The 141,600-nt window shown below is 49.5% G+C and overlaps 2 protein-coding genes across 5 annotated transcripts; both read left to right on the top strand.

Annotated features, from left to right (window-relative positions):
• The first annotated feature begins 53,606 nt into the window (after positions 1-53,606).
• On the top strand, positions 53,607-131,081 carry ANK1 (ankyrin 1). 4 transcript variants are annotated; one of them, XM_058525286.1, is made up of 38 exons: positions 53,607-53,702; positions 57,836-57,934; positions 58,547-58,645; positions 59,709-59,894; positions 60,999-61,097; positions 61,554-61,652; positions 61,955-62,053; positions 64,891-65,088; positions 66,812-66,910; positions 67,319-67,417; positions 67,924-68,022; positions 69,443-69,640; positions 70,191-70,289; positions 70,695-70,793; positions 74,797-74,994; positions 77,172-77,270; positions 79,423-79,521; positions 79,767-79,865; positions 80,959-81,051; positions 81,520-81,592; positions 83,251-83,344; positions 84,389-84,467; positions 86,554-86,651; positions 86,755-86,979; positions 88,044-88,198; positions 88,483-88,694; positions 89,251-89,455; positions 89,825-89,921; positions 90,198-90,426; positions 91,661-91,786; positions 91,912-92,034; positions 93,314-93,392; positions 93,706-93,780; positions 95,303-95,434; positions 96,377-96,523; positions 112,876-113,431; positions 116,678-116,975; positions 128,888-131,081. In XM_058525286.1, the coding sequence occupies exons 1-38, from the start codon at positions 53,652-53,654 to the stop codon at positions 128,912-128,914; spliced, it is 5,241 nt and encodes a 1,746-aa protein (XP_058381269.1). In that variant the 5' UTR covers positions 53,607-53,651; the 3' UTR covers positions 128,915-131,081. The 4 variants fall into 4 exon arrangements, with proteins under 4 accessions (XP_058381269.1, XP_058381270.1, XP_058381271.1 ...); XM_058525287.1 differs by lacking the exons at positions 53,607-53,702; positions 57,836-57,934; positions 58,547-58,645; ... (32 more) ...; positions 112,876-113,431; positions 116,678-116,975 and adding exons at positions 120,425-120,643; positions 121,356-121,439; positions 122,447-122,587 and having other exon boundaries at positions 128,888-130,371; XM_058525288.1 differs by lacking the exons at positions 53,607-53,702; positions 57,836-57,934; positions 58,547-58,645; ... (33 more) ...; positions 116,678-116,975; positions 128,888-131,081 and adding exons at positions 120,425-120,643; positions 121,356-121,439; positions 122,447-122,512; positions 122,834-122,932.
• Positions 131,082-133,563: 2,482 nt separating this feature from the next.
• On the top strand, positions 133,564-137,875 carry NKX6-3 (NK6 homeobox 3). Its single transcript, XM_058525405.1, has 3 exons — positions 133,564-134,246; positions 136,131-136,300; positions 137,624-137,875. The coding sequence occupies exons 1-3, from the start codon at positions 133,865-133,867 to the stop codon at positions 137,861-137,863; spliced, it is 792 nt and encodes a 263-aa protein (XP_058381388.1). The 5' UTR covers positions 133,564-133,864; the 3' UTR covers positions 137,864-137,875.
• Positions 137,876-141,600: the final 3,725 nt, after the last annotated feature.

Raw genomic sequence — 141,600 nt, 5'->3', positions numbered from 1 at the left:
AGAGGCGGGAGGCAGCTGCTCCTGTTGCCTCCCTGCAGCACAACTCTCCGAGGGGCTGCCCCTGCCTTGCTCAGGACCCCGAGGGGGCCCCTGGCAGGGACTGTGCTGGCCGAGGCCTGGTGAGTGGGCCGGGCCTCCCCCCGGGTAGAGCAGGAGCAGGCGAGGGTGCTCCTATAATCTGCCAGCGCCAGGCGGGCACCGCCCCTCCGCCTGGGCACTGACCCCCCGGGGGCCCGATAGCAAGCCTCTGCTGCCGATAAGGCCCGGCCGGGCCCAAGGCTGCGGGTCCCTGGCCCCAATCGTCCCAGGCTCCGGCAGAGGTGCAGTGCCTCCGGCAGCCCCACCTGTTCCTACAGCACGACTGCTCTCGGAGGAATCCTGGTTAGGGACTGGCATGCTCTCCCAGATGGGCCTCGGCGGAGTGAGTTCTTGAGCAGCTGCTCGAAGGGGCCGGGGTGGTGCTGGGGAAGGTGAGGGGCCAGGAGGGGGCTGCAGCCATCTTGGGGATGTGAGAGCCGGAGCTGTCTGTGCGCGTTCACCTGGGGCCCTGCGCCCCTGGCTCTGTGCTTTATAATAACTTGAGCCCTCATTCGCTTTGTTGCTGAAGGTAGCAGGTGGCCACTGCTTGACTCTGTTAATCCAGTTCATATTTTTTACAGCCCGGGATTTGCTGTCAAATTGAGTTCCATCTACCTGGGTCTCTGAATTATGTTCTCTCTGCATTAGGGATTGGAGAGAATAATCTTTGTATTACATTCCTTCGGTCTGTCTATTGAGAGTCTAGAAGCTTTCCTTTGTACTGAGCAATGCATTTTTCAGGTGTGTTATCACAGGCCAGTGGCCTTGAGGGAGAATAAGCACATGTGAGGGCTGCTCTGCCTGGGGTCCTGGGCCACCTCCATTTGGAAAGGGGCTTGTTTGTTTTCCCAAAGACCCACAAAAGCCAGTCACCTCATTGCCACACCTCCTCTCTTGAGACAGTGAACTTTGGATTTGTGTTGCTAACTAGAGGGAGAAAAGTCTAAGAAAGAAGGGCAAAAGGTGGCTCTGGGAGATAGGGTCTGAAGGATATTTTTAAAGTGGTGATGGAACGTTACAAAGCCCCCCCCCACCCCCACATTCTCCCTGTAGTGATAGGACATATCCTGTGTAGCAGCATGGCTGGCTGTGCTGTCTTTCACGTGTCCTATGGTGCAGTGAGTTTCTTGGTTTTGGTGGTGGGTTCAGAGGCCAGAGTTGGACACCAGGCCACGTGCTCAGAGGGCCCTAGTTTAGTGGCCAGGGGGGGCATCTGCTCCTCCACTCGTCTAAAAGTCTTTGGGTGCAGGGGAAACAATATTAAGTGGGAATTTCTTTTTAGTGGTTTGGCATCTTCACAATATGCTTTCCTGAGGGGGAGGGTCTGTGGAGGAAGCCTGGGCCCCCGCTTTTAGTCCACAAGCAGCACGAGCCAGGTGAAGTTCATCTGTCTTTCCTCTTCACTGGGCAACCCTAGGCCACAGGTGCATTGCGAGTCTTGGAGGCTGCTCATAATAGACCTCAGAACGCAGGGAGGTGACCGAGTGGTAGATGGGACACGGGAACTGTTTCCAGACCCAAAACTAAGCCTGATGTTTTGCAGGAATAAGGAATGGCTTATGAACGAAATGTTTAAAATTAGCGTGATTACTTTCACTGACCAAATAGCCTTGGGAGAGCCACCTTTCTCTCTCTCTTTCTTTCTCTGGGAACTGTGTCTGCTGTGAGGCTGAATCTGAAAGCATCAGAAAAGGAAACCAAGGCCTTGAGGGTTGTTTTTATAAGCAGGGTCACATGAACAGCTGACCCTTAACTTCAGGGATCAATTATGATTAGTTTTTAAACCCAGGTTACCAACCCTTACCTGAAAATGCTTTGGCCAGTGTCTTTGCAAAATCAGCTGACACATTTTGAGTTTCATCTAAGTGAAATATATTTAGAAGGGCAGGTATTTTTGTTGTTGTTGTTCACAAAAAATAAAAGAGAGAAAGGAAGAAAGATAATAGAGTGCTTCCTGAAGGTGAAGTAACTGAAAATCTTTGGCCTCAAGGTCTGTTCGACATTTAGCGAACATCCACCATGTGCCCGCCTGGGCTGGGCCCTGTTGTCGGTGGTGGGAGCGCAGCAGAGAGCAAAATGGACACAGATCCCTGCCCTGCGGGGCTTACGTTCCAGACTGAAAACAAAATAAATGAGTAGTCATCTATCAAAAGCTGTGAAGTGCTGCGAGGCGGGAGCAGACAAGGGTGAGAAGCGTGGGGAGGGCTGTGGTTTAAATAAGGTGCTCAGAGAGAGCCGCAGGGGGCTCACGCCAGCTGTTGATTTTCAAAGTTAGATCCCACGTGACCATGAATAAGGATTACAGTTTGATGTCAAAAATCTTAAATATTAAACTTTGTTGCTTGTCAGAAGCTACAGATTTCTGTTACATCGTCCCTGTTGAGATGGATTACCTTAGAATCCAACAGAATTCGTGATTCTTGTGTGTGCTGTCCATGTCAGGCTCCTGAGGTATTGGGTTGGGTGCTTTTCTTTCTGGCTGGCCCAGCTGGATGACATCTTAGTCATGGGGCTCCGTTCTGTGGGTGGCCAGGATTTCTTATGTCAAACTGCTGATGATTGTGTTTGTCCCTTGTGATTTTTCAGGAAACTTTTGTAAGATGGCTAGTTCCATGTGTTATGGGCGCTGACAAACATGATGATCTTGGTTAGCAGCATTCTTAGGAATAAAGAGGGGCCGGCCCCGTGGTGTAGCAGTTAAGTGCATGCGCTCTGCTGCTGGCGGCCCGGGTTCGGATCCTGGGCGTGCACCGACATGCTGCTTGTCAGGCCATGCTGTGGCGGCGTCCCACATCAAGTGGAGGAAGATGGGCATGGATGTTAGCTCAGGGCCAGTCTTCCGTGGCAAAAAGAGGAGGATTGACATGGATGTTAGCTCAGGGCTAATCTTCCTCACATACAAAAAATAAATAAATAAAAAGAATAAAGAGTATTGTTTTTCATATCTCCTAAAAATAAAAACAAAAGAAACCCATTGAGCAAAGCCTTGAAGGAGGTGAAGGAGAGCGCCCTGCACAGCTCTGGAAGAAATAGCTAATGCAAAGGCCCTGAGGCAGCCATGTGTTGTGGGAAGAACCGGGAGGTTGGTGTGGCGAGAGCACAGGGAGGAGGGTAGGGTAGGAGCGGGTGAGGTCAGAGAGGTGGCAGGAGGGAGAGATTGGGGAGGGGTGGGGATGCAGAACATGTAGGGCCTTGCACACCATGGTACAGACATTACTTCTCCCCTGAGTGAGACGAGAAGCATCACACAGTCTCGGGATGGGACAGGCACGTGGTATGATCTGACTTATCCCTGTACCTGTGACTTCCCTGTACCTGTGACTTCTTAATGCCTTTGAAACCAAACTCCCGGGAACAGGCTACCCACTGGAACCCCTAACACACTTAGTGTGGCAGCGGAGTTCTCTCTGACTCTAGTGCAGCTGTTCTCAGCCTTGTCTTCTGTGGGGTACACGGGGCTGTTGCTGACATATCTACACATGATGTATTTCACGGCCACACCTGGCTGTTGATGATCCCCTTCTCCCTCACACTCTCCAATTTAATGAGAAAATAAATAGTGCCACAGATGCTCTTTACCTAAAAAATTACCATGGGTAAAATTAAAAAAGAACCAGAAGCCACTATAAAGTCATAATTTGTGTGCAGTCCAGTAACTTGTAATCACAGCTGCTGATGATCCTTGGTGTTTCCTTCGGACCTTGGCGTGGATAAAGCAGACTGCAGTTCTAGAACACCAGCTGTCAGGAAGGCTGACGGGGCAAGCATGTGACAGCAGAGTTGCCACAGAGGGGGTACTTGGAATTTGCTCGAAGTTTTAAATAAGTAGTAATGGTCTTCCTAGAGGTGGTCCTGCTCGCCAGGATTCCTGCTTTACACACGACCAACGTGGTTTTGTAGAAGGGCGGATCTCACCGTGTCACTCCCCTGCCTTAAATCTTCCATGGCTTCCCGCTGTTCTTAGGAAAGAGTCCAGACTGCTCACCGTGACCCCTCCTGCCCTGCCTACCCATCGTTCCCGCCCCGCTTCCTATTCTGTGCTCCCACTGGAATGGCAATTCTGGAAAGTTTTATATTATATTTGTAAGCTCCACACAGGGGCCTTGTGCTTGTCCTGTTCACTGTTGTATCCTGAGCACGCAGCCCAGGCCTGGCACATCGGAGGTGCTTGTTAAATATTGGTTGCATTAATGAATGAACAAGCAGTCACTTGCAAAGACCCCCACAACTGATTACTGCTCGCTAGTCTGGTCACAAATCTGCAGTTGACAGTCACGGCTCTAGTGGTTTGTGTGTATGACTTTTTAGATACTCTGCTCTTCTGATCTTTTTAAATCCACACGATAGTTTCTGCTTCCTCTGAACTCTCCTTGCACTTTATTGGAACCTCCCTTAAGGCCCTTCTCACTTTCTGCATCTTTCCATGTATTTACATATGTGTCATCTCCTACAAGCTGGGGGTGGTGGGAGGAGGGCAGCAGCCCTGCTGACTCATCTTTGAGTCATTTCTCCTGTTTTCCCCTGACATCGACCAAGATCTTGAACTTGGGGCTGAAAAAATATATTTGTTAAATGAAGTAATTTAAAACGAATGAATGAGTCTGGGCTCTTGCTTCTCCTTCATTTGCTCAAAGTGGGAGCATTGACTGAGTGTTAGGAATACGTTGGGTTGGTTGTTTGGAAAATAAATCTCCAAGAGGGCTGTGTGCAGAAGTCGGTGGTCACAGCCTACTGCCCCAGCTAGCCGGGCATCCCAGCTTCCCTGACATGCCCAGTGTGGACTGAGGTCGGCGTGAACCTGCTCAGGGCAGTTTCTGAGTTTGTCATCATTTTCTGACAGGCAGTGACAACCAATTAAAGATCTAGTGAGAAGTAGAATTGTTTTCTCCCCTGCCTCTCACTCACGCTTGACCACCATGGTCCCTCTGTGGCTTCCTCTCCTAGTCAAGGCTGATTTATCTTCTGAATTTACTGTCACAGCACCGGACGGAAGGTGCATTAAGGGAGGAAGCGGTCCCACTGCTGATGGGCCTGACCAACCAGCTGCCGAAATCTATTAGCCTGGGGGGGAAGGTGGTGCGGGATGGAGACAGGGTGGATTTCTCACAGGGAAACTTGCTTATGGACAGATTAGTCAAGACAAAACCAGCAGACAACCCCTGCCCCCAGCCCTTCTCTCCTACTCGGGGGCTGGAACGTGTATTCCCTTCTGAGAAAGCCGCAGGTCCAGTTGTCACCAGGAGACAGAGAAGGCAGTGGGAAGTCTGTCTGGCCCTCCCCAGGATGATATTGGTCAGAGTGCTGCTCTGCCCTTTCCAGGAACAGATCGTGAAGCAATAGCTTGTAAGAAAGAGCACCTGGTTTCAATTCCTGTGGAAAGCTAGTGCCTATAGAAGCTGAAAAGATGCTGGCTTTGGTCCAGCCCTCGCAGGATCAAGGGTGGTGATGATTTGCAAACAATGGAAGAGATTCCAGCTACTCAGAACACCCATTCTAGACCCCACTCCGTTTCCCTCTGTGGCAGTCTCTCCTCCTGCTGGGGCGGAGTCACAGTGTGCACCTGTGGTTTTTCTTTTCTCCACAGGGAGAGAATGGCTAGGGGGGTGTCATCTCTAAGTCCCTCTGGGGCTGGCTGACATTTCTGTCTACGTGGTGTGATTTGAAGGTCCCAGCGGAATCCCCTAGTCCTCCAACACCTTCACCACCACTCTGCTGTGAAGCCTGAAGTTCCACCATTAGAGATTATTCCTTAGGTTCTTAAAGGGGTTTTGCTCTCTAAAAGTCTTCTATTAATTGCATACACGTAAGCCTTTAATAATAGGATCTGCAATCATATAGATGCAAGGAACTAATTCTTACCTTCGTGGGATTAGTCGAGGATTAGACCAAAGCAGGGAGTGGAACTTAGGGCAGTCCATGGAATGGGACTGAGAAGGGGCGAGGTGCTGATACAGTGGGGTTGAGGGAAGGGAAAGCTCCCTTCCTTGCCTAGGACAATGGCTGGGCCTAGGATGCCTTCCCAGATATTCCCATATCCTGAGGTCTGGGTTCCAGACAATCTGCCTGTCACAGTGTGGAGCGTGCAATTTGATAAGTGATGTTGGACGGAAGGTGGTAATAAGGACTAGTGATGGAGTTACTCAGGTTCTGAACACCCTCCTCGGGCACACACTGGCCAGGTGGCCATGCGGTCAGCCCAGGAGTTGGTGGCCCCAGTGCCTGGGGCTGATAAAACCTGGCCTCTCCACTAGACTTGCAAACGCCATGAAGAATAATACAGTTTTACAATATACCAAGCATAGCACTTTCTTTGCATACTTCACCTTAATGTGATATTGAAACCACCCTGCGAGGCAGATATTATCATCATCACCTTCCAGATGAGGAAACAGGCTGAGCAGTTAATTAACTGGCCCAAGTTCATGGCTAGGTTCCCTACTCAGGTGTGTCTCCTAACAGCCTATAGGCGGATGCTCACAGGTGCGTATCTTCCTCCCCTCACGTACTGGTTGTGCTGAAATTATTATTTTGTATGCCTGTCTCCCCACTAGTCTGCACTCCCAATGCCCACACTGTACAGTGCAGTGGACCCCCCCCAACAGCACTGAAGGCCAATGATCTGATTGCAGTGGTCCAGCCAGACCACCGGGGTTTAAATCTCTGCTTTACGCTTTCTAGATGATATCCTTGGACCAGCTGTAAACCATCTCTATACTTTCATTTCCTCGTCTGCAAACCGGAGACGATAGTGGTTGTCCTAGAGTTGTTGAGAGGAGTGCATGAGACTGGAGCCTGGCGTGTCAGGAAATGTTGGTTGTTATAATTATTTTGGAATCACACATTCTTTTCTAGATCAATAACTTTCACAATTCTAAGAACTTGGAAATTTAAAAAATATCTTTCTACCTTCAACATACCTTCAATTCAGGTCAACAGAGTTTATTGAGTAGGAAACAAGAATAAATACCCTTAAGAAGTGGTAAGTGTGAGGCTGGAATGGGGAAGAATTCATTCTGCTCGTCAGGAGACGCAGGGAGTATGTCAGGGAAGCTTCATAGAGGAAGAGAACTTTGAATGAACCTTGAAGAATCAGTAGCATTTCCCAGAGTTTGGGAAGGCGCTGGCAGCAGAGAAAGCATGATCAGAAGTATGAAATATGTAGCAGCACCCCTTGTGTCTGGGAAAGGTGCATGGTCCAAGTGTTTAGGGACAGGTGGGTGGTGGACGGAGAGATGAGGACGGGAGATGAGGATCAAGAGGTAGGGAGGGGCTAGACAGTGAAAGCTTCTGAACAGCAGCCTAAGACTTGGGACTTTATTCTGCAGTGTTGGGGAGCCAGCAGAAGATTTTGAGTAGGAAAGTGTCATGATGAGAATGCTCACTCTGGCAGGGTTGAGGAAAAGGGTCATCGGAGTGGCAGGGAGTGAAAACTGGTTGGGAAAATATTGCCACTCTCCAGGTGAGAATTGATGAGATCCTAATGGAGGGGACTGGCAGACAGTTAACCTATCAAGTAACTACTGTGTACCAGCCGTGATGCTATGTGATTTCACACCCAGCTCATTTAATGCTCACAGCAGCCACACAGGAATTACCACCAATGTTACAGATGAGGAAATGGAGTCTTGTTGCAGTCAGGAAGAACAAAGAAATAATCTTGTTGTCTGGGGATATCCACAGGCTGCTCAGAAGGGAGCCCCAGTGGTCTGGGATCTGGTCCTCAGCTTGTAGTCTCAGTAACTTGATTTTGAGGCACAGGGGACAGCAGATTTGGGAACTGACTTAATGCTAATCCACTCACAAGAGTGGTGTTGACATCGGCCTGCTAACTTTAAAATGAGAGATGTGACTTCTGTGGTCCTCTGTTGTTCTTTTGTGTTCTTGTTCACTTGTCTTCTCTGGTCAGTGAATTCCATCCCATTACAAAAATCAAGATGGCAAGTCGGTTAGAACTGTGTTTGTAAGTGTGCAATCAGAGAAGCAGGGGGTGAAATACTCTTGAAGAATGTGTCATCAAGACTGTGGTAAAGCCTGATGAGCCATTCATGCCGCACAGCCAAGAGCACACATTTGTTACAAATTGCTGAGTAAACAACATGGGAATAGAAAATGAGTCTCATTGCCCGTGTCACTGCCAATCCATTTGGTAGCAGCTGCCTGGGATGCTGTGTCGAGAACGATTCTGGAGCCACTCTTAGGCTTACGGGCAAGAATGTGTGGTAAATTAGCAATCGTTGCTGGGGCGCCAGGTGGGTTGGGCCTGTATTGGTTGGAGTGTTATGGTAGCCATTTCTGGGCCATGGTTTTCTTTTTCTTCCTTCTGTCTCTTCTTCAAATGGGCCGTAATCAGATGAGCCATGTTCTGACTGCTGTTTATTTGAGAGGCATCCAGTCTTTCAAGGAGACTTCTGAAGCTGACTAGTGTTATGTATTATGTGTTTATTTTGCTGGTTAGCTCTCAAGGTGATATTATGTCATGTATTTCAAGTTCCTTATCTCTCCTAGCTACCACTGTCAGGTTCTAGGGGGTTAAATTCAGATCAGAGAGCCAAGAAGTGGCAGTGTCTACATTCAGACATAGGCCTGTGTGAGCACAGAGCCTAGCTCTTCCCCTTCCCCCCAGTAAAGCAATGGCAGTGGAGGTCTTTTCATGTTCTGGCAGTGGAGGTCTTTTCACATTCACAAATGTATGTGAATTGCCATTCTATATCACCTGTTAGAATGGAGCTTTCCAACCCAACCTCCCCAAGCTTTTGATAGAATCACTAACAAACCATGACTGTTGGCCTCCAGGCTGGGCCTGCCCCTCCAACCCCATCTCTCTGTGCCAATCCAAATGCTACCCATCCTTTGGGCCAGAGAAGTTCCCACCGTCCTCTCCAGCTCTCACAGCTTCCCCATCCTCTGGTTCCTTAGGCGATGGCCCTCATCTAGCAGTTGGTCCATCTCTGCTTTGGGATGGCTCTGGCACTAAATAAATACTTGTGGAGTTAAAAAAATGAATGAGCATTGAACACCAACTCTGACTTGTGTGTGTGTGTGTGTGTGTGTGTGTGTGTGTGTGTGTGTGTGAAACGTGGAAAAGTGTCCAGGTTGCTGCACTGAATGATTAGGTGGGACTTGTTACACCACTGCCTTTATTCTTCTCCTCATGGAATCCCTCATAGGAATAGCCATTTATTAGAATTGCCGTCTTTCTCAGATGTGGTTAAAAGACATTTGCAGAAGGAGTGATGAACTGACGGGAAGTTTGGATTTTCAGGCTCCATCTAAATCGTCTTCCTATGGGGTTTTGAAAAACCACTTAATTTTGATGTCTTTGTTTTGCCTTCTGAAAAATGCAGATAATCGCACTTGGTACTGATGACCACAAAGGAGTTTGGCTCAAGTGCTGGGTTAGTATTAGCAGGTTGATCTGAACGTCTCAGGCATAGAGTGATATTTAAATAGATGCTCCAGGATCAGGGTAACTGTACCGAGCCCTTTCTCTCTACTCCATTCGTTCATAGCGTGGCCATTAGGAACTTTGTCTCTAGCCTTTGAATAATGGGATATATTTGGAGCAAGTAGTGCCTGGGGCAGCCTTAAATTGTTAACTAAGGGTCTTTGCTTTGCTTGTTTGCATCTAATTTTGTTTGTTTGTGTACCAATAAAGGTGCACCCTGCTTAGAGACATTGCTGATGACTGAACTGTGGGGGGTCTCTCTCCAGGGTCTCCCATGGCTCGGTGTGTCTCCTCTCCAGGCAGCTCTCAGGGCCCGGTGGCATCATGCAGGGCTGCCTGTAGACTCTCTTCTGTCATGCCTTTCACACATGGAGGCCTGCCTCTGAAATTTTCCTAACTCCCTGATCTCCATCGTGACTTGCCCTCACTCCTGTTCCTTCAGAGTCTTGCTCCGGAGCATTTTCCAAATTGATAAGTAGTTACTGAGAACCTGAGATGGGCAAGGTCCGGTGGGGCTGCAGATATGAAGCAGCCTGTGGTGGCTGCTCTTAAAGCGCTTACAGCCTGGGAGGGGAGATGAAGCACGTACATAAACCACTATGATCCCAAAGAAGAAAGGAATTTGCTGCAAGGGATAGAAGGCTTTGGAAATTCAGAAGAGAGAGAGAATATCGCAAGCAGAGGAAATCAAGGGAAGTTCCACGGACATAGTACCTCCAAGTTGGCTGTAAAGGGACAGATGTGATGCCGGCAGTCAAGAAGGGAGGGAGAGGGGAACACGGAAGGGCCCCAGAGGGAGAGGACAGCATGAGGAAAGACCCTGACCGGTCAGTGCCTTTCCAGATTGGTTCAAGGCAGGGGAAGAAGACAGGTCTGAGATCAGGCTGGAAACTTAGCTGGAAAGTGGACCATGATGGGCCTGGGAATGACCTGCCAGGGTGTTCAAAGGACCTGGACAGCGGAGAGGAGCAATGGAGCCGTCAGACCAGGGAAATAGCAGGATCCTGGCTGCGGTTCAGGAAGCTGACGTGCATCACTGTAAGAGGTCAAGAGCTTGGAGGGAGGGGAAATTCGGAGGTGACTGCTGAGTGGTCCAGGTGAGAAGTAACGAAGACCCAATCTAAGGTGTTAGAGTTAAAATGGAGAGCAGTGGATGGATGTGAGCGATCCAACTGAGAAGAGGGAGCTGTCGCTAACACTTCCTGAGCCCCGTGCCAGGCCCTGTTCTGAGAGTTAGAAATGAGTTTTTACTCATTTAATCCCTATAAGGGCCCTATGAGGTCAGTGCATGTTACTAGATAAGGTAGATAAGGAAACTGAGGCATGGAGATATTAATTTGCTCACAGCTACATAGCAAGTATGCTATGGAACTAGAATAGGAAGCTGGGAAAGCCGGCCCCAGAGCCTGGCTTCTGAACCAGTACCTTATTCTGCTTTCAAATGAGCGGCAGGAATGGGAGAATCAGGAAGAAAAGCCGAGGCTGGCCTCACTCCTCCCGGGTCACGCGGTGGCATTTCACCTGGAACTCCCTGGAGCCCACTGGCCAAACGCTTGATTCCAGGGGTGCGAGTATTTGGCCATGTGGCAGGATTGCCGCAGGCCCACCTCTTGGACCCTTCATATCACCCACTCTGCCCATTCCTTCAACAGAGCCTCACTTTTGTTGATTCGCTGCGCACAGGGCTTTCCCCTGGACTCTAAAAACCAAAAACAAAACCACTTCAATAAGCGTGTACGCACCTGAACTCAAAAAACAGATGCAGGACAGGATGTTTACTTCATTTGCAAAAGCCTCACCATGGGGTTCTTTAAGTATCTAGCTCCCAAGTGCAAAGGAAAATTATGATATATAAAAACTTTCATGGAAGGCAAAAAAAATGCTTTGAATAAATTCGGATATACTGTGTATGCTAAAAGTAAAAATGTTTCCAATTTCCTCCTTTTCCTTCATATTTTCAGTGAATTTAATGACAAACATCAATCACCTAAAAAAAAACCCGTGTGGTGGTGGTGGCACTGAATTGTATTACAGGGCTTAGTGCAGAGATGAAATGTAATATACCAAAGCTCACATGTACAAAACAGGAAAATTATGGAATTGATTAACAATATCCCAAAAGGATGTTTGGCTGTAAGAAGGAATTCACTAAATACAGTTAGCTATTGCATTAAAGTTCTTTGTTTTTATGTTGTTAGTTCCTGGGGACCAAGGAGGCTGGACGGGGGCGGTTAGGGTGAAAGAGAGTGGGGCAGAGAAATATAATGAAGTGTTATAAAGCTTAGCTAGCTGGAGATCAGTCAGAGGGAAAATGACCAGCCTGTCAGGAAATGTGTTATGTGAAGGAAAATAAAGAGTTTTAGAGTCAAATACCATTGGGGCACATTGGCTTCAACACCACTGATCAGGTTTTCCCCAAGCCTGCTCAGAGCTCTAACGTGCTCCCTTGTTTTGTGAATCTCTAAGGATAAAGTCTGCATTTCCCATGTTTACTTGCCCAGTGCACCCTTGGGGTGGAGTGGGTGACATAGCACAGGGCTGGTGTTCCTGGGAACGCACTTTGGAAAATGTGGTATCAGGCTGCATTGAGAGGGTGGCATTCAGATTTTCATTTTAGGAGAGACCTTGATAATTGGAGCACATAGGTAGGCAGGAAACCACCAAGGAAAAGGGTATGGAACCATGGCTGGGAGAGACCTTGAAGGAACAAGGGAGAGAAAAACACTAGAGAGTCTGAAGGAAAGTCTCTAATTCTCAGCAGGGTGCCACTGGTGAGAGCAGAGACTCACCCTATGGTGTTCCCAAGGTCAGGACCAGGAAACGGTGGGTAGAAGTCAGGAAAGCAGATTCCAATTTTATATGAGAAAGAACTTTCCAACAATTAGAATTCTCCAAAGAGGAAAATTTCTGACCAAGAATAGGCCTGTCAAGAACTTCCAAGGAAAGTCAGTTGCATGGACCAGGAGAAGGACTTGGATGACCTTGGAATTGACGACTTTGAATGCCGTGATTATAAGATAGACAACTCAAAGAGGAAATGGGGTTTGGCTAACAAAGCCCCACGTGCTGCATTCACTTCTGTGCACAGTTACTTTGCTAAGCGTTGACTTATCTAAACTCATGTAATTTCTTTCTTCTCCTGGGTCTGAGGGGCCTCGATAGTTTGCATGGTTGGCTTAACAGCTCTCTGTGGAAATGAGAAGATCATTCAATCAGGGGAAATGGATTCAGGATGAGCAAAGGAAGTTTTTCCACTGTGGATATTTTAGGAATGCCTATACATTTAGTATATGCAGTAGTTAGAAATCTTGGGACTTTCTGATCAGCTAGTGTCTAATGATCAAGTCAACAAAATACTTGAAATCTTATAAGCTGAATAGGATGGAATTCTTTCATCTAATTTAGGATCCAGATTTATATCTTGTTTACTTAGATTTGCATAAGTGATTAGAGAGGCCCTAACTCCAAATGTGTAAGATGAAATAAAAATTAATTTACACAATGTCCTATATTTTGATTCAAGTAAAATGCTTAGAGTTTGATTCACCAAGAATCCAAGACCACCCAAGATGGTTCTCAGCAGGCGCACCTCTCCCTCCCACGTTAGGAAATGTTTGGGGGGCGGAGAGGGCCTTATGGATATTTAGGGACAGGCCCCAGGACGCAGCGCTGACACTCGCTCAGTATGATGCTCCCTTTGGGAAATAAGATCTCGTTTTGTGGAGGTGGAAACTGGGGAGCGGAATGGTTAGGTGACTTGCTTGCAGTCACTCACTCGTTAGTGGTGGCAAACCGATAAAGGAAGAAACGTGGAGGGGTGACATTAGGAGGCCAAGGATAACAGCTTCGCTCTCCCAGTTTTAAATACCCACCCAAGAAATGCCAGGCGCATCCTCACCTGACACAGATGAGCTTTCCTACAACATACCCAGTTTCATTTTGGCCCTGCGTTTTGGCCTGGAGAGTTTACATGTTTGGTGTAACAGCTCTCTAGGAAATATTCCTTCTTCTGTGAGGTGGCCCCATAGCAGGGGTAGACTTTTTCAGAATTGGAGTGGGCTGGGGGACAACTTAATATCTGGGGTAAGAGGGTGTGACAGGCAGGTCCCCTTGCCAAAGGGCTCCTAGGGCCCTTGGCTAGTGCCAGGTGGGAAGAGGTTGGTGTTGGGCATATGAAGAGGCTCTTCTCTCTAAACTGAGGACTCAGCAAATAGTGACTGAGCCCCTGTTTTGTACCTAGCCGTTTAAAATCCCAGTGACTTAAATCCTTGGGTTTACTTAGCTGCCGTTCCCAATTTGGCCAGAGTTCTTTCTGACTGCTTTCTTGGCCTTAATTTGGATGGGGTCAGCCACCCAGGCCCCAGCTGGCTACCTCATGCAATTGAGTTGCAAACAGCCATGGATCCCTCAGCCCCCACTCAGTTTGCTCCTAGCCCCCAGCACTTGTTCTCACCTCGCTAGCCCCGGACTCTGGGATCAGACCTGAAGTTGACGTCTGCCCCCAGCCGCTCTTGGCCTTGGAGACCTCGTGCCCTCCCCTCCCTGCCCACGCTCTCCTTGCTCCGTTGGTTCTTGCTCTCTGTGTCCTGAGCACTTGCCGCTCCCAGTAAGGGCAGGGAGAAGGGGCCATCACTCCAGGGCGGAAGTTGTGGAATGTGCTGGACTAGAAGTTGGAAGATTTAGTTTCTGGTCCTACCTCTGCCATGACCTGTATCCTTGATCCGGTCACTTCATCTTTCCAGACCCAGAGATGAGGGGTGGTTCCCAGGTCCCCAAATCTGTGCCTCTCCAGCTGCAGTCAGAGCCTGTCCCACACTCCTCTTTTGTTGGGATTGGGAATATCCGCAGATATTCCTCTGCGGAAGACAACAGCAGTGTGTGAGGTGGAAATAAAAGGGGGCAGGGGAGGTGGGAAATGTGGTGGGATCACAGCCTGAGCACCCAGGGCTCAGAGGGCCTGGAAAGGTGGGTCCTGCTGAGTCCCTTGCACCTGTGAGCCATGGGGCGCGGTCCCCAGGCTGAAGGCACCTGGCACAACTGCTGGGCGGGGGATGGGTCCTGTGGATCCTGTCTCTTGGATTGCACAACACGGTGCCCTTCCAGTTCGGACAGCACCACTAGGTAGGGCTTCCTGGCCGTGGGTTTGTGGATGGCCCAAAGCTTGCTGACTGTCCAGGAAAATGCAGAGGGCAGGAGAAGGTCGAGGTGGCCAAGGAGATTTGGGGGTAAGGCGCAGAACCACAGATAAATCCCACTCCCTGTCACCAACAAAACTTCCGACTGGTTTTCATCTCCTCTCTTGAGCCTTCCAAATGGAGTCCCCAGTTAAAACAGAAAGGGATGGCTCTCTTCCCAGAGAGGGAGACCTTCCACAAATATGTAAGAACAGGGCAGAGCCATTTCTTTTTAGCATTTCTGGTTGGGGATATCATCAGTGTTCTAGTGAGGCACGGTTAGAAGTTAAAAGCCAAAACCATCTTGATTTGTGTATGTGTGTGGTATATTCTCTCCCCAGCCCTCTGTAAGTAATCTGTCTAGTAAACTATACTACATTTGCCTACAGAAAAGGCGGGGAATCCAGCAGCCCTCTGCCCTCCTCGCCATCCTCCCCTAACTGCCCCCAGCCCCCGAGGTCTAATGCCCTCTGACCCACTGTCTCAACGCCTGAAGTTGCCATGAGAGTGATGATACACACACACGTGTACACGTGCACACACATACATACAGGTGTGCCCACACACACACACGCATATACACATAGAAACATATGCACGGATGCATGCACACATACACATTCCCTCAAAGTAGCCTGGAAAAGTACCAGAGCCACCCAGGCCTCGGACTCCAGGAAAACTGTACCCTGTGGGCCCAAGAGCATTGACCACTTGGGTGGGAAGAATCTAGTAAAAGAGAGGTGTGTGCTCCTTTCCCCTCCCCCTCAGGGTTGTGGGAGGATGTCTCATCATGGGGAGGAGAGGAGAGTAAGCGGAAGGCTACAATAGTGAGTCACTCGGGTTAACTCAACAAACTCCTACAGGGCATCTGAAAAATGTTAATTCATAAGAATTCCAGCAGAGTCCAAGAGGAAATAATTGAAAGATAGTGGTGAAAAATCGAGAGCAGGTGAACGTGGGCGTCCTGTCGGATCTGGTTAGCCAGCAGCATTCCAGGGAGTCCCCAGGGGGGACCCGGGAGGCCTGTGTCAGTTCTTTGTGACTTCAGCTTCCCTTCTTGGCCTAGGCATAGGGCAGGCACTTAGCAGATGCGAAATAATAATTAGAGTAAGTGGCCTGGACGAAGCACTGCTGTGGAGCACACCACGCTGCCCTTCGAGAACAGAGACCTTCCCAGGCTTCCTCTCATCTCTTTCCCAGCTAGGCCTGACATCTCTTTTATTTATTGCTTCCTCAGAGTCCCGAGGCTTTCTATCCTTCCACAGTCTCATCCACTAGCGTAGAATACTTACAAAAGCAGGCTTGGCTCCAGATTGAGTTTAAATCCCAACCCTACCACTTATATGCTGTGTGACCTTGGGCAAGTTTCTTAACCTCTCTGTGCCTCTGTTTTCCACCCTTAAAATAAAGACAATTAGAGCACCTACCTTCTAAAGTTGCTGTGAGGATTAAATGAGTTAACACTTGTAAAATGCTTAGAGCAGTGCCTAGCACATAGTAAGCACTCCCAAAATGTTACCTATTATTGTTTGTCTTTCTTTCTTTTGGTTCCTCTACCAACACTTCTAACCTCTTGTCCCATGGGCATCAGAAGATGCATTGATTCTGTAGGTGTAGAGCAGGGCATTGCAGACCCACCAAGAGGCGTATGTTGGTGATGGGAGAGGGGTGTAGGAGGGCATTAGAGTGTTCCTTGACTGCGTCAAGCTCACCTCTCCCAACCTTTGCAGTTCCAGATACCACAAGGCCCATCCCTGCCTGCCTTCAGGCCTCTGCTCCAGCGTCAGCTCCTCAGAGAGGCCTCGTGTGTCTAACACTGCATCCCACCTCATGCTCCGGCCCTTTTGCTGTTTGATTGATCCTTATGGCACTTACCTCTTTTCCACGGGATAGATATCTTATTGCCCATCTCTCCACTTCCCCTATCTCCCTTTAGAATGCAAGCTCGATGAGAGCAGGATTTCTGTCTGTCTGTTCAGTGCTAGATCCTGGCTCCTAACAGGCACACAAATACTCTTTGAATGAATGAATGAATCTAACAACCATCATTTCATTTTTCTCTTTGCATAACATCTTTGTGAGGGATGGCAGCTCCCTTCAACCTCGTGGCAGGAGACATTTAAAACTTTAGAAGCTGTGCTATTGTTAGGAATGAATTATTCTTTTACAGAATAATCGCACAATTCCCTAGAGTAGGCATATTTGTTTTGTTGCCTAACATATGTTTTTAATTTACACGTGTTTGTCTTTGTATCCACGTATTCTGTCGGAGGCATGTGTCCTCTTTATCGTCTATAACCAAATACCTGGAACACTGGGGGCTCTCAATAAGCATTGGTGGTGTTGAAATTGACCCCCATGACTTCCTAAAACCTGGCAGTCCGTAAGGTTTGGTTCCACTCTCACTGCTCGATAGATGATTGCCCTGAGTGCTGTGTCCCCCGCTGGTCTCAGCCCTTCCTTTGAACTCCTGGCACCTCTGGTTAGAACCTCTCCCTTGGTTTTAGTTGTACACTGCCATGGGATATCTCTTGAGCCCTTGTCTGACTGAGTCTTTAACCCTTGTACTGTTCTATTTATTTCCCATGGAGCTTTATCTTTCACCTCTACCAGTTTGCAATCTTTCCATGGGTAGGACCATAGAATATACTTATTTGTATCTGCCACTGAGTTCTTAGATTGCGCACGGCAATTCAACAGTTCATATTTGAATGGAAGAATAAATGAGGAAAAGCAGACCTGTTAGTATCACCAAGTCTTGTATTGATAATGTATCTCTGTTACCCTCACCCTAAAAGCACTTGAAGGACTAAAGATTGTTGTGGTTATTGGCAGTGATTTTCCTTCGGAAATATTCGTTGATTGGCATCTTTGTATCTTATTTCAGAAATCCTGGAAATGTCTCTCTCTGGAGGCTAAGAACCAGCTCAGTCAATACAGAAACGATAATGATTTTTCTACTGATCCTTCATACACTGCCCATTTCTCTCATTCTTTCTCTAATACTTAACATTCCTTTATTTAGGAGTTCAAGGTCGGGGTGCTGAGAAAGGGATTTTTAAAAGCAGCTCTTGGAAGTGGACTTCAAGGTTGATTTTAGAGTAGAAATAAGGTCCTTAATAAAGTCATAAAATTTTAGAGATGGAGAGAACATCAATACATCTATAGCATTTTATTTCTTTTAAAAGATATGAAACCAAGGTTTAAAAAAGGGACCATTTGGACATGCTTCATCACTGTGCAGATTAGAAACGTCCAAATGAGTAACATACCTTAGGATTCACCATGCAAGGTGAGGTTTTCTGCAGATCAGCAGGACGGAGAGAAATGCAGATGTGGCTGATGATTTATAGCTTATTTCCTCACCTTTTTTATTGAAGTAATTATAAAAGGGGTGATATAAATACTGTATGAAAAGATATCTGAACGGGAAGCCAGCCAGAATTCACAAGAGGATTAAAGGTAAGATAATGGTCTCTATTCAATTATTAAGAATAATACGATGAGCCCCGTGTGAAATATTACGTGTGGCACCTGCTCTTGTTGCCTTGGTAGTGAAGAGAAAATAGGACCCGGAAGTGGAAGGCAGATGCCAAGGTGTTTTTCAGTGGTAGCTGCTAAGTGCCCTGTTGAAAGGAGTTTCAGAGGATCTCGAAGGAAAGAGCCTGTCTTCCTATTGTCAAGCTGTGAGCAATGGCAAAATTCAGGAGATGGCGGGTAGGCTGGGTGGTAGTATAACTGGGTTTAATCGCTTGGAAGTGTGTTGACTTCAGGAAGAGGAAGGAAACCTCCTCCATCAGCTGGGTCTGCCCCTGACCATCAGGCTCCAGAGGAGGGGAAGAAGCTGCTTCCATGGCAGACGGTCCCCAGGGCTCCACCGCCCTGTTATCCCTCCTCAGGGCTGAGGACCCAGCACAGCTGGGAGGGCTCAGCACCTGCTTCCTAGAGCTTCTCTCGCCTGGTTCAATAATATAATTGTTACTGTTATAATTCTAGAGAATTCCACTGGAGTAGACTGGGATTAAAACCAACCTCATTGTTTCCAGACTCTCCATTTCCCCAAGCCCTCAGAAGGGACAGTCTCGGCTCAGTCACCCTCATTAAACCCTTTAGGGCGTAGGTTCATATAAACAGGAGCCTGACGTTTCTGCATTGAATGTGCCTCCAATTGGGGGCTGGGGTCTTTTCTGACTAAAGAGAATGGCCAAATTAATAAAGAGGCCCTAATGGCACTCAAATTCCCAAGATTGAGCACTTCCTCCTGGAGAATATTGAATTTCACTTTTGTCATCTACCCTAAAAATACCTTAGGCTCATATAATCAAGGAAAAACCCGAGCCACTCCCTTCACTGTGCTTCAGACGACACCCAAAGTGTCTTATTAGTCTTGGGGACTTTGGGCAAATTACTTAATGTTTTTGTGCCTGGCTTTGTCTTCTGTAAAATGGGGATAATAACAGTAGCTACCTCCTAGGGTGGTTGTGAGGATTAAATGTGTTAAGACATCTAAAATTCTTAGAACAGTACCTGGCTCATAAATTTTAGCGATTATTGTTTTCAAATCCTTTCTGCTTCCTGCTCTTTCATCTATATCTCACTGTCACTACAGTCAAGTATTATGGGCCAGAGGGCATGGAAGGGGTCACACAGCATCACCTTCCCAGGCCCCAGTTCCTAGTGGATGTCCCCAGATCACCTCCCCTAAACTGGGAAAGCCTTGCCCCAGGGGCTGGACAAACTGGGGGGGGGGGCACAGGCCCCTCTGGAATTCTTCAGGCAGGTCTCCATGTGGCTGGCGCTGGGCCACCATCCTGGTTGTGTCCCTTCATGGAGAATTGTTCAAATGAAGGAGAGGCCTGAGCAGATCCACTGGTCAGCCATGTCTGAACTGACACTCGGGCATCCTTTAGAAATTCTGGAACCATGGAGTTCACTACTGATACTCAAGCCCATTTGGCAATTTGAGAGAAAGAAAGAAACGTTTTCCACGTTAGCATGTCCCAGTGAGAAGTGAGTTTGATTTTGCAGTTTCTCCAGGGTCTGCCTACTACTCTTCTTCCCATCCCCGCGGCTGCAGAGGAAGGTTTCCATGGTGTGTGGAAGCATGGGGCATAGTTGAGTCAGTGGGACCGTTCTGGCAGTGCATCACATGCGTATTTTCCAAAACGTAATTTTCGCCTTGAGTCTGGGCTCAGTGATCAGCAGCCAGGCAATATGTTCTGAAGTCAGTTCTGAATGTAGCCAGGGCGTCCCACAGTGGAGAAAATGAAGCATGGCGATGCGACACGGGCCAGTACTCTCAATGATGGGGGAGGCTTTTAGAATTATATTTATGCACCTCGTGACATCTCAGCATCTTCTCCCCCTCAGCGGAGAGATATGAACTATTGAGGAACTGTCTGCTTCATTGCCTTGGCAGTGAGGAAGCAGAGTTGCTCCGTTGGGCCTGGACTGGCAATTTAGTGCTAATGGAGATTGTGGAGGAAAGGCTGGGAGATGCAAATTGGGGTCGGGATCCTTTCCTGCTGTGCAACCTGGGGTTCTGGGATGGGCAGCACCTATAACTTCTCCCCCTGGGAAGTGACAGTGGTTCCAGGGCTGTTTCCACAGGGCCTATAACAGCTTATGGGGAAATGAACAATTGGGTCAACCAGCCCCAAACATCTGAGTTTTTATTTTTCACTGATGTGACTCATTTTAAAACCTGAATTGACTGGATTTCTTTGGATTCCAATTCAGCTAACATTTCTTGAGCCTCTGGTGTGTGGTCAGTATTATGCCAACACTCACGTGTGTTGTTTTGACCCAGCCAGGCTGAAGGTCCCATTTGGTTAACATAATCCTATTCAACTCAAGAGAAGTATTGAATGCTTCCTCTGTACTGGGCATTGGGATTCCGAGATAAACACATATGAGAGGATACCTCATCTCATCCTGACTTTCCTGCCCTGGTAGTGCTGGGTGGTCCCAGGACTGCTCAGCAAAAGCATTTGCTTGTTCTCAAGGCATTTAGTTCTGTAAGAATTCTGGTTCTATTTCTTATCCAAAAAGAGAAATGGATACTGAAGCTGAAATTTGTTATTGTACATAAAACATTCTGTTCTCTTCATCTGGTTATTTGATGACAAACAGTGACGTTTGGATCCCTATTGCTTCTCACTATTGGGAAAATAATCCTGTCCCTGGCAGACTTGCCACTCAAGTCACTCCCCACCTTTCTCTCCAGCCCAGGGACAGGATTTCTGGGGTTCTGGGCACAGAGACCACTGGGGAGCTCAGGCTTTGCTTGGCTCCTCCCATTGGCAAACTCTTGGCTGTGGGCTCTGCAGTGCCCGGGGTGGGGGGTGGAGGGGTTCCAGAGCATATGATTTGAAAATTGGAAGAGAGGGATATGACAGATATATTAAAAAGCACATTGATTTTTTATACTGGGAGTGAGGATATAAAAATAAAAAATCTCAATACTGAAAAATGGACCTGGAGGGCAAAACTCTTCCAACTCAAGGGCTCGTGAGGAATCAAATTCCACTGAGGTCATGTCAAAGAGTGGGACTGCAACTAAAGAGATCCCTTTGGAAGGACAGTCAATATGGTCCCAAGAATAAGCCTTGCCCCAGAGGCTGGACAAACTTCGGGGGGCACAGGCCCCTCTGGAATTCTTCAGGCATGTCTCCATGTGGCTGGCGATGGGCTAGCGTCCTGGCTGTGTCCCTTCAGGGAGAATTGTGTGTATGTGGAGACAAAATCCTAGATTCAGCTAGCTCTCCCCCAGCCCTCACCACCCCCTCCGCCCCACGCAGTGATCTCGGGTTTAATGTTGGCCCTCTCCGGAATCCATGTAGCACCTTTCTCATGAGCTTAAAAATAGACTCCAGGCCTGCCAACCCTCTTAAAAGGAACATAATAGAGATCAGTGCCAGCACTGTGGGACCTGATACCCGGCTCTGATCACTTCCCTAAATAGGCCCCACACTTGGGATCCCTTGCTCCAGTGAGGTGGGGCTCCCAGGGCTACCTAAAGGGCCACTGGGAGCTTACCACCCAAAGTTAAATAGAAAAACAACCAAGACTCTCTTTTCTCCTCTCCCTTTCTACTCTCACTACTGAAAAGGTTAAGAAGGAATTACAAGATCTGAAGGGAGTAAGACTGGATTTCTTAGTCCAGTCAACGTTAACAGCTGTAGCATGTATTCTGTAAAGTTCCTTCCTAATTAATTGGGGAGGGCCAGCGCTGGACGGTGCAATGGTGTCTATATGAAGAATAGCATTTTCCCAGCAGCGATGCTCCTGGTACACCCCTGGGGTGGGTGATGGCTGGCTCCCGGTGGTGTGGCGATAAAGCGGCTAGCCTTTCTCAGTAAAGGGTGGAGTTCCTGGTACCCACCCTTATCAGCCATGCCCAGGGACAAGGGGCCGGGGCAACTCCCTGTTGGGTGAGGGGCAGAGCGATAGAAGAATGGTCAAGAGCAAAGCTGTGCTTGTCAGCAGGCCACCACGCCGCCAGGGGCAGGAATGCTGCAAGAGGAGCTGTCAGACACGGGGCTCAGAGCAGGGCTTCAGCTGTAGACGCAAGTTGAGAATTGTTTCTTCACTGCAGAGAAAATGGAAATTGAAAACTGTGCATTATAAGCCTAAGGGCCCTAGTCGCTACAGCAGGGGATTCCTGGGCCCTCTTCTCGGCCATGGATGTTGACCTTGCATAAGCAGTCGCCCCTTATTTTCCAGTGTAGAAGCAAGATCAGTAACACCCCATACCTCTGGGGGCAAGTTAACCTTTGACAAAAGCTTTAGTTGAGGAGAAGGAAGGGAGGGAAGGAGGAAAAGAGTATCCTCTGTCATTTATCGATTACCTACCGTGTGCCTGAAGTGGGCAAGCATTTTTACATTTTTCTCACCATACCTGGAGAGGCGGGTCAAGTTATTTTTATTTTACCAATGTGGCAACCAACGCTCAGAAAAGTTATTTCCCTTATCAAAAGTTACACAGCTCAACTGTAGTGGGCCTACTAACTTCGAGTATCTTGAGGCTTCCCAGAAAAACAATTAGTGCTGTTGGTATTAAGTTAGTTCCAGATCTGAGTTGATTGCAGACAAGGATTAAAACAGAGGAGGAAGAGGGGCCGTCTGTCCCCTAGTTATCTGCAATGGGAGAGTTGTGATCGTTGCCCTGGCATGAGGTGCCAGGAGGCCCTTCTCTGGAACCCCGGGTCTGCCCTCAGTCTCAGCTCTGATGGTCCTTTAGAGAGGAGCCCGCTGTGTCCCTGCTGGCTGCTGCCTGAAGCTGCCTGTTTCTGTTCCCCTGAAGTGTCCTGGGGGGCAGTGATCTGAGAATCCCGCCCACCTGGAACTCTTTGCTTCAGGCTTTTGAGCAAAAAGAAGCATCCTCCCAGTTTCTGGAAGAGCTAAAGATTCGCAGGGAATCCACGGCAGGGGCCCATAAACCATCCCAGGCTCCCACTCTATCCAGGGGTTTCCGTGTTGCATGGTGAATTGCCTCCTTTCTTCTCGCCGTACTGTCTCCTCCTGACGGAGCTTAATGGGGCCTAGAGCACAGACTCCACAGCCGAAGCATTCCAGCACTCCATTATGCCTGTCTGCTGAGGGGACTACAGAGACAGTTGGTAAAATATTTAGCAAGACTGAAAAAAACTTGCCACGAACCTGTGGATAGAACAAGTGGCCCGGCGTCCTTCCTGAGAACACCTGGTTTTTTCTTTAGCCTGTCAGTTCCTTTCTGGTCCTTTGCTATGGTTTCCGTGACTCTCACTGGCAGATCCCTGGGCACACTGAATCTGCAGGAAAATGTGCGGCCTGGAAGTATGAAAAAAACAATAGGAAATGGGCAAGGAGCAGGGTGACTATTTGTTGTCTAAGGGTGTGGGGGTGATGGAGGGTTGAGGAGGGACCCACAATTAATGGGGAAAAAATAATGGCTTATTTTTCTGAATCCCTAGAGTCCAAAGAGACCCTTACAAGTCAATTTAGTTTATCCTCTGCTTCTATTTGCCATATCAAAAGGTGAGTTATCTTTCTCGGCTATCCTGAAGGATGCACAGCAAAGATTCAGCCCTTTATGAGTAATGACTTTTATTAAGCCATATCCCTTACAGCTGGAAAGTTCTTTCTGTCAAATGTAATCCTTCTCGACATTAGTTTAACCCCGTGACTTACAGTCTCCTTATGACTAGTGGAAATGGCGGGTACGTCATCTTCATACATCAGTCAGCAAGTATTTATTTGGCACCACTGCCCAGCACTGTGCTAGTCACATAGGGTTGCCAGCAAGAAAAGCAAGGGAGAGGGATGGGGAATACAGAACAGGGGAACCAAGCTGTGTCTGCCTGTGAGAAGCTTATAACTGAATCAGGGTGACCAGGCTAACCGCACCTGGGAAAGGGCGCCGTATAATGAGTCCCACTCTGGGGTCCCAGGCTCTAGTGCTGGAGGAGTTTGCATCTTAATGGGTATATCCTTCAGCCTTCTCCTCTTTAGTGTCCATCGTCTCAGTTCCTTTAACCTCAGGCCTTACTGAGCAACACGTCTGTAGTCGTTTCCTGCTTCTCCTCTTGGGCCTTGCCTGATTCTTTGCATATCTAAGTTGCAAAGCCTCAACCCTAATGAGGTTACGGCTAACATCAAGAGTTCTTGGCAGTTCTGAGTACTCAAGTCTTCTGATAATACGTCAGCATCTTTCCCATTATGCTCACAGTGCTATGGGTTGTATTTGGCTTCTGGTCCACTATGAGTAGCTCACCTTTTTTCTTTGTGATTCTATATAACCCATAGCATTGTATGGTATAAAGAACACTGGACTTAGGAGTTATAATACCTGGGTACCGAAATTGGACTGGGAATTTTTTGTTATTTAACTTTGAACACTTCCCTTTACTTGCAAGAACTCAGTTTATCTCACCTTTAAAATAGATATTCTATATATAAAGAACCCTCAAAACTCAATAATAAGAAAACAACCCAATTTAAAAATGGGCAAAAGATTTGAACAGATCCATCACTAAAGAAGACATGTGGATGGCAAGTAAGCCCCTGCAAAGATGTCTAACGTCGTAGTTATTAGGGTGACGCAAATTGAAACCACAGTGAACAACTACCACACATCTCCTAGAATGTCTAAATTAAGGCTGACCATACCAAGTGTTGGCAAGGATGTGGACCAACTGGAAAGATTACAAAGGGGCAGGAAAAAACTTCTGAAGGTGATTTTGGAGGTCCGTTATCTTGATTGTAGTGATGGTTTTATGGGGGTATATATATATAAAAAAACTTACCAAACTGTACCTTTTAAATATGTAGTTTGTAGTATATCAATTCTACTTCAATACAGCTGTTAAAAAATAGTCTGTTTTTCAGTACATTGTGCAATTCAATTAGCATCAGTGTTTTTGAAAGTATTATACGTATTATTCATCTTCCATTTGAGTAGGGCATTTTCTCTCTCTCTAAATATTAATGTTGGAACAGTGCTTTAGAATCCCTTGAGATAGTCCACTGGCCTATGATCAGGGCTGTTCCAGTAATCATAATTTATTAATTGAAGCTCTCTATGTAGAGGATTTTAGCAAATCTGAGAGGCAGTGTTAAGAGGTCGAGAGCAAGAGATCTGTAGGGTGACCTCTGTTTTAAAAATGTGTGCATGGGACGGAAGGGGCTGCCCTGTAGCGTGGGCGTTTTCCTGCCGCCTGCCTTTCAGAGGTGGCCTGTCCTGAAGTTTGTCCTCTGATGATATTGAGGGTCTGAGGCCTGGAGAACTCTGATGCTGCTGTCTTCAAATACCAGTTTTTTCACCCACACAGGACGGAGTTAGTTGCGTTATACACTTCAGATCACTCTTTTTGGGCAACATGCTGACATTCTCTCTTGATCTTTATTTATCCCACTTATTTGGGACTTTCTCCTAATTGTCGAATAGCTTTGAAGAGCACCTTACTTGAAAAACACTCTCAGAGTTTTTTCTAACCTCAGGAGCATCCTCCACATTCTCCCTTCCTGGCTCTGAGCACACTCTTGTTAGGAATCTTGCCAGTGCTGTTAATGGAAGGGCTTTGAGTCTGTTGGACCCTCCATTTATAGTGCTGACCTTGGTTCTGACTCTTAACGTCTCTGGGCTCTGGACAACGTTTCGCTGTCCATACAACCGTAAGAGCACAGTCCATCTTAGGGAGGTGGCTGTGAGGATTAAATGAGGTAATGCAGTGTGTCCATCATCTAAGAGGTACTCACCAGCACACAGCTCTACTGTACCCATGAGTCAGGACAGGAGGGGCAGAAAAAGAGCATCTGGTATTGTGTCTAGACTGCTATTTGAAGAGAGCCTGAAGCTGGGCTCATGATACAAAACATCCATGATTTGAACAAGACTTATGGCCAGGAGCCCAGGGACCTGACATTGATTTTGCTGACCATTTCTCATCACTGTGTTGAGCCTGCTCTTAACAATCTCTGGTGTCACCCCTGAGACTTGGCCAGCTCCCAACATGCTTTTGACATCTACCCCTGAGATGACCTCACGAAAAGGTGAGGATGAGCCCAGAGCAGAAACCTGGGAGCTTACTCCCGCCGTGGGTGCTATTTCCTTAACACCGTCAGCCTGGAGGGATGAAGGAGTAACAGATAGATCTGTGTCCTGCCTCTCGGCTTCATTTGGCGTCGCGGCTCTCCTCTCCGGCAGAATCTGAAAGAGGCTGATGAGCTGGTATCTCAGGACACGATGGAAGAGCTCAAAACATGCAAATTGGTTATGGGGCATAAATAGTCTCTGCTGAGCTCACCCTGGCCGGCTCTGCAGGCTCCGGGGCCCATTCACTAGGGCAGTCGGGGTGGCAGGAAGCAGGGCGGGAGCGCCAGGCAGCTTGGAGCTCCTCACCTCCATTGGACGTGTGTGCCTCTCTTCTGCAGCGGCAGGACGCTCGCTCCCCGCCCGGCCAGCCGCACCTGCAGCCTGGGCCGCACCCCCACCCGCACCCTCCCCGCACCCCCTCCGCCGGGCTTGGCAGCAGGTGCTTTCTCTCCAGAGATCGCTTCGCATTAACTTTCCCATCTGACACAATAATGGAGAGAAAATGAAGAGATCCCATTAGCGGCCGGCTGGCTGGCAGGCTGGCTGGAGGGCTGGCGAGCGCAGGGTCCGGGCGCCAGAGCCGAGCGCAGGGAGCCTGTATTTTTAGCCAGATGCCGTGTAACTTGCTGGCGCTCCCCGCGCCGCCGAGCAGATAACGGGGGAGGGGGAGCAGGGAGCCGGGCTCGGATTTCAGCGCGGGCGCCGGACGATGGCAGCGAGACAGGGCAGGTCCGGTCCAGACCCTGCGGTGAGTGGACGACTGCTCGCGGCCGCTCGGCCGGGCGCTGGGTGCGCGCTGGGCCGCCTGCGGGGTCGGGGCCGCGGCGCCCTGGCTGCGGGCTGCGGTGACCGCGGGCTCGGCGCGCCAACTTTCCCCGGGCGGGTGCGCGGACGCGCGCCCGCGGCCCTTCTGCTGCTTCACGCCGGGCGCTGAGGCCTCTCGCAGGATCCAGAGGAAAATTCCTTTGGCCTGGAGGCTGCGGGCGTGAAAGGGCTGGTGCCGGGAGGCGGCCCGACCGTGGCCGGCCGGGGAGGCGGCACACGCGGGAGCGCGGAGCGGCCGCGGAGGTGCCCCGGACCGAGGCCGAGTCCCCCGCACCCCGGGAAGAGAGTCCCGCCGAACGGATTCTGCTGTGGGGGGCGCCTGGCTGCCCCTCGCGGGGACCCACCCGGACCCGCGGGGATGCCACGGCCTTGGCCTTGGCCGTGAAGAGGCAGCCTCGCCTGATCCCTAAACCTTAGAAACACGAGCGCCCAGAGGTCCATAGGCGGCAGAAAATGAGTGGGGAAGAGAGGAGGGCAAACCTGTTGTGAGCAGGAAGCCTGTGCTTTGCCTGTGCCTTGTCATCCTCACAGACCCACGCGAGCTGTGTGTCATCCCAATTTTAGCAATGGGGAAATTGAGGTTTGGGAACTTGCAGGAGGCACAGCATCAAGTGGCAGAGCAGGGATTCACGCCAGGTCTTCCCAACATCAGGGTCCACTCCTGCTCCTCACACAGCACGGCATCACACAGCCTCTAAGGCTGGCGCAGTAAGAGCGCAAGGAACAGGCAAGCTTCTCCCCGAGGCCTGTGGTTGTGTTGGGAAGTTATAAGAGAACCCAGACTGCTGCTCACACCTCCTGTTTCCTCATCCTTGTTTCATTTGTTCATTTTATCTTTGCCAATGGTGGTCTGATTATGGCGCCTGGAGACAGCTTGTAAAGCTTTAACATTGCAACTTTCTGGGAAGAAAAATGAAAGAAACCTAATGAAAACACACACTGTGGCCCAGGGTTCACTTCTGTGTCTCTGTAGTCATTGGGATAAACGCAGGGTGTGCGTGCTGGCTGGAGCCGACTGTTCTTTCTGCTGGGCCTGAGGTGGGCTGGAGGAATACCCGGGCGCTGAGTTTGAAGGAACTCTCAGATGTGGAGGGCAGCCCCCTAGACAAGCAGACAGCGGCATGTCTAGAAGGTGCCTGCTGTGGGCAGTCTTCTGGATGTGCTGCAGCAGCGGCAGGAGAGGTTCTGGAATTCTCTTCCTGGGAGTTCTGACAATGGCTTTGCTAAAGAAACTACCTTCTGCCCACACAAGACCCCTTGGGAAAGAGAGCTTACCTTATCGCTGTTTACAGAAACTGATAATAGCTCAGTTTCCATTTATCTTTTTAGATATGAATTTTGCACTAAAAGACCTTGAGAAAGTGATTCACGATTTGTCCTGGGGAAAACTTAGGCTGTCTCAGGCCCCAGAGAAGATGTGAAGAGGCCTGAAACTAAACTTTGCCTGGCCTCTGGTGTTTTTGAAGCCTTGTCTGTTCCTGTGTTACCAGCACGCTGACATTTAGCAGCGAGCTTCCAGCCTCTCTCTCCCAGGACACTGGAGCCCCCCTCGGCTACTTATCTCTTGCTATATTCATATTTCCCTACTCAGGAAGTGCAAGTTTAATAATACCCTGGGTGTCTCAGGTAACCAAGGGCTCACCTCCCTTTTCTGAGCAGCCCTGAGGAGAACTTGAGTCCCAGGAGGCATTCCATTCCCTTCCTTTCCCCTCCACTTACTTAGTCCTGAAGTGAGGGCTGAAGTGGGCACAGCATCTGGGTGCAGGCGGAAGCCTCCCTCTAGCCAGGGCTGAACTTGAGAGGAATCTTACGGGCACTAGTAAATGATTGGCCCATGAGGCAGTATAGCACAGGGGTTAGAGAAAGACCCTGGAGGTAGACTACTCAGATTCACATCCTGGCCAAGCCACGTATTAGCTGGGTGCCTTTGGACAAGTTACTTAACTTCTCTGTGACTCATTCACCTCATCCGTGCAAAGGAGACAATAAAAGTACCTGCCTCATGGGATTATTGAGAGGAGCAAATGAATTGATTTATGTAGAACGCTTAAAACACAGTAAGAGCTTTATAAAGATAAACTTATTTTGTTATGAAAGGAAGTTCAGGGACAGCACATGGATTAACCAGAAGGGACGTGGGCTAGGGACACAACAAAATGGGGACAACCCCTCCTCCCCTCAGTGCAGGCACGAGCAATCTTCTCAGGGGTAAAATTAGATTGAAATGAAGCTCAAGATGAGGAAGGGGCAAAGACACAAGTGGGCAGCCTTGGTGGGTCTTCCGAGGGGTGACAGCTCCTTGGTGGTGATCTGGGGTTTAGGGCCATTGTGGACTGATTTTTCTGGACACAGGAGCAGCCTCCTTTAGGTCCTGTAGTCTCCTCTCACAGGGGAGACCTCGCTGAGGCTGCCCACAGGGACGAGTGAGACTCCAGTTTATCACAGTGCAGAGAGAGTCCGCTTAGTATTTTGTCGTTGTTGTTCCTGTTGTCTTGATTAGCATTTCCTCAGATAAATATTCTAAGTGGAACATACTGGATTCTTTTGATTCTTTCTGTCCTATTGGATTACACGGACTGTTCCTAAATGCACAAGAAGTTGCACCAAGGACAGGTCATTGTATTGGAGGTAACTGAATTAGATAGCTGGGCAGTATGGGCTCGGAAGAACAAGGTGTTAAGAATGGGTCTCATATTCTGATGAGGGCCATTGTGTGTACTTAAATATTCCCTGGCACCTAGGAGGTGCTCAATGAATGTTCATGGAATCAATGGGTGCATGCATGTGTGCACGAATGACCCTTTTATAACTCAGGCACTTTGTTTTTCCAATCATGAGGGCAGAGACCTGTATTCTGATTTTTTATTCTCTCTCTCTTTGCTCTAGCAGGATCCTGGACTTGAAATAGGACCTCAGTAAATATCTTGTAGAATTAAACCGAGTGATGCACAGCGAGAGTGACACCATTATCTGTCATTTACTGTAAGATCCTGTCTATGTCCTGACTACTCTATGCCTAGAGAACACCAGAAAGAAAACAAAAAAGCCTTAGCAATTGAACTTCACCTCTAACTATCTAGGTGACCTTAGCCAGTCACTTTAGTTTTACTGTGAGTTTTATCGTCAGCAAAAGGAAGGGCTAGGACTAGATAATTCCTTTCTGGAGGCCTGTTTTGGTCTTAACACAGCGCTCAGGGTCAGAGCCAGTACCTGCCCTGCACCCTTTCTCTGCCATGGATTAACTGTTTGATTGGCAAAGGTGTGTGGCCCCTCCCATCCCCTACTACCTGTCAGGGCTGTCTGGACACCCTCTGGTTTGAAATTGCTGAGAATGCACCTCGGGGTCCAGGGCAGTGGAAAGGCAAAGGTGTTAGTCAGGGAGTCCTGGGCCAAATCCCTGAGTGTTAACTAACTAACTGCAGAACTTGGGCAAGTTATTAACAGCTCCAAACCTCTGTTTCGTCCCCTCTAAAATGTGGGTAACAATTATCCCTGCCTCACCAGTTGTGATCAGGATGTGAAGAGATCATGTTGGTGATACACTGCCCAGTGACTGGTGTTGGAATTATAACTTCATTATTATGTCATACAAACTGCAGGAACTATTTATCCTTCCCCAGCACGGTCTAGATTGGGCTTCCCTTACCCTCTTTTTATCTGCTTGTCTGTCTAAGTATTATCCTTCGCTTCCTAGATTCAGTGCTTCGAACAGTCAAATAGTGTCATTAGTTGACATTGCATCCATTTTTACAGCCATTTGCTGGTTGTCATCCCAAATCCTATTATTGTGCTGCAGAAGATAGTTTGGGTAAGTGGGAGATATACCTCTCTCTCATTATTGGGGAATAATATAGTATTTTTCTTAATACAGTCGTCTCCCTTTATTCACGATTTCGCTTTCCATGGTTTCAGTTACCTGTGGTCAACCACAATAAGAAAATATTAAATGGAAAATTCCAGAAATAAACAAGTCATAAGTTTTAAATTGCCTGCCTTCTGAGTAGCATGATGAAATCCCCCCCCCCTTCCCTCTCCAACCCTGCCTGGGACGGTATGTCACAATGCCTCTGTCATTCCCCTCCCTTCATCTCATCACCTAGGCGTTGTGTCATCTCACGTCCTCACAAGAAGAAGGGTGGGTACAGTGCAATTGGATATTCTGAGAGAGAGAAAGGCCACACTTGCATAACTTTTATTACAGTATATTGTTATAATTGTTCTATTTTATTAGTCGTTACTGTTGCTAACTCTTACTGTGCCTAATTTATCAATTTAAACTTTATCATAGGTCTGTATGTATAGAAAAAGCATAGTATAGATAGGGTTCGGTACTGTTTGCAGTTTCAGGCATCTACTGGGGTCTTGGAACATGGCCCTGGCAGATGAGGAGGGACTACCCGTAATTGAATCCAGACAGACTTTCTGCATCAGCAGGCACAAACAAACTTTTCTCAGAGGGACTAAACTTTAAGTCTGATTTCTCTGGGAATCCCGCTTATGAGGAACCAACAGATTGGTCCTCTTTTTCTGAAATATTTCCTCCACCACAGGTGCTTTGCTGAGGAACCTGGGGACATTAGGTGCCTTATGTTTGAGGCCAAAGGAGGTCTTGGCCTAGCAGACACTTCATGCTTTGAAGGATTCAAAAGAGATAGAAGATTTGGTCCCAGCCCCAAGAAGCAAACAACTTGCCCGGCGAGACAAGACGTGCAAAAATCAAATAACTAGAGAAACATGTATTTAAAATGCATTTTAAAAATTCAGCTCCTGTTCCTAGATTTAAAGGTGGTAAATACTGAGTATCCAAGGACAGCGTCATAGAGGAAGTGGGGGCTGCGCGGACCTCAAAGAAAGGCTAGGTGGGAATTAGCAAACGAGAGAGGCCAAGGGCTGCTGGATCCCGGGAAGTCAGTGTGTGGGCCTGGAGGCACATGGAGTGTAGGAATGCCATGGGGGTCGAGAGAGAGAAGAGGAGGGGGCCCTTCTGCCATGCTGGGGGCAGTCAGGTCCATGTGTGCGTGTGTCGTGAACAGATAGAGCTTGGGTCTGAGCTTTTATAGCAGGGGGCCTGTGTGGGGCCTGTGGGGAGTAGGTGAGGGGTGGCAGGACATCAGGATTTTAGGAAGATCAGCAAGGCAGCTGGAGTGTTGCTGGGAGGCAGGCAAAAGCAGCAGCTCTTCCAGAGCAGCACTGGAGGCCTGCGGTGGCAAGCCGGGAGGGACGGGGCAGCACTGGAGAGTGAAGGGCTGGACCACGGTGAAGGGAGTGTCTGTACGGCTGGAGGATCTTGCCTGCTGTGGATTAACTGTTAATTGGCAAGGGCATGCAGCCCCGCTTTGGCATGGGATCAGGGTTTAATTGGAGAATACTGTTTGGGACTGTTGGCTGTCGATTTTGAGTCTTCCATGTTTAGGGATGGTCATCGTTAACATGTGTATTAGTTCCCTGTGGTGGCTGTAACAAATTGCCACAGATTTGGTGGCTTAAAACAACTCATCTGGATGCAGGGGTGCTCCTCTGAGCTGGCTCACCCCATTCCGATCGTGTGCTCTCCCACCACACTTGCCTGCATTCGTAGACTTTATTTTATTGTCCCCAGCTCTTACTCTCTCTGGCTGTCATTCATCTTCAATACAAACACGTGTTCCTGGTGGCAGGGCCTTGATGTGCGTGGTGTAGGTGACTGAGGAACAACCACCCAACTGACCTGCATTATTCCCATTCGAGAAGGCAGCTCACTGGGGCACCTGCGGTGTAAAGCTCACGTTAAGCTGGCAGTGGAGCAGGGAGGTTAAGCTCACAGATTTCAGAGCCAGACAGCCTGAGTTTGAGTCTGGCTATGCTTCTCACCTGCTGTGTGACCCTGTACAAGTCACTTCAGCTCTCTGTGCCTCGGTTCCCTTATCTGTAAAATAGGGACCACCATAGTACTTACCTCTTGTGGTTTTTTTAAACGAGGATTAAATGCATCTCTGTGTGTGTGTGTGTAAATATATATAATATGTAAAGTGTTGATAATAGTTCTTAGCACATAGTAAGTGCTATGTGCTGTTTACTTAAAAAACAATACCACAAAATAGCACCAAAGGGCATGTGTTTGGTTCCTGTGGTGCCTGCATCTGTGGCTCACTGGGGCCAGGGCCTGTGTGACATAGGCTTCTCAGTAAGAAGACAGTGGGCCCTTGGAAACGTGGCAACAGTAAGACACCAGGCTGTGCTGAGCATTCACCTCTCAGTGGGGTCCCTCTCAATGAGGTCCTACACAAGAATACTTGCTCATAAAAATACTAGAAGGAAGGGAGGCTGGGCTTGAAGGCAGCCTGACGTTACGGACTGGCCAGGGGCTCCAGGCCCATACCACACCTGGGTACCAAAACAGAAGGGTGCAATGGATGCCACCACGACCTTGCCCCTTTGTGCAGCCCTGGGCTGGAATGGGACTCTTGTTACCACTTGGCACACTCACAGCCTGCTCTTTCTCCTCACAGGCTGACGCTGCTACCAGCTTTCTAAGGGCAGCAAGATCAGGTAACTTGGACAAAGCTTTGGATCACCTGCGGAATGGGGTAGACATTAACACCTGTAACCAGGTAAGTGGGATGGGGACAGGCATGTGGTCTCAGAAGAGTGGCTCTTGCCTGCTGCCATTTCCTGAGAGCTTTAATTTGCCTCTGTTAACTTTTTCCTGCTGGCCTCAAAAATCCCCAAGGGCTTCCGCCTGCTGAAGGCCCTAACCTTGGTGTTCACATCCCTACCGCGGTCCAGGGCCCCACAGAGAAGGGCTGATGTCTAAACAGTGTGTGCCGAGCCCGGGCTCCATCCCCTGCGGCCTCTTCCCTTAGAAGTTGCCATTGGTCCCCGCTGTGGTCTTAGAATTTGTGGCCTTTGAAAGTAGGCAGGAGGAAGGGCCTTTGAAGGATGCTGTGTCAGTGGTGACATTAAATCTCCTTTGTCCACCAGCAGCCTTTGTGGGTTCTCTGCTGGGCTGAAGAGGAAATAGCGATGAGGACTCGCTCCGTCAGGGTGTGGACGAAGGCGAGTCTGGCTCAGGCTGAGAACCAACGTGGCTTAAACCGCTTCTCTGGAGGTGCCTGGTTTTAAGTGACAGGGGCTTGGTTTCGGGAGGGGGTGGTCAGGAAACTTAATGTGTTAAGGACAGATTGGAGGGCAGAGTCAGATTTGGGGCCAAAGATGTAGGAATTGACTGAATAGAGAGGAAATCATCCCTAGAAAGAGAAAGGGGGTGTGGCTGGGGCTTGTGGATTGGATGATTTTTGTTTTGGTTTGTTGTATGTCTTTGCCAGCCATTTAAGGTGTTCGGGCACACAGGCTAATTCAGTTTCTATTTAGAATAAATTTACCAATTGTGACCTTTTTTAAACCATCTTAACCATTAAAAAATGTTTTTAATTGTGGTAAAATGCACATAACATAGAATTTACCATCTTAATCATTTTTAACTGTACAGTTCCGTGGCATTAAGTACATTCATATTGTGGTACAGCAATCACTACCATCCGTCTCCTGAACCCTTTTCATCTTGCACAACTGAAACTCTGCACCCGTTAAGCAATAACTCCCCATTCCTGCCTCCCGCCAGCCCCTGGCAACCATTCTACTTTCTGTCTCTATGAATTTGACTACTCTAGGTACCTCATATAAGTGGAATCATACAGTATTTGTCCTTCTGTGACTGGCTTATTTCACTTAGTGTCCTCAGGGTTTGTCCATGTTGTAGTGCACTGGATGACTTTTGCAAGCCAGCAGGGGCAAATTCCTGGAATGCAGGTTAACTTCTCTACCAGCCTCTGTCCCCCTGTCCCCTCAGCCTCTCTTCCCTGCCCCGCACCCCCAAGTAAAATGCAGAATACCACTTGCTCTCTCCTGGGGCCCAGACTCCGTTTGGATTCAGTTGGTGTTCTGTGGTATAAATTCACAGCTAAAAGATCAGAGAGGATGGAGCAGGTGGCGTGTGATAAGAAACAGAAGGAGGTGTGTGATATGAAGCAGAAGCCATGGCAGTGAAGTTCAGAGGGGAAATCAAGCTATGGACTGGACTTGAGTACCAAACTGGATGAGGAAGAGCAAGCGCTCCTCCTCTTCTTACATCCCTGCGCCCAGATTTAAACCAACACACACATATCAACGGGTTTAAGGATGTTTGCAGCGATTCTGACCATACAGAGCTAAAGGTTGGCCTTTGGATAATAGCAGATGGAAGCTCCGAACTCATTTCTTTCTTGGGGAGAGGCTATAGGAGCAAAGTATGGGGAGCAGAGTGAGTCTGGGATCAGAGTGGCTCAGTAGAGGGGGCTCAGGGACCGTGTCAACACCACCCCCCAGAAACAGCTGTAGGAGCTGTGGTCGTGTTGTCCCCAGCCCCCCCGCCGGTGAGGGGCTGCATTCCCGGGCGGGACGGGCGTGGAGAGATGCAGGTCTGAGCTTCCTTTGTTCAGGCCGTGGCTGCAGAAACCCAGAGAAGCGTTCCTCCGCAGTGCAGCTCCGGCTAAGGAACGTGAACCCTCAGAGGCCGTCCAGGGGTTAAGACGCCAGCTCTCAAAGGAATCCACTTAGCAGAAATGGGGACAACTGAACGTTCATAAGCCTTGAGCCAGGGCTCATTTTCAGTGTGAAATTGGAAGATTTTGATGACACCCGGGGAATGGCTTTGTCCTGACTGGTCTGTCGGTGAGGCCCTGGATGTGACTGGCTTGTCCCTCCACCGTCTCTCCTCAGAGCACCTCCTCGGTTCATGTTGGCTGCAGAGCAGCAGGCACCGAGGCGTTATTTGCACTTTATTGACACCATTTCCCATCGGCTCAGCACCAGCGACAGGGAGGCTCTAGCCTCAGACTGGAGACTGCGGTCCTGGCTACGACCTGCCTCTTTCTTTCAAAGAGGAATATGCTGCCAGCCAGGAAATGAATGTCAGAAGGGAGTAAAAGGAAGGATTTGCTCTGGTGTGAAGCCCGTCGCTGCTGGTTTATCCCCAGGGCTCCTTCACCCCGATCTTGGGCCCTGTTAGTCTGTGTCTTGTGCTCTAGGACTGCCCAGGGGCAGGGAGGTGCTGACCTCATCCTGGTTTATAGGGCGGCTTGGCCTCTGCTCTTGAGTGGAGGGTCGGGTAATGGGGGAGGACTCTGGAAGCTGAACTTCCGCCCTCATTAAACACATTAGTGTGCCCATCGGGACAATGCTGCTGCTTTGCAATGGCACAGGGCCAGACTCGTAATGGAACTGGAGCTTTCTTCTCTTTAAAACATGCCTTTATTGTTTTGAGATGATAAAAACAGGCTCTTGTCCTGGGGTCATGGCTCAAGAGTGTGTTTTGGCTTGAAACCTTTGAGCTGGTGGACGGTGAGAGCAGTCCTACAGCCAATGCTGACCCTTATATAAGTAACACACTTTCCAATAGCGTGTTTTATGGAAAGAAAACGGACTGCTTGCCATAATAGGAAGTAATTACTCTAAGTAGTACGGAAAGAGAAACTCTGGGCTTATATAAGAGACATCTGAATTTTCAGGGTAGTTTCCTCATTGTGTAGACTGTCTACTAATTTTTGTCGTCATCTCATTATTATACTTATAGAAAGGATGAAATTCACACATGAGGACACACACACACACACACGCATGCACCCATATCTCTATGAATGCCTGATTCTTTCATTTATTCAAGAGCTGTTCAAGCTTTAGACCCATGTAGCCAGGGTCCTCTTGTACGTCTCCACATGTACATGGAGTGCTAGGCCTTAGGGATTTGATAGTACAAAAAAAAGTCCTAGTCCTCATCCTTTCTGAACTGTAGTCTACTGGTAGTGAGAGCTCTTAGTCAAATGATCACATAAATAGATATGCAAACCAAGCTATGTTAGGATTATATGAGAATATATAGGAGAGACTTGACCTAGAGTTGAAGGTCAAGAAGGCTACCATGAGGAAGAGATAGTTAAGTTAAGGGATGAGTAGGGTTAATGAGGCGAAGGAAGAGAAGAACATTCCAGTGGTGGAGAATGGGCTGTGCAAAGTCCCTGAGGCAGGGAAGAGCACGGAGGGTTTATGGAAGGCCAGAGTGGCTGCAGGGCAGAGAGCAAGTGGGACCAGATGAGGCTGGAGAGGTGAAGTTGGGATCGTGCTGGACCTTACAGGCAGGGGCGATAGTCACAACAGTCAACAACTAGGGCAATGTGCCCCAGGGCAGGAGCAGTGTGTGTGCATGCACGTGTGTGCACCTTGTGTGCGCGAGGGTATGTTTCCCTGCTGCACCATATGTTAACCTTGTATTTGCTGATTGAGGGGAAGGATCTGGGGGAGGGGACAGAGTGGCCAGAGCAGCAGGGGTGCTGAGGCAGTAGCTATTGACCGAGAGGAATGGAGGCATTTCAGCATTTAACGACCTGTACAGCCGTATCAGCGTGTCCTGGTAGACTATCCACTCTGCTTACAGAAGCCGTGTTAAGGATTTTGAGTTTTATCCTAAGAGCAGAAGGAAGCGAACCACCGACGCAAGCACAGGAGTGACGTGATAGGAGCTGTGCTCTAAAGGGTCACTCTGGCTACTGTGTGGGAGACAGATGGATGGGCCCAGGTGTGGATGGGGAGCCAGTTATGAGACTATTGTAATAGTCCAGGAGAGAAATGTCGGTAGCTTGGAGAAGGGTTGTGGCTGTGGAGATGGAACAAAGTGAACAGGCCTGGGTGATGAATTGTATAGGGGAGGGCAGGGAAGGAGGCTTCGAGAATGAGCCTCTGGTGTCTGGCTTATGCAGGGGTGGAGAGTGGTGCCATTCACTAGACAAGGAATGCTGGGAGCAGACTTAGTGTGTGGAAATGGGGTGAGGAGGCAAGAATAGAGCTGTGTGGAGATCCTGTGAAGGAGTCTTTGAGGACTCTAAGTGAAGAGATATAGTAAGCAATTGGATATTTGAGCCTGGAACTCAGATAAGAGGTCCAACCCAAAGGTAGATATCTGGAAGTCATTCAGCAGTCGAGGAAGTCAAATGCTGGTGTTGGCCGATGAAAACTGGGATGGAAGGCATGTTGAATATAATACCACCAGTGTCTTTGTGGGGGTCAGTCCACATGTATTTATTAAACACCTACTTGGTGCCAGGTACTATTCTAGGCACTGAACAAGACAGACAAAATAGACAAAGTCTGTGCTCAGGTGACATTTATATGCAGGTAAAGAAGACAATAACCAAGAAAATGAACAAATATGCAATGTCTCCTCCTACCACAAAGGAGAAACGTATTTTAGATGGGGCAGTTAAGGAAGGCCTCTCTAAGGAGATGACTTTTGAGAGACCCAAAAGAAGTAGGCGAGAACCATGTGGTTTCTGGGGAAGAGCATTGCTGGAAGAGGGGGAAACAGGTGCAAAGGCCGTGGTGGGCAGGAGTAAGCTTGGTTTGTTTGGGGAATAGCAAGGACAGTGCAGCTGCAGTGGAATGATGGAAGGGAAAAGTGGGACATGGAGGTGGGAGGAATTGCCAGGGCCAAATCTTGAATGGCTTGTGGGCCATGGTGAGGACCTTTTACTCCAAGGGTGGTGGGAAGCTGTTGGAAGGTATCCCACAAGAGATGCTCAATCTGATTCAGGTTTTTAAACAACCACTCTGGGTGCTGTGTGGAGAATTGATCTGGAGCACAGGGACAGAAGCAGGGAGACTGGTCAGGAGGCTGAGGCCATGGACCAGGTAGACCCCCGTGTGGCTCTGAATAAGGGATAGACAGTGGAGGTGGTGAAGCCAAAGGACTTGCTTCCCCAGGCTTGCAGTGTGGTCGCCCAGCACATAGGACCCAAGGGCATGGAGGGGCCAGGGGCCCTTTACTCAGCCTGGCACAGTGTCATTCTTCCTACTGCAGCAGCCACGTGGTGATGGGCTGATTGGTTCACATGTCAGCTCAAAAGCCATCGTGAAGACACAGTGATCCTCAGAGCCTGAGGTAATCTCTCCCTACAATTGAGCAGTCCCTCTCTTATAGCTCAGTTGTGTCCTACCGTATAGCATGGTAATGTGGAGTGCGTCTTATGTGTCCTGTAGACCCTAAGCCACCTGAGGGCGAAGTCCATGACTGCTTATTCCTCACAGCACAAATGGCTACATAACTGTGCACTTACCAATATCAGCTTCATATGTTCCAATTCCAGAATTATTGCTAGATTACTTAAGCAAATCAAACTATTTTATTATAGAGGCCATGGCAATAAAAAAATAACTGTCTGGGATGAACTAATTGACTCTACACATTTACCAGTTAGCCAAATAAGAAGAAAACAAGAGGAGAGCCGTCAGAGCCTCTGTTCTCCTGAATTCCTAGAATTGGTGAGTCAACACAGGTGCTCCACTGGGAACCAGGAGCTGTAACTCCGGGGCAAAAAGCCTCACTATTTTAGGTTTCTGTTCTATTCTTATTACGCTAACAAACACTGGCTCACTTGGCCTTCCTGATAGGAAAGTTACTTGAGACCTCAGAAGAACATTTGACACCAAAAAGAGAAGCCTTGTTGTCTACAGTGCTGGCATAAGGCAAAGAGTTAGAAAAGAGGTCTTCTGGAGCATCCCAGGCCCGCCCCCCATCCTCTTAGCCTGTCTTATTTCTCTCCATTCTACTTATTACTGCCTGACTTAGTAAAATGTAGGCACCTCAAAGGAAGAGGACTTGGTTTTATTCGGTGCTCCTTGTCAGGATTCTGCCTGCACGTAAATTCAGTCAGTAGATGTCTGCTATAACCACTGATGACTAAAGCTCTTGTATTTGACACTCAGCGCGTGTAGGAACTCCATCTAAGTGCTGTCACTGTTAAGAGCATTGTGAATAGTCATTCTTAGGATAGTGACTCTCCTGCGTGGTGATGGTTCAGAGTCTGGCTCCCGCCCCACTTGTCAAGTATGTGGCAATATTGGCTGCAGTCTCCAGAAGCTCAACCATCTGAACAATCACAAAAACATGAGAGATTTCCAATGCCAAAAGAGCCAGCAAAAGCACGTGAAACCATGCTAGTTCCATTGATGCTCTCTAAATTTCCACATGGACATTCCACATGTACCCCATCACTGTTGGGTACTTGTTTATCTTGAAGGTAAAGGGTTTTCGGCATTTCAAATAAATGAAACACCTGTACTCTGCCACAGAGTAATCTTTTCTACAGACACCAAATGCAAAGTCTTTTGATCAGGATTTGTTGGGCTCTGGTGTTTGGGGTAATTGCTGCTTTTTCAAATTATAGAATCTTTGAGCTTAGAGAAGATAATGGCATTCAACTCGCTCACCTTATAGCTCAGAAAGCTGAGGTCTAGAGGTTGTTTCTGAACATCTTCTGAGCTTTATGACTTTGGATTTGGTGAGATGGGCTTGAGAAGACCACCTGAACTTTCTCTGCTCATTTATTTATTCCACAAACATCTATTAAGCACTTACAATGACTCAAGCGGCTTGCTGGAGACTAAATTCATTCATCTCCTGCTTTCAAAGAACTCAGAGGCAGATAAAGAAGTCCAGCTTGTAAATAGAGGGTTACAAATTCAGTGTTATAAGTGCCACCCAGAACGAGCACAGAGGATGTTTTCATTAATTTATTCCTTCATTCAATAAATATTTATTGAGCTGCTCTAATATGCATCATGCTGCCTACTCAAAGGTGAGTAAGTCCCCGTGCCTGCTTTCCCATTGCTTCTAGTCTCGAGGTAGTGGCTAAAATGCCGATGAGTCAGAGAAAGGCTTTGAAGGATGAGTAGGAGTTTGCTAAGAAGAGAATTGGGAAAAGAGAATCGCAGTGAGAAGGAACAGAGTGTGCAATGGCAGGAGTGATGAAGGGCATGGAACAGCAGGGGATCAGTGAGGTTGGGGTAAATGAAATGAAGGAGGGTGAGGGTAGTGGTCAATCAGGCTAAAGAGGTTATATTGAGATCAGGGTAGATATAGAGCCTGTTACTGTTCTCTGTCATTTTCTTTTTCTTAGGAACTATTGCCAGGCATAGAAATGGCATTCAACTACATAGTCCCCGAATCCTACCTGCACCCCCAAACTCATTCAGAAAGACTTCCTAATATGATAATATGGCAATATGATAATATGGCAATATTAAGCCTTCTTAAAACTTGCTGCCTTGTTGCAGCTCTGGAATAGTGAAAATAGAGAGAGAAGAATATTTTACTGCAGCCCCCACTGAGAAAGTGGTGCTCTGTGGTGTGCAGAGAAGTAAACGAGAGAAGCCACTAGATGCCCCTAGGCCTGGTACCATGGATTCTTCTGAAGTTCTGGTTCCTATTAGAAAAGGTATTAGTGAAAAAGATGGAACTTGAAAACCTCCATCCCCTGAATTATTTTAAATAGATAAATTGCTTTTGCATCTCAGCAGAAATAAGCTATTTTATGTTCATCTTGCTAATCATAATGACTAATGTATAGTTTTAAAGTAAGTGGATTACTTATCATGAGTCAGAGTGACCCACGGGGTTCAGTAATCAGAGATCCAGTTCTGCGGTGTCTCTGCTTTCCCAGGCCCTTCTCCAGGCCTGGCCACTTCTAATGCCTTCATCACCCCTGGGAGGTGGATAGAGCACGTGGTGGACAAGGGAGGTTGCCAAGACGCGGAGGCAGAGGCAAAGAGCCTTCCTCAACCAGAGCCGGGCTGTCCCAGCTCCCAGCCTGCGTCTCTGCACTGCACTCCACAGAGGGACTCGAGACTGTGCAGCAAGGCCTGCTGCTCCTCTGGGCGACCTCCCCTGTCCTGGTTTCCTTTTCCTTTTCCCTTCCTTCTCCGTTAAGGAGGAGTTAACTGACAGTCCAATTACATTAAAATGTCTATTTGTAGCAACAACAGGGACATCTTTGGATTCCAGGGACCAAGAAATGGGTGAGTAGCATCATCAGGAATGATCTGGAATATATTGCAAGGAAAGTATACCCTCCAACCTCCACTTTATGGTTTGATTGCTATGAATTTACAATATGAAGACTAGCTGTGATATTCTCAGTCTTGAGAATGTAAGGAAAAAAAGATAGCTTTGTGTGTGTGTCAGGTTGCATGAATATGCATTCAATTCTGCAAACGCCTGTGGAGCTCACACTGTGTGCCAGGTGTGATGCTAGGACCTAAGATACAAAAGTGAGGAAAACATAGGACCTCAAAAGTCCTCTTTGAGAGACAGACACAGAGCAGATAAATGCAATTCCATCTGATAAGGGCCTTCATAGAGTCATCGAGTGCCATGGGAACACGGTGGAGAGAGCAATTCACTTTTAGGGGACTGGAATAGGGTATGGTGTGGTGATGAGAGACGGACAGGGAAAGTCACAGAGAAAAATGACATTCGTCCTGGGCCTTGAAAGAAGATTCGCCTCTCTGGTTATTAGAGGAAATGCTAAACACTATTCCCATTCTTTCTGATTGGAATAGACTATGCATGTGAATTTGCCTGGGGTTATTTACATGTGATTGTGAATTCTTTGATAGAAACGTTTTTGACAACTGCATCCCTGATTTTAGTTGTTTCATGATTTTTAATTTAACACAAAATTAATGCATGGCAGTTGTTTAAAAATTCACACTATACAGAAATATGTAAAGTCTTCTGTGAGAGCCCCCCTACGCCCCCACCCCCCAAATCACTGTGAACAGTTTGCTGTGAATCTTGCCATACCTTTTTCTATGCATCTCTACGTGTGTATCTTAATTGTTTTCTGAGAGCCGTTGCATTGTTTTATTCCGGAATTGTGGAATTGAGAGGAAGCTAGGAGCTAGAGCAGTTCTATCATTTTGAAGTTACATAGATTGAGGCCCTGGGGGATGAAGTGACACGTCAAGAGGACAGTTCAGATGCCTCAACTCCTAATCTACTGTTCTTTCCTCTAAACCCACTGCCCTGCTTCTCAAGGTCTGGCTCTTTTATCTTTTTAAAGGCATACCAAGATCTCGGACATGGAAACTCTTTCTAGTCCATAGGAGATATTCTTAGCCGCTGGGCTGGATTTCAGAATCCCATTCTCTCATTAACCTGAGCTCACCTGCCTCCTCCAGTCTCCCGAGGGCCTTCAGCCCCACAGCTGCTCTGCTGCTGAGCCTGGGGACTCCTCTGAGCTGGAGGCTGTACAGGTTTTGTACAGAGTGGAGAGAAGGTGATCTGGGGTGGATTCATCTCTTTGCAGAGCTCTCAAATAGTGTGGGTTTCATTTTTCTTTTTTTAAAGATCATGAAAAGCGTTAGAGTGTTTTTCCTCCTCATGAATATCTAGTAAACAATGAATCTTAAGAGCTACCTGGGTCGGAGAGCTAAATTTAGATCCTACTAAAGCAAACGAGGGAAGGTACTTAGAGCCGGTCTGTTCCTTTCCGTCTGCGCCACCTCTGTCTGAGCTTGCGCTTTCCTCTCGGTTTCTGCTCTTGTTCTCCCTTCCCCGCCCCTGGACAGGAGACAGGCTGGCAAAGGAGATGAAGTGCGCTTTTCCTCAGGGTCATGGCGATTCCTTCAGCTCTGTCTGGCTTGTGATTCATTAGATTCCAGGATCACATCTTTTTAGCAGACCTCTCCCACCAAGCAGTCTGTGGGGAGCAATGCGATATCGGGGTCAGAAAGAGGCTGCAGGTGGGATGGCCCTGCGGAACATGATGCCTGTCTTCCGGAAGAGGCTGCCCCCTCAGCTGGTTCCCACATAGGGCTGAGGGCTGCTCTCCTGTTGAGGTTTGATGGCACTCTGGGTTTCCATTCTGGAATCATCTCAGAACTCTGGTAAAGCTCGCACCTCTTGGGTCCTTTAGAAATAGGAGGGATGCATGTGCTCACTCCTCAGACTGGCTCTGAGTCCTTGGACGTGCAGGAGCCTGAACGGGCCATCCGTCCTCTACCACCAGAGGCAGAGCCCAGAGTCACCCACAGCTCTGCCTTCTCTCCTCCAGCTGCCTCCTCTACACTTCTACCACTATTCCTTCCTACCCCCACTTTCTTTTTAAAATTTTAAATAGTTTTGAACCTATAAAAAAGTTGCAAGAACAGTACAAAGAATTCCCACATTTGCCTCACCCAGATTCTCTATTACCATTTTACTGCATTTGTTCTTATCTGTCATCTATTTATCTATCATTATACTATATATGACAGAATTCCCCATCACCCCTAAACATCCCATTGTGCACCACTGAACGGTAAGGACACTTTCCCACATAACCACCTTATAAGCCTCCTAATTAGGAAATAACACTGATGTGACAACCATCCACAAACCCCTTAAATTTGCCAACTGTCCCCCAATGACAAATTGTTTTCTCTCTCTCCCTCCTTTCCCCCCTTCCCCACTCCTTCCCTCCCTTGCTGCCGTCCCCCAACCCCCCCTTCTCTCTCCCTCTCTCTTTCTCTGTTCCAGGAGTCTATCCAGAACACACTTTGCATCTAGTTGTCGTGTCTCAGTCTCTTTCAATCTGGAATACTTCCTCCATCTTTGCCTATCTCGCATATTTTTGACAGTCTTCCATTCTGTAGTTTGATTCTCAACAGAGTCTGCTGATGTTCCCGTATGACCAGACTAAGGCAGTGCATTCTTGGCAGGAATACCATCGAAATTATGCTCCCTTTCCATCCCTGGTAATGTTAACCTGGATCACCTGGTGAAGTTGGTGTCTGCCAGGTTTTTCTACTGTAAAATCATCGATTTTTCCCTTCGTAGTTGATCAGTATTTTGTTGGGGGTGGGGAGATATTCCAACGTAATGCCAATATCCTGTTCCTCATCAAACTTCCAGCCACCAGCCTTGGCATACATTGATGATGTCTGCCTGTATCAGCCACCACTATGATGATTCCAAAGAGTGATTCTCCATCTCCATAATTTCTTCTGCATTTAGTAGCTGGCATTCTACTGAAGGATAGGCTTTTCCTCCTCCCCCATTGATTTACTTTTTTCATTATTTATTTATACCTGTTCAGACTCATGGGTTCCTATTTTATTTGATGGGTTGTAGTCTGATACACTCATGATTTATTTTGAGGTTCAGACCTACGTTAGGCCAATAGGAGCTCTTTTGATAAGCTGGCTTCTTTGTTCTTTGACATGTCCTTACGTTCTTTGAGCATTTCCTTACTTTCTGGCACAAGTTATCCCAGGGTCATTTTGTGCTGTCTCTGCCCCAACCCTGGATGGGCCCTTTTTCCAAGGATCCTGGTGCCTTTTAGTGGAGGATGGTATTTAGACACCAAAATCTGGTCACTTGATGTGCCTATTGCTACTGGTTAGTGTGTGTGTGTGTGTACACATTTCTATAACTATTTCTATATCTCTCTCTATATGTGTATTTAAAATCCATGAGGGGCCGGCCTGGGGGCATAGTGGTTAAGTTTGTGTGCTCTGCTTCGGCCGCCAGGGGTTCGTGGGTTTGGATCCTAGGCACAGACCTACACACAGCTCATCAAGCCCATAGTGGCAGCATCCCACATACAAAATAGAGGAAGATTGGCACAGATGTTAGCTCAGTGACAATCTTCCTCAAGCAAAAAGAGGAAGATTGGCAAAAGATGTTAGCTCAGGGCCAATCTTCCTCATCAAAAAAAAAAAGATAATAAAAAAATAAATGAATAAAATCCATGAGCTCATGCCAATACTTCCAATTCTAGTCCAATGCCACAGAGTTCTCTCTAGCCTTTCCTCTTTCCAGGTTTTTGAATCGCTTCCAACAGGGAGAAACCTGCCTCCCATTGATTCACATCATCCTCAGCATATTTATTTATTTGCTCAAGGTAACAATCTCCCAACCACTCCAGTAGCCCACTCCTCCTTCTCATACACCAGACATACTGCTGCCAACACCTCTGCAGGCACCCTGCTGGTTCACTACTCTGCATCCTCAGATGCCAACATCTCCAAGCTGGGAGGGGAGGGAAGGGCAATGGTAGAGAAGGGAAGATGCGAAAACTCCCATTCACTTTTGAGTTCATTTCTGTTTTGGATGAAAATTTAATGCAGGCAATTTGAGGAAAGGAATCAAGATTTACATTGTTCTTATAATCTTTTGCTAGCAGCTTAATTCATTCCCTCATCTCCTCAGCCCATAGTGACAGTCACTCCTTCCCTCTTTCCCCATCATCTCTTCTTTGTTCCTTGTCCACCCTGCCTTGGGTTTCCATGGTCTTTGCCTTTCTTTCTTCCCTTCCTCTTTCTCTTCAATTTCAGGATTTGGAGTAGGAATGGCCACCATTTCAATCCTTTTTTTCTCTCCATAAGCCCTGTTTAAATTCTTATTTCATACTCTATTTCAGGGCTGCAGACCTGCAAATATATAATGTCAATGGTCTTGCTCCACAAATAGGGCCCAATAATAGAGCAAAGCTGGAGGTCACAAATGAACAGGCTGCTTGTTACTTGGGGAACTAAACTTCCGTCTCATAGAGTATAGTACCTTCTCTGGACAGATATCATAAACTAATAGAGAATCCAGATTGAGTAGGAAGTGGGCTATTAAACATAAAAACCTAAGTGGAGACCCTCTATGTGTACATCCTTGTCCTTGTTTGGGGCGAGATCTTCTGACTGGTTCTTTACTAGCTGTGTGGGTAAAGTGGCATGTTGCATGAGGCAAAGTTACCTAGAAGTCCCTCTCCCCCACCTCTCTTGTTGTTTACTCTGGGGTCCTCAGACTTATCAGCTTTCTCTGCCACTGCTCTTGGCTTATTCTTCCTAGGACTCCAGTCCTTTCCTTCCCCATGAAGACTTCCCCTGGCTGGTGCTCTGTTGCCTCTGGGCCTGGCTAGATGGCAACCAACAAATCTAATAAGCTGAACCAATAACATGGTACTAGGTGTTTATGAATGAAAAGGTCATGCTTTCTAGATACTACATTAGCACGTTACCTTAAGTCCTCTGGAAATACACTGCTTAGTTCAAAGAAGGGGGATAGGGAACTGAAACAATGAGTTTCAGGGGACGTGGGGTGGGAGGGGCAGGTGGACCTCAAGGTCCTCAGGACACAGCTTGAGGCTGCCTGCTCCACGGGAGAAGGGGCCAGCCATGTTTGTGGGTAAAATAAACAGCTGTGAGAAAAGGAATGGGGAATGGAAGGGTTGTGTGTGTGCACAATAGTGTAAGCATCAGCTGTTGAGATGTTCTTGGAATTTTCAAAGAGAGAGAGGACCTCAGGACACCATGGCCTTTCTCTTTCAAACTGTCCTTTGCTCTGGACAGGATAAGAGTTAAATTTCCTATGACATGTCTACTGTATTTGTACATTTGGAAATCAATTAGTGCAATTGGGGCAATCAGAGATGCTAAACAGAGGAATCATTTACTGAGAATAAATGTCTGGAATTGTGTATTTTGCCAGTGGAATTTCTCACAGTTGGTACAAGAAAATACTCCAAATTAAATCATTCAGGCTGAATGTGGCTTTTTTCTTTTTCTTAAAAATGTTAAGAGAAACACAGCCTGGCTAAGATCTCCTCCCCCTGCCATTGGACAGATTGCTTCCCAGAAGAATCCTCTAAATTGACATTATACCTGAAAAAGAGCAAAGGCAGATGAAAAACTCCAGGTGTGTGTGCTTGGTATGAATACTATTGCCAAAAAACAGCCTAAGAAGGTTGTTTACTCTAGTAGAACCATGTGGAACGAGATCATATGGGGCCAGGTGGCCTTGGAGGCTCAGTACAGGGATATGTAGGATGTAAAATGCTTCAAAGAACATTGCTCCCACCCTAACAACAAGAAGAGGCTGGATAATCCACAAAGTTGTAATTTTTCTTGAGCCCGTCAGAGGGCTGAGGTAGCAAGGCAACCAAGTTAACTGAATTCCAAAGAGGAACAAGCCCCTCCAAGGAGAGGGTCACCGTTTCAGCTTTGGCAGAGTACAGGAGAAAGAGGCAGCTACCATACAAGCCAAAATCTTAACAAATTCTTAGAGGCCAGTGTGGGCCAGTGTGTCTGGAACCAGCTTTTCTCCACAGGCCTCACGAGAAATACTGGGTAAGTCAGAAGAACAGAGAGAGGCTGCCTCAGTGGCACAAGAGTGCAGGAGGTGCCTGGTGGCTGTGGAGGCAAGGGTGAGGAAAGAAACAGACAAAGCCTGGCCTGCTTCCCTGGACTCTTCCCTCATGTGAAGCAAAGACAAACCCTCTCACCTTCAGACCATAGGAAAAATCCATTCTTCCTGGGGAGGAATAGAAGCAAGCTGCCGCCCCCCTGGGGAGGGGCAGAAAACATTCCTGCCCCAGGACATGGGCAGAGACCCAGTGATGCTGTAGGAAAGGTGGAGGCATCCATTGCCGGGGGAAGGCAGGAAACCGTCTTGGGCCAGGATCGTACACCAATAACAAGCTGGAGGAGGAGCAAGAAACTCCCATCCAAGACCAAGTAGAGAGACAAGGCAGATTTTACTGCCACAGAGAAGAGGAGAAGGAACGCTTTTTAAAAATCCCACTTTTGAGGTCCAGGAGCACAGCCTGCCTAAGACTGAAGCTGAACTAGGACAGAAGAGAACTTCCATGCTCCCACCTTATAACAAGGAAGAGCATATTACTGCTGGGAGATGGGCAAAAGCATGGAGAAAGACCTCATTTGAGGCATGGGCATGCAGGGATGGTTGAAAGCCAAGGGGAGATCAGGAACACAGAAAAACCGTCTGGCACCCCAACTCCTACTCTAAGCTGAAGGTAACAACAGCCTACCTCTAGAGGAAGTTGAAGGCTGTGGTGTGCTCAAGACAACAAAATCCCAGCTAGGTCAACTCCTGACTAGATTGACTCAGCCCTTACCCCATGCTAACAACTTTACAAGAGAAGAGGCGTGTCCATTTCCAGGCAGAAATACCATTTACTTCAGTCTTTACTGCTCTTCTACACATAGTATCTGGCATTCAATTAAAAACTACAGCACACACGCAAAAGCAAGAAAAAACAGACGACTGTCAAGAGACAAAGCAATCAACAGAACCACACTCAGAGATGACCTGGATGTTGGAATTATCATAATGACTATGACTAATATGTTAAAATAACTATGATTAGTATGTTAAAGGATCCAGTGGAAAAAATGGACAACATTCATGATCAGATGGGAAATTTCAGCAGAGGGATGGAAACTATAAGAAAGAGTCAAATGAAATGCGAGAAATAAAAAAAAAAATGCCTTTTTGACGATGAGGAATTTCTTCAATAGGCTCATCAATGGACTGGACACAGCTGAGGAAAGAATCAAAGAACTTGTAGATCAGTCAGTAGAATGATCAAAATTGAAATAACAGAGAAAAAAGAGTGGGGAAAGAAAAACAGAAGACAGCAGCCAAGAGCTGTGGGACAGTATCAGCTAGTCTAACATACACTTAATTAGAGACCCGGAAGGAGGCGTCTTTAGGAAGAGGAATCTGGCAAGCTAGTGTTTTCCCCTGAGAAGGGCATGTGGTTAAAAAGTGGCCACAAGCAGTTCTTGCTTTGTTCCCCAGCTTCTAATTTAGCTGAAGCATTTACTCTCATATTCCTCCACCTCGGTCTTGTTTATCTTCTACAGCCAGTTATTTGGGGAGAGAAATGTGTGACTTCCCCCCATAATTCTCCCCAGCAGTCTGTCTGCCACTCAGCATCAAGAGGAGTGCCTGTGAAGGTTAGATGGAGTAGCTGGGAAGACGCAAGACAAGTTCAGCTGCCTGCCTTTCACTTTTAGCAAATAACTTCAACTTGACTAAACTAAAATAAAACACAGGCATCCTGGCTTTGAAGGGGTGGTAGATTGCAGTTCATCTCTGTCTGTAGTTACAGCTAAAAACAAAGAGCTCACAGAATTTGCGCTCCTCCCCATTCTTATCTGAGCAATAAAAAAATCAGCTTAAAGAAAAAGAAAGTATCAAATATGGTATTTATCCATGAAACGCTCTTGAAATACCAGAAGTGGTCTCCTGTATAGACTAGTTGTGCATTTAATAAAACAATTGTATGAGCTCCTTAGTGTATGTGTGCAGTAAATTAGTTTGCAGGCATATAGTGACTTCAGCTGCTGGACGGCGACCAGCCATCCGCCTGCTGAGGCCAATTGCTGGAGAAAACTTGCTGCTGTGGGTCTGGATGGTTGTGCATCCCTTGAATTCAGACGCTTCATGAAAGGAAGAGGAGGGCACTTGATGAGAATGGCTGTGAGGGTAGTTTCTAAAATTTTAGCCCGTGGGTTTAAAATTTAAACTCAGACGTGGCTTCTCATGTTGCCATTGTTAATGAACTTGTAACCCTGCTGTGTGCAGGCTGCCTTGAAAGGCTGCCTCCGTGAAGCTTCCTGACCCTCTCAACAGAGCAACTCCTTTCTCCTCTGTACTGCTTCTAGTCTTATACGTACCATTTTTGGCATTTATTACATGATTTTGCATTTATTTTTTATGCCTGTTTCCTCTACTAAACCGAGACCTTCAAGGATAAGGGTTTGTGTTGTATTTAGCTTTAGCACAGCGCCAGGTGCAGAGTAGGTTCTCAGTAAATGTTTGCTGAATTGGGTTAAGTAAATGCTCGCAGCAGGTGGCTGCATACCTGCCATAGCCGTGCCAGCCGGCGCTTGCTTCTGTGGCTCTGACGAGGGCTCTGGATTCAGATCACCGCTGAAGAGACTTGGAAGTAACTTAGGGTGACCGTGTTGAACACAAACACACAAATTAAAATCAAGTGAGAAAAATGAAAAGTCATAAAAAGACATCCTTGAGCCAGGATCTGGGGTGGAAGCTCAGGAAACTCTTAGAGATGCAGGTCTCCTCAGATGGCCCTTTTACGTTGAAGAGCGTCACCCTCCACTGCCAAGAGTGCAGCTGTGGGAGGGAGGCAGGTGACTCGAGGAGGGGAGCGGAGGGGCTTTCTATGGACCAGGGCACTGAGTAAAATCCTGGAGATCAGCTGCAGTGGTCATGAGCAGACCCATGTGGATGATTATTGTGAGTGACTGTTAGCTCTGAGCTGCCACGTAGTCAAAAAGGGGAAAATGTGCTTTCATAGAAAGAAACATACTCGTTCCGAGGGCGAAAAAACACCAAAACTCTTTTCCTGGGTAATCCAGGTTGTTTCTGTGCGTGGCTGTGCTCTAGAAAGGCTTTGTGACCTTAGCTAATCTCTTGACTCCTCTGGACCTTGATTTCTTCAGCATTCACCTTTCAACGCCAGCATTCTCTGGGCTGACAGTACGTCTAGAATCCTTCTGGAATGAGATCCTGGCACTGGCTCCAAAGAGCAGGGACAGCCACCCTGGAGCGTGAGGGGTACACAGGAGGTGTTTTCCTTCTAGCTTTGCCAGCTTCTCAGCTTCGAGGCGTTCGGGATCAGTGCTCATGGAAAGTGACAGTGCTGCCCAAGTACGAAAACTCCAGCAGTCAGCACCACGCGGCACTTGCTGCTGCCACAGCTGAGGCCGCCTCGACGAGCAGACTGCAGCAGCCGCTGAGATTCCCAGAGCCGCAAACACCACGCCAAATGCCCGAGTCATCACGGGGTGCCTGCGCCCAGCGCCGGAACCTTCCAGACCAGAACCTTCCAGACCAGGCCGCTGCTGGATGCGAAGAGGGGATTGCAGACCGCAGTGCTCTGGGAGGGAGGAGGAGCTCCTGTGCAGACCTGCCCCAGGGTAGAGTTGAGGACGCAAAGCTGGAGGCAGCAGCTCCAGGCTTCCAAAGCACCAGTCACTTGACAAATTGCTTTTCAGTGAATTAGTGTTTTGCAAATTGATTTGAGGCCAATTGGTTTACTCCCTCCCAATGCTATTCTCTCTCTCCCAGATTCCTGTTCTGAAGGATGGCTGTCTGCCTTCAATCACTTTCTCCCTTTCTGCTATCAAAACTAGCTCTGACCTGCCTTTATCTGATAAATTCATTTACACTGGGGTGTAAATAACGCTTCTTTGGACCTACATTTAATGGAGTACAAAATCTACAAGAGGAAGAAATCTAATGATGATTTTCAGGCATTTGCATACGGAAATATTGAGTGAAGAGGTCCCCTCATGCCCTCCCCCCCCACACACACATGCCCTGGCAAGACTGGCAGCGCTGGTGTGCAGATTTGGCTAACTGCACTCTGCGTGTTTGGGGTGCAGGGCGGGCTTGATCTAAATAGGAAGTAGGTAAAGTTCCCTTTGGAGCCCACTCCCACTTCTCTTCAACACCCAAGGCCCCTGTTTGTTATATTTGCCCTGTTGAAGGCCCCGACGTAAACAGAGTTTTGTACACCTCCGTTCTCACATCATGAGGTGCCTGTCCCGGGTCTCCTTACTTCAGTAATTACTCAGTACTTTCCTCTGCTGGTTTTAGCAAAGCGGGATGACCAATCTGTTAGTGTGTTAATGCACTACCACTACCAGGAAGAATATTTGTGTTTTAACAAGAATCTCCTCAAAATGATACCTGACACAAAGAGAGAGTGAGAATTTCAGGTACCCGTGGTGGGGTTGTGGAGATGTTTGGGGATAGGTGAGTCAGGGACCCCTCAAATCACACCCTCAGGAGCCAAGCCCCTCCACCGTGGTGGCGAGGGTCTTTCTTATTAGCCAGAGCCTGCAGTGGCTCTGGGGCATCCCCTGAAAGGGGATATGCTAGAAAAGAGTTGACCAAAAAAGGAGACAGGTAGGAGGAGTCGGGGAAGAGGGGAGAATTGCTGGGGAGAGAGGAACAAGACACAAAAGTAGGAGATGGGGATTGCTGACTCACTAAAATCACTTTCTATATGGAGCCCAGATCCACTCATCCGCTGGAATTGAAATTTAGTTCCATCATGTTGTCAGAATTATTTTTGGCTCTAAATAGCACTCTTTGAAGTCAGCTTTTGCCAGAAAGTTTCAAGATATCTAAGCGTAGGGATCAGAAGACCAGGAGGGTGATAAGTGAAACCTGAGCCAGGCTGCTTCACCAGATGCGGTGGAGACTGTTATTGGTCGGTGAGCGTTCTGCTTTTATGGACTGATGACCGGGCGTGGAAAATGTTTGCTCATTTCCCCAACATTTAACTGGCAGACAAGCTTCGGTCACATTTGAAGTGGCAAGGTGGCCAAGGGGCTGTTTTATACTCATTCTTCTGTTGAGGAAATCTTATTGCTGGGTGGTTGGTGGTATTTAGTTCTCATATGACCTTATTTCAAAATTTCTTATTTGACTAAATGTACATCTATCTCTGCAAATGGTTGGGATGGACTGGTATTGCCTCTTTGCTTGTTCTGGTTGCTACTGTGAACATGAACCAGGGGATTGAAGCTATACCATTTTGATTAAGTGGCTGCCTAAGGCCTGGCCGAGATCTGAATTTCAAGGTCATCATTGGTTTTGTGAGAGCTTCTCCACGCCCAATTCATACCTGGGGGTGGTGGTCTTGCTATCACCCCCTCTTTCTTTCCCTGCTTTCCTGTTATCTGATGCTCCTACAGAAGAGCTGCTCGGAGAGGCTGTGTTGGCTCCACTCAGGGCCCTCTGTTTCTTCCCTCCAGCCCCTCGCAGGGAAGGCCACTGCAGCCACTTGGAACCAAGAGGCATAGTCCCCTGACCACACTCTTCCTGCCTCTCTGCTCTTTACAGAATGGGTTGAACGGCTTGCACCTGGCATCTAAAGAAGGGCATGTGAAGATGGTGGTTGAACTTCTGCACAAAGAAATCATTCTAGAAACGACAACCAAGGTACGTCTCTTAGGAAGAGGGGGAGCTTTTCTTTGAAAATTCAAGTGTATGGGTCCCTCACGTATTGTTCCAAACCTTGTCGTAGAAACCAGCCCTTCATGAGAGAAGCCCACACATGCTTCTGAATTTCTCTTGTCCTTCCAATCACTTCCTAGTTCTGTGAGTCCCTGAAGTCACCTGAAAAACACAGGACCCTGTTTCCACAAAGAGTCAGTGGGCCTTTACTTCATCCTCATCACTAGATTATAGAGCTAAAAATAAAACCCTTTTCCCGGTGTCTTCATGCTTCCCCAGGGTCTTTGACTCGAATACAGGAGCTCAGAGCCCTGGAATCCCCACGGTCAGGTGCCTTGGGTCCAGATCCTAGCTAAGATGCTTCACACTCTGTGACCTCAGGCAAGTTACTCAGCCAGTGGGCAGCCTCAGTTTCCTCATCTATAAAATGGGGATTATAATACTTAGTTACAGGATTGATATGAAAATTAAGTGAGATTGTGTATGTAAAATGTCTGGTAATAAATATTGGTGACTGTGTTGTTATTGAGGGCTGTAGAAGACAGTCCAGATCCCTCTCACTTAGCCTTTCCAAGCTAGTCTTCCTTCCCAAACCTGTTTCCTTCCTAATTACCTGAACAGCGTTCTCCTTTCCTGGGAGGCATTTGGCACAGATGACATCAACCTCTCACAGCAATATGTTTCTCCCCACAGAAATAGATTATAAACACCAGTGACTTAAGTTCAGAAACCACAGTCATGAAATTGATGCATCTACACATTGCAAAATCAGCCTTCTTTCTTACATATATGCGTCTTATTTGTTTATTAAGCAACATGCAGTCAGCATTGCAAAACAAAACTAAACTAAACAAAAAATCACCTCTATTTACTAACTCGAGTACTGTGTCCTCTTCTCTTCCTTCCTTTGTTACTTTGCGTGGTCTTCCTCTTGGGCTGGTCCCTCCCATCTCTTATTTGTCATTTGCTATTTATTAAACCTGGTCTCACACCCAGCCTCAATTTCAATTCCATGCAGCAAACATTTTGCCACCTCTCAAGCAGAGAACAGAAGAACAATGTGTAGAGAACAGATATAATTTATGGTTATGAAGCGAACTACCAAAATATTGTGAAGGTAGAATCATCTTTTGAGGTAAAATTCTGTAATTTTCATGTCATTTCCCGAAGGTGAAAAGATCTAGCTGGTAAAATAAACTGAGTTGCTCTTTCTGAACGTACGTGGGCATTTTTTTCTAACCCAACGACAAACACCAGTTGTTTCCACCCTGCTCCCTCTGTGGATGAAGGGGATGCAATTATTTTTCCTCTGATGCTCTCACATACCTGGCTGCAAGCAGCGTGCCATCTGACGGGCTCTGCGGGCCAGAACGGCTTTTCCTCTCTGGGCGTCCCTCCAAGAGCTGCAAAAACATTCTGCTTCAGCACTTTGACTCTTTCCGAATTTCCCACTTTGATTGTTATTTCGCAAGCAAACACTTGGTGTGTCTTTGTTATTTATAGAAATTTTATAAGCCAACGTGGTTCCTGAATGCCATACAGAGGGAGGAAAAAAAGAGTGAAACCGGAACCGTGGGCTAAGCAAGAGTCATAACAGATTGGGGAATTGTAATGGGTCTCGCAAGCATGAGAAAGATTAAAAAAAGAATAAAAAGCCAAAACCAATCTAGTTTCCTAAACTGTGCTTAGAAATTTTAAAAGCACAAAACAAAGCAGCCTCTCCCCATCCTGCCACCTCCGCCCTCGGAGTGGAAGCTGGTGGTGGAGGGAGAGAGCACTCCTTCCACGTGTACTCACTCAGCACCTGCTGCACCCACCCTCCCTTCCATGAGCTCGGTGACTCCCTGGAAATGGACAGGTTGGGTCTTTGTGGATCCAAATAGAGCTAAGAAATTTTTCCAGCTTCTTCGAGGGCATGTTCCTTCATGCTGAGGGAGGGACAGAGAACACAGAGGCCGGGCACCCCTCTGCCTGTGACTCCCAACCCAAGGCCAGGGGGCCGCCTTCTTGAGCCTTGCAGCATGCGCATGGGGGCCCCTTTGTCCTCATTCCCTTTGTTCTCATTCCTCACCAGTGCTGCCCTCAGCCCAGATCCAGAACATGGCGTGGCCAGGATCCACAGCCCGGGGTCCACCTCTGACTGGCTTCCCTCCGCGTGGATTTATCCAGGGAGAGCTCTGATGTCATGTGATTTCATGAAGGGGCAGAGGGAAAATAACATCCTACGTAGCTTCTTGAGGGTGAGGAGCCTGAGTCTCAGCCATCTCTGTACCTCCAGGCCTGGCCCAGCGCCTGCCACACACACACGCTCAGTGTGTGACAAGCGAATGAATGGACACGGCGCGTCTCCTTCTTCTAAACGGGGAGACTTGGAGTTCAGAGTCCTGATTTCTAGAGAAGGTTCTGGTGCCAACAGCCCTGTTCCACTTGGTACAGTGAGTGAGTTGGACCCAGGTGCTCTAAATGTAGGCTCTTTGGACTTCTATGAAAAGTGATTAATTAGCATCCATAAATTCATTTCTGGCCCTTATTCTCTGATGGATATTTGAGGAAGAACCCTTTTGTTTATCAAGTGGGACTTCAGGAGAAATCAAAAAGATGACTTCGGGAGGCTACAAGCGGACACTCCTGCCTGATACAGGCCACACTTTAGAAACCAAGACCTGAGCCCCTTCCAGCCCCAGGGCGCCCTTGGTGGGGCCGGCTCACCTGCCTTGGGGCAGCAGTGGCTGGGTGGCCACAGAGTGTAGACCCCGTGCTGCTCAGCTCTGCGTGGGTGAGGATGCTTTTCTCCCAGGTAACAGACGGCCACAGCACAAGGACTGGGTTTGAAGTCCCTGCTTGTCGGGGTTTGAGTTTCCTGAGATGGATTAGCAAGTGATTGTGTAGTTTAGTTAAAAACTATATACTGTCTGAACTAGAAAAAATGAGGTCATTTGAGATCTCTGCTCCCTGAGTAGCAGAGGGACAGATGGATCCAGCTGTGGTTGCATTTTCTCTCACCTGCCCTATCTGACGGAAGTTGTTAAGCTGGGCCCATCCTGCCTGCTTCTCACAGAGCAGAGGTGCCAGTGGGTCACGTAGGGGAGTCCAAATGTGCTGACCATCCAGCCCCTGGACACCCAGGAGGCAGGAAGGATCCTGCCGGGAAGGCCGGCATCCTGGAACAGGAGAAGCCTGCTCGACCTAAACCCGGTGGAGGAATTGTTGTTAAATGCCCAGGATGAATCCGGACCAGACAACCTGGCCGTTCCACTCACCTCAGAACCTGCCTGATTTCTTAGTCTCTGTTGTCAGTTCTTAGCTTTTAAAAGTTGACTTTATAACTGTGTACCTCATTTTCTTCTAGTGTTTATTCTCTCTGGTTTTTCTCTCCTCTCTTATTTGCAGCATGCTTGTTCATTATATTTTACTTATTAATATTGCAAATGTTCTTTCTTTGCCACATTTTATTCTATTTTCCCCCACTTACTTTCATCTTTGCCTTCTCTTCCCTACATGCAGCATAGAGTTTATTTTAGTACCACACCTCCCTTACACATTTTTTTTGCTTTCCTTTTCTGTCTGATACCTCACTCACTCTCATTCCCTCTCATTCCCTCGGTCCCTTTGGTCCAGCTTTTGGTCAGTGGGTGTAACAGCATCGAGGGAGCTGAGCCCGTGGGGTGGATCTGTTCAGCATCCTCTTCTGGGAGCTCCGGGCTTCCTGGCGCTCCACGTTGTCCTGCAGAGTTACAGGTTGTGGGGAGCTGGAAGTGCAGAGAAGGCCGCTGGCCTGGCAGACCCTGAGTGTGTGTCCTGAGGAACGCTGACCTTCTGTCAGCTGATGACAAGACGCTGCGCCTGCATGCAGCTGATTCCTGTTGAGAAGTTGGCTGTTTTCTTCTTTGACATAATTTTGTCACAGAGAACCGGAGGCATTTTCCTTCTGGGGCTTTCAGTACTATGTCAAGATGTCTGATGGGTCAGGCGCACACACACATGTTGTCTGCCCCTTTTGGTCATAAAGAAAGCCACCACACCTTCCCACAACTAGCACCTTGTTCCTGTACTTTTGATAGTCACTTACACAGGCCCAATGGGAAACCTCCTCCCTTTCCTCCCTCCATGTGTTTCAGAAAGGGAACACAGCTCTGCACATTGCCGCCCTCGCTGGTCAGGATGAGGTGGTCCGGGAGCTGGTCAACTATGGCGCCAATGTCAACGCTCAGTCTCAGGTGATGGTTCTCTCCAATCCTTGGCTGGAGGTCATTGACTTTCTTCTTTACCTGCGTCTCTGTTACGTGGTGGGCACACTGGCTACTGCATTAGTCCACACACACTGTGTAGCTGAGTCTCGATTTATTGGCAGTGTGTCTCCAAGCACTGACGAAAGCATCCTTTGTCATTTTTTCCTGCTTTTGCTACACAATGTGTTTGGTCATTGTGGACCCCATCTCTGTTCAGTAAACCAGCCAGATAATACGTTTAGTTATGGCTCATTTGGGGAGAAACTGTGTTTGGGGGGTGAGACATGGGGGGTAGATGAAGACGGGAGTGAAAATAGAGGGGATGGTGTGTGCAAGAGGCTGAGTGATGCTGTGAGGGGCAGAAACAGACTTCCATGGAGTGTCGCCCCACCTTGTGGCCTTTCGTAATAATCCCACTAGGCCATTTCAAAATAGCAATGAGTTTTTATAACTGGAGATACAGGTGGGGTTATTGCCCTGGGGACTAGGTGAAAATAGGATGAAGAGAGAGCTGTCCTCAGGTTTAGAGGATTTTGCACCAGTTTTAGCATCTTTCACTATTGTGGGTGAATGTTAATGACTTTTTCTCCTGGTTTACAGAAAGGCTTTACACCTCTGTACATGGCAGCACAAGAGAATCACTTGGAAGTGGTTAAGTTTTTACTGGAAAATGGAGCTAATCAGAATGTAGCCACAGAAGTAAGTGCCCTGGGAAAATGGCCCACGGCTGGAAGTCTCCAGGTGCAGGACATCGCTGTGGGTCCTGCCTCCCTGGGACATGGCTTGAGATGCGTCCTCTGTTGTGATCAGTGTCAAGTGTCATTGAGTGCTCTTGACCTTCAGCTCACTGCAATCATCCTGGGTGCTGTCGGGCTCTGCGAAGGAGCAAGAGACAAAGTCATGGGTCTTGAGGAAAGCCTAGACATATATCAGAGAAATGCCACCAGAGTCAGTGTGTCCTTCCCACTATAACCAACACTGAAGGCTCCTTGGACGGGGTAGGGGTGGTGTGCGTGTGTAGGGTAGACAAGTCCACCTTGGACCTTAATGAGAAAGGCTCTTGCCATGAACCCGATGGACATGCTGGACAAGTCACTTCAGCTCTGATGCTGAGTTTTGTCATTGGTGAAATGATGACACTGGACTAGATAGACCCAAGGCTTCTCCTGACCCTTAACATTGTAAGACTCAACGATTATGACTGTTATCTTTCTGCTTCACCAGTTCATGGAGTCCTGTGCCCCTCAGTATTCAACTGAGGGGATTAATAACAGGAGCTCACAACTGAATCTCAGTGCCTGGCATGGTTTCTAGCATTTGGTAGGTGTTCAATAATATTCGTGTAATGAATAAATGAATGATCATCCACTGTGTTCAAGGCACTATCCTGGCACTAGTGATGAGGTGAGAGGGAGCATAGGCCAAGAAACCCAGGGTAGTGAGAAGCTTCTCATAGCACTCAGTCAGACTGGGAACAGGCTGTACAGGAAAATTAAATAAGTGCTCAAGAAAAATTACTGTAGGCTCTGTGAGATCACAGAGGAAGTGGGGCCAAGGAAGGCTTCAGGGAGGAGGTGGCACTTAAGCTGAGCTTCAAGGATGAGGAGGGCTTTGACGAGCAGAGAATGGAGGAAGGTCATTTCAGGCCGAAGGCCTGTCATGAGCTGGAGCCCTGCAGTGTGGAAGCGTGTCCTACCTTGATGGCAGTGAGTGGTCAGATGTGGTCGGAGCAAATCAATCTTTCCTCCTCTCTTCTGGCCAGGATGGCTTCACACCTCTTGCCGTGGCTCTGCAGCAGGGCCATGAGAACGTGGTGGCACACCTCATCAACTTCGGGACGAGAGGGAAGGTGCGCCTCCCTGCCCTGCACATCGCGGCCCGCAATGACGACACCCGGACAGCTGCGGTGCTTCTGCAGAATGACCCCAACCCAGACGTGCTTTCCAAGGTGAGGGTGGCCAGACGGAGGGCTGAGAGAGTTCTAGGGCCTGGACTGTGGAGATCTGTGGGTTACAGAGGCACCATCAACTCCCAACAATTTCCCCAAGAACGAACCCAGACCAGAGATGGTGTCAGCCACGCACACCAAGCACCAGCTCCCACGGTGCCTTTGGGTTCCCACCACCTACGTATCAGAGCCAGAGAGGACAGCCCCACTTTAAATCCCTGGTGAATGCCAAGAAAACTGTGCTTGGCGTGGGGCAGGCAAGGTTCTTGTTGCTCCAGGTCATCCAGAAAAGTGTCTAGGCGGGGCAGTGTGGGTCTCTGGCCAGAGTGAAACTTTGGAATCCCAGCAGGTGGTGGTCTATGGTTTTATCCTGCTCTTTTTCCCTGGCTGCCCCTGGTGGAGGGGTTGGGGGTGGTATCCCCACATGTGGAGGTGAGAAGTAGAGGGGCTCCCCAAGGGGACTGGACAGCTAGCCACCTGAACACACTGGCTGATGTTTTCAGGCACTACTATCTGTAAGTTTAGGCTGTTAGTTACTTTTCTTATAGTGGGAATCGATTTGCACGGAGTTATTTACCTAGTACCCCCACCCATGGTCACTGGGTTTTGTCTGGAAAACTGCTGCCTGGATTAGGCATGGTCTGAGGTTATAGAACAGAATGATGACAATAGACCCATCAACGGGTCAAAGGGCTGCCTTTGGCCAGCCAGCTGAGGCAGCACACCCCTTTAGGGGGATGAAACCATCCCTAGGATTAAGATCATGGACCCCGTAATACTTTTCATTCATTCATAAAAACCTCTTCATAAGCAACCATGCAGATGAATGGGCCCTGCAGAGTGTGAGCCAGTCCTGAGCGACGCTCTGTCCATGTGAACCACAAAACAGAGAGTGTGGGTCCCTCAGGTAGCACCTAGCTTTTGAAGGAAACTTGTCACAGAGTGTCTCTTGACCCCTTCAGCAAATGTTCTCGTCAGTCAACATCTGCTTTATGGATAGGTCCTCTGGCCCTGCCAGCTTTTTCAGAATCCCTGGGCTGATTCTGAGATAGAAATGGCAGTACATGGCATGTGACACGTTGTTCCCCCTCTGTTGTGCCCCAGACGGGATTCACCCCCCTCCACATCGCAGCTCACTACGAGAACCTCAACGTGGCCCAGTTACTCCTCAACAGGGGAGCCAGTGTCAACTTCACGCCACAGGTGAGGCTCTTGGGCAGGCCCCGCAGACAGGTTTGGGGTTGTCTAGAGTCTAGGCGCTCCTGCCTCTCTCTGTGGCACCATGGATGTCCCCCACACTGCAGAGTGCCTGTGGTGGGACAGCCCTGGTGTCTGTCAAGGCTGCTAGTGGGTGGGTTCCTAACCACTGCCCGTTCTAGAGGTGAGAAATCTGGAGGACTGGCTTCTTCCAGCCTGTTGTGTGGACTCGGGGAGACCTGGGCTTGGCCAGCTTGCTATGATTAACCGCAATGCTGTCAAGTCCGCACAGGTTTTTACATCTTTCTTAGGTGAGAAATGTCCTCACAGCAGGCTTAAAGTGGCTGCTTGTACTGTTGCCATTGTGGGGCTGGGACGAGGGCCCCCGGGGAGTGGGGTCCACAGCAGCTGCATTCAAGAGGAAGATGCGGTGTCCTGACTGGTCCCTGTTCCTCCCTCCAGAATGGCATCACGCCGCTGCACATCGCCTCCCGCAGGGGGAACGTGATCATGGTGCGGCTCCTGCTGGACCGCGGGGCCCAGATAGAAACAAGGACCAAGGTGGGTGCCAGCGAGCTCCATGGCAAGGCCAGGGGAGGGAACTCTGCCTTCCAGAGCCTCACCTGGAGTGGTGGGCTCTCGGTGACCAGCCAGTGATGGGGCATCCAGCCTCCTGGAGCCCCCTGCAGAAGGAGGCAGGGTGCGGTGGGAGATATTACAAAACTGCGCTGAAGGTCTTGTGCTGGTCCTGAAGGAGGTATGCGCGCATCTGCGGCTGGAATGATGCTGCTGGCAGTCTTCTCTCCAAATGGCCTCTGATGGGTACCTTTGGGGCTTTCTCTTTTTGACTCTGTCTTTTAAAGGATGAATTGACACCTCTCCACTGTGCAGCTCGGAATGGGCACGTGCGAATCTCAGAGATCCTGCTGGACCACGGGGCACCTATCCAAGCCAAAACCAAGGTGCGTGCTTCCTTTACATGAGGAGCATCTTTTAGGCAGGGCTCCTGGTCAGGGCTACCCAGGATCAAATCCCATTTCTGAGAACCAGAGATGCTAACACTACTAACTGTGTGTGACATTTACCCCAATGCCTGTCACACAGGAGGCACTCAGTATAGCTCTAATTATTATCTAGATCAAGGTCGGTAAACTTTTTATCTAAAGGGCCAGATAGTAAATAGTTCTAAGCTTTGCAGGGCATGGTCTCTGTCGCATTGTAGTGGGAGAGCAGCCATGGATAATATGCAAATGAGCAGCCCAGTTCCAATAAAACTTTATTTACAAACACAGGCGGCAGGCCAGATTTGACCTGCGGGCTATTTGCCTACTACAGGTCTCCATCACCCCTTGTCTCTTTTATCCTGGATCCAGGAAAGACAGGAACTAAGCACTCCAAGAAGTCTTAGAGCCAGGGCTAGACCAGAGTGAAGTTAAACAGAAAACAAAACAGTTCCTCTCAAGTGCATTGGGGGCCAGAGCAAAGGCCCATGCTTAGTCCTAGTCTGGGGTCTCAAGCCTTCCTGGGCTCAAGCTGTCAGACTGCCTGGTGCTGCCTGTCCCTCCTCCAGGCCCCCACCCTGATTTGCCGTGTGACTTTGAGCATGTCTCTTACCCTCTCTGTGCCTCAGTTTCCTCATCTGGAGAGCTCTGCTCCTCTCTCCTAGGGTTGTAGGGGATGATCGCATGAGATGGTATCTTTGAAAGTACATGTAAAAGTAAAAATCCTCGGATAAGTGAAGGTAAAATTGCTACTGCCAACTGTATTATTAGGTCAGGAGATTCTCAACATTTTTCCACAGAGGCCCTGTATTTAAACTTATATTAATGTTCCAAGTTAGTAATGATTTTATATTATCCAGATTATTAGAAAGAGGCTAAAAAGAATGGTTATAAAAGTTTCTTACTGAAGACTTCTGACCTGAGTTGGGAGATGTGATCAGAGCTTTCTGAAATGCAATAGTGGTAACTAACTGCGCTGGTCTGCTTGGGCTGCTGTAACCAAGGACCACATGCTGGGTGGCTCAGACAACAGAAACTCACTGTCCCGCAGTCCTGGAGGCTGGAAGTTCCAGATCAGCTTCAGCAGGATCAGTCCTTCTGAGGCTGTGAGGGAGGATCTGTTCCAGGCCTCTCTCCTGGCTTCTGGTGGTCTGCTGGCAATCTTTGGTGTCCTTGGCTTATAAATGTATCACCCTGATCTCTGCCTTCATCATCACGTGGCATTTTCTCTCTGTGTGTGTGTCTGTGTCCACATTTCCCCTTTTTACAAGGAAAGCAGTCAGATTGGATTAGGGCCCACACTAGTGACCTCATCTTAACTAACGACATCTGCAGTAACCCTATTTCCAAATACGGTCACATTCCGAGCTCCTGGGGGTGAGGGCCTCAACATGTGAATCTTGAGGGGACACAATTCAGTCCATAACACTAATATTGGTTGTCATGCAGCCTGATTGGGTTTCTCCCTTGCTGAAAGTCCTCTTTCAGTTGTCAGTTTCTGAAAGCCAACATCCCAGTTCCTTAGCTCATAGTATCATGGTGCAGCTCCTGCCTGCCACTCCAGCCTGGCTCCATGCCCCGTCACACTGTGCCCTCCTGTGTGTTTAACTGTGTGCAGGTCCCTGAATTCCCCCAGGACAGCTGTCTCTGTGGCGCTGCACACGCTGTCCCCTTCACTGTGGCACTGCACTCGCTGTCCCCTTCACTGTGGCACTGCACTCGCTGTCCCCTTCACTGTGGCGCTGCACATGCTGTCCCCTTTGCTATGGCGCTGCACTCGCTGTCCCCTTCACTGTGGCGCTGCACATGCTGTCCCCTTTGCTGTGGCACTGCACACGCTGTGCCCTTTGCTGGGAGAATCTTCTCCTTTTGACTTTCTGGCGAAGTCCTAGCTCAGAGATCACTTCCTCCTCGAAGCCTTCTCTCCCTGTGTCCCTCCCTCCTGTGACTCCCCACTCCTGTGTACCTCTGTGCTTTGACCATACTTCCCCTGGTGTCACCACACTGAATGCAACAATGTGTCTCTTTCCTTATCTTTTATCTACTAGTCTACCAGCTTCCTTAGCCAGGGATGATGTCCACTCTCTTCTGTTTCCCCAGAGATTAACCCATCCCTGGTACACATTAATGATTTAATAAATATTTGTTGAATCAATGTCTGAATGAATGAGTCTCTTCTGTCTTTAGTGTTTTTTAAAATAAATTTCTATCTCAGAAACATTGAGAATCCTTAATGAAATTTTTTAAAGTGATGTGCATTTGTTAGGGGCAACAAACAGAGGGATTTAGATCCAACTTCTAGTTTATCGTCGTTCATTCATTCAAACCTCATTAATCAAGGACCACTATGTGTGTTACATGCATGTACGGAGCACTGTGAGGCATATAGGAGATGTTAGGCACAGTCACTGATCCTAAGAAGCTTATAAGGAAGGAGAGAAGATACACACACCTGAAAAGTTAATTACAAATACAATTTGGCAAATTTATGAATAAGGTGTGAGTGAGTAGTGCAGGTAGAGAAAGCCCAGAGAAGGCTATGGTGGTCAGGGAAGGCTTCATGGAAGAGGTGGGCCTGGCTGGAGCTGGCTTGGAGGATTTGGCTAGGTGGAAAGGAGAATGTTTGCCGTCAGAGACTAGCATGAACAGGGAAGCCAGAATGAACCATGCTCCCTCAGGAGCCAGACAGAGCATTGTATAGAGAAAGAGTAAGAAGTAAGGTTGGAATAATTGCCCTGAAGTGCTGTGTTCTGTCTCCAGAAACCTTTGCGATTACTTGTTTTTTCCTCTTCACTCAGAATGGCTTGTCCCCAATTCACATGGCGGCTCAGGGAGACCACCTTGACTGTGTCCGACTTCTATTGCAATACAACGCAGAGATAGATGACATCACCCTGGACCACCTGACCCCACTCCACGTGGCAGCCCACTGTGGCCATCACAGAGTGGCCAAGGTCCTTTTGGATAAAGGGGCCAAACCAAACTCCAGAGCCCTGGTGAGTGGGGCTATTGGATAAGGTGCCGGAGAGGCAAGCGCTGAGGGAGGCGGGACCAGATTGCATGGCCAAACCTCGTGGGAAGGGCCCCAGCTGGTGCCTGGAACTACTCCTGAGATTCAGGGCCTAGAAAGTGGCAGTGCCTGCTAAGGTCCAGGAGGCATGGCAACACACAGCCAGGATGGTATCCTTCACACTCCCCCCACATCCAGCTGGGGGTCGCCTCCTGCACCCATGACCGTGGCCCCCGGTAACAGGATGAGGTCAAGGGTGGATTTGGGCCAAGGAGACCTGACTCAAGAAGTAGTGTTCATGGTAGGTATGTGGGTTGGGGTGCCATTCCATCTGAGCCAGGCCCAGAGCTGAGGGATGGTGACTTCTTAGAGACTGCCTGGCTTTTGATCTGCTTTGGGGCGAGTGAAATGGCCTGCGCTAAGCATCCTTCCTCTGCCGAGGGGCTTGCAGTTTTTACAGTGCTCTTGTAGAGGTGAGTTCAGGCCCAAAGCGATTTTCTTACTGGGACTGTGGTTCCTCGCAGTCTTCGCCCAGGCCAGGGGCTCCCAGGGCAGCTTCAGGGGTTTGGTGGGGCCGGAGCTCTGCATAGAACATGCCCGTGACCACCATCTCCTCTCTGCCCATTTCCCCAAGGAGGAGGAGAATTGAGAAGGCAGGATAGCCAGCAGGGACAGCAAGGATGGCTCGTTCACTCACTCAGCGTTCCCTGAGCACTCACCAGTGCAGGCACTGTTCTGGGATACGCAGGGTTTCTCAGCCTCAGCACTAGTGACGTTTGGGCCTGATAGTCCACATTCTGAGGGGCTGGCCTGTGCATTGTGGGATGTTTAGCAGCATCCCTGGCCGCTACCCACTAGGCACTAATAGCGTTCCCTCTGGTGGTGACAATCAAAAATGTCTCGAAACATTGCCAGATGTCACCGGGGTGGGGGGAGGGGCCAAAATCCCCTCCCCCAACTTTGAGAACCACTGCCCTAGGGGGATAAAGCACAGACAAAAACCAGCAAACAAAAAAACACCCCTGCCCTTGGGGAGTTTACATGCTTGTACCTCACTGTAGAGCAGAGCTGATATACAGAAACCCATCTTACTAAAAATGAACAGCAGTTTCTGTGAAGCAGGATTTGCTTCACAGAAGTACTCTTTCTTGTAAATTTCCCCATAAGGAAACTTTAAACAGCAGGCTCTCTTAGTGCATCCAAAATTATGATTAAATTTTTAAAAAAAGGTTTCCATGGGCCGGCCTGGTGGCGTAGTGGTTAGGTGCGCGCGCTCCACTGTGGCGGCCCTAAGGTTTGCAGGTTCGGATCCTAGGCGCGCACTGATGCACCACTTGTCAAGCCATGCTGTGGCGGCATCCCATATAAAGTAGAGGAAGATGGGTACAGATGTTAGCCCAGGGCCAGTCTTCCTCAGCAAAAACAAGAGGAGGATTGGCATCGGATGTTAGCTCAGGGCTGATCTTCCTCACAAAAAAAAAAAAAAAAAAAAACAAAGGTTTCCAGACAACATGTTCAGGAACACGCCTGGTGCATAAAGTGGGGGCCACCTGCCTCTCAATGTGCTTCGCCATAACTGACGATCTGGTCTGTGGGAATCGCTGATAGGCTGGGGCAGAGGCTGCTTTTCATCGGCAAGGTGGTCTGGGTGTGCCTTGGGCTAGTATGTAAACTCCTGCTGGTCTGTCTCCCTTTGTGTGGGACTGCAGAATGGCTTCACCCCCTTACACATCGCCTGCAAGAAGAGCCACATCCGGGTCGTGGAGCTGCTGCTGAAGATGGGAGCCGCCATCGACGCGGTCACCGAGGTAGGAGAATTCTGCAGGTGCGCAGTTGCTCTCTGCCATGCTCTTCCTTCCGTAGCCTTCTTTGTAGCTACACATGGCTGCAGGGGTGTGTGTGTGTGTGCAAGTCTAAACTGCTTGAAGGAATAAATCAGGGGCGACTAAGACAAGGGAACATGTGTCGAGTCTCTGGGAGCTTTCCAAGATCAGATGCAATTTTTTAAGTTGTAAAAGTGGGCGAATCACCCCGCAGTGTTTTTTTTTTCCTCCAGCCCTTTTCCTGGAAGCAAACCCATCTCATTTAACTCCCTTTTCTTGGAAAACCATTCTGGAGCATCTAGAAGCAAGAAAGCATTAGAGACATCTGGCTGTCTCTTCTTTGGAGGAGAAGGAAAGTCTCCTCTCTTCTCATTCCTCTCTTGTCTGTTCCAGTCTGGCCTGACACCTCTCCACGTGGCCTCCTTCATGGGGCACCTGCCCATCGTGAAGAACCTCCTGCAGCGGGGGGCGTCGCCCAATGTCTCCAACGTGGTAAGCCCTGAGAGAGCAAGGTCTCCTTCCTCTGGACCAAGAGCTCAGAGGGCCGCTTTACCTGGGGATCCCAAGATCTCCTCTCTGGGGATAGAGGTGGAATTCTCAGAATAGCTGTGGACATGGGGAGAACTTCCAGATATACTGATGCTTTCCCAATTAAGCTTGTCACACATCTGTAAGTCTTGGAGGTTTTATTTTGGACGATAATTTGGGAACTTCTGTAAGTTATCTGGGAACACATTTACATTTTTAAACATTCATTAACTCTGGGGTTTACTTTTAAGTATACCTAGAACACACACACACACACTTACACACACACACACACGCATGCACACTCCAGGCATTGGCAGGCTAAAGGCTAGAGGAGCTGCTCACTGGGGTGACTCCACCTCTTGGCTGAAACCCGCCAAGCTACTCCAGGCTGGCACTTTGGAGTTCTGTGTGCGTCCTTTTGGATATGCAGCCTCTATTAACACTTCTGTAATTTGGTTATTTTACAGAAAGTGGAGACCCCGCTACACATGGCAGCCAGGGCAGGGCACATGGAAGTGGCCAAATATTTGCTCCAGAACAAAGCCAAAGTCAATGCCAAGGCCAAAGTGAGTTCTGGAGGTGGGAAGGGAAGGGTCCTGCATGTAAGCAATTCAAGTGCAATTAGGAGAAATCCATCCTGATTAGAGGCCTGGCTGCAGGGCTGGTGGCTCCAAGATCCTTGTCATTCCGACGGCAGTTGCACTAAATGCTCAGATTCTGCTTTGCAGGGGTTTTGAGAAGGCCAGAGATATTTTTTGTATCAGATATTTTGTATGTATATTTGTATTTTGTATTGTTTCATTAGGATAATGAAAGTCCAAGGAGCATGGCTGGCCTGCAGTGTGTTTATTGGGCTGAAGGGGTTTCATGGTGGTTACAGTCATGGTATAAGAAGAGAAGCAACTTTTTGAAGAAAGTGTTGCCAGTGAAAATCAGTCAGGAATTTCTTGATCTAAAAACGGGTGATTCCCCCTTGTTGTAAAAGGCATTTTGGGGAGATTGAGTGAGCAAAGTGTAAGGATAGCTGCTGATTTTACAGATCAATGGGCATTGACCACAATCCGACTTCCTACCCTCAGGCCACAGAGGCTCCGTTAAGAGTTAGGACTCTGGTTTGTGTTTGGGCCACAAGAGGGAGGCCCCCAACTGGGCCCTATAACACAAGGACCTCACCCAAGGACTGCCTTCAGCATCAGGCGTAAACAGGAAAGGGCAGGCGGGGGGATGAAAAGGTGGTCTTTGGGGCCCGGCCTGGTGGCGCAGCCCCAAAGTTCGCTTGCTCAGCTTCGGTGGCCCAGGTTCGCAGGTTCAGATCCCGGGCACGGACCGACGCACCACTTGTCAAGCCGTGCTGTGGTGGCGTCCCTTGTAAAGTAGAGGAAGATGGGCACGGATGTTAGCCCAGGGCCAATCTTTCTCAGCAAAAAGAGGAGGATTGGCATGGATATTAGCTCAGAGCTGATCTTCCTCACAAAAAAGAAAGAAAAGGTGGTCTTTCCCATCAACAGTTTAGACTCTCCCATGACCCCTGGCATAGAGAAAACCAAGTAGCCTCCAAACAGAAAGACAAGTGTCCACTCAGACGTGACTTGGGAGACAGTGATAGCAACCACGATTTATTGAATGCCTATTTTGCGCCAAACACAGGCACATTTGTGAAACGTCTGCTTCACAGACGTTTTTTGGTCCTCACCACAGCCCTATCAGGTAGATATTATTCCCATTTCACAGATGGGAAGGCTGAGCCTTTGAGCAACTAAGTAAAAATAACTAATCTGAAGGGTTGTTGTAAGGATTAAATAAGAGAGAACATATTGGTTTCTGTAACTCAGACTTGATTTGAATCTCAGCTTTTCATCTTACTAGTTGTATGACCTTGAGAAGGTCACCTAACCTCTCTGGGCCTCACCTTCCTTCTCTGTAAAATGAAGAGCTGGATTAGGTAACCTTAGTATTCCTGTTCTTTGTTTCCACTTCGGGTTCCAGGATGACCAGACCCCGCTTTACTGTGCAGCTCGCATTGGCCACACAAACATGGTGAAGCTCCTGCTAGACAATAATGCCAGCCCCAACCTGGCCACCACCGCCGGGCACACCCCGCTGCACATTGCGGCCCGAGAGGGCCATGTGGAAACAGCCCTGGCCCTTCTGGAAAAGGAAGCATCCCAGGCGTGCATGACTAAGGTACAGCGTTCCTCCTCCCGTTCTCCAGAAGCAACAGGCCAGTCACCGCGGGGTCTAGGGCATGGGTGGGGCATTCCCCTTGATGGTGCTGGGAGCAGCAGGGGGGCAGCACTCACAGGACTGGCCACCGTCTGTGAGCCTGTTGTGTCGTCGTCATCCTTTGCCAGAAAGGTGGTCAGCTGTAGTTTCTCATCCCCCTACCCAGCCATCACCTGTTCACCAGGGAATAGTTATCTGCTCAGCACCCGCGCTCAACAAGTCAAACAGGTTCTGGGATACAGGAAGGATTGAGACCCCTGCCCTCAACTAGTTAGCAAATCACAACCCAAGATGGTTTTATGCTCCATCACGAGAGATGGGGGAGGCGAGTGGCAGAGGAAGCCTACTGATTCCTGAGGTCTTGGCCTCTCCAGGCGTCAGAAATCCTGTGCCCTTGATTTGACTGGCATCTCCATGCCTGTTAAGTGGGATGCCTCCTTAGCTACAGACTCTTTCTCCAGGGAGGACAGCCATGGCTCCCCTGGTTCTGATGGTCTGTGTTCCTCCTCAGAAAGGATTTACTCCTCTCCACGTGGCGGCGAAGTACGGGAAGGTTCGGGTGGCAAAGCTGCTGCTGGAACGGGGTGCTCATCCAAACGCTGCTGGAAAAGTGAGTGAACCCCCTCCCTCTCTCGGGTTAGAGAACAGAAGAAAGGATAAACGTTCCTGCTCGTGAATGGCCTCGCTTGCCTAAGCCCATCTGTCCCCCTTTTGAATGGGCAGCCGTCTACAGAGAATGGCCTTTGGGATATGGGTCTTGCTGACAAAGGCCTTGTCCTTACAGAAAGACCTGGTGGCCTCTGAATGAGTGTGCTGATTGTGCTGCCCGCTCAGGCACCCCCGGAAATGAGGAGGTGGCCTGGGGCTGGCTGTTTATGCTCTTGAGTGACTTCAGATTGAGATCGGCTTTGGAATAATTTTTAATCAGATTTTACCATATAAAAGGTACAGATTCCAAAATGGTAGCTAAAGGAAGTCAGTTGCATGAAGGCCGTTTGTCCGTCTCACCCTGCAGAACGGCTTGACTCCGCTGCACGTGGCCGTCTATCACAACCACCCGGACATTGTCAAGCTGCTGCTTCACCAGGGCGGTTCCCCGCACAGCTGCGCTTGGGTAAGCCCGCCCTGGTCCACACCTGGAGCTCAGACCCTCTCACAGCCTGGGCCCTGGGTAGCAGGCCGCCTGCCACTCCTGCCCAGAGGGCTGTTTCAGACGCAGCCCAAGGCTTTTTGTGTTTTGTGTTTATTTTCATCTCAGAAATCTCGCCTCACTTTCACACGTTACCTGCAGTATAATTGCTGCTGTTTGGGGACCAGAGCTGGGTAGGAAGTGGGTAACACTCGTAGCAACGGGTGGCCACGCAGACGTGGAATTCGTCTTACACAACAAATGTGTTCCCCAAACGGCTGTGTGTCAGCTAAGTTTTGTAAGCTGGCTGTCAGAGGTGAGCGCGTTCAGGATGGTCCTGGAGAGGTGAGCCTTGTTGTCTGTTGCGCTGGCGGCACAGCGGCCACATCTGAGAAATGCTCGCGGCTGCAGGTGAACTTGCCTGAACTTTGAAGCGAGGAACCTATTTCGAGTGTGAATAATCACCCCCAATCTGCTTCTCGCATGAGCTCAGGCTCGCAGGCGGCGGTGCTGTTTAACAAGGCCCACCCAGGTACAGTCCCGGGGACAGCTGAGCAGTGGACCAGCCTCACGCCAGCCTCTGAAGTGCGCTGCTCCAAGCAGCAGCTTCACTGCCCCCAAGGGAACCCGAGGAAAGGGAGCAGGCAGGACTTGCTTCTGTAAGACCAGAGGAGGGGAGGGTCATGCAAGTGTAGGGATAAGGCCAGACGTGAGCATCATTTCTGGAGACAGGCTGCCCCCTGTGGGACATGAGGGTGTGCAGTGTTTGTCTGTGAGGGGAGGGGCGCGCAGAGGAGGAGGGGTGAGGAGGGGAGCAGGGCTCCAATACAAAGGACGCACGCTGTCCCTGCACCCAGAGCTCACCGTCTAATAGGGCAGCCAAGCCTCAGAAGAAGCAGGGTAATTTATGGGAGAGCAGCCCCCGTGCTCAGCCATGCGGCAGCAGTCTGAGGGAGCCATGAGGGTGGGGGTGGGGGGTTGCTGTGTGATGCCGGCTGACACCTGCCAACTTCAGGACGGTGGCAGCCGAGTCAGGGAAGATCATTGCAGGTCTCCAGTTTGTCTTCCCTCCTCAGAATGGATGCTCATCTGAATTTTACAGCATCACTTTCCTGCAGACACAGCGTCTCCCAGACACCCAGGGTCTCCTTGGGCTCCTGTCAATGTGGCTGTTGTAGCAAGCCCACGTCACCGTGTAGACGGAGCCAGGCAAGCGGCCCTGCTAAGATGTGCCTTACTCCTGCCTCTAAAAATAAAAAGCTGGACTCCCTTCCTCCCCACTCCCCTCCTTATATAAAAGAAATCGGTGCCAGGTTCATGGTATTTAAAGAGAGCTTTATCCAAGCACAAACCCTGTACAGATGGGTTTTGTTTCCATGGCAAAAAATAGTTTCCCAAGTAGTCTGGCAATTTTGTAGAATTTCACATGCAAATCTCTCTGCACCCAAACCAAACCCTCCCCTTCCTAATTGTGATGCTAATGTTGTTTTAACATGTAGGCAGATCTCTCTCCAGCGTGCATTCCTTTGGGTGAGCTCATTTCCTTGGGAAAGAAGAGCCTTTTACTGGCACACATCCCTCCCTAGCCTCTTTCCAACTCTCCTGCCTGGTTGCCTCTTGTCCTTGTCACCTACAGACTGTCCCACTTGTTCCCTTTAGTCCTGGTTTTGGGGAAGCTCAGAGGAGTGGTCCCTATTCTGAGACCAACAGTTGCTCTGTGTCTCGGTTTTAACCGGGGGTCACCTGGCAGCCTTGAGCTGCCTCTGGTATAAGCTCACCCTTTGCCCGGACAGGGTGCTGTTCTTGCCAGCGTGGACAGCCACAGCTGCCCAGGTGGCCTGGCAATCCTGATTGTTCTTCTGTGAATATACTTGAAGTTGCTCAAGTTACTGTCCTTTGTACATTAAGAGAAGTTCAAATAATCGTTGGTTTCATTCAGTGAAGGCCTGCTGTGGGCCAGGCGCTGGCTGGGTGTTCAGCTGCTTCACTCCATTTCCTCCTGAGCAGCCCTGGGAGGTGGACGTTCTCCAACACTCATCTGAGAGAGAAAGGTCTCCATTTGGGAATGATTCCAAATCTCTGGCTCGTCCACTGAACACACTTCTTTGCTCCCTTTTGACACGGTACAAAAATCATATGGTTTAATTACTTTTATTATAATCAAAATGCCGTTCTTGTTATATGAATACAACCTACAAAGAAGAATTTAATGTTGTCTCATAACATAAGCAAATTAAAAAAGAAGGAACACTCAAATGGATTATCTTGCATAATTATTCAAAGAGAATGATTTTTTTGTGCAATTTAATTCCTTGCGTAAATTACAACTTTTCATTTCCCCATAAAAGCCGCTTCACAGATGGATCTTTTCCTGTCCCCTGTGCTGTAAAGCTGGGATTTTACTATATTGGTCAGCCCCTCTTCTTCTCTTTCCTTTTCCTGATCAGTGAACCTGGCAGAATCAGAAATGTTCGTTTCCACAGTAAGATAGTGGCTGTCGGAGGAGATTCTGTTTTCTGGGACAGCCAGAAGAATGCTAGCCAAGGTGGGGAAACTATGTCCCTTATGCCGTCTGCCCTGGGACTGGGTGGGCGTATGCTCAGAAAGTCCTGGGTCCTGTATCCTCCTTAGCCCTGAATGCTTCGGGGCCTTGCTACTCAAAAGTGTGGTCCCTGGACCAGCAGCATCAGCATTACCTGGGAGCTTGTTAGAAATGCAGAATCTTGTGCCTTCCTAGACCTTCTGAGTCAGAATCTGCATTTTGACATGATCCCAGGTGATTTTATACACACTGAGGTTTGAGGAGCACTGCTCCAGCTGAAAGAATCTGGGATCTGGAGTCAGAAGGCCAGGCTTGTGTTATCTGTTGTTCCACTTACTATGTGACATTAAATAAGGCACTTAGCCTCTCAGAGAACTGGCTTCCTTATGCACAAAGTGGAGTGATAATAAAAATGCCTGTACGTGGTTGTGGTGAAGCTCAAAAGCGATAACATGGGTGAAAGTGGGTCTAATAGTAATGACCAGAGTAGACTGTCACCTGTCTGCAGCGGATAAGGAGCTTGCTCCAGAATGTAGACCATGCACTGCTTCCTTCATTGAGAAAGTCTTCCTACCGAAAAAAAAGAAAAAAGAAAAGCCAGCTGAATAACAGAGCACAGTGATGTGGTTGATTTACTTTGGGGCCAAGCTCCTTCATCTCGTGGACTTAAAACAACTTGTGAACCAGCTCACTGCAAAAGCACACAAAGGTTTATTACTTTCATGTCTTAATTTTGGAAAGTACCTTCAATTAGATTATCATATTTGATCCATTCACCAACTATAAGAACAAGATAGATGTTATTATCCACTTTTAATGGCTTAAAAAAATACAAAAGGCAGTCTAGAGGTCGTTGCATATCTTGCCCCCGTCACATGGCTAGTTACAGTGGAAGGAGGGCTGATTCCATGTCACCAAGTCCTTTCCCTGGTGTGCGTCCTCTTACACCCCCTGCCGGAAGCTGGCAGGTCCGGGGGAGCACTTGGCCCAGGTGCACAGGGAGAGAAGGGCTCTCTTCCTTCTCCTTTATGAAATGTTTGGGGGGTTTGGTTCTTCGTGCAGGAAGGAGGAAGCGGACACTTTTCCCTTGCTGACTTACCTAGCCTCCTGGTTGCCCCAGAGCCCACCTAGTTGAATCCTAGCCCCTGTGAGTGACAGAGCACTTCCTGCACAGCAGTTTGTCAGAGTGTGATACAGACAATAGATGGTGAGAAAAGGAACCGGGCATTTGCTGGCTGTGGGGCCTCTCCAAAGCAAATGGACTTGGTTGGTTGGTTTGTTTACTTAACTCGCCCTCCTGGGTGACAGCAGCCCTGCCCAGTAGGTGCCCAGCAGGCCAAGAACCAGGCCAGCCCTCCCTCAGAGGATTTAAAAGGTAAGGCGTGTGCTCCTATCGCTGACTCAGCATTCCTGTAACGAGGCTCCGGGTGGCTGCTTCTGTTTCAGAATGGCTACACCCCTCTGCACATCGCTGCCAAGCAGAACCAGATGGAGGTGGCCCGCAGTCTGCTGCAGTATGGGGGGTCAGCAAATGCAGAGTCGGGGCAAGGCGTGACGCCCCTCCACCTGGCTGCCCAAGAGGGTCATGCAGAGATGGTGGCTCTGCTACTCTCCAGACAAGCCAATGGCAACTTGGGGAACAAGGTAAACGTGGCACCTTCAGATCTGCCCTGTTGTCTCAGGAATGTTTTAGTGTCAGCTAACGGGGTATTGTATCTGAATGTTGAGTACCCACTATATGCCCAGGTTCTGAATTAGGGGTATATGTGTGTGTATGTAATCCTTAAACCGCCCTGTGTAGGTTTTATCTCAGCTTTATAAAGGAATAAACAGATTCAGAAAGGTTGCTTATTCCCAAGGTGGCATGACCCTGAGCCTGTCTGATGCCAAAGCCTTTGCTGATTCTTTCTAAATAGATTGACTCAGGAATCTGCAAAAAGATCAATAGCAAAATCCATGGTACACTTGCCCAAATATAGGCCAGTGGCTACATTCAGGACTGTATTAAATAAGTGGGTACTAAATGTTCTTTTTCTGTGGGGAAGATATTTTTTGAAATGCCCACCCTAAACTGGGAGTCCTCAATCCAGCAACTATTGGCATATGAGCATGAAACCTTCAAAGATTCTACACAACATTTTGGGAGGATGGACATATGAGCATTTTTCTGGGTGTCTTCATAGTTTTCATCAGCTTCTTAAAGGAATGCATGACCCAAGAAAGACTTAGAATTACTTCTTTTTTTAAACAACAATTTTATTGAAATATAATTCATAAACCATAAAATTCACTCTTTTGAACTGTACTATTCAGTGGTTTTTGGTATATTTGCAGAATTGGGCAACCATCACTACTAATTCCAGAACATTTTCATCACCCCAAAAGGACACCTCATACCTATTAGCAGCTGCTTCCCCTTTTCCCCAAACCCCCAGTCCCTGGCAACCACTAATCTCCTTTCTGTCACTGTGAATTCACCTATTCTAGACACTTCGTATAAATGGAATCACACAATATGAAGAGCCACTTCTTTAGATGATAAATGAACACAATACAGTTTCAGGAAGGCAAGTGTTTTAAGGGTAACTTAAGGTTTCTTAAAAACCTGTGGATCCATTGGCTCTTTTTGTATAGGTTTGGACAGGTGACCCCCAGGAGGGAACTGTTATGGTAGGACCATTATTTTGGATGGGATTCTTGGTTTCTTCCTTGTGCCATTTCAAGTGGGTTCTGTAAAGAGCCATCAGGATGACGGCGAGTCTCCTCACTCAGGCACATGCCACCCTCCTGAGGCAGATCACTCTGTTATCCCAAGAATCAGGCAAGACACCCAGAGGTTTGTGACTGATGTGGGGACTGCTCAGTTGTGGCCTGTTCTCGCTTCAGGCAGCCCCACCCGTCTGTGTCTTTGGGAGATGGCCTGCTTCAGCTGGGGAGGGATACTGTGGAGTTCCTGGGGAGGGGACAGGCCCTGCCCACTGCCTCTGACTGCAGAGGAATTGCAGCTCTATTTGTCCCACAGTTAGTAGAGTGTATTGAGGTAGGGTACAGGGGAGAGAAGATTTTTTCTGACATTTTGTATGAGTGTGCACATATCAAACAAGATCTCTGGGGCATTCCTTCCTCATGAGAAAGCTGTGATGAGAACTCCAAGAACATGGTGTTTTCAGTCCCAGCAGGATCCTCCATCCTTTTTACAGTGCAGCACTGGCTGTGATGTGCTAATCACATGCTACAGTTGAATGGCACCTTGTGCTTTTCAACATGTTTTTATCTGTGTTTTCTCAAGTGACCCTTACTTTGCCCTTGAGATTGGTCAGCGATAATCCCTATTTTCTAGATAAGGAAACCAAGACTCTGAAGCTCATCTCGAATCATGAAAATAGGGAATGTTACAATTGGAAAGTATCATCAAGTTCATCTAGTTCAGAGGTCAGGAAACTATGGCCCATGCGCCAAATCTGGCCCACCACTTGTTTGCATAAATAAAGTTTTATTGGAACACAGCTATGCCCATTTGCTTATGTGTTGGCCATAACTGCTTTCTCACTATAGCTGGCAGAGTTGAGTAGTTACATCAGAGACACAAGCCTAAAATATTGACGATCTAGCCCTTAGCAGAAAAAGTTGCTGAGCTCTGATTTAGTTGAACCACCTCATTTTTTGGATAAGCGTATGGAGGCCCAGAGCTGGAATAACTTTGCCCACATAGTGAGTTGATGGCTGCAGAGCCAGGTTCGGCTCCCAAACCTTGGTGCTCTTTCATTGTGTTTTGGAATTCTTTAGTGGCTACAAGGTGATGAACCTCTTTTTCTTTCCAGGGTGGACTCACTCCTCTCCATCTAGTAGCACAAGAAGGTCACGTTCCAGTGGCAGATGTGCTGATCAAACACGGTGTCACAGTGGACGCCACCACACGGGTAAGGCAGGCAGCCCGAGCTTTGGTCCACGTGGGCTTCCCCACCCTTCCCCCTGCATGCGCCATAGTCCTGCCCAGTGCCTGCCTCTCTCTCTCTTCAGAGTTGGCTTATCTGCGGAGCTTTGAAACCCCAAGGACCCAGCAGAACGTTCTTCTCTCCCATCTCCTAGGGTGGCATTAGAGTTTGAAGATACCAATCCTAATTATCTCACTTTCCAGTATGGAATTTTGAAAAGTTTGCCAGACCTTTGAGCCTCTATAGTGAGAAACTAAGAGGAATTATTAATCATGCTTCTGAGACCTATCTTATATGAGCAGTATGTCAAAATGTCAGGCTTCCCTGGATTCACTCGAAAATTCAGCCCCTTTTATTCTAGCCTGTAGTTAAATTCAGTTCAACTTTCTCTGAGCTTCTTCTGTGTGCAAGGAGCTCTGAGAGGTAGTTGAGGATAACCGAGTGCACAGCGCACACAGTGGGATCTCATCTGCAGTTCAGTGCGGAGGTGACGGTGAGAGGCTGGAAGGGACAGTGTAATGTGATATCTGGTGTAAGAGAGGCGCTAGTGAACCCCGAGGAGCACAAAGGGAGGAGAGAGTGTTCCCATTGGGTGGAAGAAGGAGGCTCCATGGAGGAAGTGGCGTTTCGTTCCTATTCATCGCAAGGCAACTGTATTAAAAGGAAGGGACAAAGTGACATCCCCTCCAGCCCCACTCCCTCCAGAATCCCACAGGAACACCAGTCAACAATGTGATGTCGAACTCTCCCTGAGAAAAATCTACAAACTGTATTTAATCCCCAACTGTCTGCAGCTTCAACAAGAATCTGCTTAAAATCCAAGAATGTTCTGGATCTTTGAGGCTTCTCTTGTGGGCCTAGTTTAGTCTTTTGGGGTCCTGCCCTGAGAGATCCTATACTGTGGGTTAGACCTTGGGGGGGGTCCCCAAACCATCCCATTATTTGAGGTCCAGTCTGCAGGGTCTGTGTCAAGATGGTCTCAGGAATCCGGCGTCAGCTCCCCAGGGACATGTGGGACCCGAGAGCTCAGAGAGCCTTGGCTTGTCAGCCTTTGGAGGGAGCACCAAAATATTCAGCAGAACAAACTTCCTGAGAATTAGCTCCTTTGCAGCCAAAACTCAAATGAATAACTACCCAGGGCCGGCCCCGTGGCTTAGTGGTTAAGTGCGTGTGCTCCGCTGCTGGCGGCCCGGGTTCGGATCCCGGGCGCGCACCGACGCACCACTTCTCTGGCCATGCTGAGGCCGCATCCCACATACAGCAACTAGAAGGATGTGCAACTATGACATACAACTGTCTACTGGGGCTTTGGGGGAAAAAATAAATAAATAAACAAATTAAAAAAAAAAATGAATAACTACCCAAAGCCCACTCATTTCAGGCAATGACCAGTTCCTATAAATCCTCTTACATTATAATTCAGTAACCCGGACAGCCTTTTTTGGGGTTTTACGATGGGGTTTCACCTTCTAGTGGAGGTCAGTCTGCTCTTGTCCGGGTTGGCAGGGATCTCCATGCCTCCGTCTGTCCTCGTCTGACCCCGTTCCCAGCAGAGGGCCTGCTGGCTGCTCCCTCCTTGGAATAACCTCTCTTGGCTTCTGTAACACAGGTCTCTCCTGGTTTTCCTCCTACCTCTTCACTGCTCCTGCACAGTCCTCTTTTCTGACTTTCCCTCTAAGTATTGCCTTGGTCCACGGGCCCCACTTTTTTCTCTCTACACTTATCCTAGGTGACCTCACTCATCTCCAGACTTTAAACTCTCCATCGGCGTGTCCTCGCCTAGACCTTTTCACGGGGCTCAGGCTCAGCTTTCCAGTCGCCTACTTGGCGTCTCCACTTGGATCTCTTCTAGGCGTCTCAAACTTCACTTGTCTGACATGGAGCCCTGTTCCTCCCCAGGCCAATGGCATCCAGCTGCCAGTGCCATACAGCTTACACCTTTTAGCAGCTGTCAGCCTTCCGAAGGGCTTCCCCATCCATTCTCTCTTTCAATCAGCTGTTGTAAGGATTCTTGTCCTTACAATTGTTGTAAGCTGTTGTAATCAGTTGTAAGGATTCCATTAATGCCCAGCTCGTAGTGGCTCTTGGTATGCCCAGAAGCCCTGCTGGTCACCCATTTTCATCTCTTGCTTTTCAGATGGGTTACACTCCACTCCATGTGGCCTGTCATTATGGAAATATCAAGCTGGTGAAGTTTCTGCTACAGCACCAGGCAGACGTCAACGCCAAGACCAAGGTACAGGGACACCCGAGACCTGACTCTACACTAACACTTCTTAGGTGCCAAATTAGGATGCAGCCAAGGTTACTCTGGGCACACTTGGGGCTCTGCCACAATATTAAGCTTTGGCCCTGGAGGAAGAAATGGGGGCAACGCCTTTTTTATGTTGCACCTAGAAGACTGATAGGCTCTGTAGTATGTGGGCAGTCCTTCCTCTCCGAGCTGGCTCATCCTGCCAAAATGTCTACCTCGCTTTACAGCTAGGATACAGCCCATTGCACCAGGCGGCCCAACAAGGACATACAGACATTGTGACACTGCTTCTCAAAAACGGTGCTTCCCCAAACGAGGTCAGCTCGGTGAGTACCCACCATTTCCTAATTTTGGAAAACTGCTCTTGTGGCAGCCCTGGGAGCCGTCCCTGAACCACAGAGTCTCCATCTGTCCTTACCGCATGTCTGGGGCTGGACGGGCTGCAGGGCTGTAAGGTCGCAGCTGCCTCGGGACCACAGGCCATGGGGTGTCGTGACTAGTTTCTCTTTCTGATGAGCTGAAGGTTATCCTTTTAAGCACCATTTACCCTCCCTCATTTATTTTTGTTTAAATATTATTGAAACCCTTTCTAAAATTTGTGAAGCTGCTTTCAGTATGCACAAGTGAGCAAACCACATGTCTTGGGGGTTCATGATGTTCCAGGGCCTCAGGGGTGTCTTTAGCAACGTCAGCGCTCATTGTTGAGTGAACTCGCTCATCTGACAACATGCAAGTTTTGTTAGATTATCTCCATGGCTGCCGCCAGCTCGGACAGTGTGTGGACCTTTGTAGATGTGGTTGCTGACACTAACTATGGATGGAGCTGAGTCTATGTGGGGCCTGGGGCACATCCTGGAACTAAAGAACTTAAAAGAAAAATAAAGCCTCATTATCAGTTTATTTTCACTTAACTCTTTCTCTTAAAATCAGAGTAAAATATATGTCTCCCCTATTTCTGGTGATTTGTGATTTGTGATTGGCCTGAAAAGAGTTAATTGAAATATATCGATTATTTGAACTGTATTAACGCTCAGTTACTGACACCCAAAGAACTGGCATTGGGAGCAGTGAGCAGTGTTGCCCTGTACCCTCATATTCCTAAAATTGCATGTGGTGCCTTCCTGACCCATTCCTTCACAGGTAGTTCCCTCGTGGCAGTTCTTGACTTGTCCGGGCAAGATTCCTCCTGCTCTCATTTCAAGGCTCCCACACTCGGTGCTACAGACTAAGAGCATCGCTGCCCTCCACTCTGCCCTCCCCTGTCTGTGGGCACTGTCTTGCTCTGGGCTCCAAAGTGCTTCTGTCCACTTAAGCCCTTCTGAACAAATAGAATGTGAGCTTGGTCTATGGAAAGGGGGCGAGGTCTCCTCCTGGACTCCGTTCCCTGGTCTGATCTCACCCTCTCTCTATTTTTCCCAGGATGGAACCACACCCCTGGCAATAGCCAAGCGCTTGGGCTACATTTCTGTAACAGATGTGCTCAAGGTTGTCACGGATGAAACCGGTGTGGTGGTATGTCTGCTTCACTCCCCACCCCAAGCACACACAGCCTGACAGACAGGACGGCCCTGTGGGTTACTCTCGAAAGTGGAGCATATTCTGGCGTGCTAGACACTTAGGGCAGGAAGCTGGTCCCCAAAAGAAGGCGGGGGAGGGGTTCTCCTCCATCAGGTGGAGTTGTACTGCCATCTAGTGGCCAGAGGAGTTGGGGCTGTGACCAGACCTAAGGGGGCAGCAGCAAGATGGCGTTGGGGTAAGAGAGAGACAATGGGAAGCTGGCATCTCCTGTTTATCCCCCACGGTTCCTGCGAGACATCAGCTTCTGGGCGGGCAGAGAACCTCTCAGCTTTGATTTTCTTCATTTAGGGCAAACCTCCTTTCCCACCTCCTGTCTCCACGGTCATGACCATGTAACTGCGGGATCGGTGAAAGGGCCCCCTGCTCTATTTGAGTTGAATTCTCTGCTTTTTCTCCTTTTAGTTAGTCAGTGACAAGCACCAGATGAGTTTCCCTGAGACAGTAGATGAGATCCTGGATGTGTCTGAAGATGAAGGTAAGGTCTGGGATTAACGGAATGTCGGGGTGAAGTCAGACTGTGGGGACCCTTGGGCTCTGAGCACACGCTGTGCTTCTCCAGCTGCCAGGCGGCACCCCAGGGTCCTCACAGCACACCCGAGTTCTGAGGGTGTGTATGGAGCCCGGGAGAACGGCTTTGTAAAGATGATGTCTGTTATCAAAAGTACTCCTTTAATGTAATGTTAGGAAAAGGAAATCTGCATCTCAGAGATTAAAATATAAAATCCCATGAAGTTTCATAATTATACATGCATTTGCATGTGTTATACGTGGAGTGTGATTCTGCTCAGATCAACTCTCAGAGCTGTGAGGAACTGTAATCAAATTCCACCTGGGGCTCTCTTGGGGCTTTGAACAAATGACAAACTGTTTATTTAAAATCTCTAAGAATTCCTTTTAATAATTTGCTGCTCTTCTGACACAATGAGTCAGTAAGTTTTAGGACATATCCATTATTATGAAATAACTATTGTTTCAACTTCTATGAACCACAAAAGTGCTTGTGGTATTTTTCCTTCTCCAAATAAGCCCACTTCCTCACTTAAGTTTGAAGGGACCTTCATGATGTAAAATGGTGGGGTTGGACTGGATTATCTCTGCGGCCCCTCCCATCTCAGTAATTCGGTGGTTTTATAGCTTTGTCACCTAGGTGATTAAAGCTCTCCTGTGTCCCCTTTGATAATATGCCTGTCGCTTTAACTGACCTAATCATGTCCTTCCTTAAACTTGACTCTTCTTTGCTTTCCAGGAACTGCTCGTATAACTATAATGGGTATGAAACACTTTCTGTTCCCTGTGGTCCTTTCTCATGAGTGCATTTCGCCCTGACCAGTCCAAGCTCTCACTAATCCATTCCTGCTTTCCACCCTCCTCTGATGGCTAGCAGTCTGGAGCCGGGAGCTTGACTAAAACAGGAACTTTACACGCTTAAGACCCACACCCTGGCGGGTAGTGCCTGCCTGTCCATATCTGTGTTTGTGCCCATGCCACTGTGTTTGTGAACATAACTGCATGAGCTGTTGTTACTCCATTCTGTCAGCTCCAGATCACAAAGCCAGGACACTCACTGCTGAGTGACAGTGAATGACACTGCAAGGTCGAGGGCTCCAACTCCAGTCCAAGCGAGGAGAGAGAAACAAAGAGGCAGAATGGGTTGCAGACACAGTTCGAACCTCTTTGTAGTGGGCTTAGGAAATAATGAGGTTTCAGCTGCCATGGTTACAAAAAATCCTACAGCCCTTCAGAACAAATGGGTTCAGTTCCATTGTAGTTTATTCTTCTGTAGTGTGTGGTACAGAAAGAACAGAAACGGCCCTTTCTTTGGTGTCATTGCACACCTTGCAAGGGCTGTTTTGAAGAGGAACTTGTCAAGCTGAGAAAGTTCTTTCTGGTTGTATTTTTTTCTTCTACAAAGCCTGGTACAGACTAGGATGTTAGGAGCTGGCTGCCCTGCTCTAGGTACCGGGGCTGGAGGAACAGCACTGGTGGAAGACATTGCTATTGATCCCCTTCGGGCATCAGAGACCTTCCTCCACTCCTCGGGAGCCAGCGTTGAGGGAGGAGCAGGAAGAGCACTTTTTGGAATGAAAGAGGAAATCTCCATCCTGTCACTCACTCAAACTCATGCCGTTTCAGGAGAACTTGTAGGCTCCAAGGCTGAGAGGCAGGATTCCAGGGACATAGAGGAAGACAAAGAGCTGCTGGATTTTGTGCCGAAGCTGGACCAAGTGTAAGCACTGCTCCCACCATGGATGGCCCAGGTCCCAGCCTGGAGCTCAGAGTGGAAGGATTCCAGAGCAGGGAAAGTCACAAGAGGGCCAGGCCTGGGTGTGCCACTGACAAGGGTAGAGTGCGAGAGTCCAGCACCTGAAGATAAGCCAGCTCTGCACCTCACAGCATGCCGTCTGGTCGTGTCTCCCCTCCTCTTCCGAATCCCTGCCCCCAACTTTCCTTCTCCCCTGACCACAGTCTCATGTTCACACCCCCTCTCCCTCTCCTGCACTCTCAGCTTCTCACCAGAAAAATCCATGGAGGAAGATTCACATTAGAAGCTGTTGCGGAGCTAAGCTCCAACACTGACCCCATCTGTCTGCCGGCATGGTATACATTTCCCATTGCTCCCCATGGCGCTGTGAGTTATTCCGCTGGGGTTACGCTGGCACAGAGGGATATTTTGCGAATAAATCTAAAAGCGACAACTTTGTAGAAACCCTGAGCCTTGGGTGTTTTCTGAAAAGACAGACGTGTGCCAGCTTAGCCCCAGGGCTTATACAAAACAGGGCAGTAGAACAAGCAGGAAGTGAAACTACAAGACTATTTAATCAACTAGTATTTACCAAACATCAGTTAGACAGAAATACAGGACTGGGACCCTGACCATGAAGAACCTACAGATTTATTTGGCTGGATCAAAACACACACCAAGAGGTCGTATAGCAATGTGGAAGAAGATGTTAAGGCCAGAGTGAGAGTTCCATCAACAAGGGCTCTAGGTTGCAGATCCAGGGTGGTGAGTGCAGGGAAGACTTCCTGGAGGAGGCAGTCCTTCCACTAGGTCATGAAGGGCAGTTGGCCTCTGGGGAAGGCTTTGAGGCGAAGGGAAGAGGCTGGTCATTGTGTGGAGGCTGAGTTGTATTGCATGTGTCAGTGGGGGTTCAGGCTACAGTGAGGAGGGTGGATTGGATACAGAGGTGATTCACCTAGGCCTCCCATGGAAGATAGGGGCTACTTAGAAGGGTCATCCCTTTGATTCCCCGATGTTCTTGGTGAACAGGGTGGAATCTCCAGCTATCCCGAGGATTCCTTGTGTCACACCTGAGACAGTGCTGATCAGATCTGAAGAACCAGAACAGGTGAGAAACATCATTTCTCTTATTTTCCCATTTGCAGAAAGTGAGTACCCCTGGACAATGATCGTTTTGAGATGACCTGCGATACGATAGGAACTAATAGTGGAAAAGCTTGCAGTGTTTACCAGGCCCTTCAGATCCGTGGTTCCACGTGTTCTTTGTAGCCCATGTGCTGCCGGTGTCCTTGTTATCCCAGACGTTGATGACATGAGTCTCAGAGCCCAAGGGCGTGTGAGACATCATTACGCCAGTCCGGTCATGAGTGAGGCTGAGAACTGACGCCAGAAGTTCTGGCTCCAAAGCCCATGTTCTCAGGGCCACAACACTGAGCACAGGCTCTCTGCACCCACGGGGGCTGCGGGTGGAGAGGGAGTCCAAGGCGGGCACCAGCTGCAGCTGTGCCTACCGTGAAGCTGCCGGCAAGTCACAGAGCTCTGCGCTCCTTTTCTTTCATATCTATACAAGAGGGATGGTTTCTGCCCCACCTTCAAAGGATTATTGGGAGCTTAAAATACCAATGCAGGTAGAATGGGGATGTCAGAGAGAGCTGTTCCCAGGGTGGGCTTCAATCATGATACTTCCCTATTTTGTGGCTTCCTTGGATGTCATCTGAATTTGTCCAAAAAAAAAGTGTGATGGTTTAATACCATTTAATTCTCCTGAGTTTAATTTTGTGCCATTCAGCACTTTTTTCCAGGGCAAGGGGGTTTTCTAGGATAAAAAAGAAAGCAGTGTGGTGTTTGGGGGTTGGAAATGACTGCCCTGGGCCTGATAACTGAACCAGGCGTATCTGTTTTCCAGCTGTGGCTGGTCTCTTCCTCTGCCACTGAAGGGGCTTATGTCTGAAAGCAGCAGCTGTAGCCCTGCACCCAAGAGTGGCCTGTGGGGATAAGCTGGCTATGAAGCTGTCCAATCAGCCATTCCATGCTAGGGTATATCATAGTGATGTTGGTGTCACTTGTTGGGTGGCATTTGGGAGATATGGTCAGTTGTGGCCCTGGTACTGCTGTGGCATATCCCCTGGATGCTGCCAAAGACAACGATGAGAAAGCAACTGGGTAGGCCTGTGTCCTGTGGTTCCTTGACCAACCCATCCTCTTCGACTCCTTGCTTAAGTCATGAACTCAAGTCAGCAGGTATTTACTGGATTCCTACGATGTACCTGTCTAGGGCTCAGTGTAGGACTGTGAGACCTCTCCCTGCTTCCGAGGAGCTGACGGTCCAGCTGGGAAGGGTGGGTGCAGATACGTGAAACCAGTTAGCACAGAATGCAGGAAGGGTAAATATAGGAGTGCTCAACTGTGCAGTATGAGTTCTTCCAGATTAGAGTCTATGGGAAAGAGACGAGGAGGAGGCGAGACGCGGAAAACGAATAGGATTAGACTGGCGAAAGAGAGGGATGGGGCATCTGGACCAGTGGGACAGCATGAGCGAGAGCAGAGTTGAGAATAAACCTGGAGGGGGCTGGGGCCAGATTCAGACCCTGCTGGCTCTCACGAGTCCTTGTGACTACTGGTCTTGTGTAAGACAGCCCCACATCCCTGTAGTTGCAACGATGCTGCGAGGTGGCGCCCGTCCCATTTGCAGATGAGGAAACAGGAAGCCCCCAAGGGCAAGGGTCTGTTTTATTCACCTCGTGTTCCTCAGATGCCTACAGGACAAGTAGCTTGCCCAGAGCTGATAGGTAGTAGCTGATGTGCAGGGGTCCAGTGCCAACTCTAGTGAGAAAACCCAGCTTCTTGGAGCAGAGGTTTGCTGTTGGGGCGGAGGTAGAGCACAGCTGGGAGGGTCAGCAGTGTGCGCAGTGGGTGTGAGACTAGAGGCCATCAGTTCCAAAGCCCTATCCCAGCGACTTGGACCAAGGAGAGGCCATGATGGTAAGAAGCCCATGCTTCCTTTTAGACTCCAGGAATGCTTGTCCCGAAAGGGGCAGTGGTGAGTGCACGGGAGCACTTCCTCCATTGGGCCACTCAGTTTCTGGCAACAAGACGCTCCCGGGCCTCCCCAGCCTGGCACAGCTTCAGCTGGCCCGAGACCAGCACCTGTGGCCCAGGAGTGACTGGCCCTTTGGCCTCTGTCTCCTCCTCAGGAATCTAAGGAGTATGATGAAGACTCACTCATCCCCAGCAGCCCAGCCACAGAGACCTCAGACAACATTAGCCCGGTGGCCAGCCCTGTCCACACAGGGTGAGTGACCCCCATGACAGGGGCCTGTGGATTTGGGGCCCCCACTCTCCCCATCTCAGAGAGAGCACATAGAAGCCCAACGTGGATCTGCCTGTGCCCCCAGGTTTCTGGTGAGCTTCATGGTGGACGCCCGGGGAGGCTCCATGAGGGGCAGTCGTCACAATGGCCTGAGGGTGGTGATCCCGCCTCGGACGTGCGCAGCACCCACTCGCATCACCTGCCGCCTGGTCAAGCACCAGAAGCTGAGCTCGCCACCCCCGTTGGCCGAGGAGGAGGGCCTGGCCAGCAGGATCATTGCACTGGGGCCCACAGGGGTCCAGTTCTTGAGGTGAGAGGTCACTCTCGCTGGGCGTGCGTGTGCAACATGTGTCCCTGGCCTGTCCCTGCCCTGCTCCTCTGTCACTGCAGCCCCAGCAGCAATGACCCAGAACCACCCCAGCCTCAGGGCAGAGGGAGAGGCGAGCCCTGAAGCCCCACGCCATCTTATTTCTCTCCTGTCGTGACAGGAACAGAACCTGGAGCTTTTATTCCCCTTTTACCACCTTTTCCTGGCTCCACAGAGGAGACCACAGCCCAAGTGGAGCTTAATGCTCTCAAATCTCGTGTGACACTAGAGAAGGGACGAGAAGACCCCCAAGGGTTTAATTATTTAAGCTCTAAAACGGTCTTGTTAGAAGTCAGCCCTACAGCATTGCCCCAAGGACAAGGTTCCTGGGCCTCAGAGGCCTGTTCCTCCCCTTTCTGAAGCAGACCCGGGTCTCCTCTGTGGAGCTCTGTTGTCCTTCAGGCCCCACGGGCTGTAATCTCGGGACAGGAGGCTCTGCCTTCCTGTCTCTGTCCATAGCCTGTCCCCCTCTCCGTGCTGTCGTCCACCATTTGTAAAGCAGCTTGCAGATGCTTCCAGGTCGATTTTCTCCTTTAAATGCAGTCCTTGAAGCCGCTCTCTGAAAGAGATGTCAGTGTGGCTGATTGGTAGAGGAGGAAACTGAGGCTCAGAGAGCTTCCGTCCCCTGTCTGGGGATGTCAGGCGGGTTCTCAGGATCGGGTCCAAGGGCAGGGTTATCTGCCTGAGCCTGGGCGCATCGTGTGGCCATGGCAAGACAGCCCCTGTGAAGTGACATTGAGCCCTACCCTACCCACCGTCACTTGAGGCCGGTTGGTGGTGAGGGGCCTCGAGGCATCTCAGGAACACGAGGCAGGTCTGTTCGCTGTCAGGACCTGCGCACAGGTGGGGCCCCTGCTGTGGCTGCGAGACCCCTTTTCTCTCCAGGCATAGACCCACTGCCCCCACGTGCCCACCTGCTCCTCCCTCCCCATGTCTAGCCACCTGCCCGCAAAGCATGCACACTCACATCCGTTCGCCTTGCCCACCATTCTGCTCTGTCCCCTCAGCCCTGTGATTGTGGAGATCCCCCACTTTGCCTCCCTCGGCCGTGGGGACCGTGAGCTTGTGGTGCTTCGGAGTGAAAATGGCTCCATGTGGAAGGAACACAAGAACCGCAACGGAGAAAGCTACCTGGATCAGATCCTCAATGGGATGGATGAAGGTAACTGAGCCTCCTTCTTCTGAGAGATAGGATTTGAGGTTGCACTTTTGGGGTGGGCTGTTGGGCCGCCTGGATTTTGGGAATCCCCGAGAGGCTAGAGATGGCCCCATTTGGTCCAGCTCTGGGTTCCTAGGGCATCAGAGTGGGTGCCCAGCCCCACTACCAGGTGCCTGGGGAGGGGGCCTGCACCAGGAGCCAGGATGAGGAGGCTCTCGGGACACAGTGGTGGCTGAGCCTGTGCTCTGCGTGACTGGGGTGGGCGGCACCGTGCCGTGTGATTCCAGAGCTGGGGAGTCTGGAGGAGCTGGAGAAGAAGAGAGTGTACCGAATCATCACCACCGACTTCCCCTTGTACTTCGTGATCATGTCGCGGCTCTACCAGGACTCTGACACCATTGGCCCTGAAGGGGGCTCCCTGAAGAGCACGCAGGTCCCCATGGTGCAGGCAACGTTCCCAGAAAATGCTGTCACCAAGAGAGTGAAGCTGGCTTTGCAGGTGACACAGCCCCCTCCTTGTACAGAGTTCATGGAGGGTGGAAGGAGTTCAAGGCCCTAGGAAGATGACCCTCTTCTCCAGGACACCTCCCACCCCCACTTTTTTCCAATGCCTGAAAATTCCAGTTAGAGAAATGACCTTAAAACTCAAGAGAAAGTTGGGTGGGTGGGATAAGGCAGACGCTCCCTGCTAAGTTGCAGAAAGGCCCAAATAACGTATTAAACTGCGTGGCCAGTATGCTCAGCGTGAGGGAATTCCTCATGGCTTCCTGGAGGGGCACCTGATGCTGAGCAAAGACGGCACCACCCGAGGAATGAGGGGCAGCAGGGAAATGGGGAGAAAGGGCTCAGAAAGGAGAGCTAAGCAGTGACGTGAGACTCGGGGCAGGCCCTGTGGTCAGCAAAACGGATCTGCGTGGTCCAGCAGCAGTGGGACCCCCAGAGGAGCCCCTGTGCTCTGCGTGGACAGCCTGCTCTCCCCTTGGGGTCGTGCTGTCTCCTGTCGACAAGGCCTGTGCTGCTCTGGGGCTAAGTGTTCCCCCTCTGGCACTTTGCAGGCCCAGCCTGTACCGGATGAGCTAGTCACCAAACTCCTGGGCAACCAGGCGACGTTCAGCCCCATTGTTACTGTGGAGCCACGGCGCCGGAAGTTCCACCGCCCCATCGGGCTTCGGATCCCACTCCCTCCTTCCTGGACAGACAACCCTCGGGACAGCGGGGAGGGAGACACCACCAGCCTGCGCCTGCTCTGCAGTGTCATTGGTGAGAGGTGCCGCCTAGAGTCTGTCCTGTCTTCTGAGTAGCAGCAGCTCCTTCTGGCCACACTAGGGGGAGACGGGAGAAGGCAAAGCTAGCAGTCACCTGGCGTTTTGTTGGCTTCCCCGGTTTTTGGCTCTTCAAAGGGATGGAGGGGTGATGCATCTGAGTCTAGTCCACACCCTCCGTGGAAGAGCCCTCTGACCCCTAGAGGTGGGGGTGCTGCAGGTCACTAGGAGGAGAGCATAGGTGTGCTTGGGGCCATGTCCAGATATGCCCGTCACTGCCCTTGCACACTCAGCCCTTAGCATTTTGGTGAGCTCTGTGTCTACATTCTGAAGACTGTCCCCCAGCCCATTTCTGCTCCTGTTGCAGGAGGAATAGACCAAGCCCAGTGGGAAGATATAACAGGAACGACCAAGCTCATGTATGCCAACGAGTGTGCCACCTTCACCACCAATGTCTCTGCCAGGTGAGACACAGCCCACCCCAGCCCAGGGGGCTCGCATGCCCTGCACTGTGCGCTCAGCGCTGCCCCTGCAGGTGGCCATGCTCATGCCATGGCCTGCCCATCCCAGGCTTGACCCTGAGGGTCCTCTGCTGCCCCTCTCCGCATAGAAGCCCACCCTGACCTCCAGGAGAGTTAGAGTGGCCACTACCTGGCTTACGGATTGCTCCTGTTTGGATGGAAATGAAGCTCTCCATCAGACATGTAGGAACATGCTTATAATTAGTCCTCTCTTTTTAGGTTTTGGCTGTCGGACTGTCCTCGGACGGCTGAGGCTGTGAACTTCGCCACTCTGCTGTATAAGGAGCTTATAGCGGTGCCCTACATGGCCAAGTTTGTCATTTTTGCCAAGATGAATGACCCCCGAGAAGGGCGGCTGCGATGCTACTGCATGACGGATGACAAAGTGGACAAGACCCTCGAGCAGCATGAGAACTTCGTTGAGGTGGCCCGGAGCAGGGATATAGAGGTACAGTGCCCGCATCCCTGTTGCTGGGCCCTCACGGGCCTTCCTCACGTCTCACAACGAGACAAAGCTTCTGGAACTAGGACGGGGTACCTGGGGATTGTTTTCCTGGGACACTGTGATCCAGAGCAGTCAGGAAATCCTGCCTCTGTCGAGGGGCGCCTAGGCAGTGTCTCTTGATCCCTCTCTTGAGAAGCATCCTAGGGAAGCTTCAGTACATGTGAGGGGCTCCGCTATGTGCATCTCAGGGGAGGCAGCAGATGGTGGGTCCAGTGGCTGGTGAGGATAAGAGCTGACATTGATTCAAGTTCTATGTACCGGGTACTATTCAAAGTGCTTGACTTGCATAATCTCACTGGATTCTCATAACTTGTGTATACTTTTATTATCCCCTCTTTACAGATGAGGAAACTGAGGCCGAGAGAGGTTAAGTAACCTGCCCCAGGTCCCACCACTAAGTGAACAGTAGAGAAAGGATTTGTCCAAGTAGTTTCATCCCAGAGCCCCCGCTTTTCCCTGCTAGCCAGGGTTTCGGTATCGCCCAGAGGAGGAAGCAGGGGACAGGGCTGCACAAATATGTGAGGAGTGAAGAGACAGGGGCCAGATTTGAACCTGTCACTGATCGCAGGACACTCACTCCAGTCAAGATGTGTAATCAGCCAGGACCTTCCCAATTGTTTGGCCGTGGAGCCTGTGCTGAGCCTTCTTTGGGGGCTGCAGGCCTAGAAGAAAGAGCACAGGCTGGAAGTCTGGAGCCCTGCACTAACTAGGCAAAGCAGTTGTTCTGTTTGGGCCTCAATTTCCTCAACTGTCAGATGGGTTCATGGTAACTTCTCAGTTGAAAGCATCATAGGGATCCTTATATTATGAGTGAGATTAAAATATAACATGGTGCTTATAGCACGTCTCATAAACGAAACATTTTTGGACAGGTGTAACCAGGTTTTATTCAGAAGCCATATTATGCTATCCTAGTGGAGTTCTAGAATACTCTGATAGCAACCCTGATCAACTATGCAGGGAAGATTCCTGCTTATTATAAAATCCTTTGAAGTAAGGAAGCATGACCTTGGAAATAAAACCTTTTCCAAAACAAGTAGTACGATTTCTTAGAGCACGTGCCCTGGGCCTCGTGCCATAGAGAGGGTGTGTTGTGGGGAAGGAAAAACCTAAGCTGAAAGCCAGATAGGACATCTGGGCATTTCTCTCAGCTGTATTTGCTTTTTCCTTCCTACAGGTTTTGGAAGGAATGCCCCTTTTTGCAGAACTCTCTGGGAACCTGGTACCCATCAAAAAAGCTGCCCGGCAGCGGAGTTTCCAATTCCAGTCTTTCCGGGAGAACCATTTGGCCATACCCGTAAAGGTGCTGGCATCCTCTTGCTGACATCTCGCCTGGGTCTAGAAAGTTTGGGAGGCAGGAAGCTCTAAGCCAACCAGCCTGGTGGCCTGTAGAAAGGCCCCCTGAATCTTCCTGTTGTCTGAATTTAGGTGAGGGACAGCAGTCGAGAACCAGGAGGGTCCTTGTCATTTCTGCGCAAGGCGATGAAGTACGAGGACACCCAGCACGTTCTCTGCCACTTGAACATCACCATGCCTCCTCCCTGCACCAAGGTGAGCTGCCTCCTGCTGAGGGGCCTCGGCCCGGGTGGCTTCCCCTGAGGAGGTCCCAAAACAGACCCCAGGTTGAGTGCTTCCAGAGGGCTTCCTCCTGTTGAAAAGCTGCCTTTGAATTCCCCAAGGCACAGAAAGGCTCCTCGCTCTCCTCTGGACGTATGGCTGTGGCCTGGCAGGGAGAGCATGCCCTGGCCCTTTCTGCAAAGCTCAGGAACAAGGTGTCAGTGTCAGATGGTGAGATGCATGTTCATGCTGTGGGCCCTGAGCTCTCTAGGATGTTCCTTCTAGAAGGTTAGAAAGAGCCTGAAAGGCGTCCACCCGGCACGGCTTATCTGAGGCTTGGAACTGGGCGTCAGGTTGCTCAAGGTTTCCCAGCCATTTGATAGCTTTTTTGGGGCCTCTTTTTCATGTACTTGCTTATCTTCCCCAGGGTGCCAGACCCTCAGAGAAGGGAACCCTGGGTCTCAGCCACTGCAAACACCCAGGGTTTTGAGCTCAGCAAAGGCGTCTTGACCAAGTATGTTCATTTATCAATACCTGTAAGAGTATCAGGGTCACCACCTATTAACAGGGACTCTGGAGGGCTCACATGTCTCCATGTTTTTGTTGGTGTTGTTTTGCTGTTGTTGTTTGAATCATCAGCCTTTCATGCCAAACTGGAAAAGAAGCAAGGTTCCGTTCATACGTCTGTGGCTCAATTCCTCTTTTCTGTCTGGGGATGAGGGTGAACCAACTTCTCTTTCAAAAGAGGATTTCCTGCAGCCTGGAGCAAGCCTCTGGGTGCTTTTCCACCGGGCTGGGGTGTTAAGCGTTGGCCCAGCATCAAAAACGAGTCTTGAGCAGAAAGGAATCCAGAAAGAAAATCTTGGTTTTTTAAAATGCAAACCCTACTCCACCACTTCTTAGCTGAGTGACCTTGGGCAAGTTATTCAACCCTCTATGCCTCAGTTTCCCCATTGATGAGATGGGAATGGTAATAGTACCTACCTCCTAGGTTGTTGTGAACAGTAAGCGGGGCCTGGCGTGTGATAAGGCCACGTGAGTTTATCCTTATTATGATGATGAATAAAGTATGTGAGTTTCATCAGCTCCCCTCACCCCCACCCCTTCCCACACTTCCACTCTTTGTGTTGAGGATCCAAAGAAGTGGAGCTACGTACTGTTTGCCAGGACAACATCATTCCCCACCCCTCGGCCTGCAGGCTCAAATCCCCTTCTCCAAGAAGGGAGGTAGCTGGAAACCCAAAGCACCCTTTTCTTGGTCTTTCTTCTGCAGGGGAGCGGAGCTGACGACAGGAGAAGGACTTTGACGCCGCTGGCCCTGAGATACAGCATTCTCAGTGAATCATCACCCGGTATAAGACTTGTAACCCTCTTTGTGATGCTGTGGGCTCCCTCCCTTTCCAAGGAGGGTGTGAGGTCACCTTCCCTCACCCTGACAAGGGCTCTGCGTCGACGTGATTTACTCAGCCCATTATAAACACAGCGTGTGGAGCCTTTGGCTTGGGTCTCCACCTGACCCGTACAGGTTAAGCAATCAGTCCGGTGTACACTGAGGTCTGCCACGTGACTAAGCATCCACCCGAGGTCATTTACTTCCCCACCAAGGCAGGGATTGGTTCTGTGTCCCGCCAAGGTAACTAAATGAAATCCATTGCTTCTCCCCAGGCTTCCTCAGTGGGACAGACCGAGCAGATATGAAGATGGCTATCATATCAGAACACCTTGGCTTCAGCTGGGCAGGTGAGTTGAGGAATTTGAGGTAGAAAAGCACTTTGCCTGTCTACACCTACGTCTCCACTTCCTCCCCACTAATGAACAACTGATGAAGGCATTTCTAAACTTGTTTTGACTCTTCATTGTGTATCCTATTGGTGATGGTCTTGGATAGGTCTGTCACCCAAGCAACACCTTCGGGTGCCAATGGAAAAAGGTGGGGCTCCCTCCCTCCTCCATGTCTGTCTGGTTTTCCTCTGTAAGAAAGAATCAACTTTTGACAGTACAAAATACCTTAGAATTGATCTAGTTCACCTCATTTTACAGATGGGAAAACTGAGATCCAGCTAAATAGAGTGACTTTAGTTGTGTAGCTAGTTAGTGGCAGAGCCCAGAAAAACCAGTGAACAGATAAAAAACACCAACAAAAAACCTGCCTCCTGACTGCCTGTCCCCTGCTCCCCATATGCTGCTCATTGCCTGTCCTCAAAGGCTGGCTCTTGGGGGGGAAAGGAGTGAAGAAAAGGGAAAGTCTCAAAATGTTTCATTTACCCGCTCTGGCTGTTGCTGAAGTCTGCCAGAAGTGCCGTCACCAGGAAGGGGAGATCTCTGAAGTGAGGCGGTGGGCGAGAGAAAGGGAGAGCTCGTGTTTTACTCAGTCTCAGGCCCTGTAACTTAATTCTCCTTCCTTCCTCTCCTTTTTTTTGTTAGTTTTTATGTGAATGGACTGCCTTCACTCCATCACCCTACAGAGAGGGCTTCAGACAAACTCTGAAACCTTAGCAATAACTTGCTGAAAGCCAGCATGACACAAAGTTCACAACAGAAGTTCAGGGACAGTTCATTCTTTAACCCAAAAAGGAATGTCTCCTGCTGCTTCTTGGTTATATGTGTCCTGCACACGCACATCCTGATTCTCCTCCGGTCCTCCTCATCCTTGAAATTAGACTCTGATGCTGTTCTCCCTTCTAAAGCACCTGTAAGAAATAACAATGAAGATACTGGGAGGGAGAAAGCTAACATTCTGTGTTATGGCCTTGCATTTAGATGGGAGCTTGTATTTTCATTTCAAATGTAAATAATGCCTTTCCCTGAAGAAACATAAACACAGAAATGCATTTCCGTTATACTTGCTCCTTGGTGGAAAGTAAGTGGTGTCCTGGTGCAGTACAGACAGCGCTGGCGTGGGCACCAGCAAGCCCAGCCCCTCTCCTGGCTCTGGCACCAGCTTGTTCTGTGGCCTTGGGTAAGTGCTAACCTTGCTGAGAGGCTCAGTCTCATTGTCTCATGTTTGAAGTGATGAGAGAAAGAGAGGACATTCGTTCATTCATTCAATACCTATTTACTGGGAACTGCTACTCCTGCCCCATTTTCTGGGGATGCAAAAATGTAGGTGTCTGCATTTCACCAGGTATTTCGTGGTAAGAAGGAAGACCAAATCCAAAGAGAGACTGTTCTTTACCTTCCGGTCCTCCCCACAGTGCCCACTGTGGGAGCTGGGGCCGAGCTCTGGCTAGGCTCACACCTAGTCTTGGTTCTTTGCTTGCAGAGTTGGCTCGGGAGCTGCAGTTCAGCGTGGAAGACATCAACAGGATCCGCGTGGAAAACCCCAACTCCTTGTTGGAGCAGAGTGTAGCCTTGTTGAACCTCTGGGTCATGCGTGAAGGCGAAAATGCAAAGAGTCAGTACCATTAAGCTGAGGAAGCCTTCTATTTCCCAAAGCTGTGCCAGGACCTACTCTTCACCAAAGTAGTTCTTCCTTCAAATTCCATTTGTGATGTTGGGCTTTGGAACGAATCTGTTTGTCACTCTCTGTCTCTGTCTCTCTGTCTTTCTCTGTCTCTGTCTGTCTGTCTGTCTCTCTCTCTCTCTCACACACACACACACACACGTGCACACGCACATGGATACAAATACACACGCACCTCTCAGGGTCACTGGGTCTTCTAGACAATCCTGCCAGAAGAGACTACCGAGAATCTTGGCCTCCGTCTTCTTCCCGTCCTCAGAGATTAGGATAACCATTGCACAGGACCCCTAGATGACAGCGTATGTTTAGGGTATGGACCTTCCTGTGAATTTCTCACACAAGTGAGGACTGTCCTCTCAGGACAGAACACGGGGGCGAATCCTGTCTGATGCAGTTCTGTTCTCCCAGGAACATCTTTTTCTCCATCCTGGAGGGAAGATTTGTCTTACTCTTTTCAACTCCTCCTCACCAATTTCCATACGCAAAAACACAGAGAAGAAATTGTTTATATTTGCATCTCAGATCAACAAGCAAGGACTGAGGATTTCAAAAGGACAGAGTCCAATCCTTCTCACCCTCATTTTCTTGTAGTATTCCTCTTTGATTACAAAAAAACGTCTTTCCATGTTGTGAAATTGGCCACTGTTAGTGTCTAGAGACAATCTGTTGGAGGGAAACAGTGTTCTCCAAAGAGGCAGATTTGTTTTGACTCTGACAAAAGAGGGAGGCCTCCACGTTCTGAAAAAATAAATCTCCTCTCTTCTCCCATTTTCCTCCTGGCCTAATTTTCAGAGCCCACACGACATTCTCGCCCTGCTCTACAGTAGTTAGAATTCCTTTCACAAGCGCCCTTCTCTCCTTCTCCCCCAACAGTGGAGAATCTGTACACAGCCCTGCGGAACATTGACCGGAGCGAGATCGTGAACATGCTGGAGGGCTCTGGCCGACAGAGCCGCAATCTGAGACCGGACCGGCGGCACGCGGACCGCGACTACTCGTCATCTCCCTCCCAGATGAATGGTGAGTGTCTTGGGCAGGAGGTGGGGCTGAGCTGTGCCCTGCCTTCCAGGCGCCAGCACGTGACACTTCATGAGACCATCTCCTGGTGGTCTCCCTCCCGGTGGTGGTGAGAGCAGAGGTGAGAGAGAGAGTGGTGCGCACTCCATGCAGAGAGGCTCCCATCAGCCACGGGGCCTGGTGCAGGAGTGGGAAGAGCTGAGTCTGAGCAGACAGGGGCTCCTCACCCACCTGTTGCAAAGGCTCTCTGTAGCTCTGCACGAGGCCCTGTTGGGGCTTCAGTGTCCCCATCTGTAAAACAGTCAATGGTTGAGAAGCAAAGGGCATGGAGATTCTAGCCCAAGACCTGATGTGGATTAGCCAGATGGTATTTTAAAAGTCCTATTGCCACCCCTTCTGTGAGGCTAAGCGGGTTACTTTTCTTTGAGTCTGGTCTCTCCTTTTCTCTCTCTCCCTTTTTTCTCACCCCCTCTCTTTCCCCTCACTCTTTGATGTGGTTCAGCATGGCACGGAGCCTGCAGTGTGACCAGGCCCCTGGGGGGCCCTGACTTTTGCCCTCAGCAAACCCACTGCTGCCTCTTGAGGAGCACTTTCCTTGAAGCAGCAGTGGAAGTAGCCAGCTGCGTGACGGAGCAGGGGCCGGGGACCCTTCAGCCTCTGCTTTGTCTGCCCGCTCTCTAACCAGTGGGCATAGAAACAGAGCAGAGGCCCCACCCTTGGTGGGAGCTGGAGGCCAGGGCTCTAGGCCCTTCTTTCTTCTTGACTCCACGTGCAGCTGAGCCAGCTTCTCTTCTTTGAAATCGGCAAGTTGGATTAGATCCCTAAGATTCCTTGCAGACCTTGAAAAAAAATTTAATTCCATGAACTGTCTTCCTCTGGCGCCTAATATGTCACCCTGACAGCTGCAGCACACTTTTTATCCTCCCCAAGCTCCTAGTTTAACGGCCGTCCCCAGCCACGCACACGTGTGTGGCACCTGTGGCATGGTGCACACGCCACGAACGGGTAAGCTCCAGGCTGGGCTGGGCGCGGGGCCTCCTTCCACCAGGTGGAGCCTGTGCATGCCGAGCCCCTCCCCGTGCCTCTCTCCTGTGTCCTGTGTCTCCTGAAACATGCCATGTGGTGTCACTGGGTGCAGGGCTCGTCTGTTGATCACGTCCAGTCACCTCTCTCTTCTGCCTCTGACCTCATCTGGACCTCTAGTCCACTCATTCTCTCACACTGCCCATCTCCACTGTCTCCACCTCGGCCAGGTGTCCAAGAGCCGTCAGCCTCCACAAATGCATGTCCTGAGAGACCCCAGCCCTTCCCCTCCATGCGTCTCACACTGTGTGCGAAGGCATGTGTGTGCGTGTGTGCACGGGGTGTTGTCTGGCTCCGGGGAAGGCTGCATACTGCACACTGCTCACTCTTCAGATCAGCGTGAAGGGCTCCAAAACAGTGTCCCAGCCACGTTGCTCGGGGGACCTGGTTGGAGCATTGCAGGGACAGCTCGGTAGACCAGCCCCTTTCCCAGAGGGAAGAAGGGAGGGCCGTGGAGGACAGCTGCCGACTGTGGGAAATCCATGTGACAGCGCTTCTCCTTTCTTGTGTGTAACTGATCACCTGTTGGGTTTCTTAACATGCCCAGCACTGCTTCAATCAAGTCAAATCAGCGAGTTTTGGGTTTTCGTACCCCAGTTATGTACCTACAGGACAACAGGCTAATAGAATTACATGAGAATAAACAAGGCAGTTATAACAATTAAAAATCTGTCAGAAGACGAGATCCCATGTTAAGTGTTCTGAACACAATAAAATTAAAAAAAAGGAAAAAGGGCAGTTACAGACCCAGGCACTTATGAACGTCTCCCAGTGGCCACAGGACTCACAGCCCTGGTCAGGCCTAGAGACTCTAAGGCCTAAAGAGAGTTCTAAACCCCTGTGTGGACTGGGTGTGTATATGCTCCAGGACTGGTGAGAAGGGCACTGTTTCAGTGGGTCAGCTCATTTGACAAATATTTTTTGAATACCTTCTACATGCCAGGGGCTGTCTAGGCAGGGAAGATAAAGCAGGAGTCAAATAGACAAAAAAAGCCACAACTGTGCTTTCCTGGAGCGTCCCTCCTGTTTGGAGAGTCAGACAATAGCTTGACATGTAGGTGACTTATCTAATGTGCTAGCAGGTTACAAGAATGGTGTGGAAAAAAAATAGACTCGAGTAAGTGCGATCAGAGTGCTGGGGTGGGGGATTGAATAGTGGAGTGGGAGTGGGAAGCATTTTGACAAAGGCTGGAAGGAGATGTGGGAACAAGTTATGTGAACATGAGGAGAGGGCATCAGACAAGCATACAGCCATGCTGTGGCCCAGAGGGGGTGTGCCTGGTGTGTCCACAAAACAGTGAGGCCTTTAGGGGCTGGGCAGAGGGAGGGAGGAAGAAAGGGCAGGAGTGGATGTCAGAGGGCACAGGCAGCCGGCTCTTACAGACTATCCTAAGGACATAAAGTTGTACTTGGAGTGAGATGGAAAGCCATTGGAGGCTTGGAGCTAAAGAGTCACATGATCTAACTTTAAAGGATTCCTCTCTTGGCTTTGTTGATTGTAGACGGTCACAAATTGAATGCTTCTGTGTTTCCTGGCTTCTTTGTCCAGCCTCATCAGCCCCTCCTGAGCCCCTCCTCCAGCAGGGCTCCTGATAGCCACAGGCCGTGTGCCCTGCCTGCATGCTTCTCCCACTCAGAGACACCCGGCTCAGTCCCTTCCGCCTTTCTGGGCACCAGAATAGGCTCCTGTGTTTTTTCCTGCCCTTTTCCCTGTCCCAGGAAGACCATCCCACATCTGGGTGCACTTTTGGCCCGGAAAGAAGGAGCAGGGGGAATCAGAGGTAGAAGAGTGGGGAGATACAGCCTCCTGTGGTTTCTCTGGCTTTCTCCTGGGCAGGGGCGATGATGGCTTGTCCCAGGGCTACCCCAGCCCTCTGTGCTAATGGTGACAGTCATACCCTGCCTCCTTTGTGCTTTACCTCGTTTCTCTGCATGTGTGAGCTTCCTTTTGAAGCCATAGGGACTAAGGGCAGTGATTGGTTGCTCTGTGGTGTCAGGAAAATAGAACCTGAGGTCTGTTTTCCTTCCTTGCTGGCTTCTCTTGCCATACGCACCTGGACTGGCCAGAGCAGAAGGAGGTTTAAGTCAAAAGTTTGCTTCCCCTGCACAGGAGGGGACTACCTCGAGCCCTTGGGCAGTAAACGTGAAGAAAAAAATTACCTATAAAGCAAAGAAATAGCACGTTCCTAAAAATAAAACAGATTTCTCATATGAAAGGAAAAAATAGGCATCCCACACCCATACTTGTCAGCTGCATTTGGTTTGGTAAACTTGACACATATTAATGTCTACTTAGAAATAAATGCATTTTATTTCTATCGACTCTTAATGAATACAGTTAGTGAAATGTGGCTTCTGTGGCTTCTCTCTGAGGCCAGGTTGTCTGTCCACTCTTGTCTAGCTTGCTACTGACATTAATTTAGTAGAGTAATCATTATGTGGGTTAGCAGAGATCCAGTGGGATAACCCAAGACCAAGAGAGACCTGGGGGGGACTCCTGGTCTGTGCTCTGCTTTTTGGTCTGTGCTCTGCCCCAAAGCAGTATGTATGGTTGCCTTTTACCTGATTTCCCCAAAATGCAAGCCCAGAGGAGAGACCTCTAGACTGAGGGATGAGTTGGTGACCCAGGGATGGCAGGGCCACATAAGAGTTCTGAAACTTAACCTAAGGGACTCAGCAGACCTTTTTTTTTTTTTTTTTTTTTGGTAAGGAAGATCAGCCCTGAGCTAACATCCATGCTAATCCTCCTCTTTTTGCTGAGGAAGACCGGCTCTGAGCTAACATCTATTGCCAATCCTCCTCCTTTTTTTCCCCAAAGCCCCAGTGGATAGTTGTATGTCATAGTTGCACATCCTTCTAGTTTCAGCAGACCTTTTAATGGTCTGGTCCACCTCAAACCTTGTGAGATGGTCCTCATGAGGATGTACTCAGGCCTTAGTGAGCATTGCTCCGACTTAACAGTAATCGCCACCTACACTGAGTATGGCCACCTACAGCCTCAGATCCAAACTTGTGGAAGGATCAGTGGGGTCCTCTGGAGACTGAGAGGGAACAGTGAGGCACAGCCCCTAAATACCGTTACCAGGGGAGGGGCTCTAGGGTAAACACAAGGCAGGAAGTCCTGGGAGAGGGTGTGCATGAGTTCTCTTCACAGACACATTTTCATTTGGGTGAAATTCCATTAAAGTGAACAACATGGAAGTTTCAAGGTGGAAGAGTCACAAAGGATACCCAAGAATGAGCCTCAGGTGTTCTGTATTCAGTAGGGTTACCATTTCCCAGTGCTTATCAAGTCTTACAGAGATTCCCAGGAGTGTCAGAATGTTCATTGGGCCTTACTCAAGGGGCTTTTTAAGATCCATTCTATTTCTGGCCAAGATGAGGTAACAGGGACTGAACTCCTGCTTGAAATAACTAAAAAATGGACAAATATATGAAACAACAGTTTTCAAGCCATTGGACATCAGGCAGCAAAGGACAGTGATCCATGATACATGGGAAATAAATGAGGTGAACCCTACAATTGCCTGGATTACTGTCTCGGAAGAGTTTCTAGGTCATGGCATAGGGAAGAGAAATCCAAGAAGACTCCCTGGTTTGAGGAGGAGTGGCAGAGAGTCCGGATAGACCAGGGCACTAGAGTTCCCAAGATAGAGTACCAGGGCAGAGACAGCTGCATAGATAGAGAACTCTGGGGATCTTTAGAGGGTCCCCTACAAGTTTTGGTTGAGTATTAATCAGCTGTTCCCAACAGTTGGACTGATCATTCACAGACATTGCATAGGGAACAAGGAAGAGTCCTATCTCAGAAATGGAGAATAATTATCCCTAGCTTGAGCAGTGCTCCAGCCCTGCCTAGTCAACCTTGAAAGCAAAACTCAGAAGGATCAAACTGTTACTGTTTCCAAGTAACTTTACTGCATAACAGAACAAAGCTCAAGAATATTTATAAGAATTCAGAAATATCCAGCACCCAACAAGATAAACTTCACAATGTCTGACATCCAATTAAAGATTACCAGCCATACAAAGAGGCAGGAAAACATGACCCATAATGAGGAGAAAAATCAATCAATTGAAACTGACCCAAAACTGACACAGATGAATTAGCAGGCAAGAATGGTGACACAGTTATTATAACTGTATTTCAGATGTTTGAAAAGTTAAGTAAAGACATGGAAGATATTTTTAAAAGGCCCAAACCAATCTTTTGGAGATGAAACTGTAATATGTACGATGAAAAATACCCTGGATGGGGGCCTGGCCCCGTGGCCAATTGGTTAAAGTTCTGTGTGCTCCGCTTGGGCAGCCCGGGTTTGTGGGTTCAGATCCTGGATGACCTACTCCACTCACCAGCCATGCTGTGGCAGTGACCCACGTACAAAAAAAGGAGGAATATTGGCACAGATGTTTGCTGAGGGCTAATCTTCCTCAAGCAAAAGAAGAGGAATATCGGCAATGGATGTCAGGGCGAAACTTCGTCAGCAAAAAAAAAAAATCCACTGGATGGGATTAGACATTAGATATTAAAGAAGAAAAGATTAGTGATCTTGACAACATAGCAATAGAAACTCCAAAATGAAACACGGAAGAAAAGAAAATTTTTAAAAAGCATCGGTGAGCTATGGGGTAATTTCAAGCAGCTTTATATTTGTGAAATTAGAATTCCCAACAGAGAATGGGGTGAAAAAGTATTTAAAGAAATAATGGCTGAAAATTTTCCAAATTTGATGAAAACTATAAATACACAGATCGAAGAAGTTCAGTGAACAACATGCAAAAGAAATGTGAAAGCAACTATGCCAAGGCACATTTTAAACAAATTGGTCAAAACCAATAATAGAAAAAGTCTTAAAAAAGCAGCCAAAGCAAAAAAAGACATGTTATGTACAAAGGAACAAAGATAAGGATGACATCAGATTTCTCGTTGGAAACAATGCAAGTGAGAAGACAGTGGAGCAACATTTTTCAAGTAGACCACATCTTTAAAGAAGAACGTCTCTAAAGTAACCTAGAATTCTATACCCAGAAAAATAACTTTCAAAAATGAAGGCAAATATAGACTTTTCCAGACATACAAAAGCTGAAAGAATTCATCACCAGAAGACCCATGCTACAAGCAATGTTGAAAAAAAAAAAAGGCCTTCAGGCCAAAGGAAAATGATACTAGACAGAAATATAGATTTACATGAAGGAATGAATAATGCCAAAAATGTTAAATGCAAGGAAAAATACATAATTTTCTCATTAGTTACATTATTTTCTCATTATTTAAATCTCTTTAAAAGATAACTGACTGTTTAAACAAAAATAACAACAGTGTAATGTTGGGTTTGTAACATTTGTAAAAGTAAAATATATGACAACAATAGTACAAAAGTCGAAAAAGTCTAGAGGGAAAAATAGAAGTATATTATTATAAGGTTCTTATACTATATGCCAAGTACTATAATATCACTTCAAAGTAGACTGTGGTAGGTTAAGGATGTGTTCTATAAACCCTAAAGCAACTACTAAAATAATAAAGAATTATAGCTAATAATCCATCAAAATAGATCACATAGAATCATAATTAATTTCAATTAATCCAAAAGAAGGCATAAAAAGAGGAAAAATAAAACAAAGAACAGATAGGACAAATAAAAAAGTAGAAATTAGTAGATGATTGATAGATTTAAACCTAACCATAATAATCTCATTAAATGTAAATGGTCTAAATACCCCAATTAAAAAGCAGAGATGGTCAGACTAGCTAGATTGCTAAATCTCAACTATATATGTAAGAGATGCCCTTCAAATATAAAAACACAAATTCCTTAAAAGTAAAAGGATGAGGAAAGATAAACTGTGCTAATGCTAATCAAAAGAAAACTGGAGTGTTTATATTAATATCAGACAAGTAGATTTTAGAATAGAGAATATTACCAGGAATGAAGAAAATAATTTCGTAATGATAAGTAGTTCATCAAGAGGGCAAACAATCCAAAATGTTTATGCATCTAGTAATATAGCTTTAAAATATATGAAGCAAAAACTGAGAAAACTGCAATGAGAAATAGACAAAACTACGGTTATAGTGGGAGATTTCAGTACCCTGTCTTGATAATTGATAGAACAAATAGAAAAGTCAGTAAATATATAGAAGATTTGAACAACACTATCATCCAACCTGACCCAATAACAGCACAATGTACATTCTTTTCAATCACACCTGGAACTTATACCAACATAGACCATGTTCTAAACCATAAAGCAAGTCTCAAACTTAAAATGATTCAAGTCATAAAAAGTATATTCTCTGACCACAGTGTAATTAAATTAGAAATCAATAACAGAAAAATATCTGGAAAATTTCAAATATTTGGAAACTAAATAATACACTTCTAAATAACCCATGGGTCAAAGAAGAGAGTAAAAGGGAACTTAGAAAGTATTTTGAATTGAATGAAAATAAAAACATGAGATATCAAAATTTATGGGATTCCAATAAAGCAGTACTTAGAGGGAAATCTATAGCACTAAATGTCCACATTAGAAAAAAGAAACGTTCTCAAGTCAATGATCTCAGCTTCCACCTTAAGATATTAGAAAAAGAAGAAGAAAGTTAAACCCAGAGTACGTACAAGAAAGAAAATAATAAAGAACAGAGTGGAAATCACTGAAATTGAAAACAGAAATAAAACTAGATACAATCAATAAAATCAAAAGCTGGTTCTCTGAAAAGATAGATAAAATTGATAAACTTCTAGCCAGACTGATCAAGAAAAAGAGAGCAAAGACGAAAATTACCAATATCGGGAATAAGACAGGTAACATCACTGAAGATTCTAAAGGTAGTAAAAGGATAATAAGGGAATATTACTGCAATTTTATGCCACTAAATTTGAAAGCGTAGATGAAATTGACAAATTCTTTGAAAGACACAAACTATCAAAGCTCACATAGGAAGAAATAGATAACTTGAATGGCTCTATATATATTAAAGAAATTAAATTTATGCTTAAAAACATTCCCACAAAGAAAATTCCAAGCCTAGATGGCTTCACTGGTGAGTTCTACCAAACGTTTAAGGAAGAAATAATTCGTTTAGAAAATTAGAAAAGACATAATACTTCCCAGTCATTCTATAAGGCCAGCATTACCCTGATATTGGGGAAAAAGGAAATTACAAGAAAACTATAGAACAATACCCTTTATGAATATTTATACAAAAAATTTAAACAATTTTTTCAAAGTAAATCCAACACTATATAAAAAGGATAATACATCAGGACCAAATGAGGTTTATCCAAGGAATGCAAGGGTGATTTAACATTCTAAAATAAATCAGTATGTGATTCTGCATGTAAGGAGCTTGGAAGTCATCCCTCTGTCCTAACAAGTTAAAACCTGAACAGACTGAAAAATCAACAACTCTTCTAGGATCTGTAAGAGAGGGGAAGACACGGGGCAAACCACTGCCCCCAAAATTGGAGACTCTGACAGGTGAATACACAGACTATCAATTTAGTGGGACAGAGACTCATGAGTAGAAACCACCTCAGGAACCAGCGCCAGCTTGGAAAACCAGAACTGTAATTGAAAAATTGCTGGAGGCTCAGTGTGGACAATTTTGAGAGTTAAAAACTCCAGGGGGACCCAGGCATAGGAGGCCCTCACAATTTTGTGAGATTTACTTCCAGGAGTTCGACCTGGTTCCCACAGTAGATATCAGAGAAAAATCCCCTCGTGCTTCCAGCAAGGCGAGGAGAAACGGAACTATTGAAATATGCCAGGGCGCTCTGTTCTTCTTAACAAGGTCTGCCCTCAGGGGGAATTAGTTAACTAGTGCTTAACATGCTAGGGGTATTATCAGAACCTAACTGATCTGGAGGAAGGGAAATACCCAACTCCAGCTCACTCTAGCCATTTTTTCCCATCTGAGGTAGAGGAAAATAAATTTAAAACACTTGTGAAGTTCACAGTCCAGAGGCACAGGCTCACTAAAAGACTGAGATCTAATCATAGGACTATATAACACTTCCTGTCTCCCCACACCTCATCACTGCATCACTGAAGGTCTATTTACAGTAGTTCCTTTTACCCAGTACATTATGTCTGGCTATCAAGGAAAAATTGCAAGACATACCAAAAGGCAAAAAACACAGTTTGAAGAGAGAGCAAGCATGCTCTAAGCAAGACATGGCAGGGATGTTGGAATTATCAGACTGGGAATTTCAAACAACTATGATTAATATGCTGAGGGCTCTGATGGACAAAGTAGACAGCATGTAAGAAGAGATGGGCAATGTAAGCAGAGCAGTGGAAATTCTTAGGGAAAAAAAAAGAAGTGCTAGAATTCAAAGATACTTTAACAAAAATGAAGAATGCCTTTGATGGGCTTACTGGTAGACTGGACACAGCCGAGAAAAGAAACTCTGAGCTTGAAGATATCTCAACAGAAGTCTCCAAAACAGAAAAGCAAAGAGAACAAAGACCAAAGAAAAAACAGAATAGAATATCGAAGGAATGTGGGACAACTACAAAAGGTGTAACATACACATAATGGGAATACCAGATAGAGAAGAAAGAAAAAAAAAGAAATATTTGAAACAATAATGACTGAGAATTTCCTCCAGATTAATGTCAGACACCAACTCACCAACTTTCTGAGATCCAGAAAGCTCAGAAAACACCAAGTAGGATAAATGTCAAAAAACTACACCTAGGCGATTTTCAAACTGCAGAAAATCAAAGATAAAGAAAAAAATCCTGAAATAAACCAGAGGGAAAAAACACCTTACCTATAGAAGAACAAAGATAAGAATTACATCCAACTTCTCTTCAGAAGCCCTGCAAACAAAAAGGTGGAGTGACATATGTAAAGTGTTGAGAGAAAAAAAACACCAATCTAGAATTCTGTATCCTGCAAAATTACCTTCAAAAGTAAAGGAGAAATAAAGAGTTTCTCAGACAAACAAAAACTGAGGGAATTTTTTGCCAGCAGATCTGCCTTGCAAGAAGTGTTAAAAGTAGTTCTTTAGAGAGAAGGCAAATAATATGTCAGAAACTTGGATCTACATAAAGTAAGGATGAGCATGAAAGAAAGATTAAGTGAAGATAGAAACTTTTCTCTTATTCTTAATTGGTCTATAGGGTAACAGTTTGTTCAAAAAAATAATAGCAACAATGTATTCAATTATTCATGCTTATGTATATACCTTATGCATATATATGCATGTATATACAGATCTTCCTCAACTTATGATGGGGTTATGTCCCAATAAACCCATTATAAGTTGAAAATATCATTAAGTAGAAAATGCATTGAGTAAGAAGTGAAACAAGGACAAGTTTTCAAATATGTTTTTAAAGCAAGAGAAACCTTCACACACACACACACACACACACACGCACAGTGTTATTTCACAAGATGATTTATTTAAGTGTGTGTGTGTATTTCAAAAGGAAAAAAAGAAACAGTCCATTACAATGTAGACATATTCATCCTTCAGTAAATCTTTGAAGTAAGATGAATCCCAAAGCTGACCTCATCTCAGAGTTGTGCAATTCAACAATAAATTGAACTCTCATGCCGGAGTCCACCATCATAAAGTTGAAAAATCGTAAACTGAACCATCATTAAGTTAGGGACCGTCTGTATACACACACACACACACACACACACACACGCACACATACATATATTTATGTATGCTTATATATAAGTGAAATGAATGATGAATGACAGCAGACAGCAATGATGGAAGGGACAGGAGGGAGAAATTAGATTATTTTGTTATTATAAGGTACTCACACTATCCATGAAGTGGTATAGTGTTATTTGAAAATGGACTTGTGTTAGTTGTAAATGTATATGGCAAACTCTAGGGCAACCAACAGAAAAAGTTAAAAAAAAGCATAATTAATATGCTAAGAAAGGAGAGAAAATGGAATTATGTAAAATGCTCAATTAAAGCCACAAAAGGCAAAAAAAGAGTGGAGGGCAAAAATAGGAACAAAGAACAAGGGCAAATAGAATACAGTAACAAATATGGTAGATATTAATCCAACTTTATCAGTAATCACTTTGTCAATGGTCTAAATGCACCAATTAAAAGACAGAGATTGTCAGAGTGGATCAAAAAACCAATCCAACTATATGTTGTCTACATTAAACCCCTTTAAATATAAAGATAAATACAAAAGTACAAAAGTAAATGGATGTAGAAAAATGCACCATGCTAACACTGATGAAAAGAAAGCAGGAGAAGCTATATTCTTTTCAGACAGAGCAGACTTCAAAGCAAGAGAAGTTATTAGGGATAAAGAAGGGCATTGTGTAGTGATAGAAGGGTCAATTCTCTAAGAAGACTTAACAATCCTCCACATGTGTGTGCCTAACAACAAAGCATCAAACTATGTGAGGCAAAAACTGATAGAACTGCAAGGAGAAACAGGTGAATCCACTGTATAGTTGGAGACTGCAGCACCCCTCTGTTAGAAATGGACAGAGACAGCAGAGAGAAAATCAGTAAGGACATAGTAGAACTTAACAACATGTCAATCAACTGGATATAACTGACATCTATAGACTACTTCATCCAACAACAGGAGAAGACATATTCTTCTCAAGCTCACATGAAACATTTTATATTCTGGGCCATAAAACACACCTTAAGAAATTTAAAAGAACAGAAATCATAAATCAATATAATTTATCATATTAACAAACTACAAAGAAAAATCATATGATCATCACAATAGATGCAGAAAAAGTATTTGACAAATCCAACAGCCATTCCTGATAAAAACCCTCAGCAAAGTAGGAATAGGAAGGAATTCATTCAGCCTTGTAAAGGGCATCTACAAACAACCTAAAGCTAACATTACACTTAATGGTGAAAAATTGAATGCTTTGCCTCTAAGTTCAGTAACGAGACAATGATGTCTACTCTCACTGCTTCTGTTCAACATCGTATGAGAGGTGCTAGCCAGTACAGTAAGGCAAGTAAGAGCAGTAAAAGGCAACCAGATTGGAAAGGAATGAGTAAACTGTCTTTATTCACAGACAACAAGATTGCCTATATAAAAAACCCAATGGAATCTACAAAGAGTGATTAATAAATGAGTTTAGTAAGGTTGCAGGATACAATTTCAATATATAAAAATCATTTGAATTTCTATATTCTATCAATGAGCGATTATAAATTGAAATTTTAAAAAGAATACCATTTATAATAGCATTGAAAAAATTGAAGTACTTGGAGATAAATCTGATAAAAAATGTGAAAGACTTATACATCAAAAACTACAAAACATTACCAAGAGGAATTAAAGAAGATCTAAATAAATGTAGAGATAAATCTTGTTAATAAGTCAGAAGACTTGCTATTGTTGTCACTTCTCCCTAAAATGATCTATATATTTGATGCAATCTCAATCAAAATCCCAGTAGGCTTTTTCTACTGGGATTTTCTAAAGTGGTTCTAAATTTCATTTGGAAAGGACCTAGACTATCCCAAATAACTTTGAAAATGAACAAAGTTGGAGGACTTACACTACCTGACTTCAAGATTTATTACAAAGCTTCGGTAATCAAAGTGTGGTATTGTCATAAAGATGGATAAATCAGTGGAACAGAATAGAGTCCAGAAATAGAATCACATATATATGAACAACTGATTTTCAACAAATGTGCAAAGGCAATTCAGTGGAGAAAGAATAATCTTTACGACAAATGGTGTGGATATTCATATGCAAAAATGAACTTAGATTCGTACCTTGCATCGTATACAAAAATTAACTCAAAATGGATCATAGATTAAATGTAAAACCTAATATAAAAACTTCTAGAAGAAAACATAAAAGAAAACCATAGAGACCTTGGGTAAGGCAAAGACTTTTTAGATACACACCAACAGCACAATCCATAAAAGGAAAAATTGATAAGTAGGACTTCATCAAAATTAGAAATTTCTGCTCTTCAAAATACACTGTTAAGAAAATGAAAAAACAAGCCACAGGTTGGGAGAAAATATTGGCAAATAATCATCTGACGTAGGACTTGTATCCAGAATATATAAGGAACTCTCAAAACTCAATAATAAGCAAATAAACAACCCAGTTTTTACAATGGGCAAAAGATTTGAACAGACACATAACCCAGAAGATATACCGATGGCAAATAAGCACATGAAAAGATGCTCAACATCATTAGTCATTAGGGAAATACTTTGGAAAACATTTTGGTTGTTTCTTAAGAAGTTACACATATATCTACCATATGATCCAGCCATTCCGCATTGAGGTATTTACCCAAAGAAAAGAAAAGAAAGCATACATCCAAATAGACAAGCAGCTTTATTTGTTCCATCTTCAAACTGGAAGCAATTCAAATGTCCATTAGCAGGCAAATGGATAAACAAACTGTAGCATATCCATCCAATGGACTACAACTCAGCAATAACAAGGGATGAATTATTGACACATGCAACAACATGGATGAAACCCAAATAGTTAGGCTGAGTGAAAGAAGCCAGACAAAAAGGAGTACACACTGTATAATTCCATTTATATAAAATTCTAGGAAGTGCAAACTAATGTAGAAAACAGATGAGTGGCTACCTGAGAATGGAGTGGCAGAAGGAAGGATTACAAAGGAGCATGAGGAAACTTTTCAGGGATGATGAATGTTTCATCTTGTCATTGTGGTGATGGTTTCATGGGTGTATACCTGCGTCAGAACTTATCACATTATCTACTTTAAATATGTGCATTTATTGTATGTCAACTATACCTTAATAAAACTATCTTTAAAAGATGTTAATGGCAAAATCTAGTGAAAAGACCGCTCTTACTGTGTGCCTTAAGTGAGTTGCTAAACCTCTAGTTTCTTAATCTATAAAGTAGGAATAATTCTACTTCTCTTGTAGGGTTGTTATAACAATTAAAAATAACATGTTGGATATGTTTTTCACAAAATAGGTGCTCAATTAGTAATGGCAATAACATAATAATGCTTTCAAGAATAATAATAAGAAAAATAATCACGTGACTCTAAAATGTTCTGCTCCCATATATCTGGAGAGGTTTTTTGGAGGATTGAAGGCCATTGCCCCTGGTTTGCAGTTCCTTAGGTCAAAGTCTCACATACAATGACTTGGTGTTAATATCGTGGTAAAATTTGACCCACCCATTTCTCCTACTCTCCCACCTCCTCCTTGTTCCTCCTAGTTTAGCCAGAACTGAAATGGGATTGCCTTAGTCTCTGCCACTGCACAACCCTACCCCCCAGCCACCCCACCACCTCACGGTCTCTCCCTCCTCCTCCTAGTTTTGGGAGCTGGAACCATGTAGCCTTGTAGAGATCAGTGAGGAGGAAAACTCTCCCTGGAAAGTTAAGAGAGAGAATGTGTCCAGCACGTAGCATGGTTCCTTGCATATTGAGCACACAGGTAATCATTAGCAATTGTGGTTTTACTAAATATGGGTGAGGCTATCTGTTCCTATGTCCATCCTGTGTCTCCCTCACACCTCTGCAGAGCTCCGCAGTAGTCATTGGGGCCACTGGATTCCCAATCCTGTCCTAGGCAAGTGGGAGGAAAAGGTAGACACCATCCCTGCCCTCAAAGAGTGTACAGTTCCATGAACCAGCTTAGTGAGGGAACACAGGACAAGTTCAAAGATGGGGGAAATCAAGGTGAGCTGAAGTCGTTGGGAAACCATCATGAAAAAGAGGACAAAGAGAATGTGTCTTGTTTTTGTGTGTGTCTGTCTGTAATCCCCAACACTTTAGCATGGTATTTGGCATGTCATCAGACCTCAATGTTTTTTGGTTGAATGAGTGAGTGAATGAGGATAACTGGAGATAGTATTGTCAAGTAGAGAAGAGATGGGCGAGCAGGAGCTGAGGCCCAGAGCTGGGAATGAGGGGAGCCTGTTTGGCTGCAAGAAAGGCTGATCCTAAAGAAAAGCTGGATGCAGGTGGCGAGGGATAAATGGCAGGATAAAGTCTGGACACTAGGCTAGAGGCCTCTCTGGATGGCAGGAAGGTCGTAGAGACCCTGCAGGGGGCAGCCCCACCCTACCCAAGGTCCTCCTGTGGCTCTGCTGGGTCCTCAGAGGTTGTAGGCACACACCTGCTCCCCAGCTCCCCAGACAAGCTCAGCCAAATGGAGACTCTTGTCTTCTAGCCTCTCCTCCCACCCACAGATTGGCACCTGCTCTGAAGGGGAGTCAGAGGCCCTCTTTCTCCTGTCGCAGGGACCCTCACTCCTGGCTAGAGGAGAGCAGAGGAGCCACCTGACAGAACACAGCCCATTCAACTCGCATACAAATTCCTCACGCACTTCCATGTGCTACTCACTCAGGTTCCTGGTCACTTCTGAACATCAGAGAGCCAATGCCAGAGCCAGGCAGGAAATGAGCAGGGACGCAAGGCTGGGCCAGGCAACAAGGAACAGACGTATGAACAGGCTGTGCTGCCCCCAGGGCCAAGCACTGGGTCTGAGCTAGCTGGCTTCAGTCCAGCAGGTCACTGCTGACCTGGAGCTGGGATGACTAGCTCCAGGCAGAGTCCCGAAGTGGCAGGTGGGCCTAGCCCCTCCTGGTGCCCTCTGACCTGGCGCCATTTTGAACCCTTAGAAAACTCACGTGTACCACCTTAGGTCATTCAGAGTTTCTGGAACCGTTCCGCAACTTGAGGAAAAATTGCTTCATCCCAAATCAAAAGGTTTCCCATTTGACCGCTGCACCGGGGTTCAGTGTGCCCCATTAGACCCTCCAAGGCAGCTTGGTTACAGACCCTGGTTCTCGGGGCTGTTCCCTCCCTTTAAGGTACGTTCCTAATAGAGACTCCAAGGACTGTGCTAAAGTTTTGTGCAAAGAAAGAGCAACATTTCTTTCTGCCCAGCCATCGAGAAGTGGGACTCTCATCCGATTCGAGACAGGTTGGAGCACAAGTCCTTTGGATCAAGTCTTCTTGATCTAGCGCTCTGAACTGGATAACAAAGAATTCCAGTCTCTTCTCTTTGTCATCTAGCAAAGGAGCCCTCCTTTTCACCCCACTTCCTGGCTGCCCCCCACCCAACTCAGAGCCTTGTTTCTCTTGCCCAGGTGCCCGGGCAGCAGCCACAAGGCCTGAGCATTGGACTTTGAGCTTGGAAAGCCCCTTGCCCGGAATGTGCATGCGTATCAATGGCTGTGCCTGTGTGCGTGTGCGTGGACTTGCACGTAAGCGTGTGTGACAAAAATCGCTTCTGGAGCATGTTGCCCTCTGTCTGCCCATCCAGGTTACTCCTCGCTGCAGGACGAGCTGCTGTCCCCTGCCTCCCTGCACTACGCGCTTCCCTCTCCTCTGCGTGCAGACCAGTACTGGAACGAAGTGGCCCTCATAGACATCCCCTTGGCGGCCACGGAGCATGACACCATGCTGGAGATGTCTGACATGCAGCTGTGGTCCCCGGGCCTCACACCCTCCCTGGTCACTGCTGAGGACTCCTCTCTGGAGTGCAGCAAGGCCGAGGACTCTGATGCCACCGGCCACGAGTGGAAGCCGCAGGACACGCTCCCCAAGCAACTCCAGGGCCACCTGCTGGGCTCTGTGGACGGTGTGGAGGACAACACAGTGGATTCAGATGCCACAAATAGCCTTATCGATTTGTTTGACCAGGAGGATGGTCAGAGGTCAGAAGAGAAGCTGCCAGGTCATAAGAGGCAGGAGGACTCAACAGGTGCAGGGCAGGACTCAGAGAATGAAGTGTCTCTTGTTTCAGGCCAGCAGACGGTGCAAGCCCACATCACAGAATCGCCCACCATGAGTCGGGTGATGGAGACGAGCCAGGACAGGTAAGGGCTGGGCCGCCACAGCGGGAGGCCTTTTGTCTCCCTGGGCTTCCCGGTGAGAGTGTGCGTGGCAAGGAGCACAGAGGGTTCTTAGGTGATGCTGCTGACTGACCCTGTGTTCTAAATGCCCCAGAGCACATAAATTCATGTATGGCGCCAGCTTGCCTGTGAAGCTGCCCAGCCGCACTCAGGCCTCTGCCATGTGAGAGAGGAGCTGTGCTCTGCGAAGGCCAGTACCTCCCCAAGACACCCCCTGGGTGTGGCCGGCAGGAGAGAGGCTGAGGGCATTGGGACAGGGGAGAGCATGCTTGGGAAAGAGACTATAAAGCTTGGTGAAACCACGTCTCTAGCTGGAGTAGGTGTTCCAGGCAGGCCCCTATGGCTATTGCGTGCTGACTGTTGAAGACCATATTTAGAAACCTGGAGCACCAGGGCCCAGGGAAGTTATTTGTGCAGTCACAGCCTGCTTGTGACAGAGCTGATAATGGTGCCCTTTCTATTTTACCCCCTTGAAAGAGTGAGGCTTATCGGGGATGGGACATAGCTCTCAGCTGTTGAGAGCTGGTTGTTCTCCTGGCTAACTCCTCACCAAGCTCCCTGTGAGGAGAAGGCTGGTCCTGCGCTGGCAACGGGGGAGCAGCGTTGGTGGTTCGGACGGCAGGGCCTTGGGCATCTCTGCAGACACTGGGAGTCCTCAGGCCACAGCCCGACTCACGGCCCTGCGGTGGACCCCCACCACACCCCCCGTGCTGTGCTGAGTACAGAGGAGGCTTGCGGGGGAGAGGGAAAGGACACAGACATGTGATGGGTGTCACTTTGGCCTTCCTGGACTGGCACAGGAAGTGAGTGACAGTGGCCCTTTCCTCATATTGCTGTGCTTCCTAGATTTTCCCTAAAGCAAGGAGGTGGTTCATGTGCTCCCAGGAGGCTGTGGCCATCCAAGGAGCTCAGGTCGGGCCACGCAGTGGGACATCTGTTCTCATTTCCTTTTCCTATACTGCTGCCCCTCAGGCTGGCTCAGAAGCCCCAGGGTCCACTCTCTGTGGCCTGAGTACCATAGTAGGAGGGAAAAGAAAGTCTTTTAGAAGATGGGACAGCGAGGATTCATTTAGCTTCCCAAACAAATTGTTTAGTTGGCAGGGAGAATTGGACAGACTGAGCCTGTGAGAATTCAAAGTGAAATATTGGCACTCCTGCGAGAGAGGCCGTTTTCCAACAAGCTGTGGTGGCCATGCGTCCAACCAGCATCGATCGCATGCTCGCTGTGTGCTGGCCTTGGCACCAGTGGCAGCAAGGTCACTAGATGGGAAACCAGAAGGCTTGAGTACCGGGCCTTGGTATGTTACAGAGTTGGGCCCTGTGACCTTGGTCAGGCTTCCAATGGGGATAGAAAAATGTCATTCACTCACTCAACAATATGCACTGAGGGCCTACTATGTGCCAGCCACGTATGAAGAGTGCCTGGGTGCTGGGGACATGGCATTGAACAAAACAGACAAAAGTCTCTACCTGCAAGAAGTTTACATTGTAGTGGGGAAACTGACAATAAATAAGATAAAATAAATAAAAGTAATTAAAAGAGAAATGCTGGATAATAAGTGCTAAAAAGGAAACTAAAGCAGAGAAAGGGGATGGATAGGAGGTGTGTATGTGTGTGAAGAGGGGGTAGTTGAAATTATAGACAGGGTGGCTGGGGCAGCCTGAGAGAGTGATGTTAGAGAAAAGATTTAAAGGAATTCGGTGGTGAGCCAGGTGAATACCTGAGGGGAGATAGCCAGCAGAGGCCCTAGCTAGTGCAAAGGCCTTGGGTAGAGCATGCCTGGCACAGTCAAGGAACAGTGAGAAGGTCATGCCTTCAGCAGTGTGATCAAGGGAGATGAGGTCAGGGAGGTTATAGGGCCAGACACGTCAGGCCTTTAGGTCCTAGAAAGACTTTGGCATTTACTGGGTTGGATGAGGAGCATTGGAGGGTTTTGAACGGAGGAGTGAGGTGATCTGGCAACTGCCTGGAGAATAGCCTGACGTGGCCAGGGGTAGAAGCAGGAGGATGTGCTAGGGGGCAAGAGTTGATGGTGATGTGGACCCAGATGGTAGCAGTGGTGGTGGCGAGAAGTGGTTGTGTTCAAGATATACTTTTTTTTTTTATTTTATTTATTTATTTTTTCCCCCAAAGCCCCAGTAGATAGTTGTATGTCATAGCTGCACATCCTTCTAGTTGCTGTATGTGGGACGCAGCCTCAGCATGGCCGGAGAAGCGGTGTGTCGGTGGGCGCCCGGGATCCGAAGCCGGGCCGCCAGCAGTGGAGTGCGCACACTTAACCGCTAAGCCACGGGGCTGGCCCCAAGATATACTTTTGAAAGTAGAACCAAAAGGGTTTGCTGATGACTAAGATGTGGAGTGTGAGAGAGAAGAGTCAAAGAGTTCACTGGTATCCTTGACCTGACAGCTGGAGGGATGAAGGTGGCATTTACGACACTGGGGAAGACTGGGCGGGACAGGTTTGGGGAGAAGATCCTAAGTGTGGATTTGACCATGCTGTCCTTGAGATGCCTATTGTCCAAAGCAGAGATGCTGAGGAGGCAGTAGGATATACACATCTGCAGTTCCAGGAAGAGATGCTAGAGACATGCATCTGGGCATGCGGAGCATACAGATGGGGTGTAAGCCATGGGTTGAATGAGCTCTCTTAGGAAGTGGATGAAGATAGAGATGAGGTCTGAGAACCAAGTCCTGGGGCGCTCCAGTGTTCAGAAGTCAGAGAAATTAGGAGGAACCAACAAAGGATGCTGAGGAGTGACCAGAGAGGGAGGGGGTTAAACCGGGCAACTATAGTGTCCTGGAAGCCATGGAAAAGCGTATTTCCAGGGAGAGAGTGACAACCTTGTCAGATAAGTGCTGAGATGAGGACTGTTGAGTGTGAGTGCCTGGAGGGCAGGAGGGGAGGCGGGTGAGATGATGGGCGTGGAGCCCTGATGACTGGACCATCAGTGTGAGCCAAGTGCCTCGGGAGCCCAGAGTAGGGAGCCGTCACTCAAAGGGAGGGGACAGTGGCCTGGACAGCATGGATGGACCATTTGTGCCTTTCTGGACAGGGCAGCCAGCTGTGTGATTTGCTCATGCTCTCCCGTCCCTCGAGTGGGCAGTACAGGAAGTGTGCTGGATGCACCAGCGCTCTGGAGGTGGAGGGTATCTGAGAGAGCAGAGACTGAAGGGTGACTGGGTGTTCTTTCTCTCTTCCTGGACCCCAGACTACAGGACTGGGATGAGGAAGGCTCCATTGTCTCATACCTGCAAGATGCTGCACAAGGTTCTTGGCAAGAGGAGGACATGCAAGGCCCACACTCATTCCCAAGAACAGTCACCACCGTCACAGGGCTGGAGCCAAGTGGGTCTCAGGAGTATAAGAAGGTCTTGGTGTCTGCAGCTGAGCACTTGCAGATAGAGCAGGCTGAGGCTGAGACCCCCCAGGCTGACTGGGAACAGAGACAACAAGGCCACCAAGAATGGGTACAGGAGGCAGAGAGCACCTTCTCCCAGATGGAACAGGTAAGAGCCGCAGGGAGGCGCCTGCTGAGGCCTGAGGCTCTAGGCCTGCAGCCTAGCATGTTTCCTTTCTGTAAAAATTGTAGTGGTGACGTCACTGTCTCTAGAAGTAAGGATACAAGGTCTCTGTCTACCTCTCTGCCTCCTCCATCTCTCCTGAGGGAAGGGAGGGGCCCGCAGTTATGCTGTCATCACCCTCACACCTGCCCTGGCTCTCAGCTGTTACTCCCAACTGGCAGCTGATGGATGAGCAACTTGCCCAAGGTCACGGGGTCAGAGGTGGGCTTTGAGTTAGGTCTCGCGGACTCCAAAGCCATGGATTTGTTTGTTTCCTTTTTTCATCATGTTTTAGAAAAGGCTTAGAGCCGAGAGAACTGGGTGTTAGGCTGCCTCTGGTCCTACCACAGTCTGCGTGGCCATGGACATGCCACTCTCTCCTCAGCCCTGCGGTTTCCTCTTTGGTAACTGAGGTGTGGTGGATTATGGCCAAGGGTCATTGGGCTGGGGAGTTCTGTGACTCTGTGGGCGGGCTCACCAAGTGGAACAGAAGATGACATGGGGAGAACATCCCCAGCCTGCTCTCCTCTCCCGATGCCCAGCCTTGTCCTCGCTCTTCCTCCCTCCCCCCTCCAGCTTGCTCTACTTGACTCATTTTATTTATCTGCTTTTGTCTTCACTCTCCATTCCCATTCTCTTGCCCCTCCCCATTCCCATAAATATCCATTTTAATGTGTTTTTAAAAAAAAATCTTTTATTATGAAAAATTGCAAATAATTACAAAAACAGGGTAGCACATTAACTTTCCATGTACACACCACCCAGGCTCCACAGTGACCCACTCGTGGCCCGTCTTGTTTCACCTGTACCCTCTTCCCTCCCCCCCATATTGTTTTGAAGCAAATCCCAGACACCTTATTAATGTGTGTCTTTTTAGTGTAGGCGTTTTTATGAGATTTGCTTTGCTGTTCTGTGCGTACGTCTTTTTGATGTGTGCATAAACGACGTGTGCTGTGTCTCACTGGGTTTCTTACTGTTCAGGCTGCCCCGTTTCCTCATCCAAGAGCCATTTCCTCCTCTCCTTCTCCTCTGCTTCTTTCTTCTCTTCGCTGCCCTCCCCCATCTGAACCGCAGCCCTGGCAGGCACCTTTGAGGACCCCAGGGCTAGGTTGGCTCCACATGGTCCTGGGCTACTGGCTGTAAAAAGCTGCTAGGAATTAAACAGGGTTTTATTTAGAATGCTCCCCTGCCAAGTATGTGCCTGGGACAGGACAGGCGGCTGCGTCCATTTTTAACCCCAGCCCACCCAGCATTCCTTGCTGCAGGCTGTTCCTCGGCACCCACCTCTCCTCCCAGGAGCAGGCGCACGGCCCAGAGCACCGGCGCTCCTAACCAGTCTGCGCCCTGGAATCCTGGGGGGAGAGAAGGGCCTCAGGAGCATTCTTTTCCATCGCCCTCTGCAGTCAGCCTTGGTGAGGGGAGAACTGGGAAAAAAGCAGGACACCCCACGGATCACGAGAGAAACCTTCTAGGTCACACGGGCCAAGTGCTTCATTTATAAATGAGGGAACTGAGGCCCAGAGAGGCTGAGGGCTTCTCCAGGGTCACACAGTGAGCAAACGTCAGGGCCGGAGAGTCCCGATCTCCTGCTTCCCAGTGGCAGTGAGTGTGTGGGCCGCCACGCCTAACACCTCCTCGGCCTAGGACAGGATTGGATGGTGTGGATGAGACATTGTCTTAATCATCTGATGGGCCCCCAGGGATGATAACGAGGCCCATTTAGGGTGACAGATTGCAAGGCACCCATTTCGTAGTATTTCCAGTGGATCTCTGAAAACAGTGACAGAGGAATAGAGAGATGCCCTGTACTTAGGGCTTGGGAGGTGGGCCTGAAATGACTATAAGCCAGCCAGTCCTTCTCTGAGGCCCAGAGTGGAAATAGCTGAAGTTAGACTCTTCTTGGCTGGGCCCAAACCAAACACCCTCCAGTGCCCAGCTCTGTTGCTTGGGCTATGGGCGTCTGTGTTTCCAGGTGCTCTCAGGTTGAAATGAGGCATATTGTGTAAGGATGGGAGTTTGAAATCTGACTCTTTCATTTGCTTACTCTTTCCTGTAGGCGAGTTACTTAACCTCTCTGTGTCTCTATTTCCTTTGTGAAAAATAGGAGAATTACAGAACCTGCGTGGTAGGATTGTTACGAGGCGTATCTGAGTTAACATGTGAGACACATGTAGAATGACGCCTGCAGAGCGGTGTGCACGGTGGTCAGGGTGTGCTGTTAGTATTCATCGTGGTAGCACTCGGAAACCCTGTGATGCTCCCCGGGAGAACAGGGTAGGGAGAGAGCCCTTTAATCGCTATTTTACGGGAGAGGAAACTGAGGCCCAGAGGGACCAGCTTTCCCCAGCCCTGCCCGTGAGGGAGTTGCAGGGTCAGTTTGCCGTGTCCCAGATCTTTGTTCTCTCTGCCATGTGGGCTGCTGCTCGAAGAGGAATAGCCTGATCCCCAAAGTGGAATTCCTTTCAGCCACAGCTGCTGCAGCTGCCTTTGTGAATCTGCTCTGTAAAGGCGACTTTAATGCGCGTGGTTCCTGCTCGTGGGCGTTGACAGCCCAGCCTGGGAAGAGCCTCTAAGGACAGGCCTTAAATAGACACACCAGTTACACGCTTACATTTAGGGTTGCTGTGCCTGGTAAAGGGGGGCACTGAGGGCCCATGGGGCTGATGGGAATTGCTCGGGCTTCCAGGTGGCCCCGCCACCTGTGCTGGACCCTGCCACGCACATTTGGCTGGACCTGAGCAAATCAGTCGTCCTGGGGCTATTTTTGAAATAAACCTTTGACTCTCCAGGGTATTAGCCAGTCCCATCCCCACGGGTGGGGTGAACACCATTCTGATCATGGCAGTAGGGCCCAGGGAAACACACAAGTAGCCACATTCCCCGGACACCTTATTTTCTGGAGTCCCTGAACGAGAAGATTTCCCTGGGCAGAACTGCCTCGGTTCGAAGAGGGGCAGGCAGGCAGGAAAGGCGAGGGGTGAGCCCCGCTTCAAGCTCTCAGGGTGGGGCGGGGCGGGGCGGGAGTCGTTCACACAGTGACTTGGACATGCGCTTTCCGTGCCTGGGACACGCGCACCTGCCGGCTTCCTTCTTGCCCAGTTGGACAGCTCTAGCAGCTGGTTTGGGGAGCTAAAATTACCGAAGCCTGACATCACCCAGGCGTGAGGGCAGAGCCTGGGGCTGCCCAGCAGGAGGGCATTCAGGCGGGCAGTTCTAGTGAGGGGCCCATCAGTCTCCTGCCCAGAGAGAAGTGGGGGTCTGAGGGCCAAGAATGGAAGGGGTCACAGGGGGACTCAGGAGTCCAAGAGGAGAATGAGAGGTTGGACCTCCCCAGCGACCGGACCTGCTGGCTCCGCTGGTCCCCCGAGGTCCGGGCTGGTGAGGAGGAGGTGAGGATGTGGACTTTCATCACCCAACTCCTGGTCACCCTGGTGCTCCTGGGCTTCTTCCTGGTCAGCTGTCAGAACGTGATGCATATTGTCAAGGGCTCCCTGTGCTTTGTGCTGAAGCACATCCACCAGGAGCTGGACAAGGAGCTGGGGGAGAGCGAGGGCCTGAGTGACGACGAGGAGACCATCTCCACCAGGGTGGTCCGGCGGCGGGTCTTCTTGAAGGTAACCGCCAGGCAGGAGGCAGGACGGGCTGGAGACAGGAGTGCCTGAGGCCCGGAGGCCAGGGCTGGGGGCACAGTGCTGTGCTTTTGTGTGGGGAGGTGATGGGGGTGGCGCTGGACTCCAGGTCAGGAGACATATTGGAAGAGAAGGGCCCGGAAGGCCTCAGGGGACAGGATGGGCACTGGGAGCCAGAGCTGTGTGCGGCCCTAGCTCAGACCTCCACTCTGTGATGGCAGAGAAAGCTCGGCTCTGGGCCTTAGCAGCCTGTTCTTGTCCTGCTTCTGTCCCCAACCTGCTTCAGGAAGTGGGAAGTCACGCTCAGGGTGTCGGTGTCTGTGGAAGGGCTTTCTACACTGTAAAGTGCTGTAGAAATATAAATTAGGCCCCTCACTTCCTCTCTCAGGGCCTCCTAGTAAAACTTGCATACTTGTCGCTGTCTTGCCTGCTCCCGGTGCTGCTGTGGCAGGTGAGCACACAGAGCTCTCACAAGCTCGGGGCTCCATCCTGTCCTCGTCCCCACAGCTCCACAGGGCGCCTCTCACACTCGGGCGTTGGTTTGGCTGCCATGACTTGCTGAGTTGGAGTTTCCTGCCACGGTGGCGATTTGTTGGACTGTGGCTGCTGCTGCTGCTATTTCTTCATCCTCCATTCTTATTCTCAAACTCCCACTTATCAATGATATCTCGAGTTTTCTCCCTTTTTCTCATTCCAGGGGAATGAGCTTCAGAATATTCCAGGGGAGCAGGTGACAGAGGAACAATTCACAGATGAGCAGGGCAACATTGTCACCAAGAAGGTGGGTGCAGAGAATCACCTCGAGCTGGGGAGAGGCAGGTGGGCTAGAAGCTAGAAGGCTGTGGACGCACCTCCCAGCTTCACGCTGCTGCCCTAATGGAGGGGCAGCACAGCCCAGAAGAGATGGTTCAGGTGCCAGGAGCTCTTGTCTGCCCATCCGCACGTGACATTCCTCATAGCCGCTGTGCCTGATTCAGCCTGAGTTCAGCTCCTGCTACTTTGTTCCAGAAGGACTGGGCACTGTGGAACAGCCCAAACCTAGTCCATGATGCCTAGCCCTGAAAACAGCTGTAAGACAGCAGTCTGGTGATCCTGGACTGCCACAGGCCTCCTAAAATGAAAAAGGATGTGGAAATGCATTGAATTGGTAGCAGATTTTAGTTCAGTAGACATGATTTTGCCCGTTATGGTTGGGCTCTGTCTAGGTATGGACAAAAGAGAGAAGAGGAGCAAAGGGAAGTCATGTGTGTGCTCCACTGTGTGGAGTGAGACCCCTGTGTCCGTCTTTCCTTCTGCACAGTGAGCAGGGAGCGTGTCTTTTATGTATTGTCATCTTCCGCTCCTAGCACATGGCAGGTGCAGAGTACACGGTGGTTAGAATATTTAGATGAATGAATAAGGCAATGGGAAGATTGCATCAAATTACTGTAGATGAAAAAGAAATGCCTCTGCCCTCCAGAGCTTACAGCCACCTGGGGAGGACAGACAGCGTGAACTTCCGTTGACACCAAGAGGCAGCATGAAGTGCTGTGGGCTGGAGACAGAAATCACACGTGGTCAGGTTCTGACCACTAATGAAACCTGCTAAGGCCCCTCTGCAAATTCTCGCCCCTCTGAGGCTGTCCAGTGCAAGTTGTCCCCTCAGTGATGGGGATGAGAGGCCCGGCCCTGTTCTGGGCCACCTTAGGACAAAGGCTGCCTCTCCTCCATGTTGTTCCTGGGACTTGCTCTTCTCAAGTCTGCCCTGACGGCTTCACCAGCCCTTTCTCCCTTCCCTCTCTCTTCCAGATTGTTCGCAAAGTAGTTCGGCAGATAGACACGCCTAGTGCCGATGACACCCAGGAGCACGAGGAGGTGATTGTTGAGGGGCCCCTGGAGGATCCTAGTGAGCTGGAAGCTGATATTGATTACTTTATGAAACACGCCAAGGTACTGCGGTGGCTGCAGCCCCCGAGGCGCTCGCCCTTCCGAGTGGCCGGCACCTTTACCTGCTGCTCACCTCCACACTGCCCACCTTGGGTTTCAGTCTGCACCATGCTCTCCTCTCTCTGGGCTCCACCTCGAGCCTCCCTTCCCCTGGCGGGGCCTCATATGATGCCTTTCGGTCTCTCACCTATTTCTCACTTGTCTCTCTGTGTGATCTGTCCTGCGTTCTATCTCTGCTGCTGTCTCCAGGTGGAGCTGAGAGGGAGTAGCCTGCCGCCAGACCTGATAGAGGGCAGGAAGGGAGCTCAGATAGTGAAGCGTGCCAGCCTGAAAAGGGGGAAACAGTGACATCGAGCCCCTCCCCTCCAATGGCCTCTTTGGAGGTAACGCCATTTATCTGCATCCTTTCTGCATGGCCTGGTCCTGGTGGAGAGGCTGGTCCTGGGAATGGCTGCTCACTTCCTAACACCCCCTCACCGTCCCCCGTGCCGTCTCCCCCATCCCCAGCAGGATGCAGGATGAGCAGTGGTCTCGAGGCATAGATGAGAAGGAGTTTTCCTCACCTCCTAACTGTGTCTCTGAGTCTCGGTTTCCTCGTCAAGAAACCAGTCAACGATATCTGCTGACCTCCCTCTCAGGGAGTGCAAAATACAGATTTGTAAAGATGCTTTCAGGAGTGAAGGCACTCAGTAAACTTAGGAGTAATGTCATCCTGGAAACCAAGCCCTGGGGATCTGGAGGATGGGGGACCAGGCAGTGGAGGGTACAGTAAAGTCTGTCTAGGCTGTGCTGTTTCCATGCAAGTCCTCAGGAAAAGTCCAACAGTGACAAACATAGAACCGCATTATCTCTTGAACCTGGAACGCTTCGAAAGTCCTGACGAACCCAAGGCTTCCATTCTCCTTGGTGCTTCTTGAAACATGTCGCTCCCTTGCTTTCTAGGAAAGGGCAAAGTTAACAGGCCTAAGGGGTGGAATGGCATTCTCCCTGCAAGTCAGGAGGGTTGGCGGGGCTTAGTGCATGGCATGCATGAGCATGGGGGCAGCGTGGCTGAGGAGCATGGGTGTGTGGTGATGTCAATGGTCGGGGGGCCGGGGGAGCGAGAAGACGCTGCGGCGAAGGCTCTCCAGCGGGCCCGTGTGGTGCTGGGGGCTTCAGCGGCCAGCTCTGACCTCCGTCCTCCCTGAGGGATCCTGTACTGAGCTGCCCCGAGGCCCTTCGCTGTGCCCAGCTCGGGGCAGCTCAGTACAGGATGCATCGGGGTGGGAGTCGGCAGGAAGTGAGGAAGCATTGTGGCCCCAGCACAGCACTAACCAGGTTGTCGCCACTGAACCCTCAGGGCCTACCTCTGGGCCAGGTGGCACACAGGCTCCGGCTTTCTGCATGCAGCAAAAAGCGAGGCCACTGCCTCCAAGCCGCCAGAAGTGCTAACTCAGGGCTTCCCAACATGCTGCAGCACTTGGGCACAAAAGAGGTCTGCGGATCCAGTTAGGGGATAAAATTAGACCTGACTCCTCAGCAGCTTAAGGAGGTCACTGTGTTAACCCCGGCACTGCCAGGGGTCCCGCCAGGCTGCTGGTTTAGGAGATCAGCTGTGATCAGTCCTGGAAATAATCCCAAGGTGCAAATAATTTGAAAAAGCAGCGAGTGGAAGGGAAAGGACCGTCTTCTGCCTTATTTTTCTTATGGCAGCAGCAGCAGCAGCTTGAGTTCCAGCTTCTGTCTGGCTCAGGTTCTCCTGATGTGCCTGAACAGAGGAGAGGCAGCCTAGAAGCCAGCTGGTGGGGAGGGCGGAACCTGGACATTTCTTTTTTCAATTTTCTGTAGATGATCTGCAAAGTGGCTGAACCCCCCACAGGGGATGCGGTTCCAGACCACTGAGCAGCCTGGCTCCAAGACAGTGCTGGGACCTCCGCCAAGAAAAGGCCAGGGAAGCGTGTGGTGGGGACAGTGGTGAGCGAGCCAGCATGGAGGCAGGCTCCTGCCTAGGTCCCAAAGAGCCTGGGCGGCGGCCTACAGCGCTCTGCCAGCCCAACAAGACAAAGACTACAGAGGAGACAGCGATGGGCTGAGGCTCTCAGGTCCTTGACACTCCCAACCACCCACTCGCACGCATGTGCGGTCAGTCCTCATTATCCGTGGATGCCACACTTGCAAAAGTTATTTTAACCCCGAAACCAGCACTCACAGCGCTTTTGTCATTTGTGGGCACAGTGGTGAAAAACTGGAGTGGCCCTGCGTGCATGTTCCTAGCTGAGGTCAAACCAGGCGACACTTCGCCTCCATGTTTCAGCTCTCATAGTGTAAACAAGAGTCCTTGTTTCGGTCTATTTAGTGCCACATTTTTTGCATATTTGTGCTTTTTGTTGGTGATTTCATCGTTCAAAATGACCCCCAAGCCTAGTGCTGAAGTGCTGTCTAGTGTCCTAAGAGCAGCAAGGCTGGGATGTGCCTTCCGGGGAAGATAACTGTGTTAGATAAGCTTTGTTCAGGCGTGAGCACTGCTGGCCATGAGTTCACTGTTAGTGAAGCAACAATATATATTGAATAAGGTGTCTTCAAACAGAAGCAGACATAAGACAAGGTGATGCATTTACTGGTTGACAGAAGTGTTGTGAACAGAGGCCTGTGGGCCTAACCTAACGCTGGATCCTCCTTAGGGGCCACAGTTCAGTATTGGCTAAGTCAGTGTTCAAGGCAACTTTATAGATCATAACTATTGTGAGTAATGACAAGGGACTGTATTTGTTCCAGAGAGAGTGAAAGCTGACGCTTGGGAGTCTAGATTCAAGGCCTGGCTCCCCCTATTTCCAGGTTGTATTACCTTACACAGGTCATTTAACTGCCCTGAGCGTCCATCTCCTCGAGGGAGGATGAAAAGAGCCCTTCTGAATGTGTGTTACACTTCCATAAAAAGGTTTAAAGATAATCATGGTAGCTGTGAGAGCTGCTATGAAGAGTAAGGACAACATGTATTCTGGCCCTCACTCAATCCCGGATCTTATTTGTAGCCTGACCTGGGGCCAGTCAATTGACCTCTCTGAGCTTGAGCTTCCTTAGCCATAAAACAGCCATAATGCCCATATTTCCCCTGTAGGGTGGTTATGGTGATCGAAGTTTATGTTTGTGAAAGGGCTTTAGAAATTGTCAAGTTCTAATCCACTGTTTCTCCAAGTGTCATCCACATTCCTGCATCACAGTCGTCCGAGATCCAGTTAAAATGGAGATTCCTGGTCCCTGCCCCAGACCTACTGAATTAAAATTCTAGAACTCAAGATTCTGCATCCAACTCTTCAAGTGACTCTTATGCATATTGAAGAGTGAGTTATGAGATTTTGGTTTTCCTTTCCAAACCTCCTAGAGCTGATGTGGCACAGTTGTAGACTTTATATTTAAAAGGTGAGCTGAAATGAATGATGGTGAGCTGATGAATGATGGTTATAGTTTGTTCAAAGGTGTGGCACACCCCCATCCCGGGTTAGGACTGAATAGACCCCAGTCACCCGTTCTGATTCCCCCACAATCTCTCCCGACCCTGGGAAGGCTTTTGCATCTAAGGCCTGGCAGGTGGGGGAGGGGTGGTTTCTGGTTGCATTTAAGAAGCTAGAAAATTGCTGTTTAGTCAAGGCCTGATTGTTTGTGGCAGATGGTAGCAGCTGGTGGGTTTTGCTTCGCACCCAAGTATTTAGTTCCAAGAATGAGGGTGTCAGTGCTGCTAGAGCGACAGCATGGAGCAGGTCAGCAGGAGGCTGGGATGGGGCAGGGCATCTGTGTGGCTCCGCCGTCTGCAGCATGAAAAGGCGGCTGCTTTTGTTGGTTTTCCATTTTAAGAGACACTTTCCATTCAGACACTGTGGTTGCAAGAGCTGTGTTAGCGCTGACTAAATAGAATATTTTGGTAAGTTTTAAAATTAATCAATTGGTGATCTCAATGGGAGAGGGCAGGGAGGCAAGGGATGGTGGTTTATTTTGCGGTTTAAGTTACAGCCAGCCTCCCTCCTAGACATTGCAGGTGTATTAGCATCAGGGAGAGGTGACAGAGCCACAGACCCCGGGTTGGGGGTGGGAACAGGTGGTGCACCGCAGAGATTTGAAATGAAGAAGAGACCTGACCAGCACAGCCACTAGGAGGGGCAGGGGGCTGTGTTCTAAGCTCTTTATGGGGTAAGAGCTTTCTGCAGGAGCACCCAGGAGGAGAGGTGCAGGGTGGTGGAAGACTTGCATCGCAGTCCTCCCCCTGCTGCCTCCCGGGTGCTCCCGCTGGATGGGGCACTGCTTGGCCCGGAGTCTCAGCTCACCCAAAGATGAAATGAGCCGTGACGGCAGAATGCTCTCTGAGCCTTGACCTCTCTCCTCTGCCTCTATTCAGTCCTCACCCATTCTGTGTCTGGGCAGAAGCGTGGGTGGGAGGTCGCAGCCTGTCTTTGCAGGCTCACGATTTCATAAGGTCTCTTATTTGAGGCGTGCTTAGCACTGGGCTAGGCACTGGCGGGACCACCGGGAAGGGTAAGGCCTGGCTCTTTCCCTCAGGGTGTTTACTGTCCAGCCAGGGCAATAATGCAGACAGGAGAAAGGAAAGACAGGACAAAGACGGGAGCATTCCAGAGAGCCCTGTCATCCTTTACATTCCCATACTGCTTACTGTCCTAAGCACTTTATATATCTTGAGCTCTTTTAAACATCACAACAATCTAATGAGGTGTGTTCTATTATTGCCCTCGTCTTACAGCAGAGGAAACTGAGTCACAGAGTGTAAGTAACTTGACCGAGGTCGCACAGCAGGAAATTCTCAGAGGCAGATATATGAACTCAGGCAATCAGCTTCAGAGTTCATGCTCTTAACCACTACACTCGGTGATCACTCTCAACAAAGGTAGTGACCCGAGAGGAGAGCTTCCAGAGTTGAGAGGAGAGAAATAAGAAAGCTGGAGTTGTCAGGAAGGGTTTATGGAGGCGAGGTATTGGGGGTGGTGGGCAGAACTTCAGGGGAGAGACAGCCGCCAACAGAGGCAGGGAGCCAGCAGGTGCGCGTGGCGGGTCCGGGAGACTCAGAGGAGAGGCCTTGGCTGACAGGGAGGCCCGGCGGTGGTGGAGGCATCCTGCCCTCCAGGGTGTCAGCTCGTTCAAGCGCAGCAGTAGAAGGCCACGTTTGTGCTTTACAGCAGCCTCTGTCAAGGAACTGAGCACCACCCTCCCACCCCCAGAGGACCCCTCAGCCAGTTCACCTGGCACCTCCAGCTTCCTCCTCAACTCTGCCACCTGCTCAGCCCAAGACAGCTCCCTGTCTGGGGACAGCTCTGTCTCAGAATGAGTTTCTGCCTTTCTATGTCACTTCCCACCCCACCCAGGAGATTGTCAACTCCTCTTTAAGTGTCCTTCTTTTCCTCATCCAGCCCAAGGTCCCTGTGGACAGAATCCCAAGTGGCTAGTCTTGGAAACATGGAGTTTCGACCCCAGGCTGGAGGACGAGGCACCATGGGTGGCAGGGGTGGTGTCTGGCTGTGAATCCCAGGCTGCAGAATTTGGGCTTCACTCTGCAGGCAAAGCTGCTATCTTCCAGCCTAAGACACACCATATCCCAGGGGGAAAGCATCTGTTTTCCAAACCTCTCTCTGCCACAACACAGCTTGTCCATCCACGGGGGATGCAGAGAGAGGCCAGAGGCACTTGAGAGTAAGAGCTTGTGGGCCAGAGCTGAAGGGGCGCTGTCGTCCCATGAGGCCAAGGAGCTCCTGAGGCCGTGATCCCGTCTGTTCCATCTCTGGGCCCCCAGGGCTGGCACACAGCAGACATCAATGCATGTAGGCTGAACTGAACTGAAAAAGTGGAGGGCACCGCTGCCTGGCCTAGCCTCTTTCTTGGCGAAGCCCTGGCTCATGAAAATGGCCCCTTTCCTAGGTACAAGGATCTCTCATGGGAATTTCTCCCCAGGTGACTGCATAGGCATGGGAGCCTCTGCTCCTCTCGGAGGCACAGAGCAACCACACTGGAGGGTGTTCTGGGAGCTCATCTGCTCAACAGGGAGCTAGTGTAGGCCTGGGCAGCCATCGCTGAGAGGCAGCCTCGGAGCTGGGGAGCTGGGAAGCTGGGGAGCTGGGGAGCTGAGGGAATGATGGCTGGTGTTTCAGGAAGGTCAGGGGCTCCAAGCTCAATGCCTCTCAGCTCGTCACCTTGCTTGGGGCAGCTGCTTTTCCTGAATCAGACCCTGCCTGAGCAGCCAGCACAAAACTCCGTATTTGGGGTTTTTGCTGGGAGTTGCACCTTTAAATTCTAAGTGACTCCTTCTCTCTCTCTGTTCCTCAGGATCACAGCTCGACACCCAACCCTTGAATTCCACACACTCTGCTATGCTCACAGGAGGAGAGCTGGACCGAGGGCTACGAAGTGGCGCACACGTTCCTCTAGGCAATGGCATGGTCTTCGTAAGGGGCTTCCTTTAGTCTCCTATTCGCATGAACGACTGACTGTAGACGCATGACCTACAGTCCTCAATCCTGCCTCTAGTGACGACGGATCTCTGTCGGGAAACAGGACAACAGGACAAAAGCCGCAAGAAGCAGGGAGAGAGAGAGGGATGGAGAGCAAGCGCAAGAGAGCACGTGAACGTGGTGAACAAGGGCTCTTTTGTGGCTGGGGATGATATATTTTTTTAAATCGTTTTAATTTTGACTCGTTACAGGGTACTCTTTTTCAACCTCATCTGTGAGAAATCCATGTGCGCTTCCGGAAAAGGAAAAAAAAAGAAAACTAGGCATGAAATCAGTTCAGCATCTTAATCCCATGTCCTCATCTGCCAGCCTTCCCCACCCACACACACCTGCATTCCATTGTGGCAGTCCCTCCCCCTCCACAGGAGACCGCTCCTCCCATGACGTTCAGGACACACATGCAGGCACCTCTCGCCCCTACTCAGCATACACACAGATTTTACTGTGATGTCTGAAGCTGTAGAGAATCTCCTGTGGATAAATGGGAATTTTTTTATGTTGTCTCTCTCTCTCTCTCTCTGCCAGTTTCAGTATTAATCATCTTCCAATGGAAAATCATTACCTTTAGAGTGCACCTGGGTTCCTTGTGTTAGGGACTTAAGAATCTGAGGCGAGGACCCCCAGGCTTAGCTGTAGGGCTCCAAGGGAGCCAGCGCCCCTTCAGAAAGGGTCTTCTCTCTCAGCTGGGGGAGGGCCGGTGGCTGTCCCAGGATTGCACCAGCATGTTCAATAGAGAAGAGGTTTTCTATTTCTTCAAGCACTTATATCATAGTCTGTGTTCAAAGTGTAAACTGTACAGTAATCAGCCTGTGTATATGAAAAACAATAAATACTATGCAAACCAATAGAAACACTTTAGCAGTATGTACAAGCACTAACAGCTCAGCTCCTGAGGACTTCTCCAGGCTGCGGGAGAAGGAGCTACAGCCTGTCTTTCAGTGAAAGAGGAAGGAAGGGAGTAGGGTTAGTGAATGTAGCTGCCGGTTCTTAGAACTCAGCCACCACCCTCCAGGTCTCCCGGAGCCAACTTGGTGCTCTAAGTCCAGGCAGCCCACAGGATGGGGCGCCTAGGCTGGCCAGCCTCTGACCAAGCCCGTCTGCCCCTTGGAGAGGCGGGTGATGGGCCCACTGCTGACCGCATGCCAGGGAGGAGAGCTGGAGGAGGAGAGAGCAGCTGACCACCAGGAGGCCCGGCCAGGAAGGAGCCAGTCCTGGGCCAGGTGCCGGCTGTGCAGGAAGGACACAGGCAGCTGGCTGTGCCTCGCCTCGGTGCCATCAGGGAAGAGCCTTAAAGTTCCAGTAGGGCCTCTAGTGAAGGAGGCCCGAATCAGCACAATCCGCCGCCCCCGGGGCGCCCTCTGGGGCCTGGAGAGAGACTGGCAGGCTCTTCTCGCTCCCAGAGCCACTGTTCGCGGGGTCCAGTCACCTTCCTCCCTGCCCTCTTCGGAGGGGTCCTCAGAACACAGTCACACCTTCTGAGTAGCACAGAAGCCCCCTCATGTCAGCTCCCCGGCCCTGGGCCTGCCACCAGCGCACAGGTCCCGGGAGCGGCCAGCCGGGCCTTCGGGGTGCTCGGGGCGGTTTCGCTTTTGCTTCCAGAGGGGCGGGCAGGGGCGAGGCAGTCCCCGCACCGGAGCCGTCTGGAGGTCCGAGGCCGTGTCGGAGGGCAGGCACCCAGCCTCCCCGGCGGGGCGCAGGAGCGCGGGGCGCCCGCCGGGACGGATTCCGGCAAGGCCCAGGGAAGACAAGCAGGGCTCGCCTCCCCCGCCTCGAGCCTCACCTTCCCGCCCGGCCGCCCCCGCAGCCCCGTAGAGCCCCGGGCCCGCGCCCGGCTACGCTTTGGCACCCGCGCTCCGTCTGGCATGGCTGCTTGCCCGGCGGCCCGGCCGCGGCGCATGGCTGCGCCCCAGCTGCTCGTAGGCGCTGTTAGTAACGGGGCAGTTGGGGTCTCCACGCGACGCCTAGAGAATGCTGCAGTCTGCACATTAGATGCTTTTTAGAAGTTTTGAATTACTTTGATTTTTTTAATTGTTATGAAAATGGATCTTTTCTTGAGTCTCTCCCACATGCTCTGTTATAGGGAGAGAATCCCCCCACCCCACCCCGATGTATAGACTATCCTTCCCACACCAGCCAAACAAATGTCGAAATAAATAAAGAAATTGACTCATGGCTCAGGGCTCCGTCGGTCCTTCCTGGCTCGTCCTTGGGGAGTTTGAGTGAAGCCCGGGCTGGGGCCTGAAGGAGCCTGGGGGTGGGATCAGTCAGGGGGTGGCCTGCACCCCAGGGAGGTGCCCACCTCCTGGAAACCTGGACGGTCCACTCTGAGAGAAGCCCCCCAACCCCCGAGGTGGAAGAGCGGATTTCTGTCCCGCCTAATGACCACCACCAGCGGGGGGGGGGGGGGGGGGGGCAAGTCCAAGGTAGGTGGAGGGGCACCACAAACCACCAGGTCCATGGCTGAGCCCACAGCTGCCATACGCTGAGGGGGACCCCTTAGCGCTCCCTGTGAAGGTGTCTGGCCCCTGCACTCACTGCCATTCAAAGTTCAAAAACTTGAGAGAAAATTGTGGAGTTCCTAACACTTCACGCACGGCTGGTCACCAGGTGGCCTCCGCTGCTCACCCGTCAATGGAAGAATTGGCAGTGTCTCTTCAGTTTGTCAGGCTGGGATTCCTGAACACGAATGCCTTTGTCAAGCTGGGCATTAAATAAGAATCCAGCCTTTCTTCCTCATAGGTTCCCATCCTTAGGGGTGACAAGTCACAGTCGCAGGGTCCTGGGAGCACTCCCAGCCCTCAGTCTGACTCTGAAGCTTCTCTCTATCAGAAAAGCCACCCAGGCCCAGGGGCCGGCCCTGCTGTGCAACTGCCTCTCCAGGAGGGTTTCCACAAACACGGGTTCAGAACCCCGACTGCCGGGTGGGGTCGGCCCAACCCTGGGATTCGGAATTAAGTTTCCCAAATGGCTGTGATGGGCAGCATGGTAGCACAGCCACCTCAGATGGATAAGAACCTTTTTTCTTGTTTTTAATCCAAACTTCTAGAAAAACAATCTCTACGACCTTCATGAGGTCTTTCTTGCCTTAAACCACATGGTTTATGCTACAGAGAGCATGGCTTGGAGAGACCAATTCCACCATGAACAGACAGCAGCGCCGTGGGGAGAGCCAGGCTCTGTGTGACAGGGGAGCCCTCCTCGAGTCCTTGGCCCTCGGCCTCCCCCTGGAAACCAAGGAGAAGGCCGGCCCAGGGCACCTCGTCTCCCACCTGCCAAAGTGCAACCATAGCGTGGTGAGAGAGCCAAGGAGCCCACGGCCTGGTCAGGAAAGGCTTTGGGACTGCCAGGCAGAGGACAGACAAAAGGCCAGCTGTCTGGCAGTCACTATTTTCCTTGTCATTTTGCATGCTCAGACCAGTAGCATGCTGGTTTCCACTTAAAAAAACAAAAACTGTAAAAAAGGCTGCTGCCCCAGACAGAATAACCCAAGTTATTTACTGCAATTTTCCTGTTTGTAAAATGGGGCAGTGCCCCCAGTAGAGCCTTGTGTGTTGTAAAAGTTCATTAGAAAAGAAAGGCATATGGGTGCTCTGCGATTCAATCTAGTCCCATCCATCCAATGTTTACTGAGCACCAACCAAGTGCCCAGCACAGAGACCACTGCTGAATCAACAGTGTCTCAGCCATCAGGATCTCCAGCCCAGGTGCCAAGCCAGAGAGAACAGGGCCATTGCTCCAGCAGAGACACAAATGATTCCTCAGAGGAGGAGGGAGGGAGGACAGAGGGGATCTGAGCAGAGCACACACCCAGCACTCCCAGAGCTGCCCCACCCCCACCCCCAGCCCCAATCTGCATGCTAGGCTCCCACACGAGGCACAGGGATTTGCAGCCTCGCCTCAAAGCCCAGCCTCCCCACTTACCCATCCCAGCACGGAGGAGGCAAGGAAGCATCTAGGCAGGCTCCACACTCCCCCAGAGGCTTGGGCATCTGCACAGGAAGGGGCCCGAGCACCCCAGGACAGCAACGTCTGAGCCTGGCCTCCTGGCCCTCAGGGGAGCAGCTTCAGGCACTGTGACTTCCAGCTGCCTCAGGAGCCTCCAGGGGCCCCTCGGGTACCCATATTTTCCTAGATGCTGGACTTGGGGGACCAGGAGCAGTGGACCCTTTGAGAATGAACAGAGCTTCCAGAGCTCATTCTCTCTCTCTCTCTCACATGTATATACACACACACACACACACACACACACACACACCCCACCCCCACCCACACACACACACACCCTGGCTGATTTTACAGTCAATCTTTCAAAGTGCAATTTGTCTAGGAAAAGCCAATGTGAGGCCCGTGAGGGTTTCGACCAATGGCGACGCGGCTCTCGCAGCTCAGCCAGTCTCAGGCCTGTATTCTAATGGGCCATATCTTTATCAGGGAAATGTTGCTTCTCCGAACTTAAAACTTCTCATGGAGGGTCCCCAGACTCAGAGGCAGAGGAGGGGTCTGAGCTGAGGCGTGGGGAGCCGCCTTGCCCCAGGCTGGGCAGGGAGAGAGGGAAGGGGAGCTGGTGAGGCCTCTCACCTGCCCGGGAGCACCTGACTTCCGAGCAGCTGACGTGGGTGCCGGTCCCTGGGCAAGGGCTGTGCCGGGTGCCTTAGGTGGGAGGGCAGTCCTGGGCTCAGGGCTGCTTTTGACCCTCCGAACCTGCCATGGGCGTCTGGGCCACAGCGCGGGGTCTCGGGCTGTAGGGCCCGGCTGTGGGCTTCCCGCCTTCCCTGCCCCGGTCCTGGGGATCATGGAGTCCAACCTGCAGGGCACCTTCCTGCTGAACAACACGCCGCTGGCTCAGTTCTCGGAGGTGAAGGCGCCCGTGTGCCAGTACTCCGTGCAGAACTCCTTCTACAAGCTCAGCCCACCAGGGCTGGGCCCCCAGCTGGCCGCCGGGACACCCCACGGGATCACAGACATCCTGAGCAGGCCGGCGGCCACGCCAAACAGCAGCCTCCTCTCCAGCTACCCCCCCGTGGCTGGCTTTGGTGGACTGGGCTCCCAGGGGGTCTACTATGGCCCCCAAGTGGGGAATTTCTCCAAGGCTGGGAGCGAGTACCCCACCCGGACCCGGAACTGCTGGGCGGACACAGGCCAGGACTGGCGCGGCGGGCGGCAGTGCAGCCACAGTGAGTACACGGCCCACCTCACCCCACCCAGCACCACCCGCATCGGGGAGGGGGCACAGGAAGGGAGCGCTCCCAGGTGGTCCCCACCTGCTGCCCACCTCTCCTCAGCCACCATCAGACGGCCCAGCTCAGACACCCGGGGCCGTCTCTCAGCTAGTGCAGGACCGAATTCTCCCGGTCTCATTTCTACCCCAGCTTTGCCTAGACGGGCGTCTTGACTCCCACCCTCCACCCCCTACCAGCTGCCCTCCCGGGGAACCTGGGAGTCTCCAGGTCTGGGGAAGACCACCTAGCCCACACCCACCCTATGTAGCATCCACTGGCAGCTCACCTTACTTCTCCCACCCAGAGCCCGTGTCACTGCTTCATCCGAAGCAGGCAACTGCTGTCCCCAAAGAGAAGTTGCCACCACATCACCTTCCCAGAGAGCCCACTCACGCCCTGGCACCATTCAGGGACACAGAATGCACCCCGGCCCCGCCTGCAATCAAGAGAGTCCATTTCCCACCGTCCTCCTCAGGGTTTATTCAACGGTAGCAGCTACAACTGCCCAGCCTCCAGGAGCAGCAGCTGAGCCCTGAGCTGGAGCAGGTCCGACTCGGCCCTAGCTGCTGGGGGGCTCTCCTCACCCCAGCCATCCCCAAACTTGTTTTCAGAGAGCTGGTCCAGGGTCCCCATGATGCCAGTCAGCGACTGGAGGAGGTGGAGGACATGCACAGGCAGGTGAGGCTCACCTGGGAGGCAGGGAGAGTGACGGCAGCTGCAGGAGCCGTCCCCGTGCCACGGAGGCCCTGCCCAGATCAGGCAGGGGCAGGAGCGGAGGGCGCCTCCACTTCTGACCTCAGCATTCCCCCACTGCAAGAGGGGCTTGGGGCCAGCCAAGGAAACCCCGAAGCACACTGCCCCCATCTGCTACACTGCCTGACAGCCCACCCTCACTCCACCTGCAACACGGCGAGCTCCATGGGGGTAAAGACCTCACCTCTTGGAACCTATTTTAATACCTGGTTTGGGGGGCTTTAAGCCTCAAGCTGTCTCTCTCTCACCTCCATCTTCCCCGCACCCACACACCCTCTCCACTCCCCGACTCTTCAACCCCAAGTGCACATACACACAGGAAAATATCTAAGGAAGTTAGTGGCTGCATTCACACAAAGGGAGAGAAGACTGAAGGGGACGGTCTCTCGGGAGGCCTCTTCCCCTTTCTGTGCCTCAGTTTCCTCACCTGTAACATGAAGAGATGGGACATGGGCCGTCAGGCTGCACTGAACAAGGCCCGACAGGTTGGCATTCTGCATCCCTGAGTCCCGCTGCCCTCCGGCCCAGCTCCTTCCTGAGCAGGCTGCCCTGGCCAGGCGGGGACTTGGGGGCTTGAGCCTCTGTGTCCAGACTCTCCAGTGTGGTTGAAGCCACATGACTCCCAGGCCTGGTGACAGGGGACAGCAGTAACTTGGGGGTTAAGGCTCTGGTTTTCCCGGAGAATCTGGAAAGTGAGATCCCAAGAGCAAGGAAGTGGGGAGGGGAGGAATTCCCAGGCCCCTGGGCCCTGACTGTTGGTGGGAGGTGCCTAATCTGGGGGAAGGCAGCATCACTGAGGAGTAAGGACGTTACAGAGAGGCAGGAGACCAGGGCTGGGTCCCTCTACCCCTGCGTAGCTATAACCTGGGGAAGGGTTATAGCTCTTGGGGTCCCTGCCCACCCAGACATGGCAGTGGCCGCAGTCGCTATTATCAGAGTGTCAGAAGTGCTGCTCAGGTGACAGGTGTCACGATGCCCCCCAACGTCAGCGGCTTCTCTGTAGCAGGGAGCTCGCCCCGGGGAAGAGGCTGGGCAGGGCTGGCACCCCACTCATCCTGCTAACCACACACTTCCTTCCTCTGCCAGCCCCGGACACCCTGAGCGACAGCATCCACAAGAAAAAGCACACCCGTCCCACCTTCACGGGGCACCAGATCTTTGCCCTGGAGAAGACCTTTGAGCAGACCAAGTACCTGGCTGGCCCCGAGAGGGCGCGGCTGGCATACTCGCTGGGGATGACCGAGTCACAAGTCAAGGTGAGTCTGTGGGAGAAGGTGTCTGCCTCGTGGGGAAGAGCTTGCCAGGATGGGATGCTGCTGCATGGGAGAGAGGCAGCCTCGCTCTCCTGGCAACTCCCTGCTCTCAGTAGGAGGCCATCCTGGTGTTGGGCACTGCCTGCCACTGAACCCGAGAGACCATAATTCCATAACCAAAGAGTGGCTGTCAACACTGAACCCTGTCCAGAGAGCCTTATGTGTAGCACCCCATCTAATCCTCACAGCAACCTGGAGGTGGTATCGTTACCCACCTTACAGATGGTAATCTTACACTCTCCCCCCCTGGGCACCATCTCGGCCAGAAATTTCAAGAGCTGATGGCAGCCTCCGGGCCAGATTAGAACTGGATTCAGGCTTTTTCCATTAGCTAGCCAAGCGAGCTGGCCTTGGCTTACCAACTTTAAAATGAGGATAACGCCTTCTCCTACCCACACCCGCCCATGACATGGGAAGCCTTGCTGGCCAAAGCAAGGGTGAGGGAGGGTACACACTCTCAAACTACACACCGCGGAGCCTGGAATTGGTAGGTAAGCTGCGGCTGCCTCCTCAGGCTCCCAGGGGCAACTCTGATACTAGATCTTTCCTGAGGGACTTCGGGTGGGGGCACCAAGGAAGAAAGCTTTGAGCTATGCGGTACTGCTGGGCTCTATGACATGGCCACGGGCTTCAGGTGAGAGGAAAGTTGGGACAGGTTGGGACCCAGGTCTGGGCTTTGCTCAGGGCCCTGGCATGTCCAGCCACCGACCTCTGCAGCCTCCTCCTCAGCCCCACATTAACTCCGCGGAGAGAAAGCCCCCGAATCTAAGAGGAAGGAAACCATGTGGCCCCTCTTACATATCTTTCTGCTTCTTTAGGTACTTTTCTGCACTCTTCTACTATCTCAAGCAACGAGCATATGTTTTTATAATTAGGGGGAAATTATTCATGAAGTTCAGCGACGGTCTGCGAAACTAAAAGGCAACTCTTTGAACACCTACTGACATGCCCTCACCTGGGCTAAAGCATTCCCACCCCGGGGCCATTTCAACATCTTCACCCGAGTGCCCCAGACGGCAAAGGAGAAGGAAGATACACCACAGGGAGGGTTATAGCAACGCCGCAAGGGCTGCTGCACTCACAGCATTTATTTTTATTTTATTGCCTCCTCAAAAAAAAAGGACTGTGAATAAGACAGCCTACTCCATTATTGAGCCATTTACTTTACTGTAAAACTAAGAACTGCGTGTGCTTGCCACCGAGTGCAGTCACCTCCTATAAAGGGGTCCTATGAGCGTTTGATCTTCAGAGTCCTTCTCGTCCCAGGTGTGGTTCCAGAACCGAAGGACCAAGTGGCGGAAGAAGAGCGCCCTGGAGCCCTCGTCCTCCACGCCTCGGGGCCCGGGCGGCACGGGCGCGGGCGGGGACCGCGCGGCCTCGGAGAACGAGGACGACGAGTACAACAAGCCGCTGGACCCCGACTCGGACGACGAGAAGATCCGCCTGCTGCTCCGCAAGCACCGCGCCGCCTTCTCGGTGCTCAGCCTGGGCGCGCACGGCGTCTGACGCCCGCCCCGCCCCGCCCGGGCCCCGCCCCCGCCCCGCCCGGGCCCCGCCCCCGCCCCGCCCGGGCCCCGCCCCCGCCCCGCCCCCGTCCCCGCCCCGCCCCGCCCGCCCGGGCCCCGCCCCGCCCCGCCCGCCCGGGCCCCGCCCCCGCCCAGCACGGCCCCGCCCCCGCCCGGCACGGCCCCGCCCGGCTGCAGACCCCTCCCCTTCCCCACGCTGCTGGGGGGACAGCGGGCAGAGTGCTAACGGTGAGGGGCTGCGGGGCAGGAGGAAGAAGAAGAGGGAGGAAGAGGGGGAGACGAAGGAGGCGGAGGTGGGGGTGAAGGCTGCTGAGGGAGGAGAGCGGAAAGAGGGAGACGCAAACGTCCTGAGACTGGCTCCCTCTCTGCCATCTTGCAACTCTGGGCTCAGCCCTTGCCCTGCCAACTCTGCAGAGTCGTAGGTGCACGGGCAGATGAAAATGACGAGGCTCTGCGGCCAGGAAACTGGCTGTGGGGCCCCAGACATGCCGCTGTGACCCAGCTGTGGGAGCCTTCCCCCAGGGAGGCAGTTGACGGGGCGAGGGTCTCCCTTCTGCTCTGGGAGCTGGGACACCAGGGTCCTGGGCCCAGGTCGGCTACCGGCTGACTGCAGAAGAACAGATGGCACGTCCAGGTACCCTCCTCAGACCTTGGCACTTGAGGGGCCAGAGCCAAATACCTAACCCAGGCTGGAGGAAATCCACCTCAGGGAGGGGAAGTGGCTCCCAGCGAAGAAGAAACACCCCTGACACCCAAACTCAAGGATCGTGCCCCTGGAGGGAGAAATCCTCCTGGCCTCCTTTCTCCACTTCGCCCTCAGGGGTATCCCCCCCACACACAGCAAGAGACAAGAAGCCCCCACTGGGAAAGAGGGAGGTTGTAGGCAGAGGCAGAGAAAAGATGAGCGAATCCTAGCTCGATGCTGCACTGCAAGAGCCGCCCACCTGGGCTTCCCTTGGTGCTGATGCAAGGACAAGACCACCCAGAGAGAGGGGAGGGATGGTAGGGCTGGAAGGGACCCCAGAACCCTCTGCTTCTCCAGCTGGGGTACCCAGGCAGGAAGGGAGAGGCCTGCAGGGAGGGGCTGCACCAAGGGCTTGCATGGAACCCATGGCCCTTCCTTTCCTTGGCCCGCCCTGCAGAGGGCCCTTGAGCTGGAGCTGGTGCTGCAGAGGGAGGGCTGGGGGAGGTGCGGGGGGCTGGCCAGAGGAATGCAGCCCCACAGGCTTTTGCCCATCTCCACTGGCTTTTAAAAAATAAAAGTCCCAGAAACCTCCCCCTGGCTCATGTGCTTCTGTGAAACTGGCAGTGGCGGCCCTCCGGAGGGCAGGTATCTCTGCTCCCAGCGGGGAATAAATGCTCTGGGAGTCGGGAAAGCTCGCCTGACATTGGTCAAGTTTTAATCTCACCTGTTATGTGTCAGGCACTGTCCTAGGTGCTGAGAAAGCCGAGAAGAGTTTAGCAGGGTCCCTGGCCTCTGGGAATTCACGGCCTAGGAGGGGGATGATCTGTTTGGGGAACTGGGTTCCAAAAGGAGGAAAAGATATGGGAGAGAGAACAGCAGCACTACCGTGCGGTGAGCACCCTCCGAGTGCTCCCCGTGGGAGTCCTGGTGATCTCACCTGACCCCACAGGAAACCCTGGGGGTAGGTGTTATCCTCGTTGCATGGAGGAGAAAACCGAGGCTCAGAAAATACCTACACCAAGTCACAGGAGTGGGACCAGGCATCCTGAGAGTTGGTTCTAAGGCCCTCACGGTACTTGCCCGGCCGCAAGGGGCAGAAGGCCTTTGCTGTAAAAGGAGAGGCAGAATGACGTGCCTCCAAGCCCTGTCCAGCTGTAAGGATCTGAGTAGTGCAGGCAGCCTGCCCCCTGTGCTGCTTCAGATCGCTCCTCAGGCCCCAGGGTGGGAGAGTGGCCAGTGGAGTCAGCCCGGGGTGGGAATGAGGGTGGGAGGAAGACCCCAGCTGGGGGCCTCTCAGGCACTGAGGCACCAACCTTTCCTAATAACCACAGTGGGCCCAGAGGACAGGAGTGACGTGACAAGGAAACGCAGAATGCTTTTAATCTCTAACCCTCGGTCCGCAATGATGTCCACTCTCAGTCTCTCTCCACATGAAGTGGGAAGGACATAAGAAGGCAGCTTCTAAGGATTGAGCACCATCTCTGTCCACTCCCGGCCACAAGCGTGTTGAGGAGCCCTGCACTGACACAGGTGCCCTGAGCGGGGCCCTGCAGCAGCCCGGGAGGACCCGGGACTCACTCAGCACAGCTACAGAGATGAACAGCCTCTGCAGGCTCTGGGAGCCTGAGCCCTTTGAGGAGAGCCTGGGGCTGCAGCCGGGAGGGGGACGCTGTGGACATAGCCAGGGTGTGACGTCACGAAGCGGGCAGGGAGGAAGAGGCCAGTGACGAAACAGCTGTGCTCGTGCGCTTTCTTCGTACTCCTAACTGCTCTATTGCAGCTGTAACTCCTGCATGTCTGAGTCAGGTCATTCGGGGTCAGTATTAAATGGAACCTGGGGAAAGTTCTTCCCTGGAGGACATTTGCTGAGCTAAACAAAAGCTCCTCCAGTCTCAAAGTTCTGGGACGCCTGCCACCGGAACCTCTGGCCAAAAGACGCCAGCCTTCCGGCCGTCCCCTGCCTCACTCCTGCTCCCGGACGCGGCCTGAGCTCAGACAGCAAGCGGCTGAGGGGCAGCGTCCCCCATCTCACTCCATCTCACTCGCTATCCTGCTTGGGCCTCGTCAGGAGACTAGATGTGGAGTTTGAAGGAGAAGAGCTGACGGTGAAGGGCCCAGATTCCCGAGGGAAATTTGGAATAAGTCTTCCCCTCTACAAATGTGCACGTGCGTGTGTGCGTGTATGCACACATGCATGTGTGTGTCTGTTGCTGGGGAGAACACGAGGCTATCTCACCTCATCCATCATAAAGGAATGATAAGCCACAGACCCTCCCCCATTTTATGCTGCATCATAAAAGGGATTTCTTATAAATGCTGCGTGAAACAAAAAAATAAAACTTTTTGGAAATTTATGCTTCTTATAGCTCCTTTCCTACCACATCGCAGACTTTTCAGGGATGAGACAAGGAGAAAGAGATTGAGTCCCGTGCCTCCGACAGCCATAGTGCCTGCTCTGACAGGCAGCCCGGAGGCTCCAGGAGGCAGGCCCAGATTCTGCCGCATCCCACAGCGCTCACGTTTGCGGCTTCTGATGTCAGCAGGACCAGGGACATGTCCCCAGCAGGGCAGGGGTGAAGGTAGAGGATGGGAGTGTCTTACCAGGTTCCGAATGGCCATATCCTGATCGCGACCAATCAAAAAGGAGATGGGGTCCTGAAAATCCCACTTCTGGCGACCCCTTGTCATACTCAGGCCACCCCCAGGGTTTCAGCCCAGAAACCAGCTAAGCCAAGTCCTCCTGCAGCGTGGCAGAGGGGAATGCGTCCACTTGGAGCTGGGCTCGGATCCTGGCCCCACCACTCTCTGTGTCCTCAGGCGGGTCACTTAACCTCTGAACCTCAATTGACTCACCTGAAAGACAGGAATAATTGTACTCTGTAAGAGTAGAACTAACAGGTGTGCATGGCACACACAGACACCAACAGCGTCTGCTAGATATTCACGGAGGGCTTTAGAGGCTGAGTCCCAACTTGGAATCCCCGCTACACCAACTAGTCGCCGGGTCACTGCAGCCCAGTGAGCTAACCTCT

The sequence above is a fragment of the Diceros bicornis genome, chromosome 29 (genome assembly GCF_020826845.1).
Source record: "Diceros bicornis minor isolate mBicDic1 chromosome 29, mDicBic1.mat.cur, whole genome shotgun sequence".
Lineage (NCBI taxonomy): Eukaryota > Metazoa > Chordata > Mammalia > Perissodactyla > Rhinocerotidae > Diceros > Diceros bicornis.
This window is presented reverse-complemented; position numbering and strand designations above follow the sequence as displayed.

What these genes read in the sequence shown, in the direction of transcription:
- ANK1 (XM_058525286.1), top strand. Translation starts at nt 53,652, where the DNA reads ATGGTGGTTGAACTTCTGCACAAAGAAATCATTCTAGAAACGACAACC. An exon ending in GATCTGAAGAACCAGAACAG is followed by an intron (nt 84,468 to 86,553) that starts GTGAGAAACATC and finishes TCTCCTCCTCAG; the next exon opens with GAATCTAAGGAGTATGATGA. An exon ending in TGCCTCCTCCCTGCACCAAG is followed by an intron (nt 92,035 to 93,313) that starts GTGAGCTGCCTC and finishes TTTCTTCTGCAG; the next exon opens with GGGAGCGGAGCTGACGACAG.
- NKX6-3 (XM_058525405.1), top strand. Translation starts at nt 133,865, where the DNA reads ATGGAGTCCAACCTGCAGGGCACCTTCCTGCTGAACAACACGCCGCTG. An exon ending in CGGGCGGCAGTGCAGCCACA is followed by an intron (nt 134,247 to 136,130) that starts GTGAGTACACGG and finishes TTCCTCTGCCAG; the next exon opens with CCCCGGACACCCTGAGCGAC. An exon ending in TGACCGAGTCACAAGTCAAG is followed by an intron (nt 136,301 to 137,623) that starts GTGAGTCTGTGG and finishes TTCTCGTCCCAG; the next exon opens with GTGTGGTTCCAGAACCGAAG.